The sequence below is a fragment of the Macrobrachium nipponense genome, chromosome 3 (genome assembly GCF_015104395.2).
Source record: "Macrobrachium nipponense isolate FS-2020 chromosome 3, ASM1510439v2, whole genome shotgun sequence".
NCBI lineage: Eukaryota > Metazoa > Arthropoda > Malacostraca > Decapoda > Palaemonidae > Macrobrachium > Macrobrachium nipponense.
This window is the reverse complement of record NC_087202.1, coordinates 123,807,696-123,951,874: the sequence shown is the minus strand read 5'-3', so window position 1 is coordinate 123,951,874 and position 144,179 is coordinate 123,807,696. Positions and strand designations below refer to the sequence as shown.

Genomic DNA, 144,179 nt, shown 5'->3' with positions numbered 1-144,179 from the left:
TTCAGCAACGGGACCAACGGCTTTACGTGACTTCCGAACCACGTCGAGAGTGAACTTCTATCACCAAGACCATACCGACCACGCCGCTGAGGCGTTCCTCATGCTAAGGTCACACATTCACGTATAAACGCACGCATGAACGGAAATTGGTAGTTGGCAACAGCTTACGTCAGTAAACCGTAAATGTAACGTAAAACTAACGTAAAATCGTAGACGTACGGTGACGTGTCGTCCGGGTGTTAAGCTCCGCCCACTAGGGCGCCGTAGCCCGCTCCAGTTTTGAAATGTTCAAAACAAGTCGTGGGTGGACACGCCAAATGTCACCTGACGTAGCTCCAGGCATTGCACGTGGGAGCCACGGTGACTGCTGCGGGGTAGGCGCTAGGGTCACCAGCATCGTTCGCCGTCGTTGTTTTCTTTCCGCCGCGAAGCACGTGGGCCTCCTAATTGCGCTGCAGCCTACGGCGAAACCGATTCACACATTTACAACCCTGTACGACATGGCAACGCTGTAGCGTGGTATATAAGGTCAGGTCGGCGTCCTCGGGTCATCTGTTGGAAAATCAACTTGAAAATATGGCCACAGGATTATCCCAAGACCTGACGGTCTCAGTTATTTCTTTCATTGACAATGGCGGATTTTGGAATAATCCTTTAGCACTGGCTCCTAATACGATTTCCACTTTCTCCTGACTTTTGACCGCTATCATCAATCAAACAATGAATTGGAATCTGTCAGAGAGATACAGGGTAATCCCAGGCTCTATTCCCAAGGTAGTATTCCAGCGTTCCGGTACACAATCTCAACCAGAAATCACAACCGGTCATTTTCGTCCACAGGATTCCGGCATCTACCGCCTATACGTCGTCTGTCACACCTGCTCCAGTAAGAAATTATTTAATAGATTAGCAACGCAGGAACAGTAGAGGAGTTGGGGCCTGGTGTTATTGGTAAGGTTTCCTTTAGGCTATGAATAATCCCGGGTTGGACGAGTACTTATATGGACCCATGCAGTGCGAACAATTTGTGTGGGAGCAGGACTAATGGCTTCATAGCCCAGGGGCTGTTTGTCTGTGTCTCAGGTGGCTGATCACGATTCAGAATATGGAGACAAGGTTTCAATAAAAGGCGAGTGGGAAAAATGGATCAACGAATATAAAAATACTGGGGAAATTTCTGACGAAGACAATTGTTAGGATGTCTAGTAGTCCTTTTTGAAATAACCTTTACTGCTTAGGCCAAAAATAACAAAAGACTTCACTTGTAGACAGCAAACGTATAGTATAATCTGCTAGAATAATTTTCACACACACACACACACACACAAACACATGAGCACTTTCCCGGTAACACGGTATTCTCAGATTATGGAAGTGTCGAAGATATTTATTTCTTCTGAAATAGCAGTCTTACAATAATGGTGTAACAAATAATGTAAATATCTAAGAGGAATTCCTATATACATCTAAAAAATATTATCTTGAATAGGTAGAATTCCTATTTATTTTAAGAATGTTTGATAAGTTATTAGATGTTATTCTATATCGCTTAAATATAAATCGCCCATAGTCAACAGTTTTATAAGTCTAAGTGTATGTCTGAATGGTAAAATCGAAGCAAGACAATTCTAGTGCTAATCTTATATAAGAGCTCCCAAAGCGTTCATAAATCATAATTCCTAAAACTACGTATGGTATTCCTTGTCGACTGGTTACTTGGTTATTGCTATAAATATAATTCAGAAATGGGGTTAATATCATAATCAGTGATGTGCTCATTTACAACCATTATTCTAATTGCGTCTACTGAAATGTTTTTGTTGTACAATTAGAAAGTATATATCTTGGTAAATCTCTCTCTCTCTCTCTCTCTCTCTCTCTCTCTCTCTCTCTCTCTCTCTCTAATCTCTCTCTCTCTCTCAATGATAATAAATCTCGATTTTGTGTGCATATAATTTTCAACTGTAATATTCAGCTGTGTTGTAGATGTCTTTCGCGGATTCAAACAGAATAAAAATTAAAAAAAATTAAAAACTTTAGTAATGTGCTCATACCCTGGCAACAGCACAGCCCCACAACGGTGGGCGTGGTCTTGGCGTGAAGTTGATCGGCGTAATTTCCAGGTAGACGTCCGACCTTGCTTTCTTTGCGCGTACATTTGCGGCGCAATTTACGTCGCTGGCTTTACGTCCGGTAGCCCGTGTCCTGTTTACCAGCTGTTCAAGGTCATTTCACCGCGATGATGCCAAGATCCACATACGTGGGCATACGCCGTCGTGATACGTGAATGTGTGACCCCAGCATCAGTCATGCTCTGATCGCGACGAAGGCCATGAGGTCAATAATAACGAGGCCTTCCACCCTTTCTCTTCCTATCCTGAATACGAGTCCTAATACTTTTCTCATTAAAAGCTCACGTTTAGGAAGGAGAGTACTACTCTGGAGCAAATGCATATTGATAACTCTTTATTTGGTAGACAATGCAGTCACTGTCATTCTGCAGAGATAAGCGCTGAATGTCATTGCAACCACTTCTGGTGTCACAGAGCGCGGGGTCAAAAAAAAAAAAAAATCCTGCCTTCAGTGACAATGGTTGTTGTTGTTTAAGATTAAGCTGGCCTTGTGCCAGCACGGGCTCTTGCTCACAGAGCAGCCCGTGGCCAAGAAGAAGAAGAAGAAAGGAATTAACATCATAACACAGGATTTCAGAGTCTAACCCAGTTACGATGATACTGATAACATTCCCCAGACTGTTATCACAGGAATCATTGAGAGGGATAATAATTTCACCGTGACTGAAGGAAAAATTATTATTATTATAATAGTATTAAAAGAAAAACCATTGTATAGAAGAAAATCACCTGAGTTAGTGAACTCGACCGCAATATTGACAAGGTATGCCGACAAAAAAAAATCTATAATAAGAAATTTCCGAGTGGATTTTTCATGTTTGTCCGCCCCGGGTGAGCGAGGTAGGAAGGGGAGACAGGAGGACGGGCAGCGCCAAGGTTCCAGCGTGGCGTAGCGCGCTCGCCATCAAGCTCGTTTTAGAATATGACGTTTCATGGTTTTGGAAGGAGTTAGTCATGATGAATGAATTATGTACCTAAATTAGACCAGTGGCTGCTCAATAACAACATTAGCAAGAGTCGGGTATGTTTCATTATTATTATTATTCAGAAGATGAAATCTATTCATATGGAACAAGTCCACGAAAGGGATCAATGCCTTATTATTATTATTATTATTATTATTATTATTATTATTATTATTATTATTATTATTATTATTGAAAATATGAACCCTATTCATATGGAACAAGAAGCCCACCAAAAGGGGCCACCGACCCGAAATTCAACCTTCCAAAAAACAAGATGGCGTCCACCAAGAAGAAGTAAGCAAGAGGAGCTAAAGAGAAAAACAGAAAGAATCCAAAAATCGAAATGCAGCTCTCAGCATAATTCAGAAGCGGGCCCAGTAGCTACGTGACTCGTAGCACAGTCGGAAAGGGGCTGTTCTGTTGATCTGAGCCGTCCCATATAAATATTCATTGTCATAATAAGGCTAATAATGAGTGGCTTAAATGTGTCATCACAACCGGTTGTCGTTAGAAAAACTCGGGAGTCATACTCATTGCTGTGTGTGCGTGTGTGTGTGTGTGTGTGTGGACGTATGCGTGGGTAAGAACCGAGTGGTAAAAAAAAAATGAGAGAACTTTCACTAGACGACATTTTAATTTTTGTTTAGTGTTCTCGAGAACTACCTTCTCGAAGACTGTCATGGTAACCTTAATGCCTTTATATATGTCGTCTTGATTTTCAAATTTCACGGAGAGATGGACCTCGAATAGTATTCGCTACAGATGAACAAACTGGCTACCGAAAGTCTATCGTTCAAGAAGTTATCGCAAATCATTTTATTGTTTTAAACGACGTTGATTGGCCCTACAAAAACATCAGTTACTCAGCTATCAGGAAATTGTCGTTACAATAGAAAACTCACCAGAAACTTCAAAGTTACTCAGAGGTGAAATAGCTCCTTTCTAAAAAGAAAACGTTAAAAACAATCAGCTGACAGCCAGCCAGTATCTGCCACAATGAGTAGGGAATTCGTGACGCTAGTTGCAAAGATTTGATGCGACGCTATAAACTAAAGACAAAGCTAATCAGGGCTGTCTCCTAAGTGATGCAAGAGACTGAATACCATAATCTCAGCACTGCCACCATCATAGATAATGTATAAAAAAAATGTGAGGTAATAGATGCGTTACTGTGCCGTTTATTATAACTATTATATTCAGAGGATGACCCTTATTCATATGGAACAAGCCCACCACTAGAGGGGCCACTGACTTGAAGTTCTTGAAGCTTCCAAAGAACATTTAGGTGTTCATGAGGAGGACGTCAGAGGAAGTAAAGGGAAATACAGAAAGATGAGATATCACATCTTAAAAGAGAGAGACAAAATGAATGAATAAACAGATAAAAGTATATCAAGCTGCAAAGAGAATAGCATCAGTGTAGTCATTCATTGCATTTTCGGTTGAACTCCTGAAGTTCCAACTGCACGATCATCCTGCAGATGGTGTCCAGGAGGAAGTTATATAGACATAGATATAGAGTTTGGTATCATGCCAAGCACTGGGGCAACTAAGGCCATTCAGCGCAGAAACGGAAATTGACAGTAAAAGGTTTGAAAGGTGAAACAGGACAACCTTCAAAAGTTGCACTACGAATCAGCCGTTATTAGAAGAGGGTGGAAAATAAGATGGAAGGAAGAAAATAGGAACGGAGGTACAGTAAAAAGGAACGAGAAGGGTTGCAGCTTGGGGACGAAGTGACGCTGCGAAGAATCTCAAGCAGTTACAAGGATTAGGATGTCTCAAAGACTCGTTAGTTCACCCTAAGAGGAGACATCGTGTGCTCACTTATCTCTAGGAGCAGGTTTTACTGTTCATTCAGTGTCCTCCTAATGATTTGTCTAGCTTTCTTTTTAAACTCTTCCACACTGTTGCTGTTTACAACCTCTGGTGGCAGTTTATTCCATGTAATGCCTACAGTGCACCGCATGAAGTGCACTAAGTCAAGTACATCTCAGTTTAACCAGACCACTGAGCTGATGAACAACTCTCCTAGGGCTGGCCCGAAGGATTAGATATTTTTCGTGGCTAGGAACCAGTTGGTCACCTAGCAACGGGACCTACAGCTTATTGTGGGATCCGAACCACATGATATCGAGAAATGAGTTTCTATTACCGGAAAATAAATTCTTCTGGTTCCGCATTGGCCGAGCCGAGAATCGAATTTCGGCACCAGCGGACGGTTGTGCCGTGGTCTCGAGTCCAGCTTGTATCTTATCCATCACTTAGCACCTTCCGCCTTCTGTGAGAGAGGAACAGCAGGCTGCTGCTACAGTGTCCCAAACAACGGCTGTACAACGCCTCTCCTGTGTAGTACTGCTTCTGCTTCAGTCATCGTTTAAGCTGGAATGAGAGAGAGAGAGAGAGAGAGGTTATCCTCGGGGTATCGCATATCTCGAGTGGCATCTTATCCACACAACATATAAGCGCAACAACCTTCCATTTTACGAGTCCTTTGTTTAACCGTTGAGATATACACTGTTCTCGTAAACTACAGCTCGGCTGTTCAAGCCTCTCGAGAGGGCGGCTGGGTGGCTTCCTTCACGTACCGAAGGCGGCGCTAGAGGATGGTCTGCGTGGGCGTCTCTAGATCTATATTATTATTATTATTATTATTATTATTATTATTATTATTATTATTATTCAGAACATGAACCCTATTCATATGGAACAAGCCCACCAAAGGGGCCACTGACATTATTATTATTATTATTATTATTATTATTATTCAGAAGATGAAGAACCCTATTCATATGGGACAATCCCATCAAAGGGGCAACTGACTTATTATTATTATTATTATTATTATTATTATTATTATTATTATTATTATTATTATTATTATTATATTATTTTATTATTATTCAGAAGATGAACCCTATTCATATGGAACAAGTCCACCAAAGGGGCCACTACAGACTTGAAATTGAAGCTTCCAAAGAATATTACGGTGTTCAATCGAAAAAAGTGAATAGAAAAACAGATAAATAAACACATTAATAAATAAATTGTACGAAATTCAATCCAATGATGAAAGTACAAGGAGAACCGTATTAGGGTAGACATACAATTACATCTCCGCCTGTTCCACAGTCCCACGGTGCGAGGAATAAAGCACCTCTTATCACTTAGGAGAGGTACTTTTGCAAAAACCCCCTTGTTTGTTCTGCGGTAATTTCATTTCAAAGGTAAACAAGTTCCACCTTCTATGCCAACAAAGACTCTTTTGCTCTCTTGCTTGGCTTAGTTGAGTGACTACACTGCGTTAGAGTTTAAACAGTAGAGACCCTGTATCGTTCATCGGGCGGAAACTGAGAAAACACCATTATTATTACTATACGTATACAGAAATCATGCATGATAAATTCTTAAAATAAATAAGTCTACGGGCATAACCAGCCCCGTTTTCACGGTCAGAACCAGCTTCGTTTCAGGGAATCCCTTCTCAACCCCATCCCCTTCGGAGGGGGGAGGTAGGATGAAACCCCAAAAACACCCCATTAAAATTAAACTATTCTTATGGGATTAACTTACTATAACCCTGCCAAGTTTCGTGCCCATCGGACCAGCCAAACCGTTTGGCCGTGGTTGAATGACAGACGGACGGAAAGACATTACGCCCATTACAATAAGATTATCATGAATGGGTACAGATTTATTCATTCTAAGCTATAGACTGTGAAGGCGAGAAAAGCAACCACTGATAAACAGGCAAGCGTCCTCGCTCACGCCCCCCACGGAGGTAGAGGCAGAAGGAAGAAGGGACGCATCACTTCGAGGAAAGAATGGGACTATGGGAGTATACTAGTCGGTCGCTCAGCGTTGTCGGGGGAGCCATTTGAAGGGAACAGCCCACATAGCCGTCTTTGTTTGGTTTCACTTAGAGGTCGACTTAAAAAGGGATTGGTACAAGTGGTTGTTTTCACCGCTCCCGTTTTCCTTAACTATTTTTGTTGACAGCCTGAATTCTCTTTGTTAGATACAATGAGGCCAAACCACATCAAGGGGGCCACTGACTTGAAATTCAAACTCCAAAAGACATTGGTTTCAACCTCCCTCCGCTAAAGACAACCCCGACACTGCAGAGGTAACTGATCACGACACAGATCGGGTGATTTTTCACCGCCCGCGGGGAGATGTTAACCCGCGACACTAACCACTATACCAGATGACCAACGGAATCGACAGCGAGATGTTTGAAAAGTATAACAGCAGGAAAACCTTGCAGTTGTTAGAGAGGGTGGAGAGTCAGATAGAAGAGAGAGAATATGTGGAATACGCTACAAATACGCCATTATCACTACCACTGACAAAATGGGAAACTAAACAAATATAAATATAAACAAGAGCAAATCCCTCGGGCCAGCCATGTGACAGCTGATTATAATTAATCAGCTCAGTGGGCTGGTAAAACTATCTTAATAATAATAAAAATAACAGAGCCATTGTTGACAATGCAAACCAGATGTGGAGGTCGCCGTGATTCCCGGGTTGGAGGGAAACGCACAAAACAGAAAATAGGGTCAGTCGTCATATTGTGGAGATGACATTTTTTCTCTAATAAAAATAATACTAAAAATAGAAGCCAGTCATCTGCATTTTAATTCTGTTCTTGTCCGCTCGGCGTCTGTTCGTCTGCTAATTTATGGAGATGCTTATAAATACAAAACATAAGAAATGCTTGTATGCGCAATGAACTTATGTCCACATAAATGTGCGTATACTGTAATGGTGGTTTGTGACTTGATACTTTGGCTATTATTAAACTGAATCATTTTCGAAACTATGCCTTAGTGCATTCATTTGCTCCCCCCCCCTTTTTTGTTTTTACCTTACAGCATGGAATATGTCCTTATCCTAAGGACTTACAGGGTTACGAAGCAATTTACAAAATTTACGATCTGAAATTTACTCTACACAGAACTGAAAGGACGCAGAAGCCCCTTTTGGAAGTTTAGTACTAAAATCATCCCAGATATTAAGGTAGACATCTGTTTATCTGTTTTAATCCTCTCCTTTGAAAGGCACAAACCCAAGTTATTTCTAGACAGACTAGGCAAAACTACTGCGAAGAAATAATTCGTAAAAGGAGGTTACGTCTCATCAAGCATCAAAAAGAGCAGTGAGACGTCGTCCTCAACGTTAAAGTTGACCATAAAATGTTATTTTTTCAAGTCAATTTCAGGACCAGCCCCTCCCATAAACCCCCCAAAAGTGAGCGCTTTAACACAACAGGCTGTTACGCGGATAATTTCTATTTTTTTTAAACCACCCTCGTTAAAATTCTGTGATCCCAGAACTAAGAAACCTTTTGTCATTACGGCCGTCACTTCCATAATCAAAACAAAAAATGGGAATTCGGTTAGGCTAATTAACCTCAAGGAATGTGGCGTACTGTTCGCAACGACATTGTCAATACATGAGGCTTTGAATAGATGACACCGATTCACACGGAACAAGCACGCCACAGGGGCCATTATAGATATGAAATTCTTGAAGCTTCCTCAGACTATTAAGGTGATCTTTAGGAAGAGAAGTACTTGCAGTCTCTTATTTGTTCCAGAATCTCTAGAAACTTTCGTTATGACCACTTGGATTATGACCTCTTAGTCATTCATTCTCTTACTCTGTTATTACGAACATTCATTGACTTTTAGTTCTTGCGCTGCCCACATCCAGCTCTACAACATCAAAGTCTCATAAATTCCTTCCCCCTCTCTCTCTTCTCACTCACTCTCTCTCTCTTTCTGCTATCCATCCTTCATCAAGCGTGCTACCGTGGAAGCTGAAGTTCGCTTTCTAAACACGTCATTTCTTGACCCTTGAGAATGATGATAAGTATCGTGAGAAGATTAACACCGAGGAAAGCTTTAGTAAGGGGTGGGGGCGGGGGGGGGGGGTGGTTCGGGGGAGGGGTTGTCTGAGATTTATCCACTGAGAAGAAATGGGGTTACGGAATCACAACGCATTTTGAAAGCATGTTTTCTCTATGACTCATCGTTCTCTCATTATATATATATATATATATATATATATATATATATATATATATATATATATATATATATATATGCGAAAATCTGTATTGCGTATTAGGTGATAAAAAAAAAATGGTGTAGACAGAATGTCTGCAACTATCTCTGTGAACTGTCAGGCCATCTTCATAGAAATCCAGAGGAGATGCAATGGAATACATCTTCATATCTGTATAGTAGTAGGTTTTCATTGACAAAAGCAGAGTCGTGAAGGGACTATAAAATGCAAGATGAGATTCCTTCTATTTATCCATAAGGCAGCGAACGCATTTCTAAGTAACTTCCCCATCTTGGATGCCTATAGTAGATTCACTTCAACCCTTACGACGCTCCTGATTGGCTGTTGATTAAACCAATGACAGGGCTGGAAACTCACCTCAGTCTCTCGAGAGAGTTCACATAGGCAGGATGTACGTACCTTCTCTCCTGAGAGATACGTACATTCTGCCCATGTGAACTGTCTCTCTCGAGAGACTGAGGAGAGTTTCCAGCCCTGTGATTGGCTTATCAACAGCCAATCAGGAGTGTCGTAAGGGAGGGGCCTACACATCACGAGTGCCACTTTCTATAGAGAAGATGAACAACTAAGGAGGAGGTCAAATCCTGATGATTTGCGTGTAATAACCCTGACGCCACGGAGTGCGGCGCCAAGGTCTGCAGGCTGTCCTTCAGCATCACAAAGGGGGGGTGGGGTTTGGGGGGGGGGACTCCCGTAGTATCCAGGGGTTTACGTTTTTCTTGGGAGATTCACCACCGTTGTCGTGTTTTCGCTTACTCGGGGAGTAAGCCTTTTACAGACTACTTTGTCGTTGTTGCTGTTCTTGGTGTACGAAAGGCCTATGAAAGAGCCTATAAAGGTCTGAAAAAGGTGTTTCGCGTTGGGTTAAAGATACAGGAATTTCAGGATGAGATATTTATGATTTATTTATCAGAATGAAAATATAAAAAACATAAATAATTTACATGTTAAGATGGAGTTCGGATCACGCCTTGTTGAATATGCACGACATTCCTTTATCTATCACAAAACGTCGACTATCCCGGGGGCTGGGACGCCCAAGGGACAACTATAGAAAACCTCAACAGGGTCCGCAGACAAACAATAATAATATCTATTGTCCTGTTCCAAAAGGGTGAGTCAGCCCGTACGCAGCCAGATCGCATACAAACAGCGTCGCAATTTCTGTTGGAATACGAATGACTTCACAAAAGTCGAGGAGTTTGACAGTAACCAGTCTCCTCTTTCAATTGGCAGTCTGCGCAACCAGTCAAAGTAACAGTAGCTACGTAGGTATTGCATAGATGGACAGTTCGGTCTCTTGGTGTACAGTTGCAGGCTCTACTTTCAGATTTTCATTTTTGTTGCATAATAGATACTTTGGGATCACCGAGCTTTTTATGGACATGTTCGTTCAGACACATGAACTTTCTCATTTTCACACGACGCACATTCTACACACACACACACACACACACACACACACACACAACACACACACAAATATATATATATATATATATATATATATATATATATATATATATATATATATATATATATATATATATATAGTGATACAGGGCACCTCAGGGAACTACTCCAAGCGACATAATCAGAGGAAGACGGACGAAAACCACATATCACTAGGTTGTCTTTTTTATTATTTTGCCGACGTTTCGTAATTATTTACAGAATTACATCTTCTGGGCTGCACATAAGAAAAGATAAAAACATAAAAAAGTTAAAAGTATAGTCTAAAAGTTCATTTAAAATACATTAGAGTAAAAATGAAATAGATAAAAATAAAAACACAACCAACCTAGAGGTGAGACAGCAAGGAACTAAATGGAAGGAAACCACCACAGTACGAACTTATGCTAAATACAATTGACTCGCAGATGTATGGGTGTTCAACGATGGTACGAGTTGTTTTATAAACAACGACTCAAGGATTGTTAACTCTTGTGGTTTGGTAGTATGACCGATTACACTGAAATCTTTGTTGTCAATATAGGTTTTGCATTGTATTGCATGATTCTTGATATTGGAGTGTTCTGGTTTGAGATTCTGAATGTACATGACTGGTAAAAATGTTCTGTTACAACAGAATTCCATCTGATAAAAGGAGCCCATAAAAACGCCAAAATACAGAGAGAAAATATTATACTTCAGAGACTGCTGTCTCTGAAATATAGTATTTTCTCTCTATATTTTGGCGTTTTTATGGGCTCCTTACGTATATATGTATATATATATTATAGGATATAAATATATATATATATATATATATATATATTATATATATGTGTGTGTGTGTGTGTGTGTGTGTGTGTGCATATAAAAATATGTATGTGTGTGTGTGTGTGTGGTTACTAATACTAGACACTTCATCATTTCTTTTTTTTTTTTAAAGGTAACCCCTGAAAACTAAAAGAAATGTTGGTCAACTGTAAGCAGAACCAATCTCGGCCAGATAATGTTTAAGCAGACCACTGAGCTGATGAACAACTCTCGTAGGCCTGCCCCGAAGGATTAGATATTTTGACGTGGCTAGCAACCAATTGGTCGCCTAGCAACGGGACCTACAGCTTATTGTGGGATCCGAACCACATTATATCGAGAGATGAATTGCTATAACTGGAAATAAAATCCTCAAATTCCGCATTGGCCGAGTCGAGGATCGAACTTCGGCCCACCGGATTGGTAGCCGAGCACGAAAACCACTCGTCCAACGAGGAACTGGAGAGAGAGAGAGAGAGAGAGAGAGAGAGGCGGTCGATCTTGAAATTTAAGAGCCGCAAAGCCTGGCCGTTGCGTTCTGCTCATTCCAATCGCGCGGAAAGAAAGGAAGTCGACTTGTGGGAATGCATTGGCTGAGAGCGTCTGTCACGTGATCAGCATATACGACGGAGGAACGATGAAAAACTGATTAAATTGCGCCGGGAGTCTCTCGTGGTAGTGAGGCATGACGCGCCTACGACGCGGGCAGAAATGCCCGCCCTGTGTGAAACGAATACTCGATGGCACCTATACGTGCGGAAGAGCACAAGGCACTCAATGCTCTCTCTCTCTCTCTCTCTCTCTCTCTCCGTCTCCGCCTCTTGATAATGCAACTACTGCTGCCGGCTCGATGAAAGGACTGGATTCCGAGAAACAGCTGCTCTTCTTCTGTTTGGGACTCGTAGGACCATTCTGTGGCCCACTTTGACGATGTTTCATGTCTTGGGAATAGTAACTGAGGGTAACTTATTTAAACGACTCTGGGCACTAATGGGTAATATGGCAGTGGCTGTTGTTATTGTATTCTGCAGACACCCATTATTGGTACACACACACACACACACACACACACACACACACACACACACACACACACACATATATATATATATATATATATATATATATATATATATATATATATATATATAGGGATTCATTTTATGACATATCACCGTGATTCATATGCAAGTGTTAAGCTACAAGCGAACGTCCTCTAACATCCAATTCGCTCTGCCCCGGAAATGACATATGTCTTCATATATGTTAACCGAAGGGGAATTATTTTTAGTTAATATAATCAGTCCGTCGTCTCGTGGGCTCGAACAACGGAAGGCAAGAACACACGACTGCAGTGGCGTGCTTTTAAATCACACGGCCAGCAAGGGAGGTGCTATGAGTGTACACACGCAAACACACTCACGCATATTTATATATAATATTCCACTCGTGATCTATAGCACAATGGCGTCACCCAAATTAAGTCCGCACTATGTGTGGGCTGCTCCCTTGATATGTAAATTATGACCAATGTCTGGGGTGGATTATTATAAGACATTCCCCGCCTGGGAAGCTTCTCGCTTCAACCAGTCTTTCAGAATGAAAGAAGGTAGTTCAGAGAGACGGGAAAAGCGGCCGATGTTAATCATTTTGAGCTCCAATGAAGGGAGCGATCAATCGTATATATACTGCAGCCTGCTAGCTAGCAAGGCTGCAAGAACTGAGGGCATGATACATTGCTGACAAATTCTTCGGAGTAGAGTTTCAGATGCCATGAAATTCCTTTGGCTCCTTACCAAAAATTCTGAAAAATACGAGGCTGATTTTGGAGCGCAAAGAAAATCTTGAGAGAGAGAGAGAGAAGCACTTACACAAAGCGATCGAAATATCCGTAGTGATACATTTAGCTGAAAACTACGTTGTATATTGCACGTGTGTGTATACTGTCTTGTATATTGCATACGTTCCTCAGATCCGAACAAGGAGACCAGACGACTCTGAATCCACCGAGCGAAGAAGAGTAGGCCTGAAACTCAAGCCAGTTCTGTGACCATTCGATTATAATGAGTTTATGATAACCTGCCCCGTCTTGCGAGGAGGTAGCTGACGACGGCGGAGTCTTTGATATGGAAGGAAGACGACTCATTCCCGCTAATTCCTAAAGGGCCGTTTCTCTTTTCCTTCCCAACTTCAGGCCCCAAATGCGTCCGCATGGTGGGTTATCCATCAAGGCGCAGTCACGTTTATCACTGAGGGAATTTGAGTCGTATAAAAGGAATTAGGACAAAAATCTTAAACTTGAATTAGTTTTAATTTAACGCGAGGAATGTGATGTATATTGTAGCTCACCGTCATAGCAACTGGAAATCAATCTGTATTCCGTGAGATAAATAAAAAAACATATTTTTTGTGATAGTTCTACCTGTAGTACCATCCTGTCACTCGATTATTATTATTATTATTATTATTATTATTATTATTATTATTATTATTATTATTATTATCATTCAAAAGATGAAGAACCTTTATTCATATGGAACAAGTCCACCAAAGGGGGCCAATGCCTTGAAATTCAACCTTCCAAAGAATATTAAGATATTCATTAGGAAGAAGTAAGAGGAAATAAAGGGAAATAAAGAAATTCACCGACAGATAAAAATGTAAAAGATTAAAATCCAAGTCGAATTGCATTAGGGGCAGCGATGGCACCGCATGGGGGGCACTTGGCATGAACTTTCTGAAGGACTTCCAGTTGGCCGACAATCCTCCTCCTCCTCCTCCTCCTCCTCCCTCCGCCGTTATGGAGGGACTTCGAGACCTGTATTATTCACGTTTTTGAATCGTAATGTCTCCGGGATTCCGCTTATTATAACCCCCGCTTGCTTCGTCGCGGATAATTCAGGAAGACCTCTCATGAAATATGGTCGGGGGCAGGTTTGGAAGCGATCTGCCCTTACTCTAACGTCACTGGTCTGGGGGCATCCGGCTTGCCTCAGACTGAACTATTATTATTATTATTATTATTATTATTATTATTATTATATTATTATTATTATTATTATTATTATTACTCAGAAGACGAAGAACCCTATTCATACGGAAAGAGCCATTGCTTTGAAATGCAAGTTTTCGAAGATTACTCAGGTGTTCATTACGAAGCAGTAAGAAGAGGTGAAGAGAAATACAGAAAGAAAGAGATCTCACTTACTGAAAAAGAAAAATGAATAAAAAATGTATAAAAAAAATAATGCGACATCCTCCTCAAATGGATTTACTGAGAAAAAGGGGCTCAAGAAAAATACTTCGGTAATGTAAGCAGAGATTTGCTCTCAATAGATAAACTTAGTGGTTCGAAAAGGCATTTAACTGGCGAGACGATTATGAATTTTTTTTTCGACTAATTTCATGTCGTTGGTATCAAATGAAAAATTAGCGTTAATGCATATTAACAGATAGTTTTTCCAGGCGCAGATTCAGCATGATTTTTTTTTTCACATTCACGTACAGACAAATAGGCACACAGATGTATTTGAATATATTTAATTAGACAGTCCACGGATCAAAGTGAAAACGATGGACTACTGCTTTGAGACCTTTTGTGAATTAGTCTCCATATATATATATTATATATATATATATATATATATATATATAATATATATATATATATATATATATATATATACATACTATATATATATCCTTTCTTTCTTGTACAAGATAACTGGTACTACTTCGGCTTATTATCTACGGGTCACATGCTTCGAGGAGCTAGTACTAGACGTAGCGGAAACTCCTTGGGACGCCTTGTTTAGTAATATAAGCCCCTCGGGGATCAAAGTACTATACACACGTTTCTATGTTGTGTGGTCGACAAATTATCTTGAGAGCGATATCTTGGCGCGGCTGTCTTCTTTACATTTACCATACGGCGTTTATAGTACTAGCACCTTGGAGTAGGTGGCGACGTGCAGATAGCACACGCCAAAGTAGCACCAAATGATTTATATATAAAGCTAAGCTACTGTTAACGTTTAAAACTGCTGTGGATTATCAGTTTTCAAAACCGAACTCAGTTCTACAAGACAAAGTTAAATTCCCACGGCCGCGTATTGCTCAAACAATGAAGACACGGTGGGATGCATAGGCCTATACTTGTTTTTTTTCCATCTGTCCACCCGCCTGTGGTGTTTGCGTATGGTAACACTGCGTTCCGGGCTTAAGATAGTTACATTCAGTCCACTTTCAACAATAATAACAATATCTTATTTAGAATATTAACGGTGTAATTCGCATACAGTACATTATTGAAACATTTTTCAGTAGCAAATGTACACCCAGATATCCTTTTATTTACCTGAAACTTACACATAGCGAACCTATCTAAAGCCCGGGACGCAGTGTTACCATACGCAAACACCACAGGCGGGTAGACAGATGGAAAAAAACAGAGTATAGACCCACTCACACACACACACGCACACACACACACAGACCACATATGACCATTTCAAGCTGAATCAAGGATCAGTGATATATATTCTGTGATATGTATGTATATATACATATATATATATATATATATAATATATTATATATATATATTAATATATATTATATAATATATATATAAATGCTAGCGTTTCAAGGGTTTCTTCTCCTTTGAGCTTCTTTTCATGTCAAACGTGGGTCTCTCTCTCTGCATGGGTTTGTTTACGCTCACTAGTATGCCAAGTACATTTAGCGGTGAATTATGTGACAGGCATACTTCCGGCCACCTGTCTGCTACATTCAGACTGAAATTCCTCTTAGTGGTCTGTCGCATTTTAATCTCTCTCTCTCTCTCTCTCTCTCTCTCTCTCTCTCTCTCTCTCTCTTGCTCTGCTGTGTGTGTGTGTGTGTGTGTGTGTGTGTGTGTGTGTAGTAAGTAATAAACATTCACTGAGAAATCAAAGAATCGGATATTTTTAACGCTGTATCTGCTGTTTAAGGACAATATCTATCCAGAAACTGGTATTTCTTAGAACCTTCAACTGTATAGAGTTTCTTGGTGAAATAAATTCAGTCATTGTTAACAGACATCGACAAAGATATCACATTGCAAACTTCGTGTCGGGCTGCTACAACGCACTCACCTCGATACCGGGAAGTCTAAATTGGATGTTGACCTATTACATAAGGTCACGATTCATTGCAAGGTCACCAAGCAAACAAAATAGTCATCTCTCACCTCTTGTGATGGCTGACACCGGTCGCTGTTTTCGGCAGATATTTGTAAATAGCAGGACACCGAAAGAATAGACAGACCACAACATCTTATAAGGTGTTGGCGCGCAAGAACTAGAAAGTCAGAACTCGCAGTTTCTGCACTCTTTATTACACTGTATTGGCAACTTAAACTCGATATTTAACTATGGAGATCTCTTCTTGTAGGTTCTACATGGCCTAGTCAGGTGCATTCGCCTGCAGGTTACGACATTTATCCTAATATTGCTTATAGGGTGTAATGAAAAAACAAACCAAGTGACATCTCTTCTGAGTAGCATCCGAAGACGGACAGAAAACTTCACCAGGGTACCTGTCATACATCGCTTGCATATCTAAATTAAATGTCATCATATTTCTATCAATCATGGTCCGCGTGGTACCGTTTATCATTGGTACTTCTGTCACTTCTGACATTCACGCGGTCTAGTGGCTGTCGCTGGATGGCTCTCACGGGGATTCTGAGATTCATGCTTCGAAAATTACGGATGTGAAAACGGTCGATGGTAAGGCCCTCTCTCTCTCTCTCTCTCTCTCTCTCTCTCTCTCTCCCCTACACAGACATTAAAACTAACTCCAGATTTAGGGCTGACTGCAAGACCTTTAAAATACCAAAACATAACAGCATTCGAATCCATAAAGATTACGGTTTTGTCGAAATTACGACCCAGGGTGAAACCAATCCCAACGTACTTTTTTTTCATACCTCTTTTCCAAATACAAAAATAACAGACACACACATACACGCACGCACACACACACATATATATATAGATGTACAGATACTTATATAGCCACAACGACCTTTTAACTTTTCGATATATTTACAGTTTTTGGAAATGGTTGTGACCCGAATTCTCTTGGAGATTCGCCCACTGACCCCAAACCCAATTTCACCGAGCGTGAGTTCGAACCTCACCATGGACACTGGGGTTTATTTCATCATTCAACATTCCAAAAGGTGGGAATGAATCGCGCAATGAAGGGGACAGTTTATACGACTTCAGACACATGATTTGCCAGGGAAAAGTGACCAGTGGATCCTGGATATGTGAATTATGGATACAAGATTTACAATATATGCAGAGTTAGGTCGATCGTATAAACAATCATGCAGCCATGTCAACAAGTAAACATGACGTGACGTGAAGTGATTTCATAGTCTCGGTAACCTCATCTGGGAATAAAGATGGCGTCTTGACTTTGTAATAACAGCGCATGCGCGACGAGATGCTCCTGACTGTTACATATATGCTCCTGTCTGCCGAGACAAATTGCACCTAGGGTTCTCGTCTCCAACCCCTCCCTCAGCTCCACCCCCCCCCCCCCTAGCCTTTTCGTAAACAAAATCTAAAGCTCTACCGCGCATCAGTAGCCCAGATGTTATTTCTCCAGGGTTTCGCCTATAGTAGCTTCTGCCTTTGATACTCGGCTTCCCCCGCCCCCCCCAACAAGTGTGTTGCATGAGAAAGCTATCCTATTCCGTAGCGCCTTTGCTCATTAGAGCCTGAGTGTGTATGGCTCAGAAACACAACGATTGCGAGGACAACTAATAGAAACATTTAAAATACTGAAAGGCATAACAAGAGTAGACCGTAACCTATTGACGTTAAAAGAAAACCATACAAGAAATAATGGATGGAAACTAGAGCTGATGAGATACAACACATCCCATTGTGGAACTTCTTCATAGAAAAGATATGTGACACATGGAATAAACTGCCACCAGAGAGAAGTTGTAAACAGCAACGGTGTGGAAGAGTTCAGAAGAAAACTGGACAAAATCATTACCAGGACGCTGTGAATGCACAGTAAAACCTTCTCCTACAGAAAAGTGAGCACACGATGTCTCATCTTAGGATGGACTAACAAGTCTTTGAGACATCCTAATTCTTGTAACTCATGTCACGTCTTATTCCCCGTGTCCTACGATGTCTATTACTGAGAGGATACAGCATTAATGATTAGAAAACTAATCCAGACATAGCCTGCTATCGTCCTATCTGAATGTTCTTTGAATAATGGATATTCGGATGGTTCAGATGAGAGAGAGAAAAAAAATCATAATTAACATCATTAATGAAAGATGTCACTGCAAGGAGCTTAACATCCCTTGGTAAAAATGCCGCTTCTTTTCGTGCCCAGGATCTGAAACATCGGTGTCCTCACGAATAAAAAAATCTCTGGGAGCAGGAGAGAGCTTCTCACGCCTCCTCGATCGAAGTTCCCATGCAGGAGTGATCTCGGGGATGAGCGCCAATCCTTTAGGGAGATCCCAAAGCCTCCTGACAGGCATAGCAGGGCGTATCGAGTTTCAACAACCCCCCACAACCTAAGACGACTTAAAAACGAATTAAAAGACTGTTCTTCGTATATAAATCAAGGTTAAACGGAATGCAATGCATACAGCCAAGTGGGAGTTTTTTTTTCCAAATTCGTTTGTTTTCATATAAGTTATATATTTCCTTGATCGCCTTGTGGGGAATAACGCAATATAAGGTCCTGCTCACGAAGGCTTTTGTGAATGTAATGGCTCAGACCTTCTTTGCCAGTTCATGAATGCATTTCAAAGGGACAGCAGGATGCGTGAAGAGATTCAGCTTGCACGAAAGGTTTTTCCGCCGCTCTTAAGGGCCCCATACACTGAACGATTGTATGAACGGCTATTCAGACAGTATGAACGATCTCCGCACCGATTTCAGTTTAAACAAAGATTTTGTCTTGGGAAGACATGGCATCATCTCTAGAGGAGACGCGTTATATCGGCAGACAAACCCATACATTGAACGATCTGTGCATGGCAGACTTAAGTCGCAACTCGCAAGCAAGCAGCAACCTGGTCGTGACAGATTCCCGCTGAGATCGTTCTTCAGACATAGTATACTCCGCCCACTTTTGCATTCAGACAAGCCAATACACAGTGCTTTTGCGAACGATGCAGACAATCGTTCGGTGTATGGGGTCTTTTAGTATCATGTTAGGCTTTGAATTTTGGTTTCGATATTTCATATATATATATATATATATATATATATATATATATATATATATATATATATATATATATATTTTCGTTAAAAGCAATTGCTTTAGTGGCATTATCAAGCGAACTAATGCCATAAGGCGAAACAGCTGTCGTGACAAAATTCAATAAATGGAAGAAGGAAGTCTGCGTAATTTTTCACCAGAAATTGACGAACGAGAATCGGAAAAAACTTCGTCGGTATGAAGATACCTGCAAGAAACTTATCGCTGCCACTAAAGCAATTGCTTTTAACGAAAATTGTATTAGAGAAAAACTATGCCCTAAAAGTATATATATATATATATATATATATATATATATATATATATATATATATATATATATATATATGTGTGTGTGTGTGTGTGTGTGTGTGTGTGTGTGTGTGTGTGTGTGTGAGTGTGTGTGTGTGTTTGTATTCAAAGAGGGAGTAAATGTAATTATGAAATAAAATTGAAAATATTGGTAATACTAAGGTAACTGAAAAAAATATAATTGATAATGCAGGGTTATCGTACACCCGCGGGCTGAGAGCTGAAAAACAACAAAGATACTAAACTCTGTTTTTTTTTCCATCTGTCCATCCGCCTGTGGTGTTTTTGTATGGCAACACTGCGTCCCGGGCTTTAGATAGTTACATTCAACGATTATAATAATATCCTATTTCGAATATTAACGGTGTAATTCGCATACAGCAAATTATTAAAACACTTTTCAGTTGGAAATGTACACCCAGATATCCTTTTATTTGCCTAAAACTTACACATAGCTTAATTATCTAAAGCCCGGGACGCAGTGTTACCATACAAAAAACACCACAGGCTGATGGACAGATGAAAAAAAAAAAAAAAAAAACAGAGTATAATCATAATTATCATACATTTTGCCTAATCAACTAATTTTTCCATTTGTTCGAACTGAAATACCACAAGCGAGAACACATAAGAAAACCCCCAACTTCAAAGTGTGGAAATTGTAACTCACTCATGATGGGTTGGGGTGAGGTTATGTGAGTGAGACAGTAGGTTGGAAAGGAATTGAATATAGGGTTTAGGCCGAAGCCCAAGCGCTGGAACCTATAAGGTCAATCAGCACTGAAAGGAAAATGAGAGTAGGTAGGTCTGAAAGGTGTATAACTGGAGCCCGAAGCAGTTGAAGAAGCACTATGAAGTTAGGAGATTGTGGGTAGCCAGATGGAAGGAAGATAATATATAATAGTTCCCCTCTACAAGGATCTGATAAATGAAAAAGAAGTTACCACCTTTTCATGGATGAGCTACAACCACTTGGCTCTCTCTCTCTCTCTCTCTTTCAGAATTTATTTTCTTCATCATCCCAGAAGTTCATTACTTTTACGAGGTTTCAAATTTCTTCTCTCTCTTTTTATTTATTTTTTATTTTTTTTCAAGTTGAAATGGTCACAAGTCACTTTTACACCTTTTAAATGAAGTATATCTTAGTTTTACCAGACCACTGAGCTGATGAACAGCTCTCCTAGGCCTGGCCTGAAGGATTAGATATTTTGACGTGGCTAGGAACCAGTTGGTCACCTAGCAACGGGACCTACAGCTTATTGTGGGATCCGAACCACATTATATCGAGAAATGAATTTCTATCACCGGAAATAAATTCCTCTGATTCCGCGTTGGCCGATCCGAGAATCGAACTCCGGACCATCGGATTGGTTGCGAGCGCGAAAACCACTCGTCCAACGAGGAACTCTTACACCTTTTAAACCTGGTATTTTCTCAGTCAGTTTCGTTTTGCCTCCTCTCTCTCTCTCTCTCTCTCTCTCTCTCTCTCTCTATATATATATATATATATATATATATATATATATATATATATATATATTTCTCTTCACAGTCGCCACCTTTATTCTTCTTGAACCCATATCGTGTTAATTTTAGTTATCCGTCAACTCTTTTGCTTAAGGAAATTTCAGTTACCGATCAGTCTTTAGCCAGAAAATGACTCAAAAACATTTAAGAATAATTATGCTGCTTATTTATACTTTAAGTGTCTGTGTGTTGCGTCATTATTTCTCACACAATAAAATTGTCATCTCACGAAGATGCTTGCCAATCTGATGGCCAATTAGGCCTAACAAATGCTTTGAGTTTGCCAACCCGTCTTCCTCATTCCAGAGATTCATGAAACAAAAATAATGCATAATCCGACCTCCAGCTTACTCAGGGCGCGAGTTAAAATCTACGGTCAAATGGAGCCTTGGTTTACCAACGAAAACTAAAATAAACACACTATATCGTATTAGAAATGATTGCTCTGTACTGTTTAACGCGCATATTATTAATTTTTTTTTTTTACATTTTCATTCGAATAAACAAATCATAAATATCCTATCCTAAAATTCCTATCTTTTATTCGATGCGAAACACCTTCTTCAGACCTTTTTTTAGGCTCTGCCATAGACCTATCGATAGCTACACCGCCCACACGAGAACAAAGTATAGTTTGTAGGCTTACTCGCCGCGTCAGCGAAAATCTTCCTGAAAACAATAGACGATCGCGCATTCCGTGAGCTCTTATGAGTGAATTCTCTCTCTCTCTCTCTCTCTCTCTCTCTCTCTCTCGTACCGGTATCAGTGACTTCATAAATCTAGCTGGTTCCCCTTAACAACGGACCCTAAACGTTTGCATCTGCCGAGAGAGTCTTCCCAGGCACTGGCTGGCTGGGTTCGTACGGCACTCGGGCGGCGCGTAATCGCAGCCTCAAGACCTGACAATCCAGACGTGGTCCAGCGTCACATCCTGCATCAGAAGGGAACAGAAAACAATATAGAATTTAGGCCAAAGGCCAAAAGCGCTGGGGTCTCAACCCGCCAGTAAGGAGTGAGTCGGATTAGGGCTCCATAAAAGGGGAGATAAAAGCAACTGGCTAAGGCTTCGGCTCCCAGGCAGTCCTCCCCACTTGTTTGAACACTAATAAACATTTGAACGTCGTCGGCGGACCGAGCATAAGCAGCGGTGGTAAAGAAAATGTCACAATAAAGCTTACTTGTTACACTCTTGATGAGCTCTCCGGAGATCAGCCATGATTTATAGGTGCTATAAACTGCGCAGTGGGAACGTACTTTTTTTTTTTTTTTTTTTTTTTTGTTTTTTTTTTTTTTTTTTTTTTTTTTGAGGCAGGCTACATTCATTCCGACTGGAATGCGGATTCTCAAATTCATCCTGACAAATCTTGGGAACAGTAAATATTTGGCCTCATTGATTTTCTATTGCCTAGAGAGAGAGAGAGAGAAGAGAGAGAGAGAGAGAGAGAGAGAGAGAGAGAATATTTTAATACATAAAACCTAACATATTTTTCCATCTATATTTTTCTTTATATTTATCAGAGAGAGAGAGAGAGAGAGAGAGAGAGAGAGAGAGAGAGAAATAATTTACGTAATTCCTAGCATATTTCCCCTATTTAATCTTTATTTATGTTCGCCAGAGAGAGAGAGAGAGAGAGAGAGAGAGAGAGAGAGAGAGAGAGAGAGAGAATATTTCACGTAATTCCTCGCACACTTTTTCCTTATTTAATCTTTCTTTTTATTTGTCAGGGAGAGAGAGAGAGAGAGAGTACCCCGAGATCTCGAGCATGCGAGCGCGCAAGAGAGAGCGTATATTTTCGAGATGCCTCTCTCAACGACAAGGTATCTTTGTACCCGAGATGAATGACTTCTTTTAGTTGTTGGTCTCTTCAAGTGCAAGATTCAACAACGACAACAGGCCGTGAAATCCTGCTCTCTCTCTCTCTCTCTCTCTCTCTCTCGCTTCGATGTGAAATCCTGTTCTCTCTCTCTCTCTCTCTCTCTCTCTCTCTCTCTCTCATTTTACGTTTCGATGTGAAATCCTGTTCTCTCTCTCTCTCTCTCTCTCTCTCTCTCTCTCTCTCTCTCTCTCTCTCTGAACTTCTTCCTCTCTCTCATTGTACGTTTCTCGAATGGTGAAATCCCTATGTTTCTCTCTCTCTTTTACGCTTTGATGTGCTATCTCTATCTCTCTCTCTCTCTCTCTCTCTCTCTCTCTCTCTCTCTCTCATTTTACGTTTCGATGTGAAATCCTGCTCTCTCTCTCTCTCTCTCTCTCTCTTCTCTCTCTCTCTCTCTCATCAATAGTTAGCCCTCATCTTGAATATGCAGTACAGTTTTGGTCACCAACACTAAGAGAGGACATAAATAGATTAGAAGGAGTACAAGCAAGAGCCACAAAGTTAATTCCATCCATCAGGCAAATAGGTTACCTATTTACGTTAAACGAAAAGCAGACAAGAAATAATAGATGGTGACTAGAGCTGATGAGATACAACGCATCCATCCCACTGTGGGAACTTCTTCACAGAAAAGATATGTGACACGAGGAATAAACTGCCACCAGAAAGAAGTTGTAAACAGCAACGGTGTAGAAGAGTACAAAAGAAAGCTAGACAAAATCATTACTAGGACACTGTGAATGCACAGTAAAACCTTCTCCTAGAGATAAGTGAGCACACGATGTCTCCTCTTAAGAAGGACTAACAAATCTTTGAGACATCCTAATCCTTGTAACTCCTTGTAAACACATTCTCTCTCTCTCTCTCTCTCTCTCTCTCTCTCTCTCTCTCTCTCTCTCTCTCATTTTCAAGGGGTTCGTGAGTTATAGATAATAATAATAATAATAATAATAATAATAATAATAATAATAATAATAATAATAAACGTGATATTCTTAAATGAAAAATTCGACCCCTTGAACAAGAGAAGTTCAATGAGCAGAGAAAGTATATATTTAATATATATTTCTATCTTTTTCACGCCGAAGCTTTTCCTGAAATCTTACAATCAAATTGAAGATAAACATAAGACCACAGCCATTTCAGCTTGAACCATTATCTATACGTATTTACCTATCTATATTATAAAAGCTGCACTGGTATTCAGATTAAAGATGTTTTCAATATTAAAAAAAAAAGACACGAAAAGGATACTGGGAAGTTGAAAGCCTACTGACATTCCTTAATTTTCTGACGTGGCAGAAATGACACAAGAGAAGGCATTGCTCTCTCTCTCTCTTCTCTCTCTCTCTCTCTCTCTCTCTCTCAGACACCACACCTCGCCCCTGCTAACAAGGAAATGAGATTTGTAAGAACTGTTGTGCGGTTAACAAAGGTGATTCTTTTTCGCGCGGTGCCCTTCCGTTCAAGCGTAAACGGGTCCTCCATCCCCAACCCCCTCTTCGCAAATTTCGCGAACCGTTCCTGTAGAGAAGTCGCCTCTGGTGGCGCTGTCTGTATACAGCCTTTGGCTGTATGTAGTACTGGGCGCTGCCATACTATGCTGGCTGTTCTTCTTCTGCTCTCTTCCGAGAGCAGTCCTTAATTCCTTGCTGGCATTTAATCCTGGTGCTCTCTGGGGTCTAATTGTTTTCCTTTCTACGTAATGGGCGTCGTTATTCCCCCCTCTCTCTCTCTCTCTCTCTCTCTCTCTCTCTCTCTCTCTCTCTCTCTTTCAAGGAACGATTTATCAGCCACCACGTTCCCTTATTTTACCCAGTTCCAAAATTGACCTGAGCAGTAAATCACATGCAATTTGGTCAGACAAGTGTTGTGGGTCGTAGCATTGGATTAAAGAGAGAGAGAGAGAGAGAGAGAGAGACAGAGAGAGAGAGAGAGAGAGAGACGCTTGCGAACATTGCTCAATCAGAGTAATACTGCCGTATTTAACCCTCGTCAGATAGTTTTATATAAGTTATTAACCTTGAAATGTTCCCCAGATTCCGTGATTCAAGGGACGACATTCCTCCTTGACATTCGTTGGCCCCCGAATAAATAATCACTCCAAACTCCCTCTCGTAGCAATCAAGAGATGAGCAACCGAGCAGAAATTCAGCAGAGCAGCGATAATCGTAACGCGGCCCAATTCGAAGCACATCAGTGAGTAACCCTGTGTACAACGACATGGGTTACGTAACAGAGTTATGATGACTTTGTTACGCGAAGTGTACAATTTAACATGATGAGATGATTACAGACTCAGGAGAGCTTCTTGAGAGAGAGAGAGAGAGAGAGAGAGAGAGAGAGATAAAGTGCACTTCTTTCACAATACAATCCGAGATGGACCGATTCCTGGAAGGCGACATTCTGTTTTTCTGATAAACCGGTTTTTTTTTTTATGGACAGTTTTTACTGAAGAGTAATAGAAGTGACGGCATATAAATATACTTACGTACGATGTGTCTCCATACATGTATACTGTCATAGTGTGTGTGTGTGTGTGTGTGTGTGTGTGTGTGTACGTGATCGGAAGCCTTAATTGGAACCACGGACCTTACAATTGCGAGCCGAGTACCATTCCATCGAGCTGCGGCACCCAAATATATACTATAATAGCCACAATGCCCTCGTAACTTCTCGAATGTCACTGCAAAGCCTCTGGGTCCAAGGGGGTCAAATAGGCAACGTGACCTCGTTGTTATCCCCGCTACTGCACATCATAATTGCCCCATATTTCTTGCGCTTGAATCTAAAGGCTTTGTAGTGACGAGCGTCTCGAAAAAAAAAAAAAAACGCGAAGACTTCGAGAAGTGAAGAGGTATTATTGTGGCTATTTCAGTGACGTGCGTATCTGGTAAAAAGCGATCAAGTAGATTTCTAACAAATGTGGTATATATATATATATATATATCTATATATATATATATATATATATATATATATATATATATATACTGACTATGCATCGTCGACGGAGTCCTACACAGTGACCTAATCCCTCGTGGGTGCTTAGCTTTAAGATGCCTGGCATAACTGAAGGGACCATGAATTGTTAAATATCAGCTGCCTGCCACGCAACCTGTTCATCCCTATGTCGTATAATTCCGATACGTTTAATTTATCCTATAAGAGGCGTTGTTCATTTAAAATCTACGAAAATTGATATAGTATCGTTTATACAGCCATTTATTGAGATGTGGCGTTTTTCTGCCCCTCGTAATCATTCAGTCAATTCGAGTTTTGTTCGACTTTTCATTTCACTTCTTCTTCTTCTTCTTCTTCTTCCCAGCTGGTTCCCATCTTTATATGGGGTCGCCGTTTCGGATGAGCCGTTTCCATCTATTTCTATCCTGTGCTTCTGCCTCTTCAATTCCCTTCTCACACAGTCCCTCCATCTCTTTCCTGGTCTCCCTCTTCTTCTTCTTCTTCTTCCTTGAACCTCCATCCCCATAGCATGTCTCCCAGTGTGGTCCTCATCTCTCCTCAACAGGTGTCCATACCATCTCAGCCTCCCCTCCGGCACTTTCTTTGATACTTCCACTACCTCAGTCGACCCCCTTATGTAGTTATTTCTGATCCTATCCTCTCTTGTCACCCCAGACATCCACCTAAGCATTCTCATTTCTGCCACATCCATCTTCTTCTGCTCTGTTTTTCTCATGCTTGCTGTTTCCGTACTTTTCATTTCACTACAGACGATGATATCGGCGACATCTGAACAAAATTGAAAGGTCAGAAATGGATGTTTGAATATCGCCAAGGCTGAACGGAAAATGTCTGTGACAAATAAATCTTTGGATACTTAAGTATGAGAATTTCAAACCTTCAAATACATCATTCATTCGCGATGCTCTTTTGGCATTCTGAAAAAAAATTGCCCACATTCAGATCTTAAAAACTACTGAGGTTAGAGGGCTGCAAATTATCATGCTGATCATCCACCCGCAAGTCATCTAACGTACCAAATTGCAGTCCTCTAGCCTCAGTAGATTTTATTTTTTAAAGGTTAAATTTAGCCATAAACGCGCATCCAGCAACGATATAGGCCAGGCCACCAACAGGCAGCGGTTAAAGTTTCGTGGGCCGAGGCTCATACAGCATTTTACCGAAAACTGGATCCATTTTTGGTGGCCTTGATTAGACGCTGTACAGAAAACTCGACCAGTATTCACGACAAAGTCTGACATCTGCTCGAGATGTTAAATACCAGGGACCTTTTTGGGTTTTATTCGTTTGAATAGATTGAATGGTATAAAATCCTCTGCAAATCTAGACAGGTAAAAAGTGCGCCGAAGTTTCCTCGGCGCAACCGAGTTTTCTGTCCAGCGTATAATCAAAGCCACCAAAATAGATCTATCTGTCTGGGGTCTCGATATAATGCTGTATGAGTTACGGCCCATGAAACTTTAACCGAGGCCCGGTGGTGGCCTGTCCCATATAGTTGCCGGACGCACAGTCATGGCTAACTTTTACCTAAAATAAGATGAAACCTATCGAGGCTAGAGGGCTGCAATTTGGTGTGTTTGAAGATTGGAAGGTGGATGATCAACGTATCAATTTTCAGCCCTCTAGCCACAACAGTTTTTAAGATCTGAGGGCGGAGAGGAAAAGCGCGGACGGACAGACAAAGGCGGCACGATGTTTGTCTTTTACAGAAAACGGTGGCTTCACTTCAAGTTTTTCCGGATTATTATTATTATCTATGAATGTATCCAGTCTAACTTAACAATATACCCAACATCGTTCCGCAGAAAATCATGAAGATATTTGACAAAAAGATATGTAGATGTTATAAGTTAAGATGGCTTGACCCAACCTCCAGCTTACTCGGGACGCGAGCTAAAATCTAGTCAGATGGAGAGTTGGTGCACTAACGCAAATTGAAATGAATACGCTATATTTTATTAGACATCATTTTTCTAATAAATAAATCATAAATCCTATCCTAAAATTCCTGTATCTCTAACTCAGCACGAGATTCCCTTTTCAGACCTTTTTAGGCTTTCCTACGTCCCCCCCCCCCCACCCCCCCTGCCAAACAGCAACAACATCAAAGTAGTTTGTAGGCTTACTCCCAGAGCAAGCGCAACTAGTCAGTTAATAGATATTTGTCAAGTATAAATAATCCAAGTCAAACATGGCGTAGAATCAAGCGTTAAAAGGTACATTACAGCGTCACTTGGACCTAGAAGCAACACGATAGTAGCTTCACATCAACCGTACAATTGGCGTCTAGGCCAATTGCTTACGACGCTCCTGATTGGCTGTTGATAGCCAATCACAGGGCTGGAAACTCTCCTCAGTCTCTCTCTCTCGAGTTCATATAGGCAGGATGTATGTTCCACCTCTCTTGAAAGACGTGTCCCTCAGGAGAGGTGGAACATACATCCTGCCCAAGTGAACTCTCGAGAGAGACTGAGGAGAGTTTCCAGCCCTGTCACTGGCTTTTCAACAGCCAATCAGGAGCGTTGTAAGGGACTGGCCTAGACGTCAAATGCACGGTTGATGTGAATCTACTATAGTATCTAAGACGCCAGCTAGCAGAATATTACTTCACCCCATTTTAGAGCAAAAAAAGGAACCAATGAAATCTGTGAAGGACAATGAACCCTGAAGGAGGGATTAGACGAAACATTACTTTCAAAGCCAGACGATGCTTCTGTCGACTGTGAACCAGTGGTCAATCACATACATAGCCCGAAACATTTTGAGAAAAATGATTGGCGCAGAATTTCATTTATTCGGGAATATGATACTTCTGTCGACTGCGAACCAGTGGTCAATCACATACATACTCAGAATTTCGAAGCTGCAGTGCTTTTATGATATCCTTTTATTCTAGTTTCTTATTCTTAACTGACTTCAGAGAGACGTTTTTACATTTGCCCAACGACCACAAAGTTTGCCAGTTGGATTTCAGGAGAGGAATCTCTGTTAATCATCAAGCGTAGTACTTGAAGGAGCCTGGTGTGTTTTCTCTCTCTCTCTCTCTCTCTCTCTCTCTCTCTCTCTCTCTCTCTTATTAATGCACTGGGCAACTCACCGTTGTAAATGTGGCTGAACAATGAATAGGGAGTGATAAATAAGTATATCGTCTTTCCACGTGAAACTTGATCTGGTAGATTACACAATTCACTCTGAAGCCGAACTACCTCAATGAAATCGCTCGGAAACTATCACCGATTGTAATGTTAACGTCGTGCGCAAGTCGCACAAAACGCAAGATGTTATACTGAATTGAACTGATTATAGAATTTGTGGTCATTCAGCGTTGAAGCGTAAACTGACAGTAACAAGGTCTGAAAGGTGTAACAGGAGGAAAACTTCAAAGCAGTTGCACGATGAATCAATTGTTAGGAGAGCGTTCAGGAAAGTCAGATGGAAGAGAGAATGGACGTAATTATAGTAACATCAACTACCGGCAGAGGGCACGCTGCAAAGAACCTTCAGTGATCCTTACAAGGTGTTATAGGTCTATCATGATCTTGTAAGATCATCAGCGCCTTCTCTAGATATAAAACAACATACCATCCAAACCAATTAGTTTTCGTGATGTGAGTCTCCTTCCGAAGTCGTTTGTTTGTTTGTTTTTTTAGTATGGTGTTTTTACGTTGAATGGAACCAGTGGTTATTCAGCAACGGGACCAACGGCTTTACGTGACTTCCGAACCACGTCGAGAGTGAACTTCTATCACCAGAAATACACATCTCTCACTCCTCAATGGAATGGCCGAGAATCGAACCCGCGACCACCGAGGTGAGAAGCAAACACCAAACCAACCACGCCATTGAGGCGCTCCTTCCGAAGTCGTGTCTCATCTATGCACTTCTTCACAGACCCATATCAAGGAAGGGAAATGGTAGAATGATCCCAATAAGGAAGTCGGGTGGACGTTATGTATTAATGATCGCATCGCATCTCAGATGCATTGTCTTTGGATTTCAATGTTTTGGGGTGGGGTGACCTACGGGCCAATGAGGGGTCAAGTACGATCTGAGACGGTGTCCGGGACATGGTTCTAGGAATACCCTTTTCCTTATTTTTTTTTATTTTAATTTTATTTATTTTTTTGCATTTTTTCTGTTTGTTACTTCACAAACATCCAAGATTGTCATCTGAGGATACCAGTGGAATTGGCCACGAATTTAGTATTGCAGTTATGTGGCATGGAGCATGTTTTTTTGGGTGATTTTCTCTTCGATTTTGACAAAACAAAAGCGAGATCTTCGGAGGAACTTCTCAGCCACTTCAGCGCCGGGAAAATTCATCAATCTGCCTGTTTGTTTGTATGGTGTTTTGGCGTTGCGTGGAACCAGTGGCTATTCAGCAACGGGACCTACGGCTTGACGTGACTTCCGAACTACGTCGAGAGTGAACTTCTATCACCAGAAATACGCATCTGTCGCCCCCTCAGTGGAATGCCTGAGAATCGAACTCGCGGCCACCGAGTTGGTAGCCCAAGACCATACCGATCACGCCACTGAGTTCATAAGGAAATGTGTACACGCTCATCAGGGTTAGCACTGGTTGAAGCTGAGACAAGAAATGGAGATTGCTGATGAATACGTTGTCAGTTTAACGAACTTTGTGGAAATATTCCCGAGCTGAAAATGATCAGTAATAAACCTTTCAATTGCAAAAGGTAAAAATACTAAGCGTAAAATCATATATTTCTGCAATAGATTTCCTAATATTTGCGGGCCCCCACATGTCGTGATTTTTGCAACAGTGTACTTCCTACAGTAGGAATTGAACTTAACTGAATACAGAATTGAGGCCAAAGGCCAAGCACTGTGACCTATGAGGTCATTCAGAGCTGAAAGGGGTGACAGGAGGGAAACCTCAAAGCAGTTCCACTATGATAAGGGGTTGAGAGAGGGTTCAGGAAAGTCAGATGGAAGAAAGAGAGCATGAAAGGAGGTACAGTAAAAGGAACGAAAGGGGTTGCAGCTAGGGGCCTTAGGAAGGGACACTGCAAAGAACCTCAAGTAATGCGTGCACTACTGACGACAGTACTCCCCTACGGGATTTCTTCTGCAAGGGCAGATGAGGATGGATGGGAAACACCACCACTCCACCAGGATGCGAAAACCGATCGCTTTTGTCTGTCGACTCTGTAGCCATAGACGGGTGTCTGTGGCAGCCAAGACTCCTCCTCCTCCTCCTCCTACAGAGCAAACAACGCTGACCTCACTCGACCGAAAGCGCTGACTGTGGAGGAATCGACGACCTGTTTGTTTTAGTTCTAAGCAGAGAACCGGAGCTTCGGTTACCAGAGCTATGCGATTCATTAATTCCTCCCTCCTTGAGCGTCAATCAACATGAACGGCGTGTTTGTCCGTGTGCATTTCGGTGTGAGGCTCGTCTTCAATAGATCATCTCTCTCTCTCTCTCTCTCTCTCTCTCTCTCTCTCTCTCTCTCTCTCTGGTGTGTGTAAAAAATTGCAGTTTTTCTTCCTATATAATCGGTCAACTTCAAGTCAGTGGTTGTGTAACGCCAATAGCACTTGATCTCCTCACCCTGGATGCCAGTTCATAATTGCGGAGGACGAAACTTCGTAGGCACGAAATAGAATCTACTACAGATATTGATTTCGAGGTCACCCTGAAGTGTTGCAAATCCTCGGGGCAAAGGAAGAAAGCACGCGTCACACAAGTTATAAACTCCAGCAGCAGCATCTCTCATCTCCACCACACACAGGTGACCCATATCCTAATATGTTCTCACTTTTGTATTCTTCTTCTTCTTCTTCAGCCATTTCTACGGAACGCGGGTATAGGTAATGTATAAGTGTAGTTACTCTGGGTTCAGGAACTCCCAGTCTACATTGAAACGAGACAATTTCTTCCTTGTTCGTAATCTAATTGCCTACCAATGCTGTCTTGATCTGCCCTGGATTTTTTGAGTCGCTAAGACAACAGACAAACCTACGGCCGAGCTAATAATAGCAAAAAGGACAAACTGAACGACGGACATGAATGACCAATATTGTAGATTCCATAATATCGATTATCGGAGAGTGCGCGGTTAGGTTAGGTTAGGTTAGGTTCGGAGGATATGACGTCAGATCTTATTTTAAAATGGTTTAAAGCGAAGGGCCATAATTTTTCATATTTTACCGGCTTTGTCTATCCGTCCACACTTTTTCTGTCCGCCCTCAGATCTTAAAAACTACTGAGGCTAGAGGGCTTCAAATTGATTCGTTGATCATCCACCCTCCTATCATAAAACATACCAAATTGCAGCCCTCTAGCCTCGCTAGTTGTTATTTCAATTTATGTTAAAGTTGGCCTTCATGGTTCACCTGGCAACGAGATAAGACAGGCCACCACTCGGCAGCGGAAAGATAGATAAATTTTCTGTGGCCTTGGTTATATAAGATGTACAGAAAACTCGGTTGCGCCGAGGAAACTTCGGTGTGGTGTCTTTTACTTATTTTTTTGTTTTCCAACCATCCTTCGTTATCCGTGAATCTCGTGTGTGACGTCAGCGACGGTGAATCAACTTGGATGCTTCCAGGAAAGTGACGTCACTCAATGTTTTTTTTTTTATCTCCCAACTTACAGCATCATCCTCCATCCTGGCGCCGAGAGAGAGAGAGAGAGAGAGAGAGAGAGAGAGAGAGAGAGAGAGAGAGGGTTAGCATTACGCAATCTCTCGCTGAAGTCTATCGGATGACTTTTCACTCACGAAGCTGTCAAATGAGACATGAGTATGCGTGGTATGCGTAATTAGGAATTTTACTCGCAAACGCTGGTCTGTGATTATTAGGCCCTACAAGATACTCGCTCAAGACTCAATGCCCTTTTTTTTTTTTTTATAGTTTTTTTGCATCCTTATTTTTGCGGAGGTGTCAGTCGTTTACAAAAGTATACCAGCTTCCCTCAGCGAGTTGGTGAGGTCAACCTCATCATGCTAAGCAGACTTATCGGCAATTCTTTCGCTCAAATCCTTGACAAAGTTGACCAGAGTCTTGCAATCGTATCAACACAGGAAAGATGGATGCACTTAAGACGTGAGAGCAACATCACAAATATATGATATGCATTCACACGCATACTTCAGATGAATAAGTTGAAGAGAAGCATTTGCAGCCTCGGAATAATTCGTGCATTTAATCAGAACTGACTTCAAGGAAAAAAAAATAAATATAAGAAATGAAACTGCGTCTCGTAGATGTTGGACCTGACTGAACTGCGCTGCGAGTACAGTGGATGATTCTTTTCAGTCGCGAATTGATGTTAGAGCTCTTTTTTTTCTGTTTTTCCTTTTTTACACGAACCCTCCCTATAGCCATTCCTTTCAATTCCTTCACAAACAGCTCCTCGACACACAAACCCCGTCCCTTCGCAAACTCCTTGGAGAATGCCACAGTGATCTCTTGTCACACCGAGTATCTACTTGGCACTTCCGTCTCGGCACTGTCGTTCTTTGTACCTGCCCGACCCTTGGGTGCAGGCGCAGCTGTTTTTCTGTGTGTATTTTTTTTTTATAACCGTCATCTCTGACAAGAGAGAGAGAGCGGATGTTGTTTGCAGGATGAGTGGTTTATCAGTGCTGATTTTTCGCTTACTCGGGGAGTGAGCCTACAAAGTACGCTGTTGTTGTTGTTGGCGTTTCGCGTCGAGTTAAATATACAGGAATCTGAGAATGGAATATCTATGATTTATTTATCAGAATGAAAATGTAAAAAAAACAAAAAAAATAATGTGCAAGTTAAGCAGTACAGAAAAATGATTTTCTAGTAAAATATAGCGTATTTATTTTATATGATTTTCGTTGGCGAAACGACGCATCCGAGTAAAAGCTGGAGGTCGGATCACGCCTTATTTCTGTGATGGGCAGAGGTTTTCCTTGTTCGTTGTGAGATTTCTTTTTAAATGACGCGGCATTGAAATTAGAATTACCTTTTCTCACCCATGAGATGCCAGCGCACTTTCAGGTGTAAAAAAGAAAAGAAATCTATTGACTTGTTTATCAAGTGACTGAAAACAATTAACCCACATGAAATTCAGATCGTCAACATCCATACTCACTTGAAGGACTGTGCCACCCTTCTGTATCTAAGAGAGAAACCCCCTTACAGCATACGATATGGAGAGACTACGGCAATTCCTTCATAGATACAAAATATTCATCCCAGTTTCTTTCCAAATACCGATCACTGCTGTCAGTCAGTCACTCTGGTCTGTGAGCGCCTTCTCTTGTCAAGTGCATTTCCCAGATCCTCACACATGTGTCTATTTTAACCTTTTACTTGACACGAACCTAAACCGACAGCAGCTGTCTTTTGAAAAGCTTGGTCAACATTTTCACCTAAGTACCTTTTCCAGTTCACGGCTGCTGTAGTGATCTTGGTTCTGTTATATTTATTTGTGATACAGCGCAGAACCTTTCCTTGTAACACCGTTATAATACTATTTCTCCCTTCATGTGGTCCATTCTTTTCGTCTGACATGTTCATTTTGGTCATTTTGACTGTTTTCATCTACGGTACATTAACTTTCCCCTCTCTTACACTCGTTCTGCCTTTCCTCAGACATTTTGTTACCGATTTTCTTTCCTACCAAACCAAAGTTAGAAATTAGGATGCGTAGGAACTGACACGCCCCTAGGATATCGCCTGCGATGGGCTTCGCTGAAACAACAAAAGATCGACAACTTTGTGTCTTTTTTTTTTTTTTTTTTTTTTTTTTTTTTTTGCTTTTTACGCCGATGTCTGATCCTTACCCACAAATAAAGACGTACACACAATAATTGCATGCATGCGCGTAAGTTTTGCTGAAGGAAAATAAGAAGTACTAACCGTTTCGGCAGGTCACTTCTCGCACCTAACACATACTGAGAGAGAGAGAGAGAGGAGAGAGAGAGAGAGAGAGAGATGCCAGGCTTTAATGAGGCCCCTCGTCCTTATCTGGGCATTGTTGTGGCGAAAGAGTCCTGCACCCCATTCAGGCTCCCTGGATTTCACGACACAGAAACGCCGTGGTACTGAATATATCGGACGACAATAATGTCTCTCTCTCTCTCTCTCTCTCTCTCTCTTTTTCTCTCTCTCTCCTTTGTGTCGGCATCGAACGCACACGACTCTCACCCGTGACTATTGTCGTCCAGATCATTATTGTCGCAGAATAATACGCTTACATCGCCATGAAAAGAGAATTAGTCTGACAGGAGGCCCCAAACATACATGATGGGACAAGCACCGCCTACTTACACTTCTTTTGAGGAAGTGCGGCGACTCTAACATGAATAATAATGGGCTGATCAGTGCTTGGAAGGGTGTCCGCGAATAAAGAGCAAAAGCCTTCGACATATATAAGATCTTAAGAGCGTCCATGGAGTGAGGGAGTGGCCGAAATCATCATCACTATAAGATTGTGTGAAAGCCAAAATGGCGACATCTTATGGTAGCACCCATTTCTAATGGGAAAAGCGTGCGCACACACACACACACACACACACACACACACACACACACACACACACACATATATATATATATATATATATATATCTATCTATATATATATATATATATAAAATATGCTTCTCAGGAATGTCTGAAAACTCTGTGAGATAAAGAGTGCGATTAGATAACTCGCAGCCACTGGGCTTAATCAAGTTCCTAACAATGTATGATATTATTTCTTTTAATTCATGTTTGGTATTATTTTTCCTTTAATGAATTTCGCGGGCGCACCATCGCAAATAATAATGCACTCATCAAGTTATACATAATAATCGTCTATAAATTATTAGAAATAAAGTAAAACGCACACACAAACACACTCCTGCTATAGATGAGTTAACTTTCAGCTCGAAGTCCCTTGGTACACACCCATTGATGATTCTATTATTATGTACAGTATATATATCATTCTCCTTTACCACTGTGTTAAAGAGAGTCCTTTGGGCACCGCAAAATATTTTAGAAACAAACTTCATGAATCAGCACCAAAAAGTGCATTGAGTGGAATGATTAATTTTGAGTCGAGTGGGCCCAGCCTTTCGTTTGAAGGGTTCGATCCGCAATGTGAGTCAGAAATTTATGTGTGTGTATATATATATATATATATATATACAATATGTATACAGATAATAGGGGTGCAGGAACATTTTTCTGAGGTCCTCTGAGTTTGCCCAGGCAACGCCAGGTTGGTCAGCTATTCACATATAAAACATAAACCTCCTATTTCCATTTATATCTCGTCAGCGCGTGTGTGTCTATTCTGGTCTGCGCTTGTTCGAAAGAAATCCGAGACCGGTCATTGTACTTATTGAGTACTAACGAGGCTGTCATTGGTTAGATGAGGTGAATATGAAGCGCATAAAGGCCTTTGTTGGACCATAAAACGAAGTAAGACAGGGGAGTGTCATTCCAAGAGAGAGAGAGAGAGAGAGAGAGAGAGAGAGTGTGTGTGTAGGAGATTGAGATATCATGATTAGATAAAGCATGTATAAGAGAGAGAGACAGAGAGAGAGAGAGAGAGAGAGAGAGAGAGAGAATGTAGGAGATTGAGATATCATGATTAGATAAAGCATGTATAGAGAGAGAGAGAGAGAGAGAGAGAGAGAGAGAGAGAGAGAGAGAGAGAGTGTGTGTGTAGGAGATTGAGATATCATGATTAGATAAAGCATGTATAAGAGAGAGAGAGAGAGAGAGAGAGAGAGAGAATGTAGGAGTATTGAGATATCATGATTAGTAAAGCATGTATGGCAGAGAGAAAGAGCAGAGAGAGAGAGAGAAGAGAGAAAAGAGAGAGAGAGAGAGAGAGAATGTAGGAGATTGAGATATCATGATTAGATAAAGCATGTATAAGAGAGAGAGAGAGAGAGAGAGAGAGAGAGAGAGAGAGAGAGAGAGAGAGAATGTAATTCAACAGACGTGATTGTCTTGGTATTCTTAACAAGAATACTATCATTCTTCTCTGGTGTAACTTTTCCCGGTAGTTAAACGTCTTCAAAAAATGGCGCCTCTTCTCGTCTTTCTAACCAATTCAAAATCATTTTGCACATGTCAGGATGGTGGCCACATGCAATGAGTTTGGAATACCAACCTCCATCCGTCGATAATGAAAATCAGGATTACGTAGGATTCGTCGATAATGAAAATCAGGATTCCGTAGAATTCGTCGATCGATAATGAAAATCAGGATCAACATAGAATTCGTCGATAATGAAATCAGGATTACGTAGAATTCGTCGATAATGAAAATCAGGATCACATAGAATTCGTCGATAATGAAAATCAGGATTACGTAGAATTCGTCGATAATGAAAATCAGGATTCCGTAGAATTCGTCGATAATGAAAATCAGGATTCCGTAGAATTCGTCGATAATGAAAATCAGGATTCCGTAGAATTCGTCGATAATGAAAATCAAGATCACATAGAATTCGTCGATAATGAAAATCAGGATTCCGTAGAATTCGTCGATAATGAAAATCAGGATCACATAGAATTCGTCGATAATGAAAATCAGGATTACGTAGAATTCGTCGATAATGAAAATCAGGATTCCGATAGAATCGTCGATAATGAAAATCAGGATTTTCCGTAGAACTTCGTCGATAATGAAAATCAGGATTACGTTAGAATTCGTCGATAATAAAGAAATCCAAGGAGTTACGTAGGATTCGTCGATAATGAAAATCAGGATTACGTAGAATTCGTTGATAATGAAAATCAGGATTACGTAAAATCCGTCGATAATGAAAATCAGGATTACGTAGAATTCGTCGATAATGAAAACCAGGATTACGTAGGATTCGTCGATAATGAAAATCAGGATTACGTAGAATTCGTAAAATCAGGATCACATAGAATTCGTCGATAATGAAAATCAGGATTACGTAGGATTCGTCGATAATGAAAATCAGGATTACGTAGGACTCGTCGATAATGAAAATCAGGATTACGTAGAATTCGTCTATAATGAAAATCAGGATTACGTAGAATTCGTTGATAATGAAAATCAGGATTACGTAGGATTCGTCGATAATGAAAATCAGGATCACATAGAATTCGTCGATAATGAAAATCAGGATCACATAGAATTCGTCGATAATGAAAATCAGGATTACGTAGAATTCGTCGATAATGAAAATCAGGATTACGTAGAATTCGTCGATAATGAAAATCAGGATTACGTAGGATTCATCGATAATGAAAATCAGGATCACATAGAATTTCGCTGATAATGAAAATCAGGATTACATCAGGAGTTCATCGATAATGAAAATCAGGATCACATAGAATTCGTCGATAATGAAAATCAGGATTACGTAGAATTCGTCGATAATGAAAATCAGGATTACGTAGGATTCATCGATAATGAAAATCAGGATCACATAGAATTCGTCGATAATGAAAATCAGGATTAGTAGAATCGCTCCGATAATGAAAATCAGGATTACATAGAATTCGTCGATAATGAAAATCAGGATTACGTAGGATTCATCGATAATGAAAATCAGGATCACATAGAATTCGTCGATAATGAAAATCAGGATTACGTAGAATTCGTCGATAATGAAAATCAGGATTACGTAGAATTCGTCGATAATGAAAATCAGGATTACGTAGGATTTATTGATAATGAAAATCAGGATCACATAGAATTCGTCGATAATGAAAATCAGGATTACGTAGAATTCGTCCGATAATGAAAAAAATAAAATCAGGAATTACGTAGAATTCGTCGATAAATGAAATCAGGATTACGTAGGATTCTTCGATAATGAAAATCAGGATCACATAGAATTCGTCGTAATGAAAATCAGGATCACATCCAGAATTATCGTCGATAATGAAAATCAGGATTACGTAGAATTCGTCGATAATGAAAATCAGGATTACGTAGAATTCGTCGATAATGAAAATCAGGATTACGTAGGATTCATCGATAATGAAAATCAGGATCACATAGAATTCGTCGATAATGAAAATCAGGATCACATAGAAGAATTCGTCGATATGAAAATCAGGGTTACGTAGAATTTCGTCGATAAGTGAAATCATGGATTATCGTAGAATTCGCGATGAATGAAAACAATCAGGAGGTTACGTATAAGGATTCAATCGATAATGAAAACGGTCGAGGATACAAAGAAAAAAAAAACATCATAGAATTCGTCGATAATAAAAAACTCAAGAATTACGTAGAATTCGTCGATAATGAAAAATTCAGGATTACGTGAGAATTCGTTGATAACAATGTGAAAATCAGGATTACGTAGGATTTCTCGATAATGAATCCAGGAAAATCATTATAATTCGGTTCGATATTGAATCAGGAATATAGAATTCGTCGATATTGAAAATCAGGATTACATAGAATTCGCTCGAAATTAATGAAAATCAGGATTACGTAGAATTCGTCGATAATGAAAATCAGGATTACATAGGATTTATCGATAATGAAAATCAGGATCACATAGAATTCGTTGATAATGAAAATCAGGATTACGTAGAATTCGTCGATAATGAAAATCAGGATTACGTAGAATTCGTCGATAATGAAAATCAGGATTACGTAGGATTCATCGATAATGAAAATCAGGATCACATAGAATTCGTCGATAATGAAAATCAGGATCACATAGAATTCGTCGATAATGAAAATCAGGATTACGTAGAATTCGTCGATAATGAAAATCAGGATTACGTAGAATTCGTCGATAATGAAAATCAGGATTACGTAGGATTCATTGATAATGAAAATCAGGTGATCAACATAGAACTTCGTCGAAATGAAAAATGCAAAAATCGTATTAACGTTAGAATTCGTTCGATAAATGGAAAATCAGGATCACAGTAGAATTCGCTTCGATAATGAAAATCAGGATTACGTAGAATTCGGTTCGATCAATTGAAAAATCAGGGATTATGTATTAAATTCGTCGATAAATGAAAAATCAGGATTACCGTAGGATTCATCGATTTAATGAAAATCAGGATGACATAGAATTCGTCGATAATGAAAATCAGGATTACGTAGAATTCGTACGAATAATGAAAATCAGATTACGTAGAATTCGTTCGATAATGAAAACAATCAAGGATTACGTTAGGATTTATCGATAATTTTTTGGCAAAATCAGGAATCACAAGATAGAATTCGTCGTTCGATATTGAAAATCAGGATTACATAGAATTCGTCGATAATGAAAAATCAGGATTACGTAGAATTCGTCGTCGATAATGAAACAATCAGGATTTACGTAGGATTAATCGGATAATGAAAATCAGGATCGCATATAATTCGTCCGATAATGAAAATCCAGGATTACGTAGAATTCGTTCGATAATGAAAACTCAGGGATTAACGTTAGAATTCGCCGATAATGCAAAATCAGGGAAGGATTTCCGTAGAATTCGTCGAAATATGAAAATCAGGGATTCCCGTAGAATTCGTTCGATAACATGAAAATCAGGTATTACGTTAGGATTCATCGATATGGAAAATCAGGATCCACATCGAATTCGTCCGATAATGAAAATCAGGATTCCGTAGAATTCGTCGATAATGAAAATCAGGATTATGTAGAATTCGTTGATAATGAAAATCAGGATTCCGTAGAATTCGTCGATAATGAAAATCAGGATTCCGTTAGAATTGTTCGATAATGAAAAATTCAGGATACGTAGATTCGTTGATAATGAAAATCAGGATTACGTAGGAATTCGTCGATAATGAAAATCAGGATTACGTAGGAATTCATCGATTAATAAAATCAGATCACATAGCCATCGTTCGATAATTGAAAATCAGGATCACATAGAATTCAGTCGTAATGAAAATTCAGGTTCGTAGAATGTCGATAATGAAAATCAGGATTACGTAGAATTCGTCGATAATGAAAATCAGGATTACGTAGAATTCGTCGATAATGAAAAAAATCAGGATCACGTAGAATTCGTCGACAATGAAAATCAGGATTCCGTAGAATTCGTCGATAAGGAAAATTCAGATTCCGGAGAATTCGTCGATAATGAAAATCAGGATTACCGTAGAATTCGTCGATAATGAAAATCAGGATTACGTAGAATTCGTTCGATTAAGGAAAACAGGATTACGTAAAAATCCGTCGATTAATTGGAAAATCAGGATCACGTAGAATTCGTCGACAATGAAAATCAGGATTCCGTAGAATTCGTCGATAATGAAAATCAGGATTCCGTAGAATTCGTCGATAATGAAAATCAGGATTCCGTAGAATTCGTCGATAATGAAAATCAGGATTACGTAGAATTCGTCGATAATGAAAATCAGGATTACGTAAAATCCGTCGATAATGAAAATCAGGATCACGTAGAATTCGTCGATAGTGAAAATCAGGATTCCGTAGAATTCGTCGATAAGCCGAACTCATTGCATAACCACTATACTTTACATACATGTACAAAATGATTTTAAGTTGCTTATAAGTGAGTACAAAGGCCCTATTTTTTTTTTATACGTTTGGCTAACGGAAAAGTAACTTACAGCTGGTTCTAATATGTTCTCACTGATAATCACGTATAGGTCTTCAACTCTGTCTGTTTAAGATTACTAGGACAGTCACGTCTGTTGAATTGTATTCTCTCTCTCTCTCTCTCTCTCTCTCTCTCTCTCTCTCTCTCTCTGTCAGTTAGTTTTATGATAAAGAATTCCGACTCACTCGTGTTTGTTCATACAGATGATTACTACGCGCAAAAGTTTCATAAAACATCATGGACTCGAAGAAAAGTTGAGCATTCAGCGAACGTGGATATCATGTTTATCCTAATTTCATGAATGTAACGAGACAATTCTAAGTTCTCGTATCGTTTTTGGCCAAAGTGGTTTTTTGCGACACACGCCTTAACAACGAATACTGTCAGACACCAGACTTTGTGAAAAATAATGCCTAATAATGCTCCAAGTCATAATGGGAAAGTCTTACAACGATTTTCTGCTAAAAAAAAAAAAAAGAAGAAGAGAAAAACCAGGCGTGGGATGGGGGCGGGAGGGGGAGTCAGGTTAGGGACAGGAGAAGAGAGGAGGGGGGGGGGGGGTGTGTGGAGTGGGGTCTCTTGTTACAGCATTTGACCGGTTTCTGTAGGGACCTTGACTTGGCTGTAGTTGGCGAAATTTCATTAAGGTCTGAGAATACTCCCTGATCATAATCCCACCCTTCATTTCTCTCGGATATGAATCTGGAATCGAATTCCTTATCAAGTGTCCCAAGAGAGACGTTTGAATTAGATTAGATAAGCCAGATTTGTATAAAATGTTATGCTATCGGCGGAGCCATTTTGTGTTTGTAGATTTACACCAGGCGTGCATTTGATGTCTAGGCCAGTCCCTTACGACGCTTCTGATTGGCTGTTGATAAGCCAATCACAGGGTTGGGAACTCTCCTCAGTCTCTCTCTCTCTCTAGGGTTCATATAAGCAGGATGTATGTTCCACCTCTCCTGTGGGATGCTTTTGAAAGAGGAGTCCCTCAGGAGAGGTGAAACATACATCCTACCCGTGTGAACTCTCTCGAGAGAGACTGAGCGTTTCCAGCCCTGTGACTGGCTTCTTATCAACAGCCAATCAGGAGCGTCGTAAGGGACTGGCCTAGACATTGAAATCTCTTCACGAATACTTAATTTGGGACCTATGAGGTCATTTAGCGCTGAAACGGAAACGGACAATAAAGTTTGAAAGGTGCAACAGTAGGAAAACCCCGCACTATGAGAGGGTTAAGGGAAGTCAGATGGCAGAAAGAGAATATGAACGGAAGCATAGTAAAAGGAACGAAAGGGGTTGCAGCTAGGGGTCGAAGGCACGCTACAAAGAACCTTAAGGTCTATTTTTACCCTTTTTTTTCGTTTGTATCTTTCACGCAAATCTCAACTTTTGTGTGTTTGTGCTTTTCAGGCGTATTCGTCTGCATGGCAACTCAGCAACTTTGGCGTCTTCGAAAATTAAGTGCAAGTTTGATCTCCGAGTCGTCGTCACCAAACTATGTCAAACTTCTTGTAGAAAGACGTCCTCTTCGCTTCTCGGACTGAGTGCGACATTCCGCCAGGCTGAAGATGAAGGTGGGCGTCCCGCCCGCATGAGGAACAACACTTGGGACCTCCACAAGATGAGGAGGCGGTTGGTTTGCGAAACGGCTCCTTCCAACAGACCCACTGATGTTCATGCTCGTGAGTTGAAGGGGCTACTTTCAAGCGTCTTCCACCGTTGCTTTCGTCAGTCTGTGTCATTTCTCAGCCGAGTTTGTCTGATACATACATACATACATACATACATACATACATATATCACTAATTCCACGTACGAAGGTGAGTGAAAGTCCGGGTTTTCATTCACTCACCTTCTGACGTGGAATTTGTGATATTCCCAAGTATATACGTGTTCCTTCGTGCTACATTGGACACACACACACACACACACACATACATATATATATATATATATATATATATATATATATATATACATATGTATGTATGTATGTGTGTATGTATGTATGTATGTGTGTGTGTTTATACATACATACAAATACGTATAAATGTATAAAAGCTTGTATGTAATCCATATGACTTCTTGTCCTGTAATTAGAAACAATTTTCAGGTGTATTTCAATCAGTTACTTTCTCTCGTCATACTCATTCCAATACACTTTGAATAATGATCAGATTAAATGGTTCTGACCAGCTCCAATGGTGCGATTGATTACTATGCGAGGTCACATTCACTGTCTGGTGAGAAAAAAGGGAATTCGCGTTTCTACCAAGGAAGGAGGAGGAGGAGGAGGAAGAGGAGGAGGAGGAGGAGAGGAGAAGGAGGAGGAGGACTACTTCCCACTATTCTGACCATGAATTTGTAGTCAGGTATATATATATATACCAGTGCTACTCTCTATCCGCTTTTGAGTTTCAAACTACCGCGCGTTGCTAAGAATACGACCATCTCTTCTTTGCCTCACAAATGGAGCTTGGCGTGACTTTGTGAGAACCTCTCGGGAATCTTCAGTGCCTGATTAGGTCGGGTTCCGATTCTGAAGAGGCCTTCATGGGCGACTCTCCCAGCGTCAGAAGATGTGGTGGTGGTGGGGAGGCTGGTTGGTGGTCAAATTCGAGTTGTAAACACCTCCTAGCCCCGATGGAGCCAATGTTTACGTTCTTAAAGCAATCGAAATTCGTCAGTACTACTTTGAAGTCAACAAAATAAACGCGCTCTACCGTCGCATTCCTGATGTTCCAAAGTCAATGGACTGCCATTATCGTCAGGAAAGATAAGCTTATCAGCGAGAGTGGATGCCAGTCCTCATTTTCATCCACTAATCGCCCTCAAAAGGTCGTTCTGGCGGGAATTGTGGGAAGGGAAACACGACGGGGAAAAGGATAAACAAATAGGCAAATAAAGGCAGAGAAAACCGTTGCCTTCTGAGACTCGTCTGTCAGTGGTGGCACTGTGCTGGGCACAGGGCACCCGGGAATATAGGTTTGTGGGAGTCCTTGGAGGGGAGGGGGCCGGCTGGGCAAGGTCCCTTGCGGTTGGAGGGGATGGGGCGACCCTCCACCCTGGCAGCATGGACCAGACACTGGCGTTCGTTCAGTGAGACCGACCGAGAGCCGAGTTCTTCACTCAGAACCTCTGAAAGAGCCGTGCGAGGCGGGACTTGCGTCCGGCAGCTCTTCTGAAAACTCACTGGAACCACTACTGACGACAGCGAGGCTTCGTTTTACCTCGCGTTGACCCCGCACTTGCAGATTAAGCGGCCTCGCCCGCCTTTTCATTTTGGCATTAAACCAGGCAGACAGACCCACGGAGGTGGACGAAGGGCCAGTGAAGGAAACAAAGAGGGGGGCCGTCTGTTACCCTGTGACGTGAGAGGATTGTTTTTGGTGTTTCGTTCCTCTCTCTCGCGGGAGGACTATTCATGAGGCCTTTAAAACGGCAGGTTTTGAATGTGTTTGTGTCCTCCGGGCGTCATGGAATGAGCGGACCGCGGTTCATTGTTTACTTCCCATTACGATTGTGAATCTCTTCCTCTCCCCAGCAATTGACAGACAGCCTTGCGCCTTCCTTCGATAACCCCCCCCCACCCCCCCCTCACCCCCACTTCCGCGATCGTTTTCTTGGCGTCTTGTGAATGAGAGCAGCAGGAGGGGCTGAACGTACGTAAGCTCGCAAGGGCAGAAAGGATTTGCGTCATGTCAAACGCCAGCGACCGTGATTGATCGCCACTGCCGTTTCATAAAACCCGCTATTATTATCCCTGACAGTGCAAATAACGTCCCACTTTTAATTCCTCCTCCCCCAACTCCCACTTTTCTGATTTTAGTGCTTCTGGCCCAGAGTGCGAGAGTGACACTTCCTCAATCTCTCTCTCTCTCTGTTTCTCCCCGCCTGTGAATCGAAGTCTGTGGACTGCTAAAAGCCCTAGGGAGTCAGTCACTCCCTCTGACCATGGATCCATCTGAGGCAGCGGCGTTGGTGTCCTCGGAGGATCTGTCCAACCACAGCGGGGATGGGCTGATCCTCAGCAACAACGGATCGTCGTCAGGGGAAGGGGAGGAGGCTGCTGCCCGACTCATCCACTACCCAAGGGCGGCCACGATCTTCGCCGCCGTCGCCAGTATCGTCTTCATCATCGTCGGAGTGTCGGGTGAGTGTGATTGCTGACCGTGGGCCTTGTGGCGTTTTGGGGTGCTTGCTTATCTTCAGGTTAAGTTTCTCATTCTCTCTCTCTCTCTCTCTCTCTCTCTCTCTCTCATACACACACGCACACATATCTTTCTATCTGCAAGTTGTCGACATTTTTCGTTTTTTCATCTCTCTCTCTCTCTCTCTCTCTCTCTCTCATACAAACCTATATCCATGTTTGAATACATTTTTCCTTTTTTTCATCTCTCTCTCTCTCTCTCTCTCTCTCTCTCTCTCTCTCTCTCTCTCTCTCTCTCTCAATACACACACCCGCACGTTTGTCTACATTCTTCATGACCAGGAATATTCAGATTTTCAAACTAGCGACACAGCACATACCACAGATGTTATTAAACCACAGATGCTATTAAACTACAGATGTTATTAAACATCAGATGCTATTAAACCACAGACGTTATTAAACCACACAGCCTCATCATCTTCGTTTAAGGAAATCGTTGACCGACAATTCTGCCAAGAGCTTGCGTATAGTCACGAGCTGACAGATCTCAGTCCACAGGATAATAATAATAATAATAATAATAATAATAATAATAATAATAATAATAATAATAATAATAATAATAATAATAATAATAATAATATTTCGGAAGGAGATCTCGTAGCCATGTTTTATTAAAAATGACTGTTGCTTCAGCACTATTAATCTTGTAAAGAGTCTTCTCCATATTTCTGATGACGGCTTTCTCGTTGTTGCTTAGACTGGCGAGAAACGCACCAATTATTATTGTATAAGCAATAATAAATCAAATGGCTCAACCGAATTTTACCATGCCTTTGGTGCGTTGTTGCTCGCCAGTCTAAGCAACAACGAGAAAGCCGTCATCAGAAAGATAGAGAAGACTCTTTACAAGATTAATAGTGCTGAAGCACAGCAGTCATTCTTAAACACAAATAATAATAATAATAATAATAATAATAATAATAATAATAATAATAATACTAATAATAATGTATTAGCCTGGCCCCATAGCATGGACGGAAGGTAAGGGACCCTGGTATTCAAGGTCGGACATCCTAATGTATCCAAGTCACAGCTCCCCCAAGAACACCCACTCTGAAGCTAAATAGTCTTTGATCCATTGTTTCTCAGGCTGAACAGGTGTATTTTTTTTGTGCGTGTGTGTGTGTGGTGGTGGGGGGAGAGGGGGGGAAGTGGGATCCTATTTCTGAACCCTCTTTTTGAAATCCTTCGGCAGATCCTGTGATATGCACTATATATAATATTATAATTAATACATATATAAATATATCTTTGTCAGGTCACCACAGGTGTAAAAATAAGATAAGGTGTACGTAGACAATATATATATATAGATATATATATATATATATAATATATAATATGTGTGTGTGTGCATACATACATATAATTCATGTGGATTTGCATCTGTTATAGGCGCAAGTCTTACCCAAGTTCTAAATAAGTACTGTAACCCTTTCACCATCCATTGACGACTTCTCTCACTACCCTCACATTCATTCCTCCAGTGCCAGGACCAAGTTCATCTCGAAATCGTTGTTGATATTATCTCGTAACGTATGATTAGAAATCCAGACGCGTCCTTAAGCATTAAACTCTGTACCCAGTACATGCAATGCGGCTGCCATAGGTATGTGCTCTCTCTCTCTCTCTCTCTCTCTCTCTCTCTCTCTCTCTCTCTCTCTCTCAACGTCGTTAAAGGTCGGAAACGCCGTATCCAATCGGTCTAACGCCCTACAATAAACTTGACATATCTTTCTCCCAATAAGAACTTCAACGGTTACTATAATGCTTCTCAAAGGAATTTGGCAGCAACAGGTACTCAAGAGGAAGCCTGAACATTCATCCTACATCACCTTTTCGTTTTTTCATGTTCTAGATGTTGATATTGGTCCGGATAAAGCGGTACTGGGAGGGAAGGACTTCTCCAGGATTATGGCAATACGACATTCCCAGTGTTGTTTTAGATTTAAAGCGCGGCCTTATGCCAGCTCGGAGCAAGAGCCCGTAACATTCCCGGCTTGTAATGTTCGCAACAGGGTGAAAGCAGTCTATACATGGGCTGTGCCGGTAGTTAGATGGATGGAGTAGAGGAATGAAAGATTTATTATTTATTATAATTTAGTATTCGGAAGATGACCCAAATTCACGTGAAAGAAGTCCACTAAAGGGGCCACCGATTTATTATTATTATTATTATTATTATTATTATTATTATTATTATTTTTATTATTATTATTATTATTAATTATTATTATTTTTATTATTATTGAAATTATTATTATTCAAGATGATGAAACCCTATTCATATAGTAGAAGAAGCCCACCAAAGGGGCCACCGATTTAAATTATTATTATTATCCATTATCTTTAATTTATTTTAATTATTATTTATTATATTATTATTTATTATTATTATTATTTTATTTTATTATTATTATTATTTTCATATGAACCAAGCCCACCAAAGGGGCCACCGATTTATCATTATTCTTTATAACTTTTATTATTGTTATATTATATTATTATTATTATTATTATTATTATTATTATTATTATTATTCAGATGATGAACCTTATTTATATGGAACAAGCTCACCACCAAAGGGGCCACTATAGAGTTGAAATTCAACCTTCCATAGAACGTTAAAAGGTGTCCATCCGAAAGAAGTAACAGAAGGTAATGGGAAATACAGAAAGAGCTCAGTTGTTAAAAAAAAAAGAAGGATAAATTAGCAAATAAATAAGTAAATACAATTGTAAGTAAGTCCTTGTACTAGTGGAATAATGTTGTTTAGTTCCAAGTGCCCCACGACGTCCTATGAAGGGAGGCTGTTCTGTACCACAGTCCGACGGTGCGAGGAATAAAGACTGGACGAATAGAGGGTCTTTTCCAAAACACTTCCCCGGGTTTTCAGTCTTTATTACGAGCGGAAGAGCTGCACACACATATAGCAGAGCGCCGTTCCCGTCCCATGTTATTTATTGAAGGACAGTTCACTAGCTACAAATATGGTCAAACTCGCCGATCTTATCTTCGCCAGAGAGAGAGAGAGAGAGAGAAATTCATTTTCATATGCCGAACTGGATGTTTTTGGCCATCTTTCGGCACTTCCCTTTACCTGCTCTTACTTCTTCCTGTTGAATACCATAATATTCTGTGAGAGCTTCAATTTCAAGTCACTGGCCCCTTTGGTCTTGGCCTGCCACCTCGGTGGCCGCGAATTCGATTCTCGGGCATTCCACTGAGGGGTGAGAGATGTGTATTCCTGGTGATAGCAGTTCACTCTCGACGTGGTTCGGAAGTCACGTCAAGCCGCTGGTCCCGTTGCTGAATAACCACTGGTTCCATATGAATAGGGTTCATCTTCTGAATACAATAATAATGATAATAATAATATCTTTGGAAATTTGAAATTCAAGTCAGTGGACCTTGTGGTGGGATTTATCCATATGAATGGGGTTCATCTTCTGAATAATAATAATAATAATAGTAAGTTTGGATGCTCTATCGTCCGCACTATTTAATTTTTCGAGTGTAAATTACTGCCAAGGACATCTTTTCCGACGATATCCTGTAATTGAAGCCTCCTGCTGCTGCCATCGGGGAATCCTTGAGTAGCTCGACTGGACTGACTGATTCAGTCGATTCTCGGAAATTGGCGTCACTGATTTTTTTTTTTTTTTTTTTTAGCGAGTTCGTGAATTATTTTGATACTTAAAACATAATCCCCAATGTCCATACACACGCAGTATATATATATATATATATATATATATATATATATATATATATATATATATATATATATATATATACTATATATAGTGAATACTACAGGAAAATTATAGCAGATAGTCAGTACCAAGCGCTTTCGCATTTATCTGGGCCTTGGTGAGGCGGTTATATGATGAAGTGACGTTGCGTATATATATATATATATATATATATATATATATATAGATATATATATATATATATATATATATATATATATATATATGTTACCTCATTTAAAAATATCAAAAACATCATGACACGTAACGGAGGTAAAAGGGAACTATTGAATCCAGTAGAAAACAATACAAAACAAAACAAAAATAGACAAAAAAAAAAAAAAAGGTAACTGAAAATCAAATTGGGCCATCCAGTAATAAACGGCTGAACACAAGACGTTTGGGTATTGGAACAGTAAATTCTTATGTAAATACATCTAATATATTATTGTATATAAATCCCGAGTCCTTCCAGTGGAAGAAAAACGTCATCCCAATAAATGGCAACCTCGGCATAATTCATTCTGACATCAGGACGCTATAATGGCGACGCGATCCGAGATACCTGTGATTCGTGAATGGCTGGATATATATCGCTATTATATCACACACACTCACACACACACACACACACATATAATATATATAAATATATATATATATATATATATATATATATATATATATATATATATATATATATATATATAAATATCTTCCTCACATCTTCACGAGATGACTTATGGATTTGCCCGAACACAAGACCTCATGGAATGTCTAGAAATACGATAGCAGTGAGACCACGAGATGCCTTCTACTCTCTCTCTCTCTCTCTCTCGCTCTCTCTCTCTCTCTCTAGCTCACAAATGGATGACCCGCGTTCGATGGGCACGCCCTTTGATGAATCCAGCGTGCCTGGGTCAACCTGAATATTCATTACAGACTCACTTGGTTGAAACCCTTCTTAAGATACTCTCTCTCTCTCTCTCTCTCTCTCTTTATATATATATATATATATATATATATATATATATATATATATATATTATATATATATATATATGGGTATACAATCCACAATGAAGTAAATTCCTCTTGTAGTTTAAAATATATATTTCTTGTAAGGATTAAAGCTTTCGACCATCAACTGTGGTCTTGTTCACTTTAGTGAACAAGACCACAGTTGATGGTCGAAAGCTTTAATCCTTACAAGAAATATATATTTAAACTACAAGAGGAATTTACTTCATTGTGGATTGTATCCCCATTTACTTAGAGGTACGACATAGTACCTGGCTTCTGCATATATATATATATATATATATATATATATATATATATATTATATATATATATATGTAGATATATAACTTTTATATATACGGCTATAATTTAACATGTACGTATATATATATACGTGTATATATATATATATATATATATATATTATTATATATATATAAATCAATTCTGTGTTAAAACAGGAAACAGGATACGTCTCAAGTACAAAAGGCCCATTAACACACTCTGGTTTAAAGCTGAGGAGTATATTTCGGTGGACCACCTCCCACCCTTATCAAGTAATGACTCACTACTTGATATGGGTGGGAGTTAGTCCACCGAAATATAGTTCTTAAGTTTTAAACCAGGGTGTTTTAATGGCCCTTTTATACTTGAGATATATATCTATGTATTATATCAGTAAACCTCGGAGCTCTACTATAGAATTCTTATGGGAGGATCTGGCGCGCTCTCTCCCTCAAAAGGACAGCCATTTGGGTTCTGTCTTTCATTCCGAGAACAATTCAATCTGTTTAGCATGACAGTCACGTAACAACTGAAGCGTCATTAAACCATAGACGGCCAGTCCTGAGTCCTCTCTCTCTCTCTCTCTCTCTCTCTCTCTCTCTAATTCTTCACTCACTGACACAATACAAACTCCACCTGAATCAAAGGCGAAATTTGAGAGACGCCGGGAACAGCCTCTCGAGAGCTGCTTAAAATTTAAACTGGTGCGCTGCGGATTTGCAGAACTCGAAATGAAAGTGTGCTAAATCCACGGTCAAGTAGAGCCTTGTTTCACCAACGAGAATTGAAATATATATGCTCTATTTTATTACGAATCACTTTTCTGTACAGTTTAGCATGCACATTACTTCCTTTTTACATTTTCATTCTAATAAATAAATCATACATATCCTATTCTGAAATTCCTGTATATTCCACTCGACGCGAAACAACTTTTTCAGGTCCTTATAATCTCTTCTGTAGACCTTTCCTAAGCGCCTCAGTGGCGCGGTCGGTATGGTATTGATGTACCCCCTCGATGGCCGCAAGTTCGATTCTAGGGCATTCCATTGAGGAGTGAGAGATGTGTATTTCTGGTGATGGAAGTTCACTCTCGACGTGGTTCGGAAGTCACGTAAAGCCGTTGGTCCCGTTGCTGAATTACCACTGGTTCCATGCAACGTTAAAACGTTAGCGATAAATCGAATTTCATTGAAGATTTTAGTTGCAATATTTAAGCTGCTTGCAGCAAAGACTTGCCATTGCGGCGCTGGCGACTCCACTTGTTACAACGCCAGACATACATTTGGGGTCCTTATCCCGTCTTGGTGACCTCAATGCGTAAGTCAGAAGTTTATTGGTAATTTTTGTTGTTTTTTTGGCCTAACAATGAATATGAACAGGTAGACACAACTTCAGTTGATTTCCCCCAAAAATGTGGTGGATCGAGAAACGAAGAAGTTCGGATAAACAGTTTCGTCGACCATTCCCAATATAGTTTAGATATTCCCACATGTCGACCATTCCCAATATAGTTTAGATATCCCACATAGGGAGGTAGTGGCGTCAGTGCGCCTCGTGCGGTGCAACGTAGGCATTACTTACGGTTCTTTGCAGCGTCCCTTCCTTGGCCCCCCCTGCAGCCCCTTTCATTCCTTTTGCTGTACCTCCGTTCGTATTCTCCTTCTTTCTTAATTACCTGCTGTCCATTTCCGTTTCAGCGCTGGATGCCCTCACAGGTCCCAAGCGCTTGATCTTTGGCCTAACGTCTATAGTCCATCTCCGACTCCAACTGATAAAAAGACGCTTGGTAATGCCAGCGTTAGTTATCAGTTACGATCATTCTCTCCTTTGGAGCCACTTTGACGCTCCCTCTGCATGGTGGCCGTTGTCTTGCCCTCGGCAGCCGCCTTGTTGAGGACCGGCCCCTGTGACATCTCTGTCAACCACGGGGCCACGACAAACCATCCTTATTGTGGTGCCATCAAAGGGCCTGAGGCGCCGGGGAATGTTTGGGATCCGCTTCATTGTGTCCTTTAAGTGACGAAAGGATTGGCGCCATTATTTTCGTTTATCTCGTGCCATAATGAGATCTTTCTCTCTCTCTCTCTCTCTCTCTCTCTCTCCTTCTTTCTCATCCTCTGAGGGTGTTCCTCGCCCCGTCTGATCTGACCAGGCTATAATCCCATCCCATCCTTGGCCCACTGCGGTACCCCATCCCGTCGGCGGCGTCCCGAGACCGTCCCACAGGGGGCAGAGCAGGAGAGCGAGCGACACCAGCAGTAGCGACCCCTACCCCACCCCCGCCCTCCAAACCACCCCCAGACCCTGGACATCCGGAGAGGGGACGCCGACCATTAAGGGCTTCCTCCCAAACACTCAGCCGCCACGAGCGAGTGAGTCCTACAGGAGAGAGAGAGAGAGAGAGAGAGAAAGGTCCTTCAGTAGGGAGGAGAATCGAATAAAGTTTTTTGTTGTTTGTTTGTATGGTGTTTTGACGTTGCGTGGAACCGGTGGTTATTCAGCAGCGGGACCAACGGCTTGACGTGGCTTCCGAACCACGTCGAGAGTGAACTTCCGAGCGCTGGGACCTATGAGGTCATTCAGCGTTGAAAGGGAAAACTGAGAGTAGAAAGGTTTGAAAGGCGTAGCGGGAGGTTTTGCACTGTGAAACAATTGATAGGAGAAGGTGGAAAGAAAGAAAGAAACTGGAAGTATGGTACCCACATGAGCGGGGAACTGTTGACAAAGGAGAGACGCCATGATTTTTTTTCCGGATCTGATAATGTCTTTCGTCTCTGAATCACGAGGCCGAATATATCTTGCAACCTCTATTTGCTCCGCCAGCATTCATGCGGTGCACTGTAGGCATGGCTCGAGGTTCTTTGCAGCGTCCCTTCCATAATCCCCCACCCCACCTTTCATTCTGTTTACTGTACCTCCGTCCATAGTCTCCTTCTTCCATACTTCTGTGCAGCTGCTTTGAGGTTTACCTCCTGTTACGCCTTTCAGACCTTAATACTCTCGATTTCCGTCTCAGCGCTGAATGACCTCATAGGTCCCAGTGCTCGGCCGTTGGCTTAAGTTCTATATTTGGGTTTATAACTTGTCAGATAAAAAGAGGCTATTAGTATCTCATTGAAGAAAGAATAGCATTTGCTGCTTTCCCAGCTTCAAACGACACAATCCGATCACTACAAATGATCGCCTTCGCTTGTATGTGCAATAGCTGTCGATTATTATTATTATTATTATTATTATTATTGTTCTAAAGGTCCACAATATTACAAAGTGTAAAAAGTCCGTGTATAATTTCGAAGACTTCACAGAAAGCTTTCGAACCCTTCTCTGGGTTCATCTTCAGTACTGAAGATGAACCCAGGGAAGGGTTCGAAAGCTTTCTGTAAAGTTCTTCAAAATTATACACGGACTTTTACACTTTGTATTATTTGGTGGGACCCTTTTTTAGAACATTATATTATACTCTCGTGATAGAGAGTTTTTGCCCTAAATTATTATTATTATTATTATTATTATTATTATTATTATTAGAAAAAATACTCACAGTAGCTTGTTTCTTGCAAAGCCTCCCTTCCCGAGAGCTCTCTGTAGAAACCATAGCGTTTCATGCAGTACTACAAAGTATAACGCTGTATAAAAATAAAAAAAGAAGAAGAAGAAAAAAAAAAAAACCAGCAGCCTTAGAGTGGCTCTTCGTCAGTCGCTCACCAGATCCGATAGAGTGAGGGTGCGTCCTACGCCTCCGGAAAGCGCTGCCAGATGCACGAGCCATGGGTCACTTTAACCTTAAAGAAAACAAAAACTACTGAGGCTAGAGGGTTGCAATTTGGTGTGTTTGATGATTGGAGGGTGGGTGGTTCATACAGCAATTTGCCGCCCTCTAGCCTCAGTAGTGTTTTAGATGTGAGGGCGGACAGACGGACGGACAAAGCAGGCAAAATAGTCTTGTTTTATACAGAAAACTAGAAATGTGTACCATTATATAACTGTGGATTTTTTTAATAAATTTTTTTTCTTTTTTTTATCCAATATTATTAATTATTATTATATTATTTTTATTTTATTATTATTATTTATTATTTTTTTATTATTATTATTATTATATGGAAAAAGTATTCTGAGGGATTAATTCATAAGTCCAAGCGTTTTTATGTATCGTTAGATAGCAATGAACAGCTATGTCAATCCTATGAAGAACGTCATCTTGATGCTCAGTCAGTTAGTTGATCAACATAGTCGAGTGACCTTTATTTCACAGTGGAAAGTTTAGACATCTACCGTCCGACTCCGCCACGTTATTATAGTTATTGTTAACCACCATCGATAATGTCGTTCTTCTGGTTAAAAGTCGGCGGTGTTGTATGACGGGCTTTGGGAAAAATTCGCTGCACCAATTTGAAGCCGAGACAGGAATTTAGTCATCATTCTCAACGACCTGATGACGGCCTTATCAGATTTCCGTCTCCCGATGACGTAACAGATTGGAGACCAGGGCTTTTTGATGACTCCAGAAGAACTAATCCCCCCCCCCCCCCCCCCCCCACCCCTACCACAATGAATTGCCCACAATATGGTTCCATACCCCCTTTGATTAAGACCCACTGAGTTAGTTGACAGTGCAACTTAATATACCTAGTTGAATACATACTTTAGGTATGAATACCTAGGAATAGAGCATACAAGAAAATCAAAAAGCATTTACAGTTTTATATATAGTTATTTCCAAATTGTATCCCTGTACACGCTGACACATTAAAATCCAATATATACAAATCTCCAGGGATCATATCCCATACCCCCGGCATGTGGTTCTCATACCCCCATGGGGTATGGAGACCCCCCTGTTAGGAACCCCTGTCATAGACAGTCATCTCAGACACTGGATACAGTTACATAGTACCCACAGTGATTATATATATCGTAACACCCCGGCTTTCAGGTCATCAACTTTAGAATTAATGTTTGCAGTTGTTCCGAAAATCACACCTATTTCCGACAGATCGTCTGTACCACACATCCTCCTTTCTTACGTGACCTAATAATTGGGTTAGAAATTTGGAATGACCGGTATTTGTGTGTATAGCAATGCATTATTACCCAGAACTATATCCACTTACTGATTTTAAATCCTTCGACGGTTCTCTCTGTTTCTGTTAGCGAAAGTGTTTGAACTGACGTCATTTAACAGCTTCAGGATTTGGACCTTCCTTAGTTGCTATAGTAGATCCACACCAACCGTGCATTTGATGTCTAGGCCAGTCAGTCCCTTACGACGACGCTCCTGATTGGCTGTGGATAAGCCAATCACAGGTCTGGAAACTCTCCACTCCTGAGGGATACCTTTGAAGGACGTATCTCTAAAGAGAGGTGAAACATACATCCCTCCCCATGTGAAGTCTCTCGAGAGACTGAGGAGAGTTTCCAGCCCTGTGATTGGCTTATCCACAGCCAATCAGGAGCGTCGTTTCTCGGTTGCTGATCTTTGTGTCAGTCATTACCTCGTTATTGACTGAGTGACTGATTCCTGGGGTTTTTCTTCAGCCTTTTTTTTTTTTTTAGTTTCCTTTATCGTAAAAGACAACTACTGAGACGGCTTTGTCTGTCCTTGATTATTTATAGGCGCCGATGATGATTATTAATTTAGTCCTTTTCCTGCGGTAGAACTCGACGGCAGAGATAAAAGCTACGGTCGGTCGTATAGGCAGTCCACGTGAACCCGTGGTGGCCTAGCCTAGCGGGAACCGGTTTTGTTTCTTGGGAAAAGTCGGCTCCAATATTCTTCCGCTCGGCCGAGAACAATACTTTTCCGAAGATGATGATGATGATGATGGTAGACTTCGTTTGTTTGTTTGTATGGTGTTTCACGTTCCGTGGAACCTGTGGTTATTCCACGTGAGAGTGAACTTTGATCACCAGAAATACACATCAAGATCTCACACCACCTCAGTGGAATGCCCTAGAATCGAACTCGCAGCCACCGAGGTGGCAGGACAGGACCATACCGATCACGCCACTGAGGTGCTTGTATATGTGTGTCCACCTTTGTCGTCGGATCATCTCAGCGACTAAAGGTGCCCCATCGAAATCTTAGCTTGTTATACTACTGCCCCTTACCCGGGGGGCATTACTCGGGGATCTACCGAATTTTCTGTAAAGAAGCCAAGCGCGCTTATGAACAATTTCAATAAGTCATTTGTGAGAGGTCGAACACATTATGATTATTATTCTTATCCCGAAGATGAAGCCTATCCATATGGAACTATAGTAGATTCACATCACCCGTCCATCTGATGTCTAGGCCACGTCCCTTACGACGCTCCTGATTGGCTGTTGATAAGCCAATCACAGGGCTGGAAACTCCTCAGTCTTTCTCGAGAGTTCACATGGGTAGGAATTTAAATTATTTCCACGCACGTATGCATACAAATAACCTCTTTACAAATACACTGTGTACAGTATCTCGTGCATGTGTGTCAACATATTGTGCATTAGTACCTATCCGCCTATATTTGTATATATTTTCAAAACGTGAATTTTGTTTAATGAACTTAAACACGTGACTATTGTACTATTTATGGTACTCTGTGAGAACGGACTGATGTTTAGAATAAGAGTTTGGCAAACACTTTTGACATTCTTGGTAATTTTCCTTTTTTTTTTTTATCATTTTTGCTTTTGCTCTCATACCTCCCTGCAAGTTAATTGTAGTCTTTGAGGTTCTCGGGTTTGTGCGTTCAGCTGATGGACGACACTCGACACGAGAACCAAAATGACACCGTTGCGGTCAACGGGCGCTTAATTAATACAGAATTCACATGACTATGAAAGACGGCCTGTTTCGTCCCATGGAAATAATAGGGCTGCGTCCCACATGGCGATCCATCTACCCCGCGGGTCTTTCCAGCCTCCCTTCCTTAGGCCCCTAGCTGCCGCAACCTCTTTCATGTCCTTTTACTGTACCTCCGTTCATAATCTCTTTCTTCCATCTTAATTTCCACCCTCTCAAACAATTGATTCATAGTACTTCAAATGCTTCGAGGTTTTCCTCCTGTTAGACACCTTAAAAATCTTTTAGTGTCAGCTTCCTTTTAAAGCGCCGAATGACCTCGTAGGTCTTAGCGCTTAGCCTTTGGCCTTCTATTCTGTATCTACTCTATTCTCGCTCCTCAGCAGCAGCCCGTAAACCCGGCCACAGAATGCGCATCGAACCGAATCAACGGCGCCCGAGTCGTCGGAGTGAAGTGACCAGGCGACCGACCGTCATGCTATTCGGGAGGGGAGTTCTGGGCGAGGGGAATCTACTGGCTACAGTGGTGCCCAGAGCGGAGGACTTTGTGCGAGATGGGAAGAGGGGAGTTAAATCGAGTCACGGTGGCCCTCCCCCTTCTCTCTCTCTCTCTCTCTCTCTCTCTCTCTCTCTCTCTTGCGTAACCTTCCAACCAACACAATCATCGCTTTAGAGGTGTCCCCAGCACCCAGGGATTCCTCTTTCACAGCCTCACAGAGAGAGAGAGAGAGAGAGAGAGAAAGCCATGCCTACTTAGAGTAGCGCTTTACTGGCCGGATCACACCGCCTTTCTTTCGTCTTTTATAGTTGCTTCGTGGTTATGAAAATCAGGAGGCGAGGAGGGGGATTGTTTCAAATGTCTTGGGTTGTTGTCTGCAGCGCTTTGGGAAAACATTCATGAAATCGTGCGGCTCATATTGTCAGATGATTGGGACATGAGATACCTTTATCACATCAAGGGTAGAAGATAGGGCTTCTTCAATTTCATTAAACACCTTAAGGTTTTGTACGAGATCTGAATGAAGTTCTTCCGCCCTCAGCTCATTAAAAAAAAATCACCGAGGTTAGAGGGCTGCAAATTGGTATGGTGATTATCCATCCTTCAGTCATCAAACATATCAAATTGCAGCCCTCTATCCTCAGTAGTTTTTATCATATTAAAAGATTTTAAGGTTATAGTTAGCCATAATCGTGCCTCTGGCAACGATACAGGATAGGCCACCAACAGGCCGTGGTTAGAGCTTCATGGGCCGCGACTCATACAGCATTATGCCCAGACCACCTCTAGATCTGACTTGTTTTGATTTGCGTAAGCACAGAGTTCATCCAAAAATGGCTGATTTGGGACTTCAAGGTGAAAGAAAGAACGAATGTCCGCAAATTATATAGTCCCGCGTCATCGGGAAAGTCCAGCTTTCTAGTTCACGCCGACGATTTGGCGAGATGGACTCGATTTAATACGTCTGCCAAATATGCACGGTTTTAATCTTTTGTCTGTAACATGTTTGCTCAACTTTGAGTTGTGAATGCCTTCGAAACAGTGGAACGAAAAATTTTGCATATTGCGTGGTGACATTTTCAAAATCTTCATATTAACCGAGATATATATATATATCTATATATATATATATATATATATATATATAATATATATATAACATTTATGAATAAATATCTATCTATCTATCTATCTATCTATATATATAATATATATATATATATATATATATATATATATATATATATATATATATATATATATATATATATATATATATATATATATATCTAATATATATATATATATATATATATATATATATATATATCTAATATATATACATATATCTAATAATCTATATATATATATATATATCACATTTATATATATGTATATATATAACACAAATAACATTCGCACTGAAGAAGTTAACCAACCTGACTGATGAAGCCCTGGACACTTGGAACTCTGATTGACACATACGTGACAGGTAGAACTTGTTGTGATCCGAGATCGATCTCCACGCCCATTTACGCCCACTGAATCCCCTTCCCGTGGGAGGCCTCTCGCCTAAACCTTATTATAGTCATCGTCGCCGAGAGAAGGAGTTATTGGCGTTCGTCACAACTGCCGTCAAGATGATTTTATGACAGAATAGAATGTGGAATTTAAGGCCAAAAAGCCCTTTAAGCGCTTTTGTTGTTGTACTAGGTGGTTTTTGGTGAACAAAAGATCAATATTACCCTGATGTAATTAAGGTGCAACTGACCAAACTCTCTGGTGTGTATTACGGAAGCAAGTACGTACCGTATCTCGGAAATTCTCTGGATATTTTTTGGAGGAGAGACGCGGTTAAAAAAGTTAAGTCTCTCTTAGTTTTACCAGACCACTGGGCTGATGAACAGCTCTCGTAGGTCTGGCCCGAAGGATTAGATATTTTGACGTGGCTAGGAATCAATGGGTCACCTATAGCAACGGGACCTACAGCTTATTGTGGGATACGGATTCGCAGCCGAGAGAGGCGGTGCTCAACGAAAAGATAGATGGAAGGATGAAAAACTGATCGCATTTATAGCTGAATGTGTATATAAATGACACACTCTACTGACAAGTAGGAAAACTGAACGGCGTTCGAGTGACTGTCAGCTCTTTTTAATCAAACCTGTTTTGTCCTTGTGTTTTTCCATCCTTTTGTGTTTAGAAACCCGTTCAAAGAACTGTAAAAATAGTAAAGTTTATTCTTGTTTATAATAACTACTCACAGTTGTATGTAGTCGGTGGCAGCGTCAGCTTTTCCTGTAAATATCTCATTTCCTATTAGTTCTTCATACTCTTGATGAGTCCCTCTCAACGAGGAAGGAATTCATTGTTGTTAAAAGATCTGCTACTTCATTTAATGTACTTTGGCAACCAAAGGGCTGATGGGGCTAATCAATGCAAGGCGAAGAGCTTGCATACGTATTCCACCAGGAGAGAGTGCCGTCAGTACACCACACGCGATGCACTGTAGGCATATCTTAAGGTTCTTGGCAGCATCCCCTCTTGGGCCCCTAACTGCTGCTGCTGCTGCTGCAACCCCTTACGTTTCTTGTACTGTTTTCCTCCTCTTATACCTTTCAGTCCTTTTTATTGCTAATTTTCCAGCGCTGAATGACCTTATAGGTCCCAGCGCTTGGCCTTTGGCCTCAATTGTCTATCCTATTCTATTCGCTGCCTGGTGGGCTCTGAACCACACTTGGGAATCCTCGTTGGAATGATGACGAGTCTCGAGCAAACAACGAGAGAGAGAGATTATTCTTTTTAGGGAAAGTTAGTTGGCGGGTAGGCTTCGAGAATGCACGAGAGGGTCTTCCTCTAAACCCCCCCCACCCCACCCCCCCACCCCCCCCCCAGGCCCCCCCAGCCCCCCAGCCCAAAAGATGTCTTAGTTCGCGAAGTTAGGTGTGAAAATAGACTCTTAGCTTAAGTGGCTTCCTATACAGCGAGTAATTCGCATTGTGACCGCCCTCCCCTGCCACAAAAACGAATGCTGCCATCCCGCTCGGATCTGAATTATTGCCACAGGTGGTATAGGTAGGTAGGTAAGTACCGCCCACCCTCCGAGACACAACCCCCCCACCCCCCTCCCTCCCCTATGCCTCCCTCATGGAACCAGCGGTTATTCAGCAACGGGACCGACGGCTTGACATGACTTCCGAACCTGTCGAGAGTGATGAACTTCTATCACCAGAAATACACATCTCTCACCCCCTCAATGGAATGCCTGAGAATCGAACTCGCGACCACCGAGGTGGCAGGCCAAGACCGAACCGACCACGCCACTGAGGCGCTAAGCGAGCCTCTCAAGTAAGGTCGTCTTATCAGCGTGAATAATAAAGAGCCGACTGAAGGTGATAGATACCAAAGTGTTTTGACACCTGACAGAGTTCCGGTTTCGGCTTCCTTTGTTGACTCTCGGTAGATACTGAGTCCTCCTAAATAACAAGAGAGGTGTGGACCGGTGGAATTCGACTGACTTTTTTTCGTTTTCTGCAAAGAGAGAAATGCTGAGATTTCTTTGTCTGTCCGTCCTCAGATCTTAAACACCACTGAGGCTAGAGGGCTGCAAATTCGTACGTTGATCATCCACCCTCCAGTCACCAAACACACCAAATTGCAGCCCTCTAGCCTCGCTCATCTTTACTTGATTTAAGGTTAAAGTTAGCCATGATCGTGCGTTTGGCGTTTGGCAACGCTACATAGACCATCACCTGACGGTGGTTAAGTTTTTTACTTGCTTACGTGTTTATAATTGTTGATATAATCTATATATATATATATATATATATATATATATATATATATATATATTATATATGTAATCACCGCATATGCAGCGATCACTCAAAGGGGTTACTGCCTGTCTCTTCTAACATTTGTGCTAGATCACCCGTGCTTGTTTCAGTAAAGGCCGCGACTCGTTTTTCCGTAGCCTTCGCAGCAGCTGTGATTGACACTAATTTATAATCTGAATTAGTATCTGAAATGATTGAATTCCACGTAACTTCTCCAAAAAGTGCTTCATGTATGTCAGCCTGGATTGATATGTATAACGTATTGATTTTCCCCTCTTTGCTCCGATTTCAAATTCCGTGGACGTTTGTCAATCTTTTTGGTTTGTCAGATAATTTTGTTGTCATCATCATCAATAATAATAATTATAATAATAATAATAATAATATTAAAAGTTGGCAAGTAAGACCGCTGGACTAGCTGAGAAGCCGTATGTACGTATTGGGCTAGCAGCATTATCCTTAAAGAAGAAGAAGAAGAAGAAGAAGATGAAGAAAAAGACGCACTTTTGCTTTAAGAAACAATGAGCCTGGTCAGAGTTTGGATGGGTGACTGCCTAATGACACAAAGCAACCATCAGCTGAGCTTAGGCTCGTTAACAATCGGATGGTAGCTACCAACGAATGGTTTTATAAGCAACCACTTATAGAGAGAGAGAGAGAGAGAGAGAGAGAGAGATGGGGATGATGATGATCCCCCCCCACTCCCCAGGTCCCTCACACCGAAAACCACTGCTTGGATCCATCGGGGGAACAGGGAATGGACGGAATGTGTGAATGTATGCAACTCTCAGACTCTCAGAGGAAAAGGTGCCTCTCCAAGTCTGAATCCATGCAGGGGAGAGGAAGACCTACAAATTCTTTGCACTACCCCTTTCCTACTCCTCAACCTCCTCCCTTCCTAACCCAAACCCCAACCCCCAACCCCATACCACACCCCATGTACCCCTAAGGCCCCTCACTGACCCTTCAGTGCTTCATGTTTATTTACGACTGCTCTTGATTCTCATATTTACTTGGCATAAATACCTCGTTATTATTTTCCGTCTCCCTCAGTAAGAGCCGTTTCATTTTTATGCCTCTCCTTCTTCTTCTTCTTCTTCCTCCTCCTTCTCCTTCTTCTTTCTTATTCTGTTGGCGTTTATTTCACTTTCTGTTCGCACCTGTCAATACTCCTAGACCGAACACTTTGGCGTAAACCTCAGCTTTCGCCCTTTCAGCGTCTGTCCTCAGCGTACTTTCGAATTGATTCTTCTTCTTTTTTTTTTAACTTTCTCGCGTTCTCCTCCTTTCCTTTCAGTTATGTACTTCCTGCTTCCGTGAAGTGCGACTGAAGTGTTCAGTGAGACACCCCCCACTTTTTTTTCCCCTTTTACCTACACGGGAAAGAAAGACGATTTCACATTACCAAGAGGACCAACTGATTGTTAAATTAGGTCATTGCATTGCCATGCAAGCGATTTCAGTGGTATATCTAATCTACTCTCTCTCTCTCTCTATTCACCTGCCCACTTTATATTAAATATATATATATATATACAATATGAATATATATGTAACGTACATATACGCGTGAGCGTATACACAGCCACATTGTATTCGTACTATGGTGGAGGCATCAACAGAAATACCTCTTGAATCTCTTGTACACACATCCCTCTCTCTCTTTGGGCCAGAACCATCACAGCTCTTTAATCTTGTCTCATTTTCCAAGGACACTTCATAAGATGTGCTCTCTTTACTCCCTTAAGTGTTCTGGGAGGTGATTCGCCGAATAATGTGTGAAGTGCTCTTCAGGTGCAAGAGCCGGGGTTTGTTAAAGACAGGCTTTTATCGCATTCACCAGCAAGGTAGAGAGAGAGAGATAGTATATCATCTTCTGCGAAATATCCTGGAGGATTCGTTTCTGTTATCAGGACAATATATATATATATATATATATATATATATATAATATATATATATATATATATATAGAGAGAGAGAGAGAGAGAGAGAGAGAGAGAGAGAGAGAGAGAGAGAGAGAGAGCAATAGTACATGCAGACGTGTCCCATCATTCGCTACTATAGTAGATTCACACCAACCGTGCATTTGACGTCTAAGCCAGTCTCTTACGACGCTCCTGATTGGCTGTTGATAAGCCAATCACAGGGCTGGAAACTCTCTTCAGTCCCTCGAGTTCACATGGGCAGGATGTGTGTTCCACCACTCCTGGGGGATACGTCTTTCAGGAGTGGTGGAACATACATCCTGCCTATGTGAACTCTCTCGATAGAGGCTGAGGAGAGTTTCCAGCTCTGTGATTGGCTTATCAACAGCCAATCAGGAGCGTCGTAATGGACTGTGGCCTAGACGTCAAATGCACGGTTGAATTGAAGTGAATCTACTATAGTGAACTACTAATGCAACGGACTTTTTTTTTTTTTTGTGACAGCGAGATCATTCACAATTTCACAGCTCACCAGTTTCTATTTAAAGGCGGCAGTATGGCTTCTCTTTTATCTTTTTTGTTCTTTTTTTTTCGAGGAACACAAACCCACCTTCCCCCCCTCGACCCGACCCCCGAAATGAACAAACAGCGCTCCTCCATCTTCCAACACTGGTAGCCACGACTGAAAGCCAGAACTTAAGACATTATTGGAACTCACAAGAGAATTGTGCACGCGGAGTCCCGTCTTCTTTGAGTACAAATGTTATTATTATTATTAACATTCAGAAGATGAAGAACCTTATTCATATGGAACCAACCCACCTCAGGGCCCACTGACTTGAAATGCAAGCGTCCAAAGAATGCGAAGGGGTTCATTCAAAAGAAGTGGCAGTAGGTAATGGGACATACAGAAAGAGGAGATCACTCATTGGAAAAGCAGATAAATTAGCATATAAATAAAAACGTAAGTCAATGATTAAAACACAAGGATGCAATTGCATCCTCGCTTGGACTTCTGAAGAAGTCCCAACTGCACGACATCCTCTGAAGGGAGGCTGTGAGGAATTAAGAACCTCTGGAACCGAGATTTTCGACGACAGCGAGGAGGCACATTAACTGCTGCTGCTGCTGCTGATCGGCAAATCTGGCAGAAAAATGGGATCAGTGATCAGTTGTGAATGTGAAAGATCTCTGTTCAAAGAACACTTATTCTCACAGAGATCAGGATCAGTTGTGACTGAAATATCTCTTTTAAAATACAACTTATGAAAACTTGACAAACAACGAGATCATCCGTCGATGGTCCGAGTTATAACCGCTGACATTAGGAAACAGGAACCTGCCACCACGAACTACTCTATCTAAGAAGAGGTCAAAATCTCTGGCAGAAGCAGACATCCACACACCGGAGGAGAGTATTCTAGTAACAATGCAGAGTCTGTAAGTATAGTCCATCACCAACGGCCCACACTAGATGTCCGGCTTTGAAATTACGCACAGGAGACACACGACTGAGTAATGACATCAATCCAAGACCGACAGCAAGAACAGGAGGACGTCTTTGGTCGCCCAGACCACCGAAGAAGACACGGGAATGAGATCGTTTGTTTGTTTGTATGGTGTTTTGACGTTGCATTGAACCAGTGGTTATTCAGCAACGGGACCAACGGGTTGACGTGACTTCCGAACCGCGTCGAGAGTGAACTTCTATCACTAGAAATACACATCCTTCACACCTCTGTGGAATGCTCGAGCATCGAACTAGCGGCCACCGATCATGCCACTGAGGCGGTAGGGAATGAGGTCGCGCGCTACCTTTTAGAGATGCGTCACTCACATGATGACGTCACCGTGCGTCGCTCTTTTAGGATTTTGATAAGAATGAGCCCTCGAGAGTAAATGCGTCGAAATGAGCACCAGACGAAAAACCAAGTCATATCATCTGTGAAAAATAATCATATGGAACCTTTTCCCTTAATTCACATAAACACTCTATCAGCTAAGAAGGCTGGCGATACCTCCAGCGCTTGCGATCGACCACCACAGTCTTCGATGATCAGCAAGCCCGTCAGTCAGTCAGTCAGTCAGTCAGTCATTCAGTCATCCGTTCGACGCGATCTTTGTCAGCGAAAGCAGCCTTATTTGCTTGCGTGCTAACGTCACTTCTGACTGAAACCTGGGGAGGAAACACAATCGCCAAAGATGATCAGTCAGTTCCATAGGCAGAATCTACTCTGCCCACACGGCGGAAAAACAGAGAGAGAGAGAGAGAGAGAGAGAGAGAGAGAGAGAAACACACACACACACACACGAAGCATCACAGATGAGCACATCCATTGTCCCTTTGTGTTCCAAATCTGACCCTCTCTCTCTCTCTCTCTCTCTCTCTCTCTCTCTCTCTATTACACGTTACGTTGTTTTTTTTTCCAGTTGTATGGTGTTTACAAATAACTACGTATCGGATATTCACGAATTTCTTTTGAGACGACAAATGGCTAAGTATATCAGAGAGAGATATTTTGGTAACGCCATTAATGGCTTAGACGTTATCAATGCTACGGTGTATTATATTTATATATATATATATATATATATATATATATATATAATATATATAGAGGCTATACACTACAATATGTGCAATATGTAAAATATGGATCCATACTACAGTAGGTACATAGAGAGAGAGAGAGAGAGAGAGAGTTCACAGAGATTTGTTCCCTGAGCAAAGAAAGCACTAGCCGATTGCCTAGGGCGTTTTATTGGCAGATCGTTGGGCGTAAGAAGCAAATCGTGTCAAAGACAAGATGAGTCATCTCTGGGTCTTGGTGGAGTCTCTCTCTCTCTCTCTCTCTCTTCTCTCTCTCTCTCTCTCTCTCTCGAACCATCAGTCACTTGTTCTTGTAGCACTTTTCTAGTGACCGTACATGATTGTCTACAATCCTTTATTGCGTAATGCTGTTGGTCTACCAAAGTTTTTCTTGTTTTTCATTTCCTTTTCGTTTCCGTATTAACTTAATTCAGGAATGTGATATTTTCGTAAACTTTTTTATTCTTTTTACATTGTTATAAGGGAATAAGTTGCCATTATGGGTCATTACTAGAAATGGATGTTAAAACTAGGGTCTAACCGTGTTCAATTCCTCTCTCTCTCTCTCTCTCTCTCTCTCTCTCTCTCTCTCTCTCTCGGACGGCCAAGGATGGCCTAATCTTAATATCGTACTATTGATGTATTTTATTATAGGTCTCACTTCCTCAGCACAGTCATATGTGTGTCTGTTAACTAAAGCGTGTGCAAATACAGGGTGTCCATGAAGTCCCAGTACCATTCTGAGCAATAAATACTTGTAATGGTACTGGGACTTTATGGACACCCTGTACTATAGCACAGCTATAGTACCTGATATTCGGTAAACAATTTGCATCGTTGCCATACAAGACCCTTTGTAGCGCCAGTTCTAGTGGCCAGCAATCAATCATTCAATACAGAATAGAATACAGAACTAAACGCCAAAGGCCAATCGCTGGGCCCTGCGAGGTCATCATTCAGCGCTGAAAAATGGCTCTCACCGCGAAGAGATTGTCTGAATGAACGTGTAAAAGCCACTTTGACGTCAACAGGTCGAAGGAGGAGGAGGAGGAGGAGGAGGCGGAGGAGGAGGCAGCATCTACAGAGGAGCAACTGTGGTGTAACTGCTATGATAGTTACTGACGGCCGAGCAGGTATTAAGAGTATAAGGTCGAAGGCTTTTCTCGAAGGATACTGCCCAGGGGCCATGATGATGAGATGAACGGTTGTTGCTGGTGCTGCTATCTATCTTCTCCTTCTTCTTTGAGGTATGGAGCTGCTGCCTGCTAGTACTAAACATGGTGCAAGCTCCTTGGGACGCCATGTTTAGTACTATGAGCCCCTCGGGGATTAAAGTATCACAGACCCCATTTCTATATCGTGTGTTCGACAAATTTTATTAATTAACAATATCTTTGATCCCCGAGGGGCTCGTACTAAACACGGCGTCCCGAGGAGCTTCCGCCATGTGTAGTACTATAGCACCTTGGAGTAGGTGACGCTTAGATGACAAATCAAAGTAGCACCACCGTTTGTTTGTTATTCTTGTCGTCTGTAACAGACATTTGGCGAAGATGTCGGTGCAGGAAGGAGGACCTCGGGAGAAGGCGAAGCTCGTCCTTTAAGACGTCGTCAACAGCCAAAACCGCAAACAAAGGAGTGTCGATCGTGTTGAGACGCCGTAAATATCATATGGGATACGACCTTCTTATTCTTTTTTGTTTTCTTTTTTTAACAGCAGAGGGCCTCCTAAAAAGGCACGCGATAATGCCCCAATAAAACACTCCAATAGAAACGGCACCTGTCATTGCAGAGTGCCACATGACATCACCTTAATTCAGCCTTGTCAAGAGCATTTGTCAACTCCTACGTGCGGTTGCGACGTTAATCCTGTACCCACCCTCTCTCTCTCTCTCTCTCTCTTCTCTCTCTCTCTCTCTCTCTCTCTCACACACACACACACACCAGCAAGCAAGCCACGCTCACAAATATATATACGCTTGGTTTGTTCCTCGTTCCACTTGAGTTCGTTTTTGAAATTTCTCTCTCTCATCTCTCCCTTTCTCGCAAGATTCTTTAGACTTCCATATGCGGTCAAGAACCGAATAGCTGGGGGTCGTGGAGGGGTATATAGTGCCGTCAGTGAACCTCATGCGGTGCACTGCAGGCATTACCTGAGGTTCTTTGCAGCGTGCCTCCTTCTTCCGTAGGCCCTTACCTGCAACCCTTTGCAATACTTTATCTCTTTCTCCCACCTTTCCTGAGAATAGTCTCATGGTGCTTCTTCAAGTGCTTTGAGGTTTCCCGCCTGTTACGCCTTTCAGACCTTTTTACTGTCAATTTTCCTGTCAGAGTTGAATGACCTAATAGATCCCAGCGCTTGGCCTTTAGCGGAATTAGAATATTCTATTCTGTTCTCAATATAATTTAAAAAAAAATTTCCGGGTACATTATTTTTTACAGTATATATATATATATATATAATATATGTATAGATACACACACACACACACACACACACACACACACACACACACACAATATATATATATATATATATATATATATATATATATATATATATATATATATATGAGGTATATGATTGCCTGGTTAAATATTGTAAATGTAGACTCCTGGAGTTATAACTGACCTGCAAATGATCCTACAGACAGTTAACATTCGAACTTCATTTAAAAGACAAAAGCGCAAATAGCTGCGCAGCGCAGCGCGCACCGGCCCAATGCCTCTTGATATTGCCAACCCATAATCCGTAATTTATTCAGCGTCACACTCGCATCCTGTTTATGCTCCGATATTCAGAGCCAACAATCCTGCATTGTTGCATATCTGCGGCTGGCTGCAACGCCCATCGAATTCGCCGACATTAGCGCGGGCGGACCGCATATCATTAAGGCTGTGCGAGGGGCGGCAACTACACCTGATGACCCTGTTTGTTTGTCCTAATTCCGAAACTAGAGAGAGAGAGAGAGAGAGAGAGAGAGAGAGAGAGAGACTGTACGTAAGGTATAGTTTTCGTTGGCGTATAATATCCTGCAACTTCGGTCACATTCATTCGCCTACTCTCTGTCGTTGGTACTTGGGTCTGAAAGAAAGGTTATAGAGACCGCTCCTGTCCAAGGCCTACTTCATCAAATTTTAAAACCAGGGCCTCTTCCTCCTCGTCCGCGTATTTCCCAAAACAGTATGCATGAAAATGAGCAGCTCTCACGCTAATATAGCGTGGACGCCAGCCACCTAAACCTGGAACCCTTCTCTCTCTCTCTCTCTCTCTCTCTCTCTCTCTCTCTCTCTCTCTCTCTCTTTCTCTCTCTAAGTCCTGATAGTTTGCAAATGTAGCGCTGTAAAAGGTTAATCTGGGATTACCGAGATTCTACAGAGAGAGAGAGAGAGAGAGAGAGAGAGAGAGAGAGATTGTCTGTGCGAGAGAGGCAGCTCGGGAGATTAACTCCGGTCACTATCTGGTAGATATGGTGGGTAAAAAATCGTTGCCAACGATACCTGTGGCTTTTCTCTCGTGCTGTTTCCCCGTTGTTTACACGTAGTAGGCGGAAGAAAGGCTTAGTCCATGGAATGACGGTAGATCTAGACAAAGGTGAGATTTAATAACGTCATTGTTATGTCTAGAAAGCTTCTCCCAGAATGGCTCTTACCTAAGATTCATTTATATAGTGCGCTTGCAGTGGACCTCTCGTGGTGCACCGTAGACATTTTGCAGCGTCCTCTTTCATTCCCTTCTCTGTACCTCCGTCCATATTCCCTTTCTCCCACGTGACCTAGCGCCGTCTCTAATCACTGATTCACAGGGCAACCGCTTTTTGAGGTTTTCGTCCTGTTACACCTTTCGAACACTCTTACTGTCCTGTCAGAATCCCTTTCAGCGCTGGATGACTTCATAGGGCCCAGCGCTTGTTGGCCTTTGAAAACCTAAATTCTGCAACAACAAAAATTGTAGTTTCTGGATCAGAATTGCAGCTGTAAATACTTCGAAAGCTTCTGCCTGTCATGATTTGGATATAGAGAAATCCAGCGATATTACGAAACCCAGCTACTCACTCTAAAAAAAAAAAAATTCTGAGCAAACAGACGTAAAGAAATGGCCACCCCCCCCAAAAAAAAGTGGCCAATATATACCGCAACACAAATGTGTACACAATGAAGAATGTCACTTATATGCATTTGATATGGAGATTGAACATCTAATTGTTCATCACTGTGCAGTGTGTTTTGTCTAGACAATTAAATTATTAAGACAACGAAAGTATGACTCTTGGTATAAACAAATTTTGCCATATCATGGAAATGTCAAGTGAAAAAAAAATAATAGAGGGTCTTTGTGGAGGTGGACTTGGTCGAAAGACTTAAGAATTTCTCAATACTGGGAACAGATGATGATTGCAGGATGGGCGTGGGTGTAGGGCGTCACTGAAAGGGGTGACGACGACAAAGAGCGTCTGTAAGATAGAGACAGCATACGAGAGCCACTTGTATGCGAGGTCCTTGTTGTTGTTATTAGCTGTAAGACTCTCTCTCTCTCTCTCTCTCTCTCTCTCTCTCTCTCTCTAAGAACGTTGAAAACTTCAGTGGAAAGGTGACGTACTATGTCCCGCATACCGACAAGATTGGCAAAACTATATAGGGAATTCAAACTCACTGTCGAAGTATTTTCTGTACAACGTAAAGAGTATCTGCTGCTTTCATGAGAAAGAAAGAAAAAAATCTCTCTTCCTCTACCTTAGTTTGCCCGCATTTTGTGTCTATGACGTAGAGAATGCCGAGGTTTACAGAAAGGAAAACAATTTTTTTTCTACATTCTGGCGCATCTGTGTGTGTGTGTGGTGAGTGAAGGCAGGAGGGGTTGTGGGCGACTGAGTGTGCATCTTACAAGTGCTACTACTTAACTTATCCTGACCAGGCAGAGGATTGGGGTCGGCTTGAGCTGTCTTGTACTACTATAATAATAATAACAATAACATTCTTTACTTCAACTTAGGGCCAAATGCATGGAACATACACAGTAGAGACAATACAATAAAAACACTCTAAATACACGAGGTAAAAAGATAGAAATGGTAATCATCGGCAGTGTCCTCGCAGTTGCTGAAGTAGAAGAAGTTAAAGATAGGGATTGATTTGTGTGTCGTTCAGTACTTGCCTGGATGAATCTCAGGATTCAGGGAAAGGAGTTATTCATTCACTCATACGTATACATATGAGACAGGCCCTTAGAGCCCTTCGTTAGAGGAGGGAGTGGTAAGGGAGGAGGGACACGTTCTCTGAAATGATCTAACTTTATTAATATTTTGCTCGCGGTACAGATGGGCACTGGATCCCTGCTGCAACGCCATCCCCCGAAATGGAAGCTCATAATGTACGGTATATTCCCAGCAACAACTGCGTTCTCTATGTCTAAAGTCAGCAATTAACAGGGTCAACTGACGCTGATTCCTACGCCAAGTCTCTGCCTCGAGCCATGTACAGAAAGTAAACAAGAATCATCCCCCCTCTCTGCAAGGCGAATCATTCCCATATCTTTCCTGAATCCTCCTCAAGAACATGAGCCCAGAACTGGCTCTCTCTCTCTCTCTCTCTCTCTCTCTTACTCTCGTAAGTCGCCATCTTGCTTGGTGATTCGTACCCGCGTGAAGTCATATTAATCAACAGATATCACAAGTTTAACATACGACTAGAATTTGAGAAATATCTAGAAGTGTTCGTGAACTATCGGTGATAAGATTAGTGTGAAAATAGTAGGATAAAGTGTCTTCTAAGTTAGTTTAAATCAGAAACAAGATGGCAGTAAGTTCCAACTGCGGGAAGAGGTGGCGTAATTTGGCGTGTCCTAGCAGATTCGCAATACGATGAGGTAGCAGGAAGGGAAACTGGCATTTCTCATCTATGAAATCAGCAAACAGTCCTAACCAAAAGATACAAAAGCATTCATAGATATATTAGAAGGATATAATCCTTCAAAACCTGGAACAAATCTAATGAAAACATCTTGAAAATAATTGAAGAAGTTCCAAATAAAATCCAAGTGGTCAAGAGACTCATAAAGAAAAATATACATAAACCAACATATTCCGACAAAGAAAATGAATAAGGTGAATCTTGTGAATATCCTAATTGATGCATTAGGAAAAAGAATGCCAAAAGCATGCAAACTGTGTAAGGTTGGTATAGCATAGTCAATCCACAAAACCTAATCAGAAAATGTGCTGCATGCAACATTCCGACCCATCCACAGTGTGCTGAGGTAATACAAGATTTGAGAAAAGATACAAGAATTTTTTGTTCAACATGTCTATCATGGATAGACAATGTTATTAAATCAAGATTGAATGTACAAATAGTTGAGGATGAAGAAGAAGAGAAGAGGAAGAAGAAGAAGAAAAAGAAGAAGAGGAAAACGGAAGAGAAGTAAAACAAAAATGAAATGACAGAAAAAAATAATAAGGAAAACAAAGAACAAGATAAAAGTATGGATGCAGAGATACTCATTGATACTACATATGAGGCAATAAAGCAGCATACCTACGAAGAAATAAATTACGATATGACAACAGAAAAGCAAATCCCGAAGAGGCTCTACCCAGATCTATACAATGACGGGAAAGAGGAAAAAATAGACAAGAAAGACAAAATCTGCAACCTTTTGAAAAGAGGGAATTGCAGATTTGGAGAAAGATGTTACTACAAACATCCTAAGATATGTCAAAACTATGAAAATATATGGTAAATGTGCATACTTAGATGGATATGGGGATGATTGCAGAGATCTGCATCCAAAAATATGTAAAAACCTCTAAAAGAAGGAAAAGGATGTAAGTTCGACAAAAAATGCAAATATATGCACCCTGTAGCCATGAATCATAATCAAATAAATAACCAACCAAGTAATAAAATCCAAAATAAGAAAGAAACAAATAAAGAGAGAAATCAAGAATATCAGTAAAAGAGAAAAGCAAACCACCAATGAGATATGCAGAGGTGTCAGCAAAAAATTTTCGCAAAGCATCAGCTCCGAATTCTACTCAAGAGATAATAACTGTATTTATTATGCAAGAGGATATTGCAGAAACGGAGAAAATTGCAGATTCAGACACAAAATGAATAATTATGATGAAGGAAGATCAAATATATGGAAAAGTTGGATTTTTTAATGTCAGAATTTCTGTGGAAATGAAAAAAGAACAACATACCAGAACAGGAAAGAGACATGGGAAAATCCTTATTACTACCAGTATTAAATGAAGGAGAAAACACGCAAAACACCATCAGTGATGAATGCGCAGGGTTTAGTTACGAGTAACTCAAAAAGAAAAATAGAGTACTTAGAAGAACTAACCCAAAATGAAAAGAAAATAGATATAATGAATATAAGTGAAACCTGGTATTCCCAAGAGACTGGGAATGATGATCAAATAAAAGGGTTCCTTCACTTATAGATCAGATAGAAAAAATAGGAATCAAGGGGGAACCGCAATATATGGGAAAGACAAAAACAAGGAAAAATATATGAGAAATATAGTAACTCAGAATGTGAAACTAATAGCGGTAGAATTTTGAATCTGAAAAATTGATGAACATAGTAATATATAGACCTCCTAATACTAAAGAGTTTTGACTTAATAATTGAAAAATTGGATGATATATGTAGAAATCACAAGGACTGGACTATTCTCCTATCTGGTGACTTCAACTTTCCTTTCGTAGAATGGAAAGAACGAATAGAGATTGTGGTTGTACTTATACATATAAAAAAAGAGAGTAATAGTAGTGCAGAAGATAAGAGGCAATTTGAAAAGCTATTAGATATGCTACTAGAATACAACATTCAACAAATAAATCACCTGCCAACAAGAAAGGAAAATACTTTAGACTAGTATTTGTGAACGAGATGAATTATGTTAAAGAAATAATAGTTTATAATGCGAATATTTCAGACCATAATGTCATAGAATTAACAGTTCATTCCAAAGCAAGTGAAAATAGAGATAAGCAAGAAATGAAAAAGTGTGAAGGATATGGAAAATACAACTTCTACAGTAAAAAATATAAAATGGTCAGAAATTAATGAAGAATTAAACAAAGATTGGGATAACATTTTCGTAAGTGATGATATAAGGGTAAATACTGGAGATATTATATAAATATTGGAGAAAATAGTGGTATATACCGAAGAAGAAAAGTAAACATCATTCATGCATACCAAGAGACAGAAGGATCTTGTTCCAGAAAATCAGAAAGTGGAAAAAGGTCTTGCAAAAGAAAAAAATGCATGGAAAGTTATAGAACTAAAAAGTAAGATAGAAAATGCAGAACAAAAGATTATACAATCAAAAGAAAATGAAAAACGGGACTTGGAAGAAAAAAACCCTATTAAATATCAAGCAAAACCCCAAGCTATTATACTCATATGCGAAGAAGATGAATAAAAGAAGAATAGAAATAGGCCCTCTGAGAATTGAAGGGAGATAACGAATGAAAAAAAGGAAATTTGCAACATACTGGCAGAACTAATAAGAGAGAATTCACCCCTAGAATAGATAATGAAGATAATGATATAGAAGTAAGGGATGAAAATAGTGAATATTTAGCTGAACATAGATATTAATGAAGCTGATATTGTTGCAGGCTATTAATGAAATTAAAAATGGAGCTGCTGCAGGGCCTGATGGAATTCCTGCTATTTGTTAAAGAAAGTAGTTCATTCTATCGCAAAGCCACTTGCAATATTATTAAGACAAAGTGGTAGATACAGGCAAGATTTATGATGAGCACAATTAGCATATATTACCCCTACTTTCAAAAGTGGATCAAGACTAGAGGCAAGTAATTATAGGCCTGTGAGTCTAACATCACATATTATGAAAGTGTATGAAAGGGTAATGAAGAAAAAATATTATGAAACATTTAATAAAAAATAATTTGTTTAATAAAGGACAACATGGTTTTCGTACCCGGAAAAAGTACACAAACCCAACTGTTAGTCCACCGTGAGAACATATTCAAAAATATGAAAAGCGGAAATGAAACAGATGTGGTTTATTTAGACTTTGCAAAAGCTTTTGATAAAGTAGACCATAATATATTAGCGAAGAAAATTAGAAAACACTATCGTGGATAAAGTAGGAAGATGGTTAAAAGAATTTTTACACAACAGAAAACAGATAGTTATTGCAAACGACGAGAAATCGGATGAAGTTAAGGTAATCCGGTGTGCCGCAAGGGGGGGTAACGGTGTTTAGCTGCAATACTGTTTGTTATTATGATTGAAGACATAGACAATAATGTGAAGATTCGGTAGTAAGTAGTTTCGCAGATGACACAAGAATAAGTAGAGAAATTACTTGTGATGAAGATAGGAACGCTCTACAAGAGACCTTATAACAAAGTATATGATTGGGCAGAGGTAAATAGGATGGTATTTAACTCTGATAAATTTGAATCAATAAATTATGGAGACAGAGAAAGAAAGCTATATGCATATAAGGACCTAATAAGAGACCATCACAAATAAGGAAGCAGTTAAAGACCTTGGTGTGATGATGAATAGGAACTGTTATGCAATGATCAAATAGGCAACTCTGTTGGCAAAATGTAAAGCAAAAATGGGAATGTTGTTTACGGCACTTCAAAACAAGAAAAGCTGAACACATGATTATGCTTTATAAAACATATGTTCGTAGTCCACTTGAATATTGCAATATGATATGGTACCCACACTATCAAAAGGATATTGCACAAATAGAGAGTGTACAAAGGTCCTTTACAGCTAGAATAGAAGAAGTTAAGGACCTAGACTACTGGGAAAGACTACAATTCTTAAAATTATATAGTCTAGAAAGGAGAGAGAACGCTACATGATAATTCAGGCATGGAAACAGTAGAAGGAATAGCAGAAAATATCATGGAACTAAAATATCAGAAAGACAAGCAGAGGGTAGATTAATAGTGCCCAAAACTATACCAGGAAAAATAAGGAAAGCACACAGGACATTAATCCACACTACGCCCACCAGCATCGATAATGCAGCGTCTATTCAATGCGTTGCCAGCTCATCTGAGGAATATATCAGGAGTGAGCGTAGATGTGTTTAAGAATAAGCTCGACAAATATCTAAACTGCATCCCAGACCATCCAAGATTGGAAGATGCAAAATATACCGGAAGATGTACTAGCAACTCTCTGGTAGACATTAGAGGTGCCTCACACTGAGGGACCTGGGGCAACCCGAACAAGATGTAAGGTCTGTAAGGTAATGGTAAGGTCTCTCTCCTCTCTCATTTGTTTCGATCTGGACCTTCCTTGTTGAAGAAACTGGTGGATCTTCAAGATTCATTCTGGCATACATGTGACCAGTTTACCTAATTGTGTGTAAACTTGTACTTTCTCTCTCTCTCTCTCTCTCTCTCTCTCTCTCTCTCTCTCTCTCACACACACACACACAAACTTCTTCGTACTGATCGCCTGTAGTACTTGCAATGGTACAGTCACCAAGATTTATTATTTGAAGAATTTCTTCCGCGAAAGATCTCCAATTTTAGTTTTCTGTCAAAGAGAGACTATGGAGACGGCTTTTTCCCGTCCGCCCTCAGATCTTCAAAACTACTGAAGAGGCTAGAGGGCTGCAAATTGGTACGTTGATCATCCACCCTCCAGTCATCAAACGTACCAAATTACAGCCCTGTAGCCCCAGTAGTTTGTATTTTATTTAAGGTTACAGTTAGCCATGGTCATACGTTTGGCAACTATACAGGACAGGCCATCAACGGGACGTGTCGAGAAGAAATTTCGGTGAATTTTTTACCTGTTTATACTACAATGTCTTCCCCTGAAGTTGCGACATTCAGTACCTTCAGAGTTCGTGTCCTAAACGCTGACGATAAAAGTTCGCGTCGTTTATTTGACAAAACGAACGGGAAACAACTGTTTCTTCTGAAAATAACGGCTACTCAGCGTTATCAGCTGAATCATCCGAAAGCCCTCGTTCCCTGTAGTCGCCCCCCTCCCCCCTCCTAGACGCCTGACTAATAAATGAACTTCGAAAACGACCCCAAAGAAAGCACATTAAGATACGGCAACACTGATGATGATGAGAATCTGAGATTCCATTCGGAGAACCAACATGACCGCGCAGATGAATTGGATTCGTTATGAAAATGAACCCCTCTGACCGACGATGAAATACTCCACACGGGGATATTGATGCAGTATTCAATTTGATCCGCCAGCGACAGCCATAAGGTTTTTAGGTATGTTTATCATCGTGACGATAAAAGATCACAGAAAACGAACACACACAAGTACGTGCGGTCTGTAGAAGTTATAGCCTCGTGAAAGTGGTATATTTCACGCAAGCAACGCCACAATTTTCGCGCCCGTATGAGCTGCTTGGTGCAAAATGTAGCAGCAACAGAAGATGCGTTCGACTGACATCGCCTTTACAGACTACAAAACCGCCTGTTTGACTTTGACACCTGATATCGGGTCTCCAATAGGATGTGACCTCGCCTTTCCACGGGGAAGAAGACCCAAGATTCACGATTTTTTCCGATTCTCAGTGAATCAGACAAATAAAAATAAAAAGTTCCGAAAAGCTACGCCACAAAGACGTATCGAGGATGACGCTTATTGTGGTCAGACTCTGAAGACTTTTTTGTTTTCTTCTTCTTCTTCTTCTTTTAGAAGAGGTCCTCAAATGCACGTTTCGCTCTTGAAACGGTCGCCATTTCAGGCCATTTGCGTGCATTAAGACGTCCCAGACGTAATAACGTCGAAAAGAACGCACGTGCCCTCCACGGTGAGAGGCTGCAATGGCATGAGATTGCTCTCTCTCTCTCTCTCTCTCTCTCTACACAAATCAAGAACTAAATAACGTAGTCGACCACCTTCATTGCCGCAGAGAGCCCTTTGACCCGACCAGTCCAGAATGAAGCGATTACAAAATTAAACCGAGTTACATAAATCGTGCGCGTATTCTGGCGATGAAGACATTAGGAGTTATATACGCTGATGAATGAGCCCCTTCCGTAGTGCTACTGAAGGGTCAAAGGGCGTGGACAGCCAGCCCATCGTTCGCCGGCGTAGGAATCAGTCATATTAGCTTTGAAACAGTAAACAAGTTAAATATTCTTGTTACGTAGAAAGTGACATTAGCTTTGAAACAGTAAACAAGTTAAATATTCTTGTTACGTAGAAAGTGACATTGAGTTGAATGTTCTTCTTAGGTAGAAAGTGACATTAAGTAAATACTCTTGTTACGTAGAAAGTGACATTAGCTTTAGAACAATAAACTAGTGAAATATAGAGAAACCATTTGAGAGGTTCCTATGGGGTTCTAGTCGTGACATCGGAGCCTCGGATCTTACAACTTACAGTTGAGAGAAATGATCACTGTATTCTATATCGCCATTTCGAGCTCCGGATCTCACTCTCTCTCTCTGTTGCAAAAGGAACAACAGATGACAGAGTTAAAAGATCTATGGTAACTGTCTAGACGAGACCAGCAATCTCAGCGCCGCCCAAACTGAAGAGGTTCAGCAAAAAACACTGAAACTAAACTAAACATGAAGTAAATCTCATCGTTGGTTTTGTGTCGCCAAAGCTGACACGAGACACCGCTTCAGGAAGAGGAGGAACGTCTCTGCTTGGCACCAACTCCCCCCCTACCCGGAACACCAACCAACCCCAGGAACTCCTACACCCCACTCGTGACATGTGCCGACGCAGACAATATTGTACTAGAGCAGACAAGCCAAACAAAGGGACGCGCTAATATTTATTTCTTTTACGGCTACTTAACCGACTCTCCTCCAAGCAAGCGGTTGCATCGCTAATTATATAATAGTTACAGTCTCGGGGTAATGACTTGCGCATTTAGTTTCTTGTCCGTTACATACGACGATCTGTGGCAGGGTCATGTTTGATGTAGATGACTCCAACTGCTGCCTTTCATTTTTCCTCTTCTTCTTCTTCTTCTTCTTTTCTAGGAAATGAGCGAACGCCCATTCTAAATAAATGCAGAAGCCGAATGAACGCTTTTGTGGAGAGTATGAATTCTGAACGATAATTAAAACACGTCACGAACTGGACATTTTTCTTTATACGTCTATTGTCTGTGAATATTGATGAGTGTGAATTTTTGTCATTTATATGATAATATTCATTGTTTACCATCCAGTTCGCTATAAACCTTAAGGGAATAGCTCTCTCGCTCAAAAGGGAAACATAATCTGATACTGACAAGGGGCTTCGTCCCCGGCAGGACTCGAACCGTTAGACAGTGACTTCGACCACTCGGCTATCAAGAGAGATATTTTAACTTGATAACGACTCTATGATAACAATCTCTCTCTCTCTCTCTATCTCTCTCTCTCTCTCGCAAGCAAGCAAGCAAGCAAGCAAACTGGCATTTGCCGATTGTCTATGTAATATTTGCACGAGATGTGCGCTGAATATTTATATGCACACATTTTCTTCACCACATGTGTACATATGCGCATATATACATATGTATATATATAAGTATATACATATATATGTTTATATATAAGTATATATATGCATATATAGATAAATAAATAAATAATAATAATATATAATAATAATATATATAATTATATATATAATAATTAATATATAATATATACACCGTATCGTGCTTATAAGAAATCAACAGACGGATCCACTGTAATATCCTTGTTTACCCGCAGATGAAATATATTTGTGGCAATATTGGCACGAAATCTATTTCATCTGGATAAACAAGGATATTACTGTGGATCCTTCTATTGATATATATATATATATATATATATTATATATATATATATATATATATATATATATATATATATATATACGTATATAAAGCATGTACACTAAAAGATGCATTGATAGCGGAAGAATGTCATTAAGAACAGTTGGGCCACATAACCCTCAATCATTGTGGATCAAACGAAGTCAGCTGCGCGGCACAGAAACATAGAAATGAGGTGCACTGTAGGCATTACTTAGAAAAAGTTTTCTTGGCAGCGTCACCTTCCTTGGGCCTCTAGCTGCTGGAATATTTCATTCCTTTTACTGTAACTCCTTTCATATTCTCTGTCTTTCATCTTATGATCTTATGACAGGTCCCAGGGCTGAATGAATGACCTCATGACAGGTGCCAATGCTTGGCCCTTTTTTTTATATAAATGTTCTTTCGAGGCCCGCCTTCTCATACGTAAAAATTATAGGATAAAGAGTATATAAACATATAGATCCTATTTTAATTTTGCTAGTTTTATTTGGTTTATTTTTTCCTTAGGTCGAGGTAGTGAGATTGTCAGTATTCCACAAGTTTTTAATCATATCCTGACTACTCACATTTCATGCCTTCAGAACAGAAATGATATTCTTAACAGACTGGTGACAGACAGCCCAGTTGCAAAATCACCAGTCACAGTTGGGGAAAGGTTTCTCACACAAATGATTACTATCACTGCGAACGAGTACCGCTGTCAGTATTACTACTATTATTATTTTTGTTTGTATGGCGTTTAGACGTTGCATGGAACCAGTGGTTATTCAGCAACGGGACCAACGGCTTGACGTGACTTCCGAACCACGTCGAGATTCGTTAACTTTTATCACCAGAAATACACACATCTCTCACGCCTCAATGGAATGCCCGAGAATCGAACCCGCAGCCACCGAGGTGGCAGGCCAAGACCATACCAATCACGCCACTGAGGCGCATTATTATTATTATTATTATGATTATTATTATTATTATTATTATTATTACCACAAATTTACATGTTCCATTCCCCAAGAATGCCAATTATTTATCTGATATCTTCCTATTTATTTATGTTTTTTTTTAGAATATTGTATTTGGTGAGATGTACTCTTGAGAAAAAGATTACCTTCGCAAAGAGAGAGAGAGAGAGAGAGAGAGAGAGAGAGAGAGAGAGAGAGTTGAATCTCAACGGGTAAACTCTTACTCTCGATCCAGATCCATTCATTCGACGATCCTGACCACCGGAGAAAGCACCTACCTACCTACTTACCTCCCCCTCCAAGCAACCCCCCCCCCCCCTCAACGGGTAATGAGAGTTGCGTCAAACCAGCCCGAGGACCTCCTCCTCTCTCTCTCTCTCTCTCTCTCTCTCTCTCTCTCTCGCTCGCGAGTCGGCGGCCGTTTCTCCTTAAAAGGAGACTCGATTTCATCCGAGCTGCAGCCAGGGCGAGTGAGTTGAGTGCGTGGGTCCCGTGGGTGAATCAACAGCCTCCGACAGCGTGCAACTCGAACTTCTGTTTTGAGCCGCTGACAGCAGCAGCAGCAGCAGGACTCACTGGCCACTCAGCAGCCGTCCAGCCTCAGCAGCTGCGACATGAGACGAAAAGGATACCACGGCCCGAGGAGGAAAACGGAGCGAAGCATCCTTAATTAAGGAAAGAATTAAGTGGGGGGAGCGTTCGCGGGGGAGGGGGGGGGGGGGGGGTGCTCCTACCGCCCCCTATACCTGCTTCGCCCCTCGATGGAGGGTCTCCTTGCAACATGATTCTGCAAGGTCGGCAACTACAGTCCCTTTTTTTCTTCTTTTTTTTTTTGCGCTGATGTGCATGAGCGGTATATATGATGGTAGAGCCAGCGATTTCATTTTCATTCAGCCAGCAATTTCATTCGTCATTTCGTTGCTGGGCCTTGTTCTTGTAGAGGAATAATGAGTTTGATACTACATATTAATACGTTGTCTAGAATTATATACGCATGATTTAGGCCAAAGGCCAAGCGCTGGAACCTATGACGTCACTCAGCGCTGGAGCTGATTCATATTGCAGCTGCAATATGAATCAGTTCATAGGAGAGAGTGGAGAGGAAGATAGAAGAGAGAGAGGTACTGCGGTATATATATATATATATATATATATATATATATATATATATATATATATATATAAGTTGAATGTACGTACATGCATACATAGAGACTAGTTGTTGTCATTAATCAAGATGTAATAAGATTTCTCTCAATGACTCGTTTCTACACCCAAGCAACTACCAAAATCGACTTAACTAAAAGTGCCCAGGCCTCAGATCTGACATAATTGAAATCTATTTCGAGCGCCACAGAAAAATCCAAACAGACGAATGCACATTTTTTTCTCCTCGCGCAGCTTGTTTGTCATTATTCATGAATCCAGCGGCGAGACTGCCTCGCAGCCTCAGCTGCATTTCTGTCTCTTGTCTCCTCCGTCGTTGTCTTCAAGGATCACTGGTCTTCAAGGATCACTGACTGACTGACTAACTATACTGACGCCAGAGACGCGCCGCCATTCGCGGTTGACCGACCGAGCATTATACAGTTCACATTTACCCGTTTATTCATCTATTTATTTTTATGGTGATGAGCTAAGCAGCAGCAGTCGAAGAAATCTCCTACGAAATAGTTGACGCAACGCTTGGCGCCATCAGAGATACAGTTCAGGGTTACCATAAAGTGCTATTTTCCTCTCTCTCTCTCTCTCTCTCTCTCTCTCTCTCTCTTCTCTCTCTCTTTTCTGTGACGGGTGGAGGTTTGTGGGGGTTGGGGGCGAGGAGGTCGAGCGGTCTTCCTTTGTACTGACCCATACTGGTGACCTTTTAAGTAAATGGTACACACACACACACACACACACACACACGCACACACTCGCGTTTGTGTGTGTGTGTGTGTGTGTGTGTGTGTAGTCACTGAATGAGGCAGCCAAGACTTTTCGAGTCATAGTGAACGATTCTAAGGCTTCAAAAGAGCATAAACAAAAAAAAAAAAAAAGGCAACATGACAGTCGCTTAAACGAAACGAGTTTAACACTAGACTAAAGACTTTCAGCCTTCGTAGTAGAGGATTCCTCCGAATTTGGGAGTCGTTCAGGCGGCCATGGGAGATTAATAAACAAAATTAGGCGCTGTTTAGAACGTGAGAGGGCGCCTATAGCCTTTCCATAGACAGCTTTCGGCACGATATCTCATTCAGCAGGATGTGTTGTTGACGCCAACGTCAGTCAATTTTCGCTTGTTTGTTTATGAAGGAAAATTTCGAGATATAACAAAAAGAAGAGGAGCAGCCTCTATTCTTCAGTGGCATCTGTGATCTATTAATAGCGGAATTTCTTTCTGTCCGCCCCTAGATCTTAAAAACTGCGGAGCCCAGAGGGCTGCAAATCGGTATGCTGATCGTCCACCCACCAATCATCAGACATACCAAATTGCAGCCGTCTATCCTCAGTAGTTTTAATTCTATTTGAGTTTACAGTTAGTCATAATCGTTCGTCAGGCAACAATATAAGCCACGCCACCACCAAGTTGCTGTTGAAGTTTCACGGGCCGCGGCTCATACAGCATTATACCGAGACCACCGAAAGATAGATCAATTTACGGTTTGTTTGTTTGTATGGTGTTTTGACGTTGCTTTACGTGACTTCCCGAACCACGTCGAGAGTGAACTTCTATCACCAGAAATATGCACAGCTCTCACCCCTCTGTGGAATAGAACAGCAAATATAAATATATCCTAACGTTCCAGTTGACATAAATATTTTCCCGTGTATATATGACAAATAATCTATGTTTCAATGTTAATATTTTTCTGTAGGTACCCATTTTATCAGGATATATTTTCTTTGCTTATCCTTGATTCTATAAACCGTTCAATACCATCGTTTTCATCCTGTATTCGCGTTTTAAGGGTGGCCAAATCTCCCCACACACAACATAGTCACAAATCAAACTGCCTGCAGTGTTCCTCCTGTCCTTTTTGTGGATGTGATTTCAAAATCCAATGTAAAATTTTCCAATACACGTTTTGTCTTGGTGTTACACAATTCAATTCATTATTGGGCGTCATTTAGACGCTGAAACCCCACCCCTCCCCCTCGAATTGCAATGAATTACGACTCTTCTGTGAAAAATACAGTGTGGGAGTTTCTGTAAGAATGTATTGCTGTATTCTAAGATTTTCTCTATTACTGGTTACAGTACCACAGAATTTTATCATGAGTGTTTGAAAAATAAACAAAAATCAGTTGATAATAATAATAATAATAATAATAATAATAATAATAATAATAAAATAATAATAATAATAATATAATAATAATAAAGTAATAATAATAAAATAATAATAATAATTAAGTTATTATTATTAATTATTATTATTATTATTATTATTATTTATTATTATTCATTTTATTATTATTATCAATACATACTATACAAGGATACCAGCGACCACAGCCTACTTGCAAATGTCTTCAGATTCTGATCAACCGGACTTGGAATTTAATTTGGATGATCAGCTCTGAGTACTGATTAAAAATAAACATGGCCAAAAAAAAAAGATAAAGAATAAATAAAATAAAAAATAAAATAACGGGTGGAGGATGAAACTTACTGACCATAGGTACGTCAGATTCGAATGTGGATCTACCTGGACTATAGAAATGCCCCAAGAACTGCTCTTACGTATCCACTCAACTGCCAAACCTGCCAGGACGGGTGCTTGCTGACTTCCACAGGAAGTAGCAATCAAGATAAAGCCCTCAATTTTGAGTAGTACGACTTAGCCATGAGACCAAGATCAAGACGTACGAGGATAATCACGCCACACACTTATATATGTGTGTGTCGGCCGTGAACAACTGGAAGAGAACAGACGTAACTTTGGCAGCTTTTCTCAGAGCTCATAGTTTAGAAGCCGGAAGTCGTTTGGCCTTAGATTCCGTCTTCCTCTTCGAAGGGAAGCGGAGGAGGAGGAGATCGTCGTCATCACCTATAGTAGATTCACATCAACCGTGCATTCGACGTCTAGGTCAGTCCCTTACGACGCTCCTGATTGGGTGTTGATAAGCCAATCACAGGGCTGGAAACTCTCCTCTGTCTCTCTCGAGAGTTCATATGGGCAGGATGTATGTTCCACCTCTCCTGAGGGATACGTCTTTCAGGAGAGGTGGAACATACAGGAGCGTCGTAAGGGACTGACCTAGACGTCGAATGCACGGTTGATGTGAATCTACTATAGGAAACAGCATTTGATCTAGATTCACTTCCGACCAGGACTGACTCATAATAACCTTGGCACAATCAGCGACAGCCAACTTGTCGACTTAGAGTCACGGGCATTCTTGTGAAACGCCGTGACGTCACTGGCCCACGCTCGGATCAACATCCCGTCACGGTTATTGACGCCGCTGGCCAAGTCCTGCTTGGCTTTCGTGAGTAATACACTGCGTATTGAATTGCTTACTCGTAACTGGATGAATGGCACAGCTCCTGACGTCACTGTTCTACGGATATTGACATAGGTGTCCACCTAAGACTTGTGACCCTGGGATGTTCGTAGAAGAGTCGGGCATTCGTCATTTCTGTTGGGCCATCGCTGCCTTTATGATACGGACATGACGTGGCAGCGTTGTTAACGTCTTTTGCCAAAAGAAGGAACAGTTACACCAATAGAACTGTATAAAACTGAATAAATAAATAAACATGAAAAATCGGAAGATTCGTTATATCTTGATTCTAAAGACGATCTGATATAAGAAAATATTTGTTAAGAAAATATATGTTTACATTACCGGCGTCCTCTTCAACACAACAGTCGTGCTTCTACAAAGATACAGATCGTTACTGTAGAAAGGCAATGGAAAATCTCCTCTTGTGGGAAAGCTACTTCAGTCCAAAAAAACCCAACCGAACGACTCAACGGGCTTCTGTCTGTTAGTCTGGTCTGCGACGCGGGGCCCAGGGGACGTTAATGCATACTGTACTCGACCCGTCATCTCAGAGGAGGTAATCATCCAATTGGCCCCTTTAGATTGTGTTGACGCTGGGCGAGTGCCCTCGACCCTCCGACTTCTGAACTGCTAGTGTCACCATCACCCATCACCACAATCATCAACATCATCATTATCTTGATGTAACGGCCCACCCTCATCACCCTCACCCCACAAACCCCGGCTGTCTTCTGATGTCCCCTGTCCTCACGACTCTTCCGTAACGAATCTTGTTGAGGTTATTAGGGGCCACCTGCAGCTATTTCCGAACCTGCAGAGATATCTCTGTCCTTGTCCCTCTGCATAATGACCTCGTGACCAGAGAGGAGAACTGGATTGAATAGAGAGCTTAGACCAAAGGCCAAGCACTGGAGCCTGTGAGGTCATCAAGCGCTGAAACGGAAGTTGGGAGTGAGTTGCAGCAGCTATAGGGGCCTAAGGAAGGAACGCTGCAATGAACTTTAAAGTAATTCCTACAGGTGCAGCAACAACACTGCCCCCTACGGGCCATCATTAATGAGTGAGAAGAGAGGAGAGACGTTGGACCGGACTGAACGACGGCAAGTCTAACACTGGAGTTCAGATATATAATATATATCTATATATATTATATTATATATATTAATCATATATATATATATATATATAATATAATATATGATACGCCTCGCGTTTTCATGAAACAGATATATTTATTCAGTGCGGAATCGTTCGTATCTTCGCTGTAAATTCGTTCGTAGCAAGAGAACTTATCACGGAAACATTCGTCGTCGTCACGGTCATTCATGTCAAACATTTTCCAGAAGTGTGTAAACTCTTCCGATGGACTCAGCAGTACTTTGATTCAATGACTTGTGCAGATGCATTTGGCCACATGACAGCAGCCCCTCTTGCTTTGAATAATAGTATCCGGTGGGTGTGGAATACAAATGCTCTATTCACATTTTTCTTCGTTTACACAGCACTGACTGAACTATTTCCACCTTTGCGAAGATTTGACGCAATTTGAGACATTCGTTCATCCAAATGGACCGCTACAGCTTCTCAGAATCCGGGGCTGGTTCAGGAACATCGCTAATTTTGCAAAGATTAATCTCGAGTGTCCGGCTGAGATAAATAATACGATATTATATTTGCGAACAAACAAAAACTTAGTGCTACATTAACCCAGAGAGAGAGAGAGAGAGAGAGAGAGAGAGAGAGAGAGAGAGAGAGATGAAAGAGATTGAGACGAGAGAGAGAGAAAAGAAAGAGAGAACTCAAATCTCGAATAAGAGTACAAGAAGTCTAGAGAAGATGGCATAGTTTCTCTGTTTTATTCTTGTCCATTATTATGCATTCTGTTGAGAATAGTTGCCGTCAATTGTTTTCTCAAAAGCTACAAAATATGGTCCCGTCGACAGCCTCATTAATTCCTCTCTTGTTACGCGTTTGTTAAGTAATTCAGCCTTGATGTTGGATTCGCCATGATGTTGCAATAAATTTTTTTCTCTCTTTCTCTCCCTTGTTTTTTTTTCCGAGCATGATTAATGGGTAAAGTGATTCTCTCTCTCTCTCTCCTCTCTCTCTCTCTCTCTCTCTCTCTATCTCTCATCCTCTCTCTCTCGCTCTCTCTCTCCTCTCTTTCCCTCGTCTCCTCTCTTTTCCCTCTCTCTCTGGGTAGATGTAGCACTGAGTTTTTATTTCTATGCAAATATTAGACAGTGTTATTTGTCTCAGCCGGACACTCAAGATTAATCTTTCCAAAATTTGTGATGTTCTGGAACCAGTCCCGTTTTCTGAGACGCTACTACAGCGGTACATTTGCGTGAATGAATCTCTCAATTGTGGACAATATTTCGTGCGATGAACGATACCTACATATGTGTCTGTCTGTATTATCAACATCCCCGTCGGAAAGCAAATCATAGCCGCTGGTCTAGACAGGTCACCAACTGTGAAAAGCGCGAGAGATCTCATCGAGAAGAGACTGGAAGGGTCGAGTGGAAACGAACCTTCAAATCCTCATCCTCGTATCGCCGATCCTGGCTGCATATTCCCGAAAAGTAGGAGTAAACAGGGTACCAGGATCTTCCCTGACAAAGGCGGGGACGAAATATCTTAAAAACTAACACAGACTCATTTTTAAAATAATTTAATTACGTTTCCCACACTCAGTTACAGAGTAATGCAGATCGTAACGATGGCCTAACCCAAACCAACCCAACATAACCTAGGAGCATGGCCAAAAAAAAAATAAATAAATAAATAAATGATAAATGAAATAAAAAAATAAAACTTCGCTGGTGCAATACTATAGTAGATTCACATCACCCATGCATCTGATGTCTAAGCCAGTCCCTTACGACGATCCTGTTTGGCTGTTGATAAGCCAATCACAGGGCTGGAAACTCTCACATGGGTAGGATTTATGTTCCACCTCTCCTGAGGGATACTTTTGAAAGACGTATCTCTAAAGAGAGGTGGAACATACATCCTGCCTATGTGAACTCTCGAGGGAGACTGAGGAGAGTTTCCAGCCCTGTGATTGGCTTATCAACAGCCAAATAGGAGCGTCGTAAGGAACTGGCTTAGACATCAGATGCATGGGTGATGTGAATCTACTATAATATACATCTCCGGGAATTGGCATCCGCGAAGTGTTTTTGAATAGGTTGAGTTTTCTATAAGATTAAACTATTCAGGTGGGTTTTTGTCCGTCCGTCCGGCCTCAGATTAAAAAAAAAAAGAAAAAAAACTACTGAAGAGGCTAGAGGGCTGCAAATTGGTACGTTGATCATCCACCCTCCAATCTTCAAACATACCAAATTGCAACCCTCTAGCCTCAGTAGTTTTTATTTTATTGAAGGTTAAAGTGGGCCATAATCGTGCGTCTTGCACCGCTATAGGTTCCAACAACGCAGCCAACCACCGGGCTGTGGCTGAACGTTTCATGGGCCTTGACTGAAAGTCTCCTACAGCATTATACGTTGTACAGAAAACTCGACTGCGCCGAAAACTCGCCGGTATCCACCAGAGACTTCTACGAACGGCGAGAATCGTCTCAAGGCTGAAAGATTCCTACAGCATTATACGCTGTACAGAAAACTCGCCGGTATCCACCAGAGACTTCTCTGGATGAAGTTTCTGGTCCACGAGCCCTTTGAACCTGGTTTTGTTACTGCCACAGTCGTCTGATGACCAGGTACTGAATTCACTGTTGAGGTCAACGGGGGCACAGCCTTTCTTTTTTTTTTTTTTTTTTTGTTACGAAGAATGTCCATCTACTCATCTCGACCAGGACTTGAACTTACGAGAGAGAGAGATAAATACACGAAAGCAATTCATCCAGTTAACATCAAAATTCCATGACAACAGAGGCGTCAAAACCGATGTAGAAATTAACTCCCTCTTTCTCCAGCGAGCAAGAACCCCTGTCTGTCCGTCTGTCTGTTCCTTCCACACCCAGTATAGGGCACCGTCGCCACTTCCTTGACCTTTCGGACGGCAAAAACCGCGAGAAGAGAAGAGGAGAAAGAGAAAGATGGTTGCTCTTGCCAAAAGATTCGGCTGCTGTGGAAAAGGAGTCGCCTTGTGATCGTTGGATCAGGTTGCCCAGTGATTGATATCTCTCTCTCTCTCTCTCTCTCTCTCTCTCTCTCTCTCTACTCTTCTCTCTCTCTCTTTCTATTTTTATTTCTAGCTGGTGCACCTGTTGTTGACTTTGCGTTATGGGACACCAGGGTAGGGAAGCAGGTCGTATAGCGTTTTTGGTTATTTTAGAATCTCCTTATATTGTTGTCTCCGATTTAGTGAGCGTGCGTGCCATGAGAACACACAGACACACATTTCATATATATATATATATATATATATTATATATATATATATATATATGCATATATATACATAAACATATACATATACATACATATATATATATATATATATATATATATATATATATATATATATATATTGTTGCGGCACAGTGAATGTGTTAAATTAGATTCACGTAAGTAAAGCCGTTGGTCCCGTTGCTGAATAACCTTACTGGTTTCGCGCGACGTCAAAACACCATACAAACAAACAAACCGATGCGAGGCAGATGCAACTGAAGTCAAGTTAATTCTGCCCAGAACTTCCTTTCGACCCCGAAAATCCTAGTCGTTACGACGCGAAGTTTGACTAAATCAATCAGCCTTCCGCGGGAGAGTGATGGAATAATGGTCGATCTCCCAGCCTTGAAACTGAATTCAGTCACCCACTGGATCTAGTTAAACGTTTCCTCCTTGACGCCAGATCACCATTTTCTCCTTACGAACAACGACGACGAGGAGGAGGAGGGGGAGGAGGAGGAGGAGGAGGGATCATGGAGACCGACCGCTTTGGAGCTGTTGAGCGGGATTGGATCGAATTGGCGACGATATCGTCAGGCGTTTGGTGGCGCGGAATAGCTATAGTTCGCGCGACGTTCGTTTGTGGTTCCCTTGCGTGAGGAGGTCTGGTGACTCCGTGGCTAATCCGCTTTGTTGCAAATCTTCGTCGAATTCAAACGTCACTCAGTGACTCATTTGTTTATATGTATTTTTGTTTTTCTAATTATAATTTCCCTTTACGTAAAACCTTCTGTTGCTTCTTTTGAATGTACACCATGAGATTCTTTGGAAGCTTGAACTTCAAGTCAAGTGTTCCATATGTATAGGGTTCATGTTCTGAATCAAATAATAATAATCAATAATAATAATAATAAAATAATAATAATAATAATAAATATAAATAATAATATAAAATAATAAATAATAATAATAATGATAATAATAATCAAAAGACACAGTATTGTTAAAAATATTTATGTACAGAGTTAAAAGTATTTGTAACACTACTGTGGTGATTAATTCTCGACATTATAGCCTCGTTACAGGGGTTCCTTGGTTCAATAATATAAGAATAATAATAACTAATAATAATAATAATAATAATAATAATAATAATAATAATAAGAATAATAATAAATAATAATAATATCTATAATAATAGGCTGAAGTAGCTCCAGGACTCATGCAGAAGTGTGTGATCCTAGAAACGGCGCACATAGTAAGAAAAGTGATGGACTCTAAGGAGGCAGGATGCAACCCGGAACCCCACACTATAAATACCACCCAGTCGAATTGGAGGACTGTGATAGAGCAAAAAAAAAAAAAATAATAACAATAATAATATGGGAAAGTCAATCCACAGTAATAAGCCAAGAGATTCAAGAGTTGGTCTGCCGTCAGAGACTGAAGGTATACCATGAAGAGCCAACTATACCCGTCTTCAAACAACGACCCTTCCCTATTTGTAAACACCAGTCAAAAACAAAGTTTTCATGCATATAGTCAACGTTTGGGAATTCTTTCTAGTCAGGCCATCGAAAGCTTTCTGTTCTATAAATATAATTAAACTGTGGATTTACTTTCCCGTTGTATTGGACTCGTGTGATTATGAGTTTTCTTTGAATAATAATAATAATAATAATAATAATAATAATAATAATAATAATAATAATAATAATAATAATAATAATAATAATAATAATAATAAATGTTAGTGAGCCAGTGCCATGACCTAGGCAATAAGATCTTGGAAAAGCCTCGTCTTCTTCTTATACGACACTGCAGAAATGGCAAACTCACGAGCCAAATAAAGGCCTCATTCTTACTGTACGTCAAATATTCCCTTCCCATTCCGCAATAGAAATGTGTCCCATTAGCAAACATAACTAAAAGTGGCTTCCTACACGTCTCACAAGCAGTATTTCTTCCTATGTGGATGAAAAAAAAAAAAAGTAGATGGTAGTATGAATTGGAAGGTTCCGCCTACCTGTTTCGGTCATGTTATATAAACGATCGCCTGGACCTGTCATTCCTAAATGTGTTAAATTAGGTTAAGTTAGACTTCACGTGACATTCATGACCAAGGAACATTCTTATGGATTCACTCTCTCCATGAAATCTGAGAGTGAAGATAAAGCGAAAATGTTTCTTTACGGTCTTTGTGAATTCACACCTTCGGGCGTTTGCTTGACGACACACTGATCAAAAACTCTCTCGTTATTTCAAATCATGTTTTGTGCTCATGAAATCTACGTATCAAATTAAATTTTAATAACTATACAAAGACACACACAAACATATATATATATATATATATATATATATATATATATATATATATATATATATATATATATATATATATATATATATATATAGCGAATGCATCTACTCGTGCCCGGTACTCATATACCTTCCCCCTTGCATTTTTGATGGGGGTTTGTGTCTGTGTGGGATTTCTTAAAAGTTAATTCAATCAAGCAAATCTGGCATCAAGTCGTCCGCTTTTTCTGGTTGGTTGATGATCACAAGTATACGGCCGTATTTTGCGTAGTTAATCTGACGGCCCACCTCTACGCTGGAAGTCTCCGTGAGAGAGAGAGAGAGAGAGAGAGAGAGAGAGAGAGAGAGAGAGAGAGACCCTTCGGCTCCACACCCCCTCCCCTTCCACCAGGTTTCAGTGAGTTCGTTGATTCTTTGCTCGTCGTTCATTCCACATTTCTTACTCTTTTCTTGTGCGCTTCTAAATAGTTTCTGCGGCAAGAGGGTCGATTCCAAATTTCGCGTGAGACAACTAGCATGCCGGTTTGAAAGGTGCAACGAGGAATAACCTCAAAGCAGTTGAAGAAGCGCTATGAATTAGTTGTCAGAAGAGGGTGGGTAGCGAGATGGAAGAAAGGCAATACGAACGGAGGTCCAATAAGGAAGGCACGCTGCAAAGAACCTTTCAGTAATGCTTAAAGCTCTATTGCTTATTGCTCCTCAAATCCAGATGAAATTTATTCTCTTTGTAATACTCTACCGTCATCATTATGAAAGCCTCTTATTCCACTATCAAATTTAATAATAGACATTTTCAACATCATAAAATACCTTCAGGTCCCATACTGAAAAAAAAAATGATTTTCCTCAATCCTCAATATGTTTGTTTTGCTTTTGTTTGTTTGGTGCTTTTACGTTGCATGGAACCAGTGGTTATTCAGCAACGGGACCAACGGCTTGACGTGACTTCCGAACCACGTCGAGAGTGAACCTCTATCACCAGAAATACACATCTCTCACTCCTCAATGGAATGCCCGAGAATCGAATTCGCGACCACCGAGGTGGGACGCTAATACCATACCAGCCACGCCGCTGAGGCGCTAAAATCCTCAATATGCATTGAACCAACGAATTCATGTGTCCTCTCTTCTCATTGATGCTTCGATACGACATCTGAGGCTATTATGCTATTTGTGTGCCCACGGTAATCGTACACGACGCCCCAGGAGGCGGTTTGCTTTCGTACCACTGTGGGTAGTGGCACGACTTCTTATAACCCAACATGCCTTAATGGACATGCGCTAGGTAAAGAGATGAGTTCTGACGTCAAGGCAAAACTATAACTTTTAAAATCGGGGTCAAAAGCCAAGCGCGGGGACCCATGAAGTCATTCAGCAAAGAACTTCAAGTAGTGCCTACAGTACACCGCGTGAGGTGCACTGACAGCGCTACCCCACTAAGGGATCGTGCAGAGTTGGTTCCCAGTAGTGAGAACGTTCAGGGTTTAACGCTCAACTTTGTAAGCTTCAAAGATAATCTGGAAATGCAACGTCAAGTCAATTCTTATCTGTAATACTTGAATTGCAAGGAACAACTTTGACAACTACTCAAACTGATTTCTAAACAGCACAATTTTGACACTTTCGAAGCAGAACTGTAAGACTTCAAGTTTTAAGAGCTAATCTGTAAAAAGATGAACCGCTAAAAAATTTCGTCTCGCATAAAACTGCCTGAGTTTTGAAACTAAACCGTAGACGCTGATTTGCAAAGAAATGTGGTGGAACTCTGAAGCTAATCCGTAGAACTTCGTCAATTTCAAAGTTAAATTGAGAAAAATTGCAACTTTTTTAAAATATGATTATACTATTGAGAAATGAAATTCAAAATATGTAATCTGTGCAGTTCACCATGTTAATAAAATGTATAATAATCATTATTGTATTATGTTAATATTAGTTAGAGAAATTGTACCTTTACCCAAATACAATTGTGGATAAACCACACTTTACATCATTCTTACTTATACTTAACTTTCTAAACTATTCCCTACCATGGTTACCTAACTAACTGCCTTCACTCTTCCTTCGCCCATCTTATTTGCCTATCAGCTAAATAAGAAAGGAAAAAAGTTAACGTATAAAACTGTGTCAGACTGCTGTTAGAAATTTGAAAACTTATCCACAATTCAAACATATTTGCAAATCGAATGGATGTGAGTAATAACAACTAAGAATATTGAGTGTCATTTAGTCTGCTTAGGATGGGCTATAGTAGGTCTGAAAGCTGAGGCATATTCTAGCACAGATAGCAAATCGCTGGCGCCCTTGATGAGGGGAAATATCCAGGCGACGGCTATGGTAATTAGCCAAGAGTCCTGTAAGGTGAGATGGGGTTGGCAAAGAGGTTTCGTGTTCGGGGTTTAATTACCATCCTGGCCCCCTTCCCAAATCCGGTTCTGCCGAAAAGGTTTGCTTTCGAATCGGTTTCATTCTCATTTCCGAGTAACGTGGATGTCCAAACAGATCATTCAACCGCAATTGTTTTGTTTTGTTTCGCGCATGTAATTTCTGTAACACACTCTCTCTCAAACGCCCACCAGAGCCAGACGCAGTACACGGAACGTATGAACAGGACACAAGCAGGGCCCGGGATATTTTAGGATTCTCGCACGTGGAGCAAAAGAGCGCGCAAGCACGCAGCCAGAGAGATCTCTCGGTAGAAGTAGCTAAAAGCATCCAGCGTCAACAAACTTGGAGAGATGAAGAGAGAAAGAAGAGAGGAGAGGAGAGAGAGAGGAAGAGAGGAGACGAGAGAGAGAGAGAGAAATGCGTTTTTGATTTGGTCCTAAATCATTCGCTGAAACCCCATTTTTTTTGTACCTGTTTGAGTTTTAATGGAACAGAATATAGAGCTGAGGACAAAAGCTGCACGCTGGGACCTGTGAGGTCATTCAGCGATGAAAGGGGAAATGAGAGTAAAAGATGCACTGTACATCAATCGTTAGAAGAGGCTAGAGTTGAGATGGAAGACAGAGAATATGAACGGAGGCGCAGTAAAAGGAATAAAAGGGGTTGCATGTATAGGTGCCGCAGACACACTGCAAAGAACCTTAGATAATGCGTACAGTGCATGAGACTAATACGCCTCTTATTATTTGATTGCTTGTTTGTTTTCGCGTCGAGATGTGTTTGCTTAGCGAGTCGTTCGTCCTGAGTGTGTTTTGAAATAAACAATGCTCTGTGCACACTTCCTCGTACGTACTCTGCGTGCACAATCTACTCTCTCTCTCTCTCTCGTTGGAGAGCCGATTCGAAAACGTAAAATTTAAATGATATTCAGAAATGTCAACAACACGAGGAGGGGTTCTACGTAGTGCATTGAAGTCATTAGCGTAACCGTCTGTGTGTGTGGAAGGAGCACGTGACCATATAGTACTAATCTGAGTTCTACCAGCCTTATTAGAACTTGGTCGTAAGTTCTACCTTCACCTCATCCTATCGCTTCTTATCGTTTTTGCTTTTATTTCTAAATATTTGTGTTTTGTTTTTATTCTGTTTCTATTTATTATTAATATTTTTTTGCTTTGTTTTTTTTTAAGAAACTAAAGAATGAATAAGTCGGTCTAGTAAAGTTAATCTTGTACCATCATCCTCTCTTCTCATTATAAAAAAATTTCTTATGTTTCTTTTCATAACGGTGTTTGATCAATACTACTTAAATTCAGATTAATGTCATTGTATACCTAAGTGATTTGCAATTTATATATATGTTGAGGACGCGATCAACGCACGTTTGCTTAAACTGTTTATGGATGGATGGATGTACCTGCCTTTTATGGCATATCGGGATCTATAATAGATCATCGTCTCTCCTACGATGACTTCGGAATCTTTATTTATTTTTATTTCGTTCTCCGTTCATTGATCTGGATCTGAGGAAATAGATTCTCTCTCAACAAAAATAAACTCCCAAGCTCTCTCTCTCTCTCTCTCTCTATACATCCGCTGTGTTCCTTGACTTTATCTCCATCCGACATATCCTCCTCCCCGTCTACGCATCCCCCTTACGCCAGTCCAGAGAGAGGCCTGCGGAACGTGGGCTAAACACTTCTCCTCCTGTTCCACTCAGCGGAGGAACGATATGGCAAATCTCACTCAGCCCGTCAAAGGAAAATGGGTATAGCGGAGCATTAGGAAATGGGTCTCTAGTGGTCATGAAGAGAGGGGAAACAGCGGCTGGGGTACCGTGGACTCTCGAGAATCACTTTCGTGAAGGGCATTCGAACAACCCTTCCGCACCCGTAAACCTGTCACCCTTGGGCCTTGGCCCTTCCCTACCTCCCTCCTTCTACTTCTTCCTCCTCCTCCTCCTCGACTAGTCCCTTGGTCCCGGGGGTGTGAGAGGAGGGCACCTCCTATTGACCACCTCCTCTTCTACGCGGTGTTCTGGGTTCATCGGCCCATCTCGGAGGCGCCCTTTGCTGGCATTCCTTCGAGGTGTTCTTGTCTGTGTGGAGGAGGGCATCAAAATATATTTCCTAGAGGCTCCTTGACATTTTCGGTGGTTTCACACTTCCGCCATAGTCTCATCGCCATCTCTCTTCGTGATCTCACTCCCCGAGTCTATCTAGACTGTCAGAAAGAACCCGATGGTATATCCGTGAACTGGAGCGTACAAAACAGACACTTAAAACGCCAAACGCCACAGAACTTTACTGGCACAGATTCCTATCTTACAGATACTGAACGAGGAATATACATTCCCAGATGTGTTGCTTAGCTTCACTCTCTCCCAAGAAATGGCAAATGCTGACTAGGGAGAACAGGAGCTGCACTGTAGCGCATTTGACTCGAGAAATTGTACTCACATCAGTTCCCGGAGTCGAGAGGATCCTTACGACCCAGTCATCTGAATTCATCAGCGACTTCCTGCGGGACTTGTAGTACCACCTACCAGGACCTCCTTCTTGGACTCACGGAAACCGTGCTTAGCAAAAGACAGACAAGGAATTTTCACTGCACTTTTGTGATTGTCATCGGGATTTACCTAAGTTTTCAAAACAAATAATAATAATATTGCATAGTACAACGCTTTATATGAACTTCTTTTTTAAATTCCTGATTTCAGTGTGCTATTTGTTTATTTTCGCGATTCTGTACGATTCGGCTTTGTGGTTTTGCTTGAAAAGCCCACTTGAGAGGTTTCATTTTCACTTCGCAAAGAATTAGAATTTCTTCGTACGAACTGTTAGCATTGATTGAAAAGAATGTGAAACCTACGGTTGGAATAGTTGTCGTGATTTGACAGTTCGAGGCTGGACAAGTAAGGCAAACAATCATCACCACTTTTCATCGCCGATAACATCGTGCAAATGAGCGCACTGCACCACAACATCAAAGGAAAAACGTTTACAAAATGGAAATAAAGTACACTGAGAGATAGCTCTCTCTCTCGCTCTAAAAGAAAGTATAACTATAGTTCCCTTTTTCATTTGGTTAAATCTCTTAGCTTCGAATGTCTTTGGGGCACCTCCCCCCCCCCCCCCTTCCATCACTTAAGCGCTGTGCCTCGACCCCAAGCCGCTCCCCTCTCTCTCTCTCTCTCTCTCTCTCTCTCTCTCTCTCTCTCTCATCCTCCGCTTCGGCACGTCTTGAGAGGAAGGATTTCTTTAAGAGGGATTTGCCATCATAATCCCACCCTACTCGAGGCGGCCCTGAGCCTAGATCAGAACCCAGGTTGAGATAGATGCGAACGCCTTCAAAATAGAAATAAAGAGGGGAGGAGGAGGAGGAGGAGGAGGAGGAGGAGGAGGAGGAGGGGGAGGAGAGAAGAGGAAAGGAGGAGATGAGGAGGAGATATAATCCTTGCCACTCAAGTCTTAGCTAATCCAGTGGTTAATCAGTTGCTCTTGATGTTGCGAAACTCCCCACTTGATGGAGTATGATTTGGAGGAGTCGATGGCTGAGGAGGAGGAGGAGGAGGAGGAGGAGAAGGAGGAGGCACTGAGGGTGAGGTATAATAGAGGAAGAAGGTGCACAGGAGGCTGGCTATGGTGAATGGAGAGAGGAGAAGTAGGGGAGAAGAGGCTGACTGCTGGTGGCTGGTTGTAACATGAACCTTGAGAGGTCGTCTGTCAAACGCTGGAGAGAGAGAGAGAGAGAGAGAGAGAGAGAGAGAGAGAGAGAGAGGTTGTTGAGCTCATCTGGCACTCTTCACAAGTTAGGTATTGAATTTGACAAAAACTTTCGTGGCACTGATAAGCAACGACATAATGAAAGATATTGAGTGTGAAATCGTAACAGTCATGAGTTGTAGATATATACTAGAATGCCTTCAAGGAGTAGGGGCCAGTCTCCCTCTCTCTCTCTCCTGTTCTGGTTGTGTTTTTACTATTATCTTACTGACGTTTTACGGTACTTCCAACGCTTCAAATTGGTAGTTTTCTTTACACTAGACAGATCTCTCTCTTTCTCTCTCACACTGTACACAAGCATTGTCCACTGATAGGACAACACGGCCGTATAATATTATGTAGAACTTTGCAGGACAGAATCTTTTCCATAGAGGTTGCTCTTAGAACACCTCGCCTAACTGCGAAACGACGGTGAAGCTGGAAGGAAAAGGGAGTCATTTCAGAGTGAGGCGTCTCTTTGATTTATCTCCAACTCACTTTGAGCGTTGTCAAGATCACCGAATATGTCAAATTCGGGAAGGTCTTTTCCTGCTATCGTTGGTCCATATTGCCTCCTCTCTCTCTCTCTCTCTCTCTCTCTCTCTCTCTGTGTTCCTTTCCCAGGAGATGGTACAAAGGTGGCGTTGTGCAAGGCTGGATGCTGGGCCGGTGGGGGGCTGTTGGCAGAGGGAGTCGACGACGGTGGAAGCAACTGACAGACACTGAAGGCTGGGAGGATATTCCTCCATCCAAGGTCATTTCAGGTTTCTATCAAAAAGCGAATTATTATCATTATCACTCCAATTTTTGCTAATGGCTCCATAATGGCGTCACTGCCGAATGGGACACGAGAAGAATCCTACGTCACTGACTGATGACTGATGATACCTTTATCATTATGAAATAAGTTCGTACCTCACATCAATAATCGATCCCCGGACTCGAGAGTGACGGGAAATGGTTCGAGCCCGATGTGAGGATCGAACTTTATGATCTTTCTCGGGTTTGTATTATGACCGCAGCCGTGAAATGTGAGCAAAAAAGTTCACTGCCTACAGAATTCGCCCGACACGACGATGTGTCCAATATGCGGCTTCATTACAGATATGTATTTCTCTAGTGATAGAAGTTCACTGTCGACGTGGTTCGGAAGTCACGTTGCTGAATAACCACTGGTTCCATGCAACGTAAAAACACCATAAAAACAAAATTCAGTTGCTATGCTTTCCAACGGGAGGCTCTCCTGTCAGTCTAGGTTTTATATATAAAATATATATATATATATATATATATATATATATATGACTGGTAAAAGTGTTCTGTAACAACAGAATTCCATCTAATAAAAGGAGCCCATAAAAACACCAAAACCAAAATGTAGAGAGAAAATAGTACTATTATTTACAGAGACTGCTGGTCCTCTCTCTTTCAGGTTATATACCTGAAGGAGAGAGACAGCCAGTCTCTGAAATATAGTACTTTTCTCCTCTACCCATTTTGGTGTTTTTTATGGGCTCCTTTTTATTAGATATATATATATATATATATATATATATATATAAACTGGTTTCAGACTCACTCTCTCTGACTCGGAGCCAAGAATGTTGTGGAATAGAGAGAAAATGTTGGTATTTGATTATTCTACAGAAATGTTTCCAGAAAGAGAGAGAGAGAGAGAGAGAGAGAGAAAGAGAGAGAGAGAGAGAGAGAGAATGGTCAGCGGTCGAAATAATAACACAGACAACAATGTATTCCCTCAAGCAACATGCATGAGCCACTACTTCTATCTATCTATCTATTTATCTTCTGGCGTCCCGGAAGAGAGCCAGAGCTGCTACATGTATGATGTAATTCGGTTCCCGCGAGAGGCGTCACGCGCACGCCCCTTTCCGTCTGTCTTTTGTTTCGATAAGAATCCTTTCTGCTCTCTGGCGCACCTTTGCAGCTTTTCTCTCTCTCTCGGAACCAAGAACGGAATATAATAAGGAGAATATTTTCTCGTTGGAATCCTGTACTTAAAATTAAATCATATATATATATATATATATATATTATATATATATATATATATATAATATATATATACACACACACACACACACGGTAACATCACAATCCTTATAAGCGAGCCCAGGAGCGCCCAGAGTAGGTAATATTACCGAATTGTCATGCCAGCGCATTGATTAACATCATTTTTCACCAACTGTGAACTATAAGTATTTTGACAGAACTTCCTTCGCCCACCGTAGCCTTGATTTATATCCACGGGGGACAAGAGAAGCGGTGGGGTCCTGCAAGGCCTTTACTTAGTACAGGACAAGAACTCGAAAGGTCTTGCAGCAGAACTCCGTCGACCTCGAGTTGACCTGTTGTACCTGTAATCAAGGGTCTTGCTGCTTGCCAGGACCTGTACTTTAGCGCTGCCTATGCAGCTTTGTGGAGGTGATCCTCTCCCCTAAACCCCCCACCCCCCACCCCCACATCCCGCTCCTTCTCTCCTAGCTCTTCCGAACTGACCATTTTTTTTTTATCTTTCACTTCTCCCATGAGCAACCTATCAGCCTTTAGTCTCAACCATCTCAAAACACTTCCTTTATGCTTTGTGCTACGCTAGATTTGTATTATTCCTTTCTCATATATGCACATATATACACATATAATATATATATATATATATAGATAGAGATACATATACGTATATAGATATTTACATATCATACATCTATAAGTACATACATACCTATCTAAACATATGATATAGGATATGTAGAATCTACTGGTCACTTCTTTACCAGATACATATGCAACTGTGATATCCACAATGCCCTCTTAACTTCTTCTGAAATTCTTTGCTCTTTTTTGTAGAGACAAGCGTATCCAAAAGGGAGCACAGAATTCAAGAAGATAAGAGGGCATTGTGGCTATCACAGTTGCATATATTATATAGTATATATATATACACACAGTAATCTGATTCACAAATATCCGTGAGAATACGTCACAGACAATCTACTAGAAGGGACACATTCGAGCGATTGATAGGTATACCTCCTGCATTCCTATAATACACCATTCTTCCACGGAGGTTCTCCCGACTTGTAACCGAGGCGAGATATATATCGGAGCTGTTGAAACCGATCCGCGGTCGCCCTTCGATTAGGACTCTGACCGACTCATGGGCGCTACAATGAAGTCAATTGTGGACTCACTTGAGGCCGGACGGCGGCCGTCGACTCACCAGGATTCCTGAAAAACAGAAAGAAGCGAAGAAGTGGTTGTTTATTGCATCGTGATTAGGAAAGGTCAAATTCAATTCAGATTTAGACAACTATTATTCCAAAAGAAAAAAAATCGTTACGAAATTTATAGGTAGATAGAATATAGGAGTCAGGCCACAGGCCTAGCGCTGGGACCTATGAGGTCATTCAGCGCTGACACTGATTTGGACAGTAAGAGGGTTTGATAGGTGTAACAGGAGGAAAACCTCAAAGTAGTTGCAATACGAAACGATGGTTAGAGAGGGTGGAAAGTCAGATGGAAGGAAGAGAATATGAACGGAGGTACAGTAAAAGGAATGAAAGCGGTTGTAGCTAGGGGCCTAAGAAGGGACACTGCAAAGACCCTTATGGAACGCCTACAGTCACGAAATTTATATTATAACTCCTGGATCACTGAATAATTCGTAAAAAAAAAAAAAAAAAAAATAGACTGGTGTTGCTATAAGTCAACTTGTGCAATCCTGTATGTCAATTATTTCGTTTTGATAGCTGTTAACTGTGTGGATCAGAGTGTCAAAGATTCGCCAGAGTATCATGGATGCCGCACCAAGCCTTGTTATTTCATTCGACTACCCATTATATCAGATCATAGACAGACAATCCAATGGTGATTTTGGTTCTTTGGTTTGGGAGGGAACGGTTCCTTCTCTCTCTCTCTCTCTCTCTCTCTCTCTCTCTCTCTCTCTCTCTCTCTCTTTCTTCTTTTCAGAATAACCTCAGGAACAGTCAAAATGTTGTGATGACATTTTGATACCTATAGGCTCACTGATGACTCGAATTTCCGACTGGCTTCATATTTTCGACGAAGAGATAAAAAAAAAAAAAAAAAAAAACTCGCTGGACAACTTTGAGAAGCTTCATGTGTTCTTATGGCCGAACAGTCAGTCAGCCAGTCAGTTAGTCAGTCACCATCTCTCACGACGTCACCATGTATCAGTCATGTCAACAAAAGACGAAACAGAATACCGTAGAAAACAGGAGCTCCTCTCTGCCCGTCCGTCGGAGGAGTGTAGGGGAGCGCCCCTTCTGTTGTAAATTATGGCTGCCCTTACATCCAATTAGAGAAGTCTCGTGTTTCTTGATTTTTCTTTCTCTCTCTCTCTCTCTCTCTCTCTCTCTCTCTCTCTCTCTCTCTCTCTCTATCCCGCTGTCTTCCTCTTAGGAAGAGGGTGTATGGGTCAGGTGGATAGCGTCCCGGACGTACACGCACACACACACACACACCCGTGACGTAACCCTGATTTTCAGGAGAGCTCAGACATGAGGTGTCAAATAATGTCTTTTACGGCGGGACTGCGCCCCGCTAATTATTTGTACAGAGACGCTGCTGATCTTAGGGGTCTCTCTCTCTCTCGCTCTTTTCCTTGTTATTGTTTTTTCGTCTGCCCTTTGAGCCGAGTCATGCGTAAACTCCCAAAATATCGTCTTACTTCAGGCGACCGTGTTGTTGAAACGTGGTATGACGTCACGCTGTACACACTCGCGGGGCGGTGTGGAATATATGATGTCCCTTTTCTGATTTTGCTCGGAGACATTTTTTACTTCACAAGTCAATAAATGGGCCGACATTTCTTCGGCGCAATCGAGTTTTCCGTACAGCGTGTAATGCTGTATGAGCTGCGGCCCAAGAATCTTTTACTCACGGCCCGGTGGTGGCGTGCCAGACGCACGATCACGGCTAACTTTAACCATAGAATAAAAACCCACTGAGGAGGCTGGAGGGCTGCAATTTGTTATGTTTGATGATTGGAGGGTGGATGGTCCACATACCCATTTGCAACCCTCTAGCCTCGGCAGTGTTGAAGAGGTGAGGGCGGGCAGCCAAAGCCGTCTCAATAGTTGTCTTAGACAGGGACCTCGAAACCCCTAGGCTATCTCGAAGTACAGAGATATATAGTGGGTCGCCATCAAGATGTCGCACAAATTCATAGGGTCACTTTACCGGCGCGTTTGTTTTAAAAGCGCGAAAAGCTGACTAACGACAACAGCCAGAACACGGGACGGTCGTCTTTTCTGGCGACGTTGTTTATATATACTACGACCTCAGCCTCTTGGCTCATGTTACGGAGGTGAAATCTGCTCGTCATCTCCGTACAAAGAGAGAAGAGTCGCGGGGATGGACGAGCACAATGCGACAGGGCGGATTCCTGGCCTGGGATAGAACCCACAATATAGCAAATCCGAACGAAGGACAAGCCTGGGGAATCCCCTCCCCCCGAGATAGGACACTGAATCGAAGACAATACAACGAATATTTTGTCAGAGAGAGAGAGAGAGTGTGACGAAAATGATGGATAAAAAATACAGCGGGATTTTAACTACTTAGCGTGACGAACGATTTTTTTTTTTTTTAATGTAAGTTAACAGATCTTGAAGTTCTTTATGCGATACCACTCACACATCTATATATATTATATCATATCATATCATAAAATCTACCTGGGACTTGGAACAAGTACTTTCGCATTTCATTCTTCATGCTAGAGGTCAAGTCTGTGAGTGTGAATGAATATGTAGGCTACCCGTGCGTTCGGTCACACGGGCAGCGACTGTTCCGTGCGTGTACTACCAACGCCATCTAGAATTGACAACACGCATGAATTTGCATATTCTGTCGTCAAAACAAAACAGACACTAGGAGAAGCGATTCAGACATAAAAAAAAAAAAAAAAGCTGCAGGCTTCATAGCCCTCAGACGCCTTTCTCTTTCTGGTGTCCTTAATAAAAAAAGCTGAATAAATGTATAAGGCTTTTTTTTTTTTCTTTTTATCTCGCAAGCTTCGCATTTCTTTGATATTCGCTGCGTTAATTTGTCTAATCTCTCTTTTGTCGCCATGTCTTATTTTTATTTGTTTATTTTTTACCTCGGCAAATCTTCTCTAAACTTCCACGTATAACTACGACAGTTCACTTGTTGAATGAGTATCGTGGAACATGGCCTCCAAGTGAATTTACGAATTGAACGCTACACAATCAACCATTTAGTTGATGTAATGTGTACATCTCACTGTGTTTGCTGTTGACGCTACCGTCGATCATCTCACAATGTGTTTATATATATTTATATTATTCACAGTCCTTTTAACGTCTTTGAACAGCTATCTAAATCTGTACTCGCCATAAATGTGGTCCCACTTACAAAGAGGTTTCCCCCGATGATAATAAGAGATTTGTTTGTTTATATGGTGTTTTTATTTTACGTTGCATGGAACCAGCGGTTATTCAGCAACTGGACCAACGGCTTGACGTGACTTCCGAACCACGTCTAGAGTGAACTTCCATCACCAAAAATATAAATCTCTCACTCCTCAATGGAATGCTCGAAAATCGGACTCGCGGCCACCGAGGTGGCACGGCAACACTATACCAACCACGCATAAAGATGGCTACTCGAAAGTGAACGTAGTAGGCCGAGATGGAAAGTAGAGAGACTGATTCGAGTGGAAGCGAAAAAAGGTTCAGCCATCCTGACAGAAGAGATAAGCGCAAAAGTGTTTTAATTGAAGGGGAAAAGGGTGCTCTCTTCACTACAGATGGGAACAGTAATGGGGGCGGGGGTTGTCGGGGGGGGGGGGGGGGGGGGGGGGGGGGGGGGGGGGGGGGGGGCCTGATGAAGGCAGATAGTCGAGGTCTCTTAGAATTATCGGGAAACCGAAGTACCACTACTACTCGACTGACTGATTTCAAAGACAGTTGGCAGCTATTTCCACTTGTCACGACTAAAACTAAACATACGCGAGATTACATATACGTATACATGAGCTTCATTTGTTATATATATATATATTATATATATAAATATATATATATATATACACATATATATATATATATATATATATATATATATATATATATCTGGTGCCAATTGGCATTTTCACTTAGTCGGGGAGTGAGCCTACAAACTAATTTGTTGTTATTGCTGGGAGGGGGGGAGGGGGTTGCCGGTTAGGAAAGGTCTATGGTAGAGCCTTAAAGGGTTTGAGAAAGGTGTCTTGCGTCGAGTTAGAGACGGAGGAATTTGAGGATACGATATCTATGATTTATTCATTAGAATGAAAATGTTAAAAATAACTAATGAGCGTGTTGAACAGTACTGGAAAAACTATTTCTAATAAAATATCGCGCATTCATTTTAATTTTCGTTGGTTAAACAACGGTCGATTTCACCATAGATTTCTACAACGTTTTAATTGACGTTAAAAATTAGGAATATAATGTTCGCGACTTATACCTGAGGCGGACAATCCTGCACGCATCCCGAGTGAGCTGGAGGTCGTAGCACGCCTTGTTTATTCCTTCTCAAAGGAATTAGCTACAATACATGAGATTTATTAAGAAGTTACTATTGTTGAAAATATTAATTATTAATTATTATTATCATCATTCAGAAGGTTCTAAATTTAGACTTTGGAGGTCATTAGAAAGCAGGAGAGGATGAAGGGAAGAAGAGTGGAGAGATCTCACTTATCACAAAGAAAACAATAAATCAGTGAATGAATAAATAGATGAAAAATGTATTCAATGTAAGGAGGAAAAAATGGATTTTCCTTACAGCGCCTCCTAAATCTGCGGCTCAAAGGACATCATCACTCGGTTAAAAGGTAACTTAAGACCTTCCAAAACGACCCTCCTTCCTTTCCCCAAATTGTGCATCAAGTGGCAGCAGCAACCTGACGTTGGGTCCTTTCCAAGAGTTCAAGACGTTTGTACAAACTGGCTTAATGATCGCAAATATGTTCTGCTCTTATGACTGTAGAGGTTACCATTGCCGAAACTGTGAATGAAGAGTCGTCAATATACATTCTTTGCCCATATGTACCCTATCAAGCCACTGAGGCTGCCAAAAACTTCTCTTGGTCGTTAGCATTTGAGCATTTATTCCAAACCAACTTTGAACGCCATATAGTACAGAGTCTGCTAATCCCTTTGAGGAACCCTTTCTCTCCCAGACACCCGCCATTTTATACGTTGCATCTTTCACCAGGGACGTCGACTATAACGCAGTGCAACTGCAGTCATCTTAGCTTTGTAAAGGTCATCTTGCAACACTCGGATGTTGCTCGTATGTGCCGGCGTTATCTTCCAACGAGATGAAGGATGCTGCCTCCCTCGGGAGATCGTTTCTCTGTAATTAAGAATAATAAGGGTGGCAGTCTATACCCTTGGAGGACTCCGCTTTCACATGTTAGAATATCGTCCCAAATAAACCTTCCATTTTTTTCGTCGGAAGTTTTATTGTCAGACCTCTGAATCGAGCGACAGTTTGGATAGTCCTTTCGTTGTCTAGATCGTAACCGGATTAAGAACGAGTATCATATATTCGTTCTGATATATATACAGATTATGGCGCGCTCATTTCTGACAGGATCTCTCAGTGTCTCGTCTTTCTTTTTTTTTTATGTAGTTCTTAGAAAGACTTCATTATCACGAATGTAGTGAATAGGATCGTGCTCTTAATGGTTTAGGGGATACAGTTTTTTTTTTCTTTTTATTTACTTGATGCTCCTGATGGGCATACAATAAACAAAGTGGTTTTCGAGGAACATAAATAATATCCACGGAGGAGCTATCCTGGTCAGCACACAGGGAAAACACGAACCCGACTTCTGACATCAGTGAAGTAGATAAGAGAGATAGAGAAGTGAATAAAAGAGTGGAATTCCTTATGACCATGAATGGGCTTTATGAATGACTCTTCCGCATTCAGATGCTGAAGGGAGCAGGCATATACACCAATGACCTCATCTGTCCCGTGCCCAAGGGAAATATATACGAGGAGAGAAGAGCGAGGATAAGACTAGCAGACTTACTGCTCAAGTTGGCTGGATGCAGGAATCGGAGGCAAAGACGAAATTCAAATTAGGGGTTTTGGTTTAGAGAAAGCAGCAGGCCGGGGGTGGGGTTGGGGGGGGGGGGGGGGGGGGGGGGGGGGGGGGGTGGGGGGGGGGGGCAAGAAGCTAGAGAAAAGACTTTGGGGTTGGATCACCGAAAATATAAACTGTCTTTGATTCAATCCTGTAGGGAGGAGAGAGAGAGAGAGAGAGAGAGAGAGAGAGAGAGAGAGAGAGAGAGGGGGGGGGGGGGGGGGGGGGGGGGGGGGGAGAAAAAGCAGCAGAGATCTTTCCAACATTTGTTTTCCAGGCAAAGTTAAATATTCATCGAATCTCGAAGAACAGAGGTGCTCCTTCCACTACTACAGAATCTCGTCCTCAACGACTGTCTAATCAAAAGGGCATCGAGTGTGTTTAGGATATGATAGGAATATCAGAGTTAAGCCAAAGCGGTTTGCAAAGCGTAACAGGAGGAAAACCTCTCAGTTGCACTGCAAAGATATTGTTAGGAGAGGGTGGAAAGTATATAAACCGCTCAGTATTTGTTTGTACGGTGTTTTGACGTTGCATGGAACCAGTGGTTATTCAGCAACGGGACCAACGGCTTGACGTGACTTCCGAACCACGTCGAGAGTGAACTTCTATCACCAGAAATACACATCTATGACCCCTCAATTGAATGGCCGAGAATCGAACTCGCGGCCACCGAGGTGGCAGGCCAAGACCATACCGATCACGCCACTGAGGTGCTCAGTGGCAAGTAGTATGACAAAAAGTACAAATGATGAAACTGAAGTTGTTGGTCAGCTATATACATATTTGATCTGTTATGTTGTTGCTGTGCTTATTCCTCCGTTAACTTTGGTCGTTTTTTAAATTTTGCTCTTTCATTGCCATCTTTGTAAATAGTTAGGAATAAAGGATTTTTTCTCAGAACCGTGTCCATGAACGCTCTAAGTCAGTGGTTCTTAAACTAGGGGGGAGCGACCCCCTGCCGTAGAGGGTCGTCAGCATTTCCAGGGAAGACGCGATTCCTGGGGGAAAATAAAAAAAATCTCTATTATATCCGTTACTCTCTTAACAAGAGTGAGGAACTCGTCTTTAGAAGTTGATGCAAAATTGTCTTATGATGTTAGTTTCTTATAGTCTACTGCATACTCCAGTTATACCAAGTTTTGTAATGATATACCTCGCCCCTATCCATCGAAACCCCTTCTCTGTCTGCAAACCCCCCCCCCCCTCCCCCACCCCATAAGCCCCCATGTTAAATCTGGGGAGGAAGTTTACTCAGATGCAAGGTGGGAGTGAAGGGAAGGCCCCCCCCCCCCCCCCGCCCAACCTCTGAAAGGGGGCGTGGTCATGAAACGTCAAAAGAACCCCGAACCCCTGCTCCAGGTGCTTAGGTATGTCACAGATGACTTACGTCTGTCTGTCTTCTGCCGGAAATGTCTTCAATATTTCAAATACTGAGCATTAGGTTAGGTCAGGTTAGTGACGGCACGATATAGAAGTGGCTGCGCTTTCTTACAGCCTATATACGTAGTTCGTGGCTGGACGAGTGGTTTTCGCGCTCGGCCACCAATCCGGTGGTCTGAATTCGATTCTTGGGCCAACCAACGCGAAATTCATTTCTCGATATAATGTGGTTCGGATCCCACAATAAGCTGTAGGTCCCGTTGCTAGGTGACCAATTGGTTCCTGGCCACGTCAAAATATCTAATCCTTCGGGCCAGCCCTAGGAGAGCTGTTCATCAGCTCAGTGGTCTGGTTAAACTAGATATACTTAACTTAATTTTACAGGCTATACGTATTTTCATATTGCGTATTTCATTCCACTCTTCCCCCCGAAAAAAAAATTAACCGCCATAACTCTCGGGTATAAATTAATGTTATGTAAAACGGTTCCAACTTTTAAAAAAACAGATGAAAATAAGGAGTAAGTTTGTAGGATTCACCAGCACACGAAGAGGAGTCCTCCCTCTTGAAGGGCAGCCGCCGTCTCAAATATATATACACATATATATATATCTAGGGCAGGTGGATTGATAATCGCGCAGTTCGGGGGCCAGGTGGTAAGTGCTAATGAAAAACCTTTTGGACTCTTAAGTGGATTCGGTGATTGCGAGGTTACCTAAAGTGACTCTGCACTAAACGCCACATATGCGTGATATGTGTAGTATATGTTCGAGTTGACGGATATATATATATATATATATATATATATATATATATATATATATATATATATATATATATATAGACCTATAGTACACGAAGGAGAGAGAATTAAGCCTTGGCTGGGAGTTGGTTGGAGGCACCCATTAGGCTAACAATATCAAACTCTCGATCATAGTCCGCGACCAGAATGTTGCAATTCTTTTTTTTTCATCTGCATGATGTTGCACTCCTTCACGAAGGTTTGGGAGGGGGGGGGGGGGGGGGGGGGGGGGGGGGGGGTGTGAGAGGGCTTGGTCCATCTTGGCTGCGTGAGGAGGACTCCTCTTGAACCTCCCCATTCTCAGATTCTCATTTCAGGGGCTAAATTATACCTCATCACATTTCGCCTCAAAAGGGTCTTGTCACCCCTGACGTCAGAGCAGTGAGCGTTCCGCCTGATGGATGCTTATTGGAAAGGCGGTAGCAATTTCGGCTTCTTCCTTTCTAGTAGAAGCTCACTGGCTCAGGAGATGCGACAATGGAAACGCAGCTGACTTAAGGACAGAATTCTTCGTACATGTCCTTTTGCCTGGAAGTCCTGGTCCAGTGTTATTACGTCACCTGCTGCTCTATTCTAGCTTACTGAATAAAAACCTATTTTTGGAAGAGTTACCTTCTCCTAAAATATATACTATATAATGGGTATCTGTTTAGCTTGTAGGCAGCACCGAAGATTTTGAATCTTTTCCCCTAAAAACGCACAAGGCTCACGAACGAGCACGTTGCTTTGTGGCCTGTTGCATAACCGCTCGAATCTGCCTTCCTCGGGAGTATATAATTGAACTTATCACGTGACCCCAATAAAACGGGAGACTGCCATCGCTTCCTTCTCATCTTCGTAACTAAATGACAGATGAGTTGTGAGAGAGTCATAAGGCTGGCCGCTTACGGGACAGATTTAGTGGAAAGTGGCCAGCCACTTGAATAAAATAAAAAAAAATTCAACAAAAGCGGACAAGAAATTGCTGCTGGATCTGTTCCTTGGCCCACGGCCCTCAACTACAAGGTAATATCATCATCAGGTGGTCACTAAGTGACCGACAACTAAAGTGTTCAGCCACCTCTCACTCAGTGTCCCGTGTGAGGGACAGTTGTGGATTGCGAAGGGTGTTTTCATTTTGGTGAGGGCCACCCGCTATCCCTGTGTGCATCACCCGTCAGGCTCCACGAGGCTTCCTTCCTCTTTCTGCCTCCGAGGAGAAGGAGACTCAAATCGGGCGTCTAGGTACTTGTCGCTGTAATGAGAGTAATTTAGCCGACTCGGTCTGATGAAGGCTTGTTTCCGACCACTTCTCGCACTAGATGGATGAATGCATTGACGTGACCAAGGCAGTAATCGAGATGGCTACCATCTAATATGACAGGAGCCTCTCGTACACACACACACACACACACACACACACACACACACACACACACACACACCACACACACACATATATATATATATCTATATATAATATTATATTATACTATACTATATTATATATATTACTTCTGCCGATTATGATCTCTTTATTGTTCTTTGTTCTCAATCATATTAATGTTCGCTCTGTTTATTGCTTGAACTTATGATTCTTAGCTCTTTTCCCCGTGATAGATACTCACGTCCATCATGAAGCTGTTACATTGTGATAGCTTGAACTTGATATCCAAGTAAAAGTCTTTTAAATCATGTTACAATTACCTTCTCTTTTCACCTTCACCTCGAATGCTCGTTTCTACTTCACCTGCTACGATCGCGGTTTGGAATGAGTTTATGATCTTTTATTTCTTATTTTAGTATTGCGGAGCCTATTACATTTCCTTATTGAGTTCTCAACATTTTTCAAATTGTAGGAACGGTAGACTCGCGAAGTGCAAAGGGATTACAAAGTGATCCTTATTTAACCCCATTGGACTCCTCGGAATGCAGCTGATCTGAGAGAAAACTAATTCACCCTTACTCCATAACACTCCTCTGGAACTGAATACTCGTAGAGGGTTACTCAGACGTTAAATATTTCAATATATCATCAAGAGAAAACGAGAACATTTAAATGGATGCAAGTTCCAAGTGGTGTGGATGAATGTTAACTAAGGTCAATCGAAGTATATCAGCTAAGTGAGGGTATGACATGACAGGCTAATGGATGCACAACGCGATGTGACTTAGTACCATTGGCGTTAATGGTGGTAGCACGCTGCCGTAGCAGCCGTCTCCAGTTTGACTCAGTGGCCCTCAAGTGAGTTGTGCGGACGTATGATCTGGACATCTGAACATCTGAACAGGGCTTTTCTAACCTCCAGGGAAATATGGGTCGTGAAATGAATTTTCTTAAAAGGAAAATGCTCCTCTAACGTCCTGGGAAATTATGGGTCATAAAATGAGTTTCCCTAAACGGAAAAAAATCAAGCATTTGGATGGATGGATGTCACGCCATCACGATGATACTTTCAGTTTTCGGTCTTTGCACGCATACACTGAAAGAGGAAAACAATTGTCTTCAATTGCAGCTGCAACTATAACTGTCATTCTTGATCACCGCATTTTTTTTTTTCTTTTCAGTCCACAGGCTAATAATTATGACCGCCGACCACATGATGCCCAGCAACACAGGTCCGAAACAAAGAAATGATAAACCTGCATCCTTGAGAGAGGCAGAATATGCAATTCAAAAGAAATAAAAGCACTTTCACATCAGTGCCCCATCCTGAAAGAACGAAAAGCAAGTACTAGATGCTACTAGAATGTTCGCCAGAAAGAAAAAAAAAGGCGGGGGGAAATTGATTGCATTGAATATAACCAGCAGAAGCAATTGAAAAAAAAAACTCCAAACATTCATGCATCTCAATACTGCAGTTCTTGCAACATAACCAGTATATTAACATACAATCCTTTCTCCCTTAAGGTTCTTTGCAGCGTCCCTTCCTTAGGCTCCTAGCTGCAACTCCTTTCATTCTCTTTACTGTACCTCCTTTCATTATTCTGCCTTCCATCAAACTTTCCTCGTGTTACACCTTTGAACGATTTTTACCGTTCATCTGTTTCAACGCTGAACGACCTCATAGGTCCCAGCGCTTGACCTTCGGCCCTCACCCACACCCCCCTCTCTCTTTCTATCAGTATTTCCCTGAATCAGTCTCCTTTCCCTCCGTATCTGGCCTCGACTGCCAGGGACGTGCCTGAGCGCCATTTCATAGAGCACTTCAGAACCCAGTGCAGATCACGTCTGCCGTCAGACCCAATGACATGACTTCGTGGTGGACAAATTCCGAGGAAACGTTAATTCACTTTGCCCTTCTGTACAGTGCAGTCTATTTATATACATGTAATATATATGTATATCACATAGACGGATAAACCCAGCAAACGTCCAAAACAAAGAAAACCCGAAGAGGAGGAGGAGGAATAGCTCACATGAGAGAAGCGATGATGGTAAACTTTGATTTAACCGAGCGGACCTTTTCAATTGCGTAATTGGGGCTTAAAGCAGCCTCATTTTCGGGGACATTCAGCACCAATGCAACTGAGCCACATGACAGTGATTATGATGAGGATCTCACTCGGACTGAAGAAGAAGAAGTGCTGATTACAGTTATCTATCTAATTGCCTCGTTGGCGCCTCATCATAGTCGCACGGAGCTGAGCTGTGTATGGTACAGTATTCGTGCATGACAAGTAATTAACTAGACAACTGCCCAGGCGAGGGTGGTGTAACAATTCAGGGAAGGCAGTTAATTCGCTTTGTCTGGATTAATAGTCGCAAAGAAAAAAAAAATGTCTCGGGCGATGTCATCCTTTTCATAAACACCCGAGCCATTCACGGTGAGACGAGCCAACAAATATTGTCGACATCAAAACACACAAATGTACTGCAAAGAATAATAATTGTTTGGGCCCATTTCTTTATAAAAACTGACGGTGGTGTAAAAATCATTCCAATGGTTATGATTTGATTTCATATTACTCTAAATATGCTGTCTATACTACTACTTTTTTTTTCCTAATCAACTTTTGCATTGAGACAAGACTCTTCTGATCATCACGTAATTCCTGTACTTCTTCGTCACCCCCTACAGGAAACCTGGTCACCATCGTTGCCCTGAGTCGTAGCCCGAAGCTTCGTGTCCACGCCACAACCGCCTTCGTCATCAGCCTGTGTGTCTCCGACCTCCTCTTCTGCACCATCAACCTCCCACTGACAGCCTCCAGGTGAACTTGAAGGGCGGGAAAGCAGTTTTTATCTATTCCTTCTTCTTCTTTCTCTAGATTCTGAGTCTAGAAGCTTGCCCCTCATTGGGGTAGCTGTAATGGTTCTTCAACACATCCTTCCACCTCCCCCGGTCCCAGTGCATCTTCCTCTCCATCGCTCAATCCCAACTCCCTCGTATATCTCTCTTCACACGGTCAATCCATCGTAATTTTTTGGTCTACCTAACATTAACCTCCTTCTCCCTCCTCCTAGTCCCATATCCATCATCTTCCTTTTTCGGGTGGTCCTCCTCTCGTCTCTTTATTTATAAGTCCATACAAACTCGGTTTACTTTCCTTCACCTTGGTTGAAGCTGGTGCTATTTTGAGAGCGTCTTTTATCTATCCTTTATTTATTTATTTATTATTATTATTATTTTGGCGAGTCTTTTAGGAACAATAATCGAGTTGCTTGCATGGGACGAAGTGTTTAGTAGTATATCTGCGACAAAACATGCCACAATATATATATATATATATATATATATATATATATATATATATATATATATATATACACAGTATATATATATATATATATATATATATATAATATATATATATATATATATACGTTACAGATCAGTTTTCAACTAGAACCAAATTATCAGGTGCCAGTTTAGAACAAACGAGCAAAACACATCAGGATACTCAGGCATAATTCATTTGGGAACCCTTCGTCCATTCTTATGCAACGAGACCATGCTTGTCTCAAGCTGTTCATTCAATATTATACACGACAAACCTGGCACATTCCTTTCAAAAATCATTATTTAGAAACCTTTTTTCTATCACAGGGAAGGTCGTAACACTCAATACACTGGAATCCATAAATGTGTATATATAAATAAACAGTTCTAACCCAAGTACAATTGTTCCCGCTCTCCTGGCTTTATTTCTGTCTTTCTTTTGCTGGGTTTCCTGGAAATATAAAAATATATTATTTTTTTTAGTCTTATATATTACTCCTGCGGTTTGGGTATGTGCCGTCCCTATCGCCTTTGTTTTGTATTTCGTCTGGTGATCTATGTATAAATCGATGGCGAAATGAATAAGTAAATACACAGATAAATAAAGTTATATATATATATATATATATATATATATATATATATATATATATATTGTGACGAAGTGGCCTAGAGTATCTGGGTCTGGATGCCATTAATACTTGGTGCACGAAGTAGTCAAAGATCTGCGTCTGGACACCATTAATATTTGTTAACCCAAATTGCCAAGTATCTGGTTACTACACTTACCATTTGTACTTGCTAGTACAAGAGACCCTTTTATTCCTGGTTCTAGGGACACCCACCCTTTGTACCTTATGGCCACAGTTTGTTCAAGTTACCTGGTTGTTATTACTTACCTCACTACAGCCAGACACCTGACCCTTCATCACAAATACTAAACGACTGAATACTCTAAAGGTAATAGTGATCCCTTCTATAACTGAACAGTCAAGAAGACAATCAGTCTAAGTTCATTAAAATAGGTGTGAGGTAATCTTAATTAAAGGGCATCACTCCTTCTACAATTTAAAATCTAAGTATTTCCCTGATTCTGATTTATTTGTGGGAAACGGCACAATTATCACTCTATATTTATACCTAAACAAAAATAAAATATAATATATTATATTGTTATATACTGGTGGGAGTAAATGAAATTCTTCCACAAATTTTAAATACAAAAATTTATTTCTAAATTAAAATTTATAAGTGAAATTCACAGTCTCAGGGAAATTGCTATTACTTGAAAACAAAAGTTTAATTAATTCTTGAATTAATCATTAAGCAAAATTAAATCAAAGTTTATCAAGAAAATTAATTAAATTAAATCATAAAGCAATAATTAAATTTGAAATGAAATTCAATTAAATACAAATTAATTTGCAAGTGCTAGATTCAAACCATTACACAATAGAATATCATTCAAACTAATTAAACAAAATAAAGACAATGCAAGAACATAATGCATAATATGAAAACAATTAAAGCATTGACAGTACAAACATTAAGCATATAAAAATGGATATGTCAGAAGAACAAAGCAAAAGAAAAATGTATTTAAAAATGATAATTTTATCCAATGGTAAAATAAAACCTCGAAGTGCACTTCAAAACATTTGTAAAATACCTGAATACGCAGCTGCAGCTTAAAGGCCTGTTACGCACTTTTACAGTTTCGTGGGCGCCTTCACAAAACTAATAGATATAATACTATGTTCAGATTCCAGAAACAACACATACATTAAGACAATTACTGAGTGACCTTCTCAAATACAAAATTAATGTGAGTTACGTTAAGTTAATGAAACAGCCTCGCAACCGAGCAAGCGCGAGAGAGAGATTTTGAGAAAGAGAGAGAGAGAGAGAGAGATCCTATCCCTCACACCAGCGGCTAGGTCTCGAGATCGAATGAAAGGTTTTCTATCCCCATAAGCGTATGGGCGATTAGCATCTAGTTCAAGACGAAAACATATTACATCATCTCTCCATGAATAACATCATTGTAGGGAAGGTCCTCAAGGAATCAATGGGGCCTGGGAGGTCTTACGCACGTGTTTGCACCGATAAAGAAATCAGCTTAGCTAAGACATTCTCAAAGTGTGACAACAACCCTCTTCAAAAGGAGTATGAGCTTCCACTCTCTCTGTCTTACGTTACTTCAAAATGAAAAGTTGGACTACTTAACACATGTTATCTTTAAATTTGGGAATCTGAACACAAAAACATTCATTTCACAACATGATACACAGGGTCTGAGGTGAATTAATCATATTACCACAATCATAATTGCATTACAAAACTTACACTATAAGAATATATATATATACACACACACACACACACACACACACACACACATATATATATATATATATATATATATATATATATATATATATATATATATATATTAATTAGGCAATACACACTCATGCGCACACCAGACACACATTATGTATATAATATATAATGTGTGCGTGTAGTTCAACTTATTGCAATTTAACGTTATCAAAACGTAGGGTATACGGCAAGTACACTCCAACTTGGCTGGATAGTAGTCCTCCTCGCAACCAAGTGTATTATCACACAATACATAGAAGTACCAACCGATAAAAAATACATTATCGACTTATGGCTGTTACGTTTAATACCTCCACTGATATGATTTGCACTGCGCAAAAGGGCTTACGAGAGAGAGAGAGAGAGAGAGAGAGAGAGAGAGAGAGAGAGAGAGAGAGAGAGTAATGAGTAATAATGGGTTTTACTGAGGACTGGCAAAATCCAGCGTCTATAGAAAACCTCCAACCACTTACTGAGGTTGATAATGTCTATAGGCAACATATAACATATGTAATGTCAGAAACTGTTGCAGCTATGCCGAAAGACTTAACAGCGGAGTATTTATTCGATAGTGACTGTTTTAAGAAATTTCTAACTAACGACCTTGCGTTACGTTTGGCACTATTTCTTGGAAGTATGTATCCCGTTCGTTCTGCAAATGTCTAACATATACGTTTCAGTTACGTCTTGTTATTCACAAATACATCAAATCATAAAAGAAAAAAAGTAGAACCCACTTTTTGAGAATGATGTGGGTTAGGCCTATGGTGCAACAACTTGCTATCGACAAAGCCGAGCTGTATTTTATGGTGACCTCGTGTATCGCGATGTTATTAAATATTGCAAAATGATTGATTTAAAACGAAGGACTTTATATTATCAATATACTTATCCTATGTGGGTGAGGGCAGAATGGCCACGACAGATTAGCCTAATCAAGCTTAACTTCCGAAATGCAGTCCCACGATCTCTGTCAGGGTGGACGGCAATAAAGTCAGAGGAAAACATCTCAATAAGTCACAATAATTTACAGTCTTTTGCTTGTTTTTTTACGGTAATCCGCAAAGCTGTCTACATACCGAGTTAAAACCCTTGGGGTCACAATCTACGAAAGTATTGTGACTTATTTTATATCATGATTCGACTTCAGTTTCCTCGGTGGCGCTATGCTGAGCACATTATTCCTAACGGCTTAAAAAAAAATTCTGCCTTTATTCACATTTAGCAATTGCCCGACGACCCAAGAAACCCTAAAGTCTATCATTAAACCGAGTGAGGTCAAATCAGCCTACTATATAGACCTACGTACAAGAATTCATTGCCATTTCCGTTGTATCAATACATCGAAACTTCTTGTCACCGAGGAACGTATATAATGTGGTCGTTTAGACATGTTTTCTGAGCGCTGACTTCCAAAGTAGTAGGATGTGTTAGTCGATGTTACGCCTAGAGTGTAAAATGGCGACACGCCGCAATGAATCAGTGCTAGAGCCAGAAGGAAATCGAGACCGACCTAGGCCTATATTGCAATGCTTGAAGACGATGGGATTGCCGTCACCCCTCTCTCTCTCTCTCTCTCTCTCTCTCTCTCTCTCTCTCTCTCTCTCTGTAGCATTTTTCTCTCTATAATATTCCTCTCTGTGTAGCATTTCTCTCTCTTTAGAACTTCTCTCTCTTACTCTCTTACTGTAACAATGCATTTCTCTCTCTCTCTCTCTCTCTCTCTCTCTCTCTCTCTCTCTCTCTCTCTCTTTCCTGTAATTTCTATCTCTCTCCTCTCCTCTCTCTCTCTCTCTCTCTCTCTCTCTCTCTCTCTCTCTTTCTGTAGTATTTCTCTCTCTCTGTTGCATTGGATTTCGCTCCCCTCTCTCTTTTTCTCTCCTTGTAGCATTTGTTTCTCCCTCTCTCTCTCTCTCTCTCTCTCTCTTGTAACCATTTGTTTATCTCCCTCCCTCTCTCTCTCTCCTCTCTCTCTCTCTCTCTGTAGTATTTTCTTTCTCTCTCTGTTGCATTGGATTTCGTTCCCCTCCTCTCTTTTCTTTTTCCTCCCTTGTGCATTTGTTTCATCCCTCTCTCTCTTCCATCTCTCTCTCTCTCTCTCTCTCTCTTTCTCTGTAACATTTCTATCTCTCCCTGTAGCATTTGTTTTTCTGTCTCTCAGCATTAGTCTGTTACGCTCCTTCGCGTCCTTCCCACAGCGTCGTCGCCTTTACGATGGAACTTATTTGATACCGAGAAAGATGTTTATAATTATAATCATGTTGTGATGTCCAACATCTCCGTAATAATGGCGTTCTGATGTCAAAACTGAAGCCGCCATTGCTTACCAGACAATTTGCTAACTACCACAACACAAAAATTGCGTTTCAAGGTAAACAAAAAAATGTGAAGAATTCCCGAGATCACTAATGCGGGCGTGAAGGCGGCGGACGCACGATTATAAAGATAATGAACTATAAATGTGGCAGGACAGTAGGTATGTAAAGTGGGGCTCAAATCTCATGCGACATCATTCTTTTTGTATCGTCCAGATTCTCAGACTCAACGTGACGTTGCCAAGTAGTGTTAAACTTCTTCTTTTTTTCTAAAGTCATACATGTCGAGAAGTTGGCGAATTCACAGCTAGCCCTATTTTCCTTATGGTTATATAAATATGATCCCTTTAATGCATTTGTATGATTCGTAATCTGTGTGATTTGAAAAAACTGATTTTTTTTCTACGTTTGCTTAGTTCAAAGTGCGGTGTGATGAGGTTGCGGTGGCCATCAATGAAAGCACATTTACATGCTCACCGGACTGGTCAACATAACTAGTATACGTCTGCAGCATTATGACAGTAGACCTAATAAGCTCAACAGTCATGACAACATTTTCAAAGTAGGAATATGAATTACAACCAGTTTTCTTTGAATGTTGAAGTTTATGCTGTGTTTAAGCTGCCTGTAAGTTGCAAAATGTTTTATAGGCCTAACGAAATAATCTATGCCTTCTGCGATGTAGCCTAATCTGTTACTAATGAATTTATTTGTAGAAATTACCTGTTCTTTGCTGAATACGATAGAATATGAATTACAACCAGTTTTCTTTGAATGTAGAAGTTTTAGACTGCGTTTAAGCTGCTTGTATGTTGCAAAATGATTTATAGGCCTAAAAGATATTCTAAGTCTTCTGAAATGTAATCTGTTACTTATGTTTTTATTTACAAAGATTATTTGTTCTTTGAGAAATAAAAGATGCTGCTGATTTTGATTATATGGAGAAGATGGCTATTAATCGAAATATCATAAGTATTAACTATCAAGACGTATGGAACACTTGTTTTTCAACTGGTTTAAAATATTATTTTCTTAAAATTCCTTCTGCTCGCTTTTGGTGTATGAATTATTCTTTCATACGGTAACTTGAAGTGCAAGAATGTGTAGATAACCTCATTTGCTTTCTGGCCAGAAATTGTTAATAGAGATGCGACTGTTAAGTGTAAAGTAAAGAAATCTAACAGCTAGGCCTAGGAACAATATCTTGGCTTTGACAAAAGAATACTTGCATAGGCGAATATTTGCAAGTATGCCATCATTTTTGAAATATTTAAGAATTATAACAAATAATTATGTATGAAAATCATAATATTCTTCTAAAACATATAAAGTAAATGTTTTCAAGATAATTTCATTGTCGCTAGTCAGTGTAGACCCACTTATGTTACATTGGGTGGTTGTTGTTGCACCGACACTAATGATCCATCACACACCCTCCCCTCACACGTTGATATCGGTGGGCGCATTCTACTTTTGTATATACATTTTTACATTTTTTTCACCACTGAGGTATAAAAGCAGTCAAATAAGACTAGTTAAAATTTTATGCAGCGCCGCTCTGGTGGTGACATTCCAAACTACATCTTCTTCTTCTTGGCGGCTTAGCCCCGTTTCTATACAGGGGCAAAAAGGTCTGAAAGGCGTAGCAGGAGGAAAACCTCAAAACAGTTGCGCTCTGAACCAATCGTTATTAGGAGAGGGTTCAGGAAAGTAAGATGGAAGAAAGAGAAGATGAAAGGAGGTACCGTAAAAGAAACGAAAGGGGTTGCCCTCGACTGGCTGAAGTAAATGCTTCCGATGCCGTAGGCTTAGTGATACAAAGATGCAGACTATTTTCAGTAATATATCTGAATGCTTATATACACAAAGAACCTCACGCCTTCTTCTTGGGTCATAAGACTCATAACATGCCTATTTATATCGATAATATAACAATGCAAACACACAAAAGACGAACTGGCATACAACCAGTAATTTTGTTTCATCTCATAGTAAGTGAATAACAGACATCTGGCTTTGCGGTGCGGAAAAAAAGGACATTTTTATAATTTCTTGCATGTAAATCACACGATTTGAGTGATTTTCCAAATACGTATAGCGTGAAATATTATCGTCTACGAAGCTGTCTAGGACAAGTGACGGGACACAACCAGGATTAATGTAGAGTAGTATGACCATCTCCTCAGCATTGGCTGATGGGCGGGAAATTTCAGGCTATGCTTGGCAATGGCATCGGGGTTATATTTTCAGAACACTTTGTAGATTTATATAATATTTTTATCCTGAGCATCGGAATCTCTACATTTCAGGAGTATTTTTTTCTTTATCAGATAACTTATCGAGCAGGACTTTTTAAAGAATCTGGTTGACTGTCTGTCATCCTTTGCGTGTGTTGAGGACATAATTGTACGGTCCCCCCCCCCCCCCCACCTCCCACTAGATCCTGGAATATAAAATTTAGGTCAAAGGCCAAGCACTGGGACCTACGAGCTCGTTCAGCGCCGGAAGGAAAATTGACATAGGAGAGGTTTGAAAGGTGTAACTTGGGGCTGTAGTAAAAAGTATAGTTGTCAGACTCGAGTGTAATGGTAGTGTCATTAACATACTATCTTGGAATCATATTTAAATCCCTTCTAACTTGACAAGTATCAGTACTACTTAATTGTGTGATAATGTCACTCACAAAGTAGCTTAGAATTATGTCAAAAGTCTTCTAACTTGTCAAGTAGTTGTACGACTTGACTGTAATGGAATCACCATCAGTAGTAGTACTATAGTAGATTCACTTCAACCGTGCATCTGATGTCTAGGCCAGTCCCTTACGACGCTCCTGATTGGCTGTTGATAAACCAACCACAGGGCTGGAAACTCTCCTCAGTCTCTCTCGAGAGTTCACATAGGCAGGATGTATGTTTCTCCTCTCCTGAGAGATACTTTTGAAAAACATATCCCTCATGAGAGGTGGAACATACATCCTGCCTACATGAACTCTCTCGGAGACTGAGGAGAGTTTCCAGCCCTGTGATTGGCTTATCAACAGCCAATCAGGAGCGTCGTAAGGGACGGGCATAGACATCAGATGCACGGTTGATATGAATCCAGTATAGTATCCACTGAAAGCAATCCATGTACTACCATTTTCCGACAGATACATTCACGAGGCCTGGGTTCTTGGAGACACACTGTGCAGCGTCTTCCCATTCTTCTTCTACGGAAATGTCGCAGCCTCCGTCCTCAACATGGTCGCCATAACAGTCAACAGGTAAGTCCTCCTGCAAAGGAATGCACCTTTGCACTCCTACGAACACAGTTGCAGGCGCTGCTGCTGCACTATTCGACCTCATTAACTTGATACAGTTTTACTTTTATAGTTCTTCTCTTTCATGCTGTTATTGCATTATTGAAACTGTTTTTTTTTTTAATTATTATTCAAACAGTACCTCAGTCTTTGAGTAACAGGCAGCAGACAGCTTTGGAATGAAATGTTCTTCAGTGAAAACGGGAACTTTGATCTATATTCTTGAGTGAAAAAGGGAACTTTGATCTATATTCTTGAGTGAAAACGGGAACTTTGATCTATTCATTCTGGGGTGAAAGAAAACGGGATCCTGAATGGCGTCCATTCCATTCTTGCAGGTACATCCTCATCGCCCACCACGGCATTTACGACCGAGTGTACAGCCGCCTTTACATCCTGATCATGATCCTGGTCGTCTGGCTCTTCTCCTTCGGCATGATGATGCCGCCCCTCCTGGGGGTGTGGGGCCGCCTGGGACTCGATCCTCCGTCCTTCTCCTGCACCATCCTCAAGAAGGGAGGGTCATCCCCAAAGAAGTTCCTCTTCTTGTTCGGATTCCTTCTGCCCATGATAGCAATCATCGGGTGCTATTCGGCCATTTACTACAAGGTAGGATTGCCACTGGGTATTCTGAAGTCATCACTGAAATCTTAACATAACTTTTCTACAGGAGATAATGTATGTTGAAGTTATAAATGGCGAAAATACAAGAACTTTAAATGGATTAAGCATTGACAGTAGGTATATGAGGACAAAGTAATTCATACGTTTAGAAGTAAACCCAGCACGAAGTCAGAGAGACGTAGTAGACTTACTTGGAGCAGAACCACAGACATTAGCCTGTAGACTGGGTTCACTACAATGGATATTCCCCACAGGTACGTCAGTCTCGCAGGAACCTGGCTGCTCACAGCGCTGCAGCGACGTCCCCTACAGGAGGAGCGAGCAAAAGTCCCACAGGGTCGAGCTACGGCGCCCAGATGGCCAGGAAAGAGGACATGCGTCTCACCCGGATGATGCTGACCATCTTCTTGTGTTTCTTGGTCTCCTTCCTGCCTCTCATGATAGTCAATGTCGCTGATGATGATGTGTGAGTAGAGTTTTCACTTTGTGTAGCGTTTGAAGTTAGTTCATTGACTTTTCCTTTTCATTTCGTATGTCTCCTGTCATTATTCTCGTCTAGGTCTCACTCTCAGTTGCTTGGTTTGAGTCTAGAGATCCACACCCGAACTTGTAAACCTTGATCACCTCTGTCTACTCCGCAGGTCGCAGTCCCATCTCTGCACGTGCTGGCCTCCGTGCTGGCCTGGGCTTCCTCCGTGGTCAACCCCTTCGTGTACGCCGTCACCAACCGCCAGTACCGGAAAGCATATAATAGTTTATTTTGTTTTAGTCGGGGCAAGAGATCCGGCCGTGCCTCTAACTCCCATTCCAAGAGCAACTCCTCCCGAACCTTCATAACGGACTTCCAGTACCACGCCTCCACCGGCCAGGTGACGAGCCCCGTCCTCTCTAGCCCTTCGCCCGAAATCTGAGACGGCTCCTGGCTCTTCATTGGCTGCTCCTTCGTGAACTCCGGCAGAGAAACAGTATCTTCTTATGCCTTAGTGAACTCCAACATGAAAGAAAAAAGGGTCGTTTTGTGGGAGAATAGTATACAGATGTTTCCAAGATGAGGTCTGAGATGCTTCTGGGGAGGCCGTGATACCAAATAACACAGTTTGAACAATCACCGGCTTTCAGGTGGATTCTTCCCTGTGGGACTTTTGGAAATGACTCTGGCAGGTAGTCTCGTAAAACGCACTGAATTCAAAGTGGCCATATCCATATTACTGTATTACTGCCTCACTTTTCTGAAAACAGCTTTACCTGGGAGACAGTGGGCTCCTACTAACTGAACACCCAAAGATGACACGCAGAGTATCCTACTAGACTCAGGTCTAGATCATGTTTGAAGGTGTCACCTCTTTGTTAAGTAGCTAATTCAGTATGCACAGAATTCACATCAGAATGTTGTCTGATGATGAAGCTGAGCCAATAACAAGGCCAGTTGCATGATGTGTCCTTGGAGAACGCCTCATTTCGCTGGTGCTCAGAATAAAAAGATAAAATAACAACCATTTGATCAAGTAGTATCATACTATGAATTATGAGCTGTACATTGTTAGTCACAGGAAGTGAAATCTCCAGTAGGTATTGTTACCACATTATTGTATAAATGACTGAGCAATTGCTATTTCTTTTAACTGTAAGTTCTTCGTGGCGATAGGCTGCCTGACATCAATCCCGTTAATAAAGTGGATGACTTCCTTTTAGTAAAGTCTGACTTTATTGATAGACAATGAATGGAATTTATGCAATGTCCTACCGAATCTCCTGTGCGTGGCCATTCTGTGTATAATATTATTCACGGGAATGATGTCAAAAATGATCGATGTCGCAGTTTTCCACAGGAAAGGAGGATTTCGGTATTGACCTTTGATTTTTTTTCCCCTTCCACCAAGTACATCAGCCATCATCATGGGTGTTCTTTTCAAAATTAATAATCTAGAAGACTTGCCACACCTTCCGTGTTGCAAACTTCTAGGATTTGACCTAGGTTACTTTTCCGTTCGTCATATTATTATCATTCGTCATATTATTATCATTCAGAAGATGAAGAACCCTATTCACATGGAACAAGCCCACCACAGGGACCGTAGACTTAAGATTCAAACTTCCACACATAGGAGTATGTCAGGTAGCATAATATTCTGCCAGTGCGAACGCCCATTTGCATGTGTGTGCGTATGTTCCATGTATGTATCTAAACAAAAAAGGCACCCACTTATATATATATATATATATATATATATATATATATATATATATATATATATATATATATATATGTGTGTGTGTGTGTGTGTGTGTATGTGTATATGTATGTATGTGTGTGTGTGAAAATTCACAAGTCAGGTATATACCCTGTCGACTCCTAAGTCAAAATAAACTATGTACCAAAAGTTATAGTCTTATGCATAATCATTATTATTATGATAAAAAAACATTACGAACCTTTCCACTGAGATGTTTATTGTACATAAGAAGAGAGCGGAGTTCTGTTCTGTTTTATTCTTCTATGTATGCCCCTGTTTCTAGGGTTAAGTGTGAAAAGTTTATGTTAAGATATAAGTACAATGCATTTTGTGTCTGTTTTTGTGTAGACTAAGTCTATAGTATTTTTTATTTTAATGTAAATACTATGCATAGTTTCCCATTTATACCTTTTGCTATGATTACCTGTTGTTTTACCAAGCTATATCGTATAAGGACTTTCTCTCTCTCTCTCTCTCTCTCTCTCTCTCTCTCTCTCTCTCTCTCACCACAAGAGTGAATTTGAAGATGTTAAGGGTTTGTTTTATTTAACTGACATCTAAGAGCGAGTTAGAAATCAAAATTGTTCAAATACTGTTGGTCATGTTCATCAAACTTTTTCTCTTAATTCTTATTTGTCCTTTTCTTCCATCCTTCTGTCAGATTTCCTCTCCTATATTATTTCTCATTCTTCGGCCCATCCTAATTCAGATCATGGTCTTGTAGTAAGCGTCTACCCGCTTTTAATCTTGCACTACAGCATACATTTCCACTTTGTGCCTTCACTCTTTCTTCACCTGTGGAATGTTTATGTCTCGTACCAACTTTCCCTCTAAAACATAATTATCTGCACCATAGTTGTTGAGACAGATATCCTTTAGCGTTATTTTTGTAGGTAGCTTTCTATTTATTTTGCTCTACATGAAGACCACAAGAAGAACTTGAGTATTGGTGCCGTTCGGTACGTTAAGTTTAAGAGTTAGTCTGTAAGGAAATATTTTTTTTATATAATAATAATAGTGTTTGGGTAGATTTCATTTCTTAGTTGAGAACTGCTGGTCATTAGCTCTCAGGTGAAAGAGAATCACGGGAGTATATATATATATATATATATATATATATATATATATATATATATATATATATATTATATATATATACATACAAGGTCTAGCTACTACTACCCGTGAGCTGGCAGATCTGCAGCAGGCATTTATTTGTTGTTGGCGACTGAACCGCGTGACGTCACGTCTGCTGCCTCTCGGGCTCTGTCTGTCTGTCTGTCTGTCTGACCTCGCTCCACGAGAAACCTTCCTCAAGTTCGTCAGCTACACGTTCATAAAATGACGTTTGGTTGTCTTGAGCTTTTCCACGTTACTCTTCCAAATATATTTATAAGCAAATTGGAACATGAACTTTCGAGACATGTCTTTTATATACAAAAACTGTAAATATATTTAATAAACTCTGTATATGCTTCACTGTTGTGTTAATATATTAGCCTCCTGGGCGCTATTTTATCATAAGAGATAGAGAGGGGGTACAAATTTCAGAGTTTTTCTGTCCTTCCCTGTTAAGAACGAAATGAGTCTCTCTCTCTCTCTCTCCTCTCTCTCTCTCTCTCTCTCTCTGTGTGTGTGTGTGTGTGTGTGTGTGTGTGTGTGTGTGTGGTTGGCCGTGATGCTTAGACTAAAGAAAACGGGGCTTGTTCACCTCCACAGAAAACGGAGAGACGACGGACCAGAAGTAACAGCCATAACTATGATAAATTTAAAACCAATTGACTTTAATTCATATCCCCGGGGTATGAGAGAGAGAGAAAGAGAGAGATCGCTATTTGTAGACAGTTGCAGTCACCACCTTCGACGCCATGATGGATATCGATGACGTCATCTCACAGACTCCAAATTTCTCTAGACTTCCTCAACCTTCACCTGGACTTTGACATCAACCTTGAATTGAACCTCAACATTGAATTTACCATTAATAGACAAATGATAGACAGATAAAGGAGAGAGAAAGAGAGAGAGAGAGAGAGAGAGAAGAGAAGAGATAGCAGAGAGCCTTAGCGAAGTGAGGTCGAGAGCCTCACCCATTGTGGTTTAGGCAAAATTAAGAGAGGCTCACACTTCGATTTGTAGTCATACACTTAACTTGTATACTTTTTATGTATATAGTATTAGTGTATTAATGAAGAAAGAAACCTGTACTGTGTCCTTCTAAGCTCCTGAGTGAAACAATAAGCAAATACAAGAAAGTAATAAACTAATTCAAGTAAGAGGAGGCAACAAACAATAAATAAATAAATAAAATCAAATCAAATAAAAAACCACCTTACACTAGACTTAATCCATATCCTAGACTTAATCCGTGACTTACACTTCTAGATTATTCTCACAGAATGACCAGAAGGAAGACATCTGCAAGAATAGATCTAGATATCGGACCATTTTTCCATGTTGATAGATATCTTCTATTAGAAGAGTTTTCATCGAGGAATAGAGCATACTCGAAGGAAGAGTTCTTTCTGCAGAGCTGGTCTTCTAGATTATTCCTACAGAATGACCAGAAGGAACACATCTGCAAGAATAGGTCCAGATATCCGACTATTTGCCCGTTTTGACAGAGATCTTCTATTAGAAGTCTTCATCAAAGGACAAAGCATACTCGAAGGAAGAGATCCTTCTTTCTGTAGAGCCGGTCTTCTAGATTATTCCCACAGAATGACCAGAAGCAAGACATCTGCAAGAATAGGTCTAGATATCCGACTATTTGTCCGCTTTGACAGAGATCTTCTATTAGAAGAGTCTTCATCAAGGGAAATAGCATACTCAAAGGAAGAATTCCTTCTTTCTGCAGAGCCGGTCTTCTAGATTATTCCCACAGAATGACCAGAAGGAAGACATCTGCAAGAATAGGTCTAGATATCCGACTATTTGTCCGCTTTGACAGAGATCTTCTATTAGAAGAGGCTTCATCAAGGGACATAGCATACTCGAAGGAAGAGATCCTTCTTTCTGCAGAGCTGGTCTTCTAGATTATTCCCACAGAATGACCAGAAGTAAGACATCTGCAAGAATAGGTCTAGTTATCCGACTATTTGTCCGCTTTGACAGAGATCTTCTATTAAAAGAGTCTTCATCAAGGGACATAGCATAAATGAAGGAAGAGATCCTTCTTTTTGCAGAGCCGGTCTTCTAGATTATTCCCACAGAATGACCAGAAGGAAGACATCTGCAAGAATAGGTCTAGATATCCGACTATTTGTCCGCTTTGACAGAGATATTCTATTAGAAGAGTCTTCATCAAGGGAAATAGCATACTCAAAGGAAGAATTCCTTCTTTCTGCAGAGCCGGTCTTCTAGATTATTCCCACAGAATGACCAGAAGGAACACATCTGCAAGAATAGGTCTAGATATCCGACTATTTGTCCGCTTTGACAGAGATATTCTATTAGAAGAGTCTTCATCAAGGGACATAGCATACTCAAAGGAAGAGTTCCTTCTTTTTGCAGAGCCAGTCTTCTAGATTATTCCCACTGAATGACCAGAAGGAAGACATCTGCAAGAACAGGTCTAGATATCCGACTATTTGTCCGCTTTGACAGAGATATTCTATTAGAAGAGTCTTCATCAAGGGACAAAGCATACTCAAAGGAGGAGATCCTTCTTTCTGCAGAGCCGGTCTTCTAGATTATTCCCACAGCATGACCAGAAGGAAGACATCTGCAAGAATTGGTCTAGATATCCGACTATTTGCCCACTTTGACAGAGATCTTCTATTAGAAGAGTCCTCTTAAAGGGACATAGCATACTCGAAGGAAGAGTTACTTCTTTCTGCAGAGCCGGTCTTCTAGATTATTCCCACAGAATGACCAGAAGGAAGACATCTGCAAGAACAGGTCTAGATATCCGACTATTTGCCCGCTTTGACAGAGATCTTCTATTAGAAGAGTCTTCATCAAGGGACATAGCATACTCGAAGGAGGAGATCCTTCTTTCTGCGGAGCCGGTCTTCTAGATTATTCCCACAGAATGACCAGAAGGAAGACATCTGCAAGAATAGGTCTAGATATCTGACTATTTGTCCACTTTGACAGAGATCTTCTATTAGAAGAGTTTTTCCTCAAGGGACATAGCATACTCGAAGGAAGAGATCCTTTTTTCTGCGGAGCCGGTCTTCTAGATTATTCCCACAGAATGACCAGAAGCAAGACATCTGCAAGAATAGGTCTAGATATCCGACTATTTGCCCGCTTTGACAGAGATCTTCTATTAGAAGAGTCTTCATCAAGGGACATAGCATACTCGAAGGAAGAGATCCTTCTTTCTGCAGAGCCGGTCTTCTAGATTATTCCCACAGAATGACCAGAAGGAAGACATCTGCAAGAATAGGTCTAGATATCCGACTATTTGCCGCTTTGACAGTGATCTTTTATTAGAAGAGTCTTCATCACGACTGGGACATAGCATACGAAGGAAGAGTTCCTTCTTTCTGCAGAGCGGTCTTTTAGATTTTATTCCCACAGAATGACCATTAAGGAAGACATCTGCAAGAATAGTCCTAGGATATCCGACTATTTGCCCGCTTGACAGAGATCTCTATTAGAAGAGTCTTCATCAAGGGGACATAGCATACTCGAGGAGGAGATCCTTCTTTCTGCAGAGCCGGTCTTCTAGATATTCCCACAGAATGACCAGAAGAAGACATCTGCAAGAATAGGTCTAGATATCTGACTATTTGCCCGCTTTGACAGAGATCTTCTATTAGAAGAGTCCTCTTTAAGGGACATAGCATACTCGAAGGAAGAGTTACTTCTTTCTGCAGAGCCGGTCTTCTAGATTATTCCCACAGAATGACCAGAAGGAAGACATCTGCAAGAATAGGTCTAGATATCCGACTATTTGCCCGCTTTGACAGAGATCTTCTATTAGAAGAGTCTTCATCAAGGGACATAGCATACTCGAAGGAAGAGATCCTTCTTTCTGCAGAGCCCGGTCTTCTAGATTATTCCCACAGAACCATGACCAGAAGAACTAAGACATCTGCAAGAAGTAATAGGTCTAGATATCCGACTATTTGCCGCTTTGACAGAGTAATATTCTATTAGAAGAGTCTTCATTCAAGGGCAAATAGCATACTCAAAGGAAGAATTCCTTCTTTCGCAGAGCCAATCTTCTAATTATTCCCACAAATGACAGAGGAAGACATCTTCAAGGAATAGGTTCTAGATATTTCCGATTATTTGTCCTTCTTTGGGAAAACAGGAAGAATTATTCCTATTCCGAAGAGTCTTCAATCAAGGGAAATAGCATTTACTTTCAAAGAAAGAATTCCTTCTTCTCAAAGGAAAGCCAGTCTTCAGATTATTCCCACAAAATGAAATTATGAAAGGCAAGACATCTGCAACGAAATAGGTCTAGATTATCCGACTATTTATTTGTCCGCTTTGACAGAATATTTATTCTATTAAGGAAGTGCTTCATCCAAGGGAAAATAGCATACTCAAAGGGAAAAAGAATTCCTTTCGTTTCTGCAGAGCCAGTTCTTCTAGATTATTTCCCAACACTGAATGGACCAGAAGGAAGACACGTCTGCAATAATGAGGTCCTAGATATCCCGACTTTTTATTTGTCCGCTTTTGAACAGAGATATTCTATTATAAGAGTTTCTTCATCAAGGGACATAGGCATACTCAAAGGAAGAGTTCCTTCTTTTTGGCAGTAGCCGGTCTTCTCTAGATTATTCCCCACACAGAATGACCAGAAAGGAAGACATCTGCAAGAAAATAGGTCTAGATATCCGACTATTTCTTGTCAGCTTTGACAGAGATATTCTATTAGACGAGTCTTCATCAAGGGACAGCATACTCAAGGAAGGTCAGATATCCGAAATTCTTTCTCTGCAGCCAGCCGGTCCTTCTAGATTATTCCCAGATTTTCAGCATGACCAGAAGGAAGACATCTGCAAGAATTGGTCTAGATATCCGAACGCTATTTGCCGCGCTTTGACAGAGATTTCTTAGATTAGCCAAGAGTCCTCTTAAAGGGACATAGCATACTCCCCGAATTTGGAAGAGTTTACTTCTTTCTGCAGAGCCGGTCTTCTAAGATTATTCCCACAGAATGACCAGAAGTAAGACATCTGCAAGAACAGGTCTAGATATCCGACTATTTGCCCGCCCTTTGACAGAGATCTTCTATTATAAGAGTCTTCATCAAGGGACATCGCATACTCGAAGGAGGAGATCCTTCTTTCTGCGGAGCCGGTCTTCTAGATTATTCCCACAGAATGACCAGAAGGAAGACATCTGCAAGAATAGGTCTAGATATCTGACTATTTGTCCACTTTGACAGAGATCTTCTATTAGAAGAGTTTTCATCAAGGGACATAGCATACTCGAAGGAAAAGATCCTTTTTTCTGCGGAGCCGGTCTTCTAGATTATTCCCACAGAATGACCAGAAGCAAGACATCTGCAAGAATAGGTCTAGATATCCGACTATTTGCCCGCTTTGACAGAGATCTTCTATTAGAAGAGTCTTCATCAAGGGACATAGCATACTCGAAGGAAGAGATCCTTCTTTCTGCAGAGCCGGTCTTCTAGATTATTCCCACAGAATGACCAGAAGGAAGACTTCTGCAAGAATAGGTCTAGATATCCGACTATTTGCCCGCTTTGACAGTGATCTTTTATTAGAAGAGTCTTCATCAAGGGACATAGCATACTCGAAGGAAGAGTTCCTTCTTTCTGCAGAGCCAGTCTTCTAGATTATTCCCACAGAATGACCAGAAGGAAGACATCTGCATGAATAGGTCTAGATATCCGACTATTTGCCCGCTTTGACAGAGATCTTCTATTAGAAGAGTCTTCATCAAGGGACATAGCATACTCGAAGGAGGAGATCCTTCTTTCTGCAGAGCCGGTCTTCTAGATTATTCCCACAGAATGACCAGAAGGAAGACATCTGCAAGAATAGGTCTAGATATCCGACTATTTGCCCGCTTTGACAGAGATCTTCTATTAGAAGAGTCCTCTTAAAGGGACAAAGCATACTCGAAGGAAGAGTTACTTCTTTCTGCAGAGCCGGTCTTCTAGATTATTCCTACAGAATGACCAGAAGGAACACATCTGCAAGAATAGGTCTAGATGTCCGACTATTTGCCCGCTTTGATAGAGATCTTCTATTAGAAGAGTCTTCATCAAGGGACATAGCATACTCGAAGGAGGAGATCCTTCTTTCTGCAGAGCCAGTCTTCTAGATTATCCCCACAGAATGAACAGAAGGAAGACATCTGCAAGAATTGGTCTAGATATCCGACTATTTGCCCACTTTGACAGAGATCTTCTATTAGAAAAGTCCTCTTCAAGGGACATAGCATACTCGAAGGAAGAGTTACTTCTTTCTGCAGAGCCGGTCTTCTAGATTATTCCCACAGAATGACCAGAAGGAAGACATCTGCAAGAACAGGTCTAGATATCCGACTATTTGCCCGCTTTGACAGAGATCTTCTATTAGAAAGAGTCTTCATCAAGGACATAGCATACTCGAAGGAGGAGATCCTTCTTTCTGCAGAGCCGGTCTTTCTGAGATTATTCCCACAGAATGACCAGAAGGAAGACCATCTGCAGGAATTGGTCTAGATATCCGACTCATTGTCCGCTTTGACAGAGATCTTCTATTAGAAGAGTCTTCATCAAGGGACATAGCATACACGAAGGAGGAGATCCTTCTTTTTTCTGCGGAGCCGGTCTTCTAGATTATTCCCACACAGACTGACCAGAAGGAAGACATCTGCAAGAATAGTCTAGATATCCGAACTATTGTCTGCATTGACAGAGATCTTCTATTAGAAGAGTCTTCATCAAGGGACATAGCATACTCGAAGGAGGAGATCCTTCTTTCTGCAGAGCCGGTCTTCTAGATTATTCCCACAGAATGACCAGAAGGAAGACATCTGCAGGAATTGGTCTAGATATCCGACTATTTGTCCGCTTTGACAGAGATCTTCTATTAGAAGAGTCTTCATCAAGGGACATAGCATACACGAAGGAGGAGATCCTTCTTTCTGCGGAGCCGGTCTTCTAGATTATTCCCACAGAATGACCAGAAGGAAGACATCTGCAAGAATAGGTCTAGATATCCGACTATTTGTCTGCATTGACAGAGATCTTCTATTAGAAGAGTCTTCATCAAGGGACATAGCATACTCGAAGAAAGAGATCCTTCTTTCTGCAGAGCCGGTCTTCTAGATTATTCCCACAGAATGACCAGAAGGAAGACATCTGCAAGAATAGGTCTAGATATCCGACTATTTGTCCGCTTTGATTATTCTGTGGGAATAATCTAGAAGACCGGCTCTGCAGAAAGAAGGATCTCTTCCTTCGAGTATGCTATGTCCCTTGATGAAGACTCTTCTAATAGAAGATCTCTGTCAAAGCGGACAAATAGTCGGATATCTAGACCTATTCTTGCAGATGTCTTCCTTCTGGTCATTCTGTGGGAACAATCTAGAAGACCGGCTCTGCAGAAAGAAGTAACTCTTCCTTCGAGTATGCTATGTCCCTTGATGAAGACTCTTCTAATAGAAGATCTCTGTCAAAGCGGACAAATAGTCGGATATCTAGACCTATTCTTACAGATGTTTTCCTTCTGGTCATTCTGTGGGAACAATCTAGAAGACCGGTTCTGCAGAAAGAAGTAACTCTTCCTTCGAGTATGCTATGTCCCTTGATGAAGACTCTTCTAATAGAAGATCTCTGTCAAAGCGGGCAAATTAGAAGAGTCTTCATCAAGGGACATAGCATACTCGAAGGAAGAGTTACTTCTTTCTGCAGAGCCAGTCTTCTAGATTATTCCCACAGAATGACCAGAAGTAAGACATCTGCAAGAACAGGTCTAGATATCCGATTATTTGCCCGCTTTGACATAGGTCTTCTATTAGAAGAGCCTTCATCAAGGGACATAGCATACTCGAAGGAAGAGTTCCTTCTTTCTGCAGAGCTGGTCTTCTAGATTATTCCCACAGAATGACCAGAAGGAAGACATCTGCAAGAATAGGTCTAGATATCCGACTATTTGTCCACTTTGACAGAGATATTTTATTAGAAGAGTTTTCATCAAGGGACATAGCATACTCGAAGGAAGAGATCCTTTTTTCTGCGGAGCCGGTCTTCTAGATTATTCCCACAGAATGACCAGAAGCAAGACATCTGCAAGAATAGGTCTAGATATCCGACTATTTGCCGGCTTTGACAGAGATCTTCTATTAGAAGAGTCTTCAACAAGGGACATAGCATACTCGAAGGAAGAGATCCTTCTTTCTGCAGAGCCGGTCTTCTAAGATTTTCCACGAATGACCAGAAAGGAAGACATCTGCAAGAATAGGTCTAGAATATCCAACTATTTGCCCCGCTTTGACAGTGATCTTTTATTAGAAGAGTCCTTCATCAAGGGGACATAGGCATACTCGAAGGAAGAGTTCCTTCTTTCTGCAGAGCCGGTCTTCTAGATTATTCCCACAGATGACCGAAGGAAGACATCTGCAGAATAGGTCTAGATATCCGACTATTTGCCCGCTTTGACAGAGATCTTCTATAAGAAGAGTCTTCATCAAGGGACATAGCATACTCAAAGGAAGAGTTCCTTCTTTCTGCAGAGCCGGTCTTCTAGATTATTCCCACAAAATGACCAAAAGGAATGACATCTGCCAAAAGAAATAGGTCTAGATATCCGACTATTTGCCCCGCTTTGACAGAGATCTTCATTATAAGAGTCCTCATCAAGGACATAGCATACTCGAAGGAAAGAGTTCCTTCTTTCTGCAGAGCCGGTCTTCTAGATTATTCCCCGAATTGACCAGAAGGAAGACATCTTGCAAGAATAGGTCTAGATATCCGAATATTTCCCGCCCGCTTGACAGAGATCTTCTCTAAGAAGAGTCTTCATCAAGGGTCATAGCATACTCAAGGGAAGAGTTCCTTCTTTCTGCGAGCCGGTCTTCTAGATTATTCCCACGAATGACCAGAAGGAAGACTCTGCAAGAATAGGTCTAGATATCCGACTATTTGCCCGCTTTGACAGAGATCTTCTATAAGAAGAGTCTTCATCAAGGGACATAGCATACTCAAAGGAAGAGTTCCTTCTTTCTGCAGAGCCGGTCTTCTAGATTATTCCCACAGAATGACCAGAAGGAAGACATCTGCAAGAATAGGTCTAGATATCCGACTATTTGCCCGCTTTTGACAGAGATCCTCTATATAGAGTCTTCATCAAGGGACATAGCATACTCAAAAGAAGAGTTTTCCTTCTTTCTGCAGAGCCGGTCTTTCTAGATTATTCCCACAGAATGACAGAAGGAAGACATCTGCAGAATAGTTCTAGATATCCGACTATTTGCCCGCTTTGACAGAGATCTTTTATTAGAAGAGTCTTCATCAATGGGACATAGCATACTCAAAAAGATTAGTTCTTTCTGCAGAGGCCGGTCTTCTAGATTATTCCCACAGAATGGACCAGAAGGAAGACATCTGCAAGAATAGGTCTCGATATCCGACTATTTGCCCGCTTTGACAGAGATCTTCTATTAGAATTAGAAGGTCTCATCAAGGGACATAGCATACTCAAAGGAAGAGTTCCTTCTTTCTGCAGAGCCGGTCTTCTAGATTATTCCCACAGAATGACCAGAAGGAAGACATCTGCAAGAATAGGTCTAGATATCCGACTATTTGCCCGCTTTGACAGAGATCTTCTATAAGAAGAGTCTTCATCAAGGGACATAGCATACTCAAAGGAAGAGTTCCTTCTTTCTGCAGAGCCGGTCTTCTAGATTATTCCCACAGAATGACCAGAAGGAAGCATCTGCTAGCTAGGTCTAGATATCCGACTATTTGCCCGCTTTGACAGAGATCTTCTATAAGAAGAAGTCTTTCATCAAGGGACATAGCATACTCAAAGGAAGAGTTTTCCTTCTTTCTGCGAGCCGGTCTTCTAGATTATTCCCACAGAATGACCAAGAAGGAAGACATCTGCAAGGAATAGGTCTAGATATCCGACCATTTGCCCGCTTTGACAGAGATCTTCTATCGAAGAGTCTTCATCAAGGACATAGCATACTCAAAGGAAAGAGTTCCTTCTTTCTGCAGAGCGGTCTTCTAGATTTTATTCCACAGAATGACCAGAAGGAAGACATCTGGCTAGAATGGTCTAGATATCCGACTATTTGTCTGCTTTGACAGAGATCTTCTATTAGAAGAGTCTTCACCAAGGGACATAGCATACTCAAAGGAAGAGTTCCTTCTTTCTGCAGAGCCGGTCTTCTAGATTATTCCCACAGAATGACCAGAAGGAAGACATCTGCTAGAATAGGTCTAGATATCCGACTATTTGTCTGCTTTGACAGAGATCTTCTATTAGAAGAGTCTTCACCAAGGGACATAGCATACTCAAAGGAAGAGTTCCTTCTTTCTGCAGAGCCGGTCTTTTAGATTATTCCCACAGAATTATCTTCTCGTATCCCTCTGGTATCCCTCTGTACGTCTTCTGGTATCCCTCTGGATGCCTTCTGGTATCCTTCTGGATGCCTTTTGGTATCCCTCTGGATGCCTTTCCCTCACTCTTTCAGCTTTTATTTGCTCATCCCTCTCCAGGTCTTCCCACACGATCCTGGACTCTGATTCCTTCCATGTCCTGTTTCCTTCATTCTCCTTGTGCCTGTCCTCCCCTGCTAATGAAGGTTGGCAAGTACGAGATTGAAATCCCCCTTTTCTAAATTCTTCCTGACTTTCTCTCGCCAAGCCAACAACAGATCTATCACATGCTTGTATCTTTCTATCAACATGTTTTGATGACGACACATCACAAGTAGTTGTTCCTCTTGGTGGGCCAATTCGTCCTTTTGACGAATGATGCGTTGCAGGCGACCCTCCAGGGCATCCACCAGCCCCAAGTTCTCAGGGTTTTTTTCGATTTCCCTCTTGAGTTCTTCATTCTTCGCCTTCAGCTCTTCTTCCAAGAGGTGTAGCTGGCGGTTCTTCTGCTCTAGTTCACACATCCTCGAGTGTCCTTCCCTCTGCATCTTCTCGTTTTCCCTCTGCAGTTCCTCGACCTGCTCTTCCAGCTTTGCCTTCTGTCTCGCGCATTCGAAGAACTCGTCTCCCTTCTCGTCACATATTTTCGATTTCTTTTTATTTATTAAATTCATCTCTTGAAGTTTACGTTTCAAGACGTCAATTTCCTCGTCCTGTTGGGTAACGATGCAGTTCGCCCTGTTCAGCTGCTTCTCAAGATCCTCCGCCGCTGCATTGACTATTCGAACGTTTTCTTTCATCTCAGCAACTTGATCCTGTAGTACCATGTTCTCTAGTTTTTGGGCTCCCAGTTGATCTCGGAGACGTTGGTATCTGACTTTGCGGTTGGTGAGTTGGTCCTTCAGGTACAGATGCTCCTTGTCTTGCCTGGCCAGCTCCTGGCGCAGCGCCTGCGTCTCAGGCATGTCATCGTAGTAGTTTAGATGGCGCTTCGTCGTCGTCGTCCTGTTCTTCTTTTTATTTTGCACCTTTTTCCCTTCTCCTATCTGGGCGATGAATTCTAACACCGAGCTCCTTTCTTTTAGCTTCCTACGTTTGGCTTTGCATCTCCAGGCCAGGGGTCTCTTCCCTTTCTTCCCCTTCCTCGTCCTTCCAGTCATACTAGCTTCGTCTTCGGCTTCTTCCTCCGTCCTGCCTTCGTCTAAACTGGCGAATTCTCCCGTGCCCCGTTCGCTCAGTGAAGTCCCCGCCGAGCATTGGCATTCTCCGATCACGGCGCACCAGGGCGAATATAGTGAACAGGAGTCCATATCACTATAACAAGGGTACATCACTTCACTAAAAACCTCCTCCCTGCCCTCGTCTTCTTCTTCTTCCGAGCATTCTTGCCGTTTGGCCTCAGTTGTCCGCCCTGGCTTTTCTTCCACTTTATTCAGAAGACTCTCGAGCAGTTGTTCCATCTTCTCTCTCTTCTCTAGTTCTTCGTTCATCCGTCTCTGTAGCGCTGCTTGTCCCTCTTTTAACACTTCTATTGCTTTCATAACATCATCGTATTCTTCTCTCTTCTCTTGTTTTGAGTCCTTCTTTCGTTTCCTGCTTCGTCTCAGCGTTTTCATTACAATCTTTTTCTTGTTCAAAAATGCGGGATTTCAAAGTCTCTATTTGAGACTGTAGCCTTGAGTTTTCATCTTTCACGCCACTCACTTTTTCCTGCATGGCTAATATTTCCTTTTCATCGCTGGCCAGTTTTGCGGTTTTCTGAGCGATGTCATTTTTTAGATGGTTTATTTCAATCTCCTTCCAACGCAAAGCACTATTCGCATTTTCATTCTTCCTCCTCAGATCTTCAATTTTCGACGCCTGGTCTTCAGCAGCCCTGGCATTAGCTTCATCTTGTTCAGAAACTCTGGATTTCAAAGTCTCTATTTGAGACTGTAGCCTTGAGTTTTCATTTTCCATGCCACTCACTTTTTCCTGCATGGCTAAAATTTCCTTCTCATCGCTGGCCAGTTTTGCGGTTTTCTGAGTGATGCCATTTTTCAGATGGTTTATTTCAATCTCCTTCCAACGCAACGCACTATTCGCATTTTCGTTCTTCCTCCTCAGATCTTCAATTTTCGACGCCTGGTCTTCAACAACCCTGGCATTGGCTTCATCTTGTTCAGAAACTCTGGATTTCAAAGTCTCTATTTGAGACTGTAGCCTTGAGTTTTCATCTTCCATGCCACTCACTTTTTCCTGCATGGCTAAAATTTCCTTCTCACCGCTGGCCAGTTTTGCGGTTTTCTGAGTGATGCTATTTTTCAGATGGTTTATTTCAATCTCCTTCCAACGCAACGCACTATTCGCATTTTCGTTCTTCCTCCTCAGATCTTCGATTTTCGACGCCTGGTCTTCAACAACCCTGGAATTGGCTTCATCTTGTTCAGAAACTCGGGATTTCAAAGTCTCTATTTGAGACTGTAGCCTTGAGTTTTCATCTTCCATGCCACTCACTTTTTCCTGCATGGCTAACATTTGCTTCTCGTCACTGGCCAGTTTCTCGGTTTTCCGAGAGATTTCTTGTTTCAGATGGTTTATTTCGATCTCCTTCCAACGCAACGCTCTATTAGTATTTTCACTCTTCCTCCACAAATATTCCATTTTCGACGCCTGGTCTTCAACAGCCCTGGCATTGGCGTTGGCCTCTTCTCTCAGGACGGCGAGCTGATGGTGGTGGTCGACTTCTTGTTGAATCAACAATTTCTGTAGTTCATCAACGCGTCGCCTGAGAGCTCCTTCCATCTCCACCAATTTGATGTTTTTGTCCAGCAGTTCTCGGTTCCTTCCGAAAGCTTCATCTAGATCATTTTTCAGGTGAATAAAGACCTCGTCTGGAACTTCAAGTCCTTCTCCGATTACGGCTGTCGGAGGGGACATTTCCACGACCTTGATCTTGTCGGCGCTTCTCCTTTTGTCTGAAGTCCTTGTTCCAGTCATTCTAGATGCCATAAGTGGACGCAATCCAGCGAACTGGTTTCCAAACTTATAGAAATGGGTATCCCATAATCCAGTCATTCCAGATGCTATAAGTGGACGCAATCCAGCGAACTGGTTTCCAAACTTATAGCAATGGGTAAATATCACTGATCCAACTAGTTGGACCAGAGCCATACAATTTAATAAGTAAACACTAAGATTCAGTAGAGTCATTGTGATTTAATATAAACTTTGCCCTCGCTGTTCTGATGGTTAGTTGTTGAAGATGCCCTCTGGGATTCGGTGGAGACTGGAAGGAGGAGGGGAAGATGAGGAGAGGATGCTTCTGATTTCGATCCCGCTCGGGGGCTTCACAGGATCTCTCCGTGTTACTATAATCATTGACTGAAGACGTGAAGGATTTTGGATCCTGGGATACGAATCCAGATTCGTTGGGTTTCACAGAAGAAGAATAAGAATGAGAGAGAAAGAGAGAGTGAAGATGCTACAGAGACCTCGACACTCGACTTAATTACTATTTATTCATCTATTTAATTATTTATATATTCAATTGCTTATTTATTCGAGAAATGGTTTAATCATTCTTTAAACCTAACCAGGTACGTAGCAGGTGTCAGTGTACACCGCCCTGCCCCCCGCAACCCCCAAAGTATTTCTGTTTCATTTTCCTGGGAGATCATAATCGTATTCATTCCATAGGTAAATTGACACCCTCTCTCAACACTGTTGATAATACCTTGTCCACTTCTGGGGTCTGTTCACGTTTTCCTTCTGTTCAATGATATATCTCATGTGTGTGTGTGTGTGTATGTCTGTGTATAGATGAGATATATCATTGAACAGAAGAAAAACGTGTATGTATGTTTGATAATATATATATATATATATATATTAATATATATATAATTCTATATCTATATATATATATATATATATATTCTAAATATATATATAATATATATATATATATGTATATTATTCTATTATATATATATTAATGTCGTAATATATATATCTATAGTAGTATATAGTATATATATTATATAAATATTAATTATATATTCTCTATATATGAAATATTTATAAGTATCCAGTCAGCAAGATATATAGACTTCAGGAAGGTCCATGATACACATGTTGTTTAAAAGGCCAAGTTTATTAACAGCAAAAAACGTTTCGCACTACTCAGTGCATCATCAGTCTGTGAAAAGTAAAAGACACAATAAAATACATTATTATCATAAAAGGAATTCACAATGTAATCAAAATTTACAAGTTAAAACAATAAAAAGTAAAAGCTTTTATAAAAGCACATAAAACAGAAAACAAAAAGAGACTACCAAAACACCAACCGTCCATAAGCAGGAGAGAAGAGGGAATGACATACAATGGCGTCCAAGGCCAGACGACAACTATGCCAGATACAAAGTTGCTGAGGAAGTATTACTATTGAGAGAGGGAACCAGTCTTTTGATATATAATGATTCTAAAGTTGTTAAGTGGTCTGGGTCCTGAAACAACACTTCTCAATGATTGGTTATGTAAGGGACCCAAGACCACTTAACAACTTTAGAATCATTATATATCAAAAGACTGGTTCCCTCTCTCAATAGTAATACTTCCTCAGCAACTTTGTATCTGGCATAGTTGTCGTCTGGCCTTGGACGCCATTGTATGTCATTCCCTTCTCTCCTGCTTATGGACGGTTGGTGTTTTGGTAGTCTCTTTTTGTTTTCTGTTTTATGTGCTTTTTATGCTTTTACTTTTTATTGTTTTAACTTGTAAATTTTAATTACATTGTGAATTCCTTTTATGTTAATAATGCATTTTATTGTGTCTTTTACTTTTCACAGAACTGATGATGCACTGAGTAGTGCGAAACGTTTTTTGCTGTTAATAAACTTGGCCTTTTTAACATGTGTATCATGGACCCTCCTGAAGTCTATATATATATATATATATATATATATAATATATTTATATCTATATAATATATATAGATAATTAATATTATATATATATATGCTATATATATATATAATATATATAGACATTAATATATATATAATATTATATAATATATTTATATAATGGTATAAATATATTATATATATATATAAAGGTATACCAGCCACGAAGGAAAAATAAACAACGGAGTTTCTGCAATATCTTTCGACGTTCAACGTCCTTTACTCAGCAGATAAACTGACTTACATGAGGAATTGACAGTACAGAAAAGCTTGTATAACTGACAGATAGGGATTATAAGGAGATTAGTACCAAGAATCCGGCACATCAGGAGAACGAGTAACCTTTCTAAACAAGCATAAACATGGGTACAATTTAAAAAACAAAAATATTAAGTCAATCTGCTCAGACACAAGGACAAGACAATTAAAGGATAATATAGGGTGACAGCTATTCAGAACTTTGGTAAACAAAAACTTATTCACAATACATATTCTTACAGATTTCGTGATAAGACATCTTTGACCTTGCAATTACTGAACTACCAATCCCATTTATTCGGTGGTTGTTTTCACTTAAATGAATGAATATTGCATTAGATGTTTGCCCAGTTCTGACCGAATATTTATGCTGGCTTAATCTTACTTCTAAGCCCTTGCTTGACTGTCCGAGATAAAAAGAGGGGCAGTCCATACATGGAATTTTATATATTATGTTGTTGCTTTCCCTTGGGCTATTTTTTTTATTAACTTTCCTTTTAGTGTGTTGTTATAGGAAAAAACAAGGTTGACCTTAAAGGCTTTTAACAATGATTTAATGGTTTCAAATCCATTAAAATAAGGTAAACTAAGAATGTTCTTAGAATTTTCTTTCTCGGTGTTACTTACTTTCACTATAAAACTTTGGTATTGCATCATCTTTGGGAAGTGGCGTCCGTCGTTTCGCTTTCAACATAAATGATCATTCCTTTCATATTAACACTTTTATCGTCTTAAATCGTGTAATAATAAATGTTAGTTATGATTGAAACCACTTTTTTGCTACTTATTGTTTTGAAAGAGAATTTTACGATATTATCTGAACTTCAAAAAAATTTGAGCCCGTCAGTTTCTTTAAGTCTCGCCCATACAAGGGAGAAAGAGAGAGAGAGAGAGCTCATTAAGGACTTTGAACTCCTGGCATACAGAGATCATATCTCTCTCTCTCTCTCTCTCTCTCTCTCTCTCACTCTCTCTCTCTCTCTCCTGCGCCGTTTTTTATTTTATATTAACGTAAAGATTTTATTCTTGGTGACTGGTCACTCGTAAATTTTAGATTTCGTATTTCTTAGAGTTATTTGGTGCTTGATGTGGAATCTGAATAAACATTACAAGTGTGTAACGGGCGCCTCATGTGTAAATGTTTATTGGTGATTTTGAAAAAGGCCTTCTAAAATTGGTATACCAAGGTTTTTTTTTTTTCTTTTTTCTTTTTTCTTTTAGTAAGTTCAGTGCACTAAACTTAAACTTTAAAAAGTATTTGTGTTATTCCAGGGGAATTTTATACTATTTTTCCATATTTTGGTGTTGGTGATTTGTTGTGCATTTAAAGGGTGATTTTTTATATATGTTCTGTGTGATTACTATTTTTTTGCAAATTTGGTATTTTCCACATTTTTATGTTTTCATTGGTATTCATAATTTGATTAACCTAATTTTCATTGATTAATCGTTACACATATAATTGAATGACACTCGTGAATTAATTTCAAGTCTTAGTGTTGTTTATCATTTGTGAATTAATTTCCAAATTTTATTTATTACCTAACACTTTTAA

General features: G+C 40.9%; 3 protein-coding genes across 3 annotated transcripts; 2 read left to right on the top strand and 1 right to left on the bottom strand.

Moving 5' to 3' along the window:
- Positions 1-37,521: 37,521 nt before the first annotated feature.
- LOC135222492 (protein PFC0760c-like) lies at positions 37,522-40,327 on the top strand. Its single transcript, XM_064260575.1, has 4 exons — positions 37,522-37,596; positions 37,694-37,996; positions 38,322-38,657; positions 39,872-40,327. The coding sequence occupies exons 1-4, from the start codon at positions 37,522-37,524 to the stop codon at positions 40,325-40,327; spliced, it is 1,170 nt and encodes a 389-aa protein (XP_064116645.1).
- A 4,770-nt stretch (positions 40,328-45,097) lies between these two features.
- LOC135222032 (protein trapped in endoderm-1-like) lies at positions 45,098-127,369 on the top strand. Its single transcript, XM_064260157.1, has 6 exons — positions 45,098-46,141; positions 114,396-114,528; positions 122,883-122,996; positions 123,371-123,641; positions 123,911-124,120; positions 124,298-127,369. The coding sequence occupies exons 1-6, from the start codon at positions 45,943-45,945 to the stop codon at positions 124,565-124,567; spliced, it is 1,197 nt and encodes a 398-aa protein (XP_064116227.1). The 5' UTR covers positions 45,098-45,942; the 3' UTR covers positions 124,568-127,369.
- Positions 127,370-138,962: 11,593 nt separating this feature from the next.
- Positions 138,963-140,396, bottom strand: LOC135222491 (cingulin-like). Its single transcript, XM_064260573.1, has one exon. It carries the CDS (start codon positions 140,394-140,396, stop codon positions 138,963-138,965), a length of 1,434 nt encoding a protein of 477 aa, XP_064116643.1.
- Positions 140,397-144,179: the final 3,783 nt, after the last annotated feature.

What these genes read in the sequence shown, in the direction of transcription:
- LOC135222492 (XM_064260575.1), top strand. Translation starts at nt 37,522, where the DNA reads ATGTCAGGATGGTGGCCACATGCAATGAGTTTGGAATACCAACCTCCA. An exon ending in ATAATGAAAATCAGGATTAC is followed by an intron (nt 37,597 to 37,693) that starts GTAGGATTCGTC and finishes TAATGAAATCAG; the next exon opens with GATTACGTAGAATTCGTCGA. An exon ending in ATAATGAAAATCAGGATTAC is followed by an intron (nt 38,658 to 39,871) that starts GTAGGATTCATC and finishes AATGAAAATCAG; the next exon opens with GATTACGTAGAATTCGTCGA.
- LOC135222032 (XM_064260157.1), top strand. Translation starts at nt 45,943, where the DNA reads ATGGATCCATCTGAGGCAGCGGCGTTGGTGTCCTCGGAGGATCTGTCC. An exon ending in CTCCCACTGACAGCCTCCAG is followed by an intron (nt 114,529 to 122,882) that starts GTGAACTTGAAG and finishes ATTTTCCGACAG; the next exon opens with ATACATTCACGAGGCCTGGG. An exon ending in TCAATGTCGCTGATGATGAT is followed by an intron (nt 124,121 to 124,297) that starts GTGTGAGTAGAG and finishes TCTACTCCGCAG; the next exon opens with GTCGCAGTCCCATCTCTGCA.
- LOC135222491 (XM_064260573.1), bottom strand. Translation starts at nt 140,396, where the DNA reads ATGACTGGAACAAGGACTTCAGACAAAAGGAGAAGCGCCGACAAGATC.